Source organism: Schistocerca americana, chromosome 11, assembly GCF_021461395.2.
Source record: "Schistocerca americana isolate TAMUIC-IGC-003095 chromosome 11, iqSchAmer2.1, whole genome shotgun sequence".
In the NCBI taxonomy this organism is placed as follows: domain Eukaryota; kingdom Metazoa; phylum Arthropoda; class Insecta; order Orthoptera; family Acrididae; genus Schistocerca; species Schistocerca americana.
The window spans coordinates 78,192,458-78,336,636 of NC_060129.1; the positions used below are offsets into that span (position 1 = coordinate 78,192,458).

At 39.2% G+C, this 144,179-nt stretch overlaps 1 protein-coding gene across 2 annotated transcripts; it reads left to right on the plus strand.

Annotated features, from left to right (window-relative positions):
- Positions 1-11,917: 11,917 nt before the first annotated feature.
- Positions 11,918-82,477, plus strand: LOC124553715 (zinc finger protein 93-like). Of its 2 annotated transcripts, XM_047127614.1 has the most exons (7): positions 11,918-11,995; positions 18,223-18,312; positions 36,228-36,317; positions 55,268-55,494; positions 63,862-63,899; positions 66,518-67,525; positions 80,361-82,477. In XM_047127614.1, exons 6-7 carry the CDS (start codon positions 67,461-67,463, stop codon positions 81,580-81,582), a joined length of 1,287 nt encoding a protein of 428 aa, XP_046983570.1. In that variant the 5' UTR covers positions 11,918-11,995; positions 18,223-18,312; positions 36,228-36,317; positions 55,268-55,494; positions 63,862-63,899; positions 66,518-67,460; the 3' UTR covers positions 81,583-82,477. The 2 variants fall into 2 exon arrangements, with proteins under 2 accessions (XP_046983570.1, XP_046983571.1); XM_047127615.1 differs by lacking the exon at positions 66,518-67,525.
- The last annotated feature ends 61,702 nt before the right edge of the window (positions 82,478-144,179 follow it).

The following is a 144,179-nucleotide window of genomic DNA, read 5'->3' on the forward strand; positions in this document are numbered from 1 at the left end:
CCGTGTGCTATTAGCAAGTTTCTTTTTTGGAGTGTATTTTGCAAGATTTTAGTGAGTTTTACTTGCTTGTGAATATCTGCGACATACCGCGAGTGTAAAACAACCGCAATATGAATTCAGTGTGCAATTTAATAGGTAAAAACTTGGAACACGGCCATAGGATGAAAGTGAAAGAGCTTGATGCACCCAGAACCGATCTAACGATCAACCAAGAACAGAAACAGTGCAAATCTAGGCAAGGATACAAACGTAGTTTTAATAGAGCAATGTATGATGTACCTGAGTGGTTGTGTGGTTGTCAAGTGAAAAGTGCATTTTTCTGTTTCACCTGTCTTCCTACAAATAGTACTGATAGTGCCTGGACTGAAACTGGTATCACTGACTTAAAGAATTTTCACGCAAAGGTGAAAAAACATCATTCCAGCGAAAAACATTTAAATGGTTTCATTGAGTTTTCAATGTTAGGGAAAGTGGACATTGTGTGCCAATTAGACAGTGCTTACCGCCGTAATATAAAGATATATAATGAAAATGTATATTTTATATATTATATATAATGAAAATGTCCTCCCCCCACGAACCATGGACCTTGCCGTTGATGGGGAGGCTTGCGTGCCTCAGCGATACAGATGGCCGTACCGTAGGTGCAACCACAACGGAGGGGTACCTGTTGAGAGGCCAGACAAACATGTGGTTCCTGAAGAGGGGCAGCAGCCTTTTCAGTAGTTGCAGAGGCAACAGTCTGGATAATTGACTGATCTGGCCTTGTAACATTAACCAAAACAGCCTTGCTGTACTGGTACTGCGATCGGCTGAAAGCAAGGGGAAACAACAGCCGTAATTTTTCCCGAGGACATGCAGCTTTACTGTATGATTAAATGATGATGGCGTCTTCTTGGGTAAAATATTCCGGAGGTAAAATAGTCCCCCATTCGGATCTCCGGGCGGGGACTACTCAAGAGGACGTCGTTATCAGGAGAAAGAAAATTGGCATTCTACGGATCGGAGTGTGGAATGTCAGATCCCTTAATCGGGCAGGTAGGTTAGAAAATTTAAAAAGGGAAATGGATAGATAAAGTTAGATATAGTGGTAATTAGTGAAGTTAGGTGGCAGGAGGAACAAGACTTTTGGTCAGGTGATTACAGGGTTATAAATACAAAATCAAATGGGGGTAATGCAGGAGTAGGTTTAATAATGAATAAAAAAAATAGGAGTGCGGGTTAGCTACTACAAACAGCATAGTGAACGCATTATTGTGGCCAAGATAGACACAAAACCCATGCCTACTACAGTAGTACAAGTTTATATGCCAACTAGCTCTGCAGATGATGAAGAAATAGATGAAATGTATGACGAGATAAAAGAAATTATTCAGGTAGTGAAGGGAGACGAAAATTTAATAGTCATGGGTGACTGGAATTCGTCAGTAGGAAAAGGGAGAGAAGGAAACATAGTAGGTGAATATGGAATGGGGGGAAGAAATGAAAGAGGAAGCCGCCTTGTAGAATTTTGCACAGAGCATAACTTAATCATAGCTAACACTTGGTTCAAGAATCATGTAAGAAGGTTGTATACCTGGAAGAATCCTGGAGATACTAAAAGGTATCAGATAGATTACATAATGGTAAGACAGAGATTTAGGAACCAGGTTTTAAATTGCAAGACATTTCCAGGGGAAGATGTGGATTCTGACCACAATCTATTGGTTACGACCTGCAGATTGAAACTGAAGAAACTGCAAAAAGGCGGGAATTTAAGGAAATGGGACCTGGATAAACTGAAAGAACCAGAGGTTGAAGAGAGTTTCAGGGAGAGCATAAGGGAACAATTGACAGGAATGGGGGAAAGAAATACAGTAGAAGAAGAACGGGTAGCTTTGAGGGACGAAGTAGTGAAAGCAGCAGAGGATCAAGTAGGTAAAAAGATGAGGGCTAATAGAAATCCTTGGGTAACAGAAGAAATATTGAATTTAATTGACGAAAGGAGAAAATATAAAAATGCGGTAAATGAAGCAGGCAGAAAGGAATACAAACGTCTCAAAAATGAGATCGACAGGAAGTGCAAAATGGCTAAGCAGGGATGGCTAGAGGACAAATGTAAGGATGTAGAGGCTTATCTCACTAGGGGTAAGATAGATACTGCCTACAGGAAAATTAAAGAGACCTTTGGAGAGAAGAGAACCACTTGTATGAATATCAACAGCTCAGATGGCAAACCAGTTCTAAGCAAAGAAGGGAAGGCAGAAAGGTGGACGGAGTATATAGAGGGTTTATACAAGGGCGATGTACTTGGGGACAATATTATGGAAATGGAAGAGGATGTAGATGAAGAAGAAATCGGAGATAAGATACTGCATGAAGAGTTTGACAGAGCACTGAAAGACCTGAGTCGAAACAAGGCCCCGGGAGTAGACAACATTCCATTAGAACTACTGATGGCCTTGGAAGAGCCAGTCATGACAAAACTCTACCATCTGGTGAGCAAGATGTATGAGACAGGCGAAATACCCACAGACTTCAAGAAGAATATAATAATTCCAATCCCAAAGAAAGTAGGTGTTGACAGATGTGAAAATTACTGAACTATCAGTTTAATAAGTCACAGCTGCAAAGTACTAACGCGAATTCTTTACAGACGAATGGAAAAATTGGTAGAAGCGGACCTCGGGGAAGATCAGTTTGGATTCCGTAGAAATGTTGGAACACGTGAGGCAATACTAACCTTACGACTTATCTTAGAAGAAAGATTAAGAAAAGGCAAACCTACGTTTCTAGCATTTGTAGACTTAGAGAAAGCTTTTGACAACATTAACTGGAATACTCTCTTTCAAATTCTGAAGGTGACAGGGGTAAAATACAGGGAGCGAATGGCTATTTACAGTTTGTACAGAAACCAGATGGCAGTTATAAGACTCGAGGGGCATGAAAGGGAAGCAGTGGTTGGGAAGGGAGTGAGACAGGGTTGTAGCCTCTCCCCGATGTTATTCAATCTGTATATTGAGCAAGCAGTAAAGGAAACAAAAGAAAAATTCGGAGTAGGTATTAAAATTCATGGAGAAGAAGTAAAAACTTTGAGGTTCGCCGATGACATTGTAATTCTGTCAGAGACAGCAAAGGACTTGGAAGAGCAGTTGAACGGAATGGACAGTGTCTTGAAAGGAGGATATAAGATGAACATCAACAAAAGCAAAACGAGGATAATGGAATGTAGTCAAATTAAATCGGGTGATGCTGAGGGAATTAGATTAGGAAATGAGACACTTAAAGTAGTGAAGGAGTTTTGCTATTTAGGGAGTAAAATAACTGATGATGGTCGAAGTAGAGAGGATATAAAATGTAGACTGGCAATGGCAAGGAAATCGTTTCTGAAGAAGAGAAATTTGTTAACATCGAGTATAGATTTAAGTGTCAGGAAGTCGTTTCTGAAAGTATTTGTATGGAGTGTAGCCATGTATGGAAGTGAAACATGGACGATAACCAGTTTGGACAAGAAGAGAATGGAAGCTTTCGAAATGTGGTGCTACAGAAGAATGCTGAAGATAAGGTGGATAGATCACGTAACTAATGAGGAGGTATTGAATAGGATTGGGGAGAAGAGAAGTTTGTGGCTCAACTTGACTAGAAGAAGGGATCGGTTGGTAGGACATGTTTTGAGGCATCAAGGGATCACAAATTTAGCATTGGAGGGCAGCGTGGAGGGTAAAAATCGTAGAGGGAGACCAAGAGATGAATAGACTAAGCAGATTCAGAAGGATGTAGGTTGCAGTAGGTACTGGGAGATGAAGAAGCTTGCACAGGATAGAGTAGCATGGAGAGCTGCATCAAACCAGTCTCAGGACTGAAGACCACAACAACAACAACAATGAAAATGTATCAAAAAATCGGTATATTCTGGGTAAACTGATAGACTGTTTTAAATTTTGCGGCTAATTCGAGCTTGCCTTAAGGGGCCACGATGAAACAGAAGATTCCAACAACCCAGGAATTTTTCGAGGATTAGTCAGTCTTATGGCAGAACTGGCTGCGTCTTGAAGCAGCACATTGAGAAATCAGAAAACTGTGTTTTCTTAGGCCTGTCGAAGACAATTCAAAATGAACTCCAGGAATCAATTTATGAGGTATGCCCCAATCGCATCAGGAGTGACTCTGTCAAAGGCAAACTTTCTCGCAATAGAAGTTGATGAAACTACTGACTGTGCAAATTTGTCACAATTGGTCCTAATAATTCGCTATGAGCTACTGGGACAAATAAATGAAAGATTTATTTCTTTTGAACGCCCAAAAAGTCACTGTGCAGACGATGTAACTGCAGCTGTTCTCTGCGAGCTAGAGAAAATGAATGTGCATGAAACACCTGAAAAACTGATAGCTCAGTGTTACGACAGTGCTCCTGTTATGGGTGGCCATAAAAGTGGAGTTCAAACTAGAATTAGAGAAATGTACAGGAATGCTCACTTTATTCACTGTTACGCCCATCAATTAAATTTAATTGTTGAACGTTGTGTGATGGGCAATAACAAGTGCGGATCTTCTTTAGCAACTTGGAAGGAATTTCCACCTTTTTTTCCCGGTCATCTAGCCGTACAGCCATTCTTGACGAAGTAGTGAAGAAGCGTATTCCTACCTCTCCGCAGTCCATCAGATGAAATTTTAAATCATGGAGCGTAACCACTGTGTACAAATACCAAAAGGAAATTGTTGAGTGCCTAGAGATAATTATTGATGATGATGCCAGTGGTTACAAGACAATAAACAAGGCCACGGGACTGAAGGGTTTCCTGCAAGACTAAGATTTCCTCTTCTGATTAAATTTTTTTAATACAGTCATGCCTCATTGTGACATTCTCTTTAACCAACTGCAGCAGAGGAAACTGTTGAATATGTATCGCACTTTGCAGATTCTGTCCAGCAAATTAGGACCTCACTTGAAACTGACGATCACTGGGAACAGGTAAAACCAACTGCAAAATGGGGACGTTTCACAGGATCAAGAATAGTGTGTGCACGAAACATTTACGACCTCATCACAACTCAGATCTGAGAATGATTCAGTTTCAATGATCACTTATCGATTACACAGCTGTTTGATCCATCGTTGTTTGCAAAACAGAGAACTATTTTTCCGGAAAAAGAGCTGTTAATTTGTTCAATTTGCAATCTTCAGATCTACGTCATGAACTGAACGTGTTGTACAGCCGAAAAGATTTTGTGAGGGCGTCAGGTGCTTTGACCTTGTTGAACTTGGCTCTGAGCACTATGGGACTTAACATCTGTGGTCATCAGTCGCCTAGAACTTAGAACTACTTAATCCTAACTAACCTAAGGACATCACAAACATCCATGCCCGAGGCAGGATTCGAACCTGCGACCGAGCAGTCACGCGGTTCCAGACAGAAGCGCCTAGAACCGCACGGCCACACTGGCCGGCCTTGTTGAACTTTCTTTACGATAACAATCTGGCTAAAGCTTTTCCTGAAAGTGTAAAACTTCTGCAAATAATAGTAACCTTCCCTATGACGACCGGAGAGGCAGAACGCTGCTTTTCTGTGTTAAAGAGAGTGAAAACATTCATGCGCAACACTATGAATGAGGACAAACTTGTGCGCTTGCAATGTGTTCCCTTGAAAAAGAATTACTGAATTGGCCAAATTTCAATGACATGGTCATAGACCATTTTGCTGCGCAGAAGGGGAGACGAGCCGACTTCGTCTATAAACGAATGAATTGAGGTAAGCAAAAGTGCATTCATAATTGATGAGAGGTAATTTCTTTATATTAAGTCCCACTCAGCCTATTAAGTGAAGTGAGTAAAAGAGGGTAGTGTCATGTTTAGCCAGTGATGACATTATCCGAAACGAATCACTTTTGGTACCGGTACAGTGTGTTGCACTAGTGTCACATTTTGTGTACTTTAGCACAACAAACCGTACTAAAAATGATGTATTTTGGAGAGATCTTTACTGCGCTATTTCACATAAATGCATATTTTCATAATAAACAATAAATACGAACTGTTCGCTTCTCAAACATGTGAATTAATATGGCAGTTGCACGGATTGCTCATGTCACCCAATCACGGCACAAGACCTGTGACGTCACCAAAACATCACAGTATCGTTATGCGAACTCGTAAACTTCGAGCTTTGGAGGTAAACCACAATAAACGCCTTAAGTTTAGAACTGAAAACACCAAAAATATTAAGCAGCCGCAAAGTTAACATTCATCGCATTAAAGATCTCTCCGAAACGCGTCTTTTCATATGATTTGCTGCAAAGTGTCTGAAAATGTAATGATGACGTATTAAAACACTAACCAAAGATTTTAACTCGAAGTTAGCTTCTAATGATATTTAATACCTGATTATAGAAGATACAGTACGTAAAATTATAGGTAGAGAGTGATCTACCCTCCCCCCGAATTCTTAGTTGTTTATGTCAGACTAATTTGTAGCGTAACCCGAAGTCTATGTTGGCTCCAATCAATAAATGCCGCAGCCTTCCCCAGTATAGAAACCACGAGCGACGCCTGCATTTGACCAATATTCTAGAATCGATTGCATGAATGATTTGTTAGCAGTCTCCTCTGTAGACTGGCGGCACTTCCCTAATGTTCTACCAATAAACCTAAGTCTACCACCTGCATAACCCACGACTGAGCTTATGTAATCATTCCATTTCTTATCCCTATGAAGTGTTATATCCAGGTATTTGTATGAGTTGGTCAATTCCAACCGAGACCCACTGATATTATAGTCATAAGATACTATGTTTCTCCGTTTTGTTAAATGTACAGTTTTACATTCCTGAACAATTAAAGGAAGTTGTCAACCTTTGCACCACTCTGAAATCTTATCAAGATCCGATTGAATATCTCTGCAGCTTGTTTCAGATAGTACTTCATTATAGATAACTGCATCATCTGCAAAAAACTCTATGTTACTGTTAATATCGTCTGTAATGTCATTAATATGCAACATGAAAAGTAAGTGTTCCAACACATTTCCCTGGGGTTCACCTGAAATTACTTTTTCACATTGTACCCCATATGAAAGAACTTCTGACAATAAGCATAGATTGGTACTGAGTCAAATGATTTTGGAAATGAAGAAATACTGTATCTACCTCATTGCCTTGACCCAAAGTTTTCAGTATGTCATTTGAGAAAAGTTCAAGTTGGGTTTCACATGTTCGATGTTCTCGTAATCGACGCTGGTTGGCACTGAGTAGGTTATCCTGTTCAAGTTACTTCATTATGTTTGAGCTCAGAATATGTTCTTGTATTCCACAACAAATAGATCTTATAGCAGTGAAGAAAAGAACATTGGAAAACGCAATTGAAGAAGTCAGCAGGGCCATCATGTAAAGAAAGTTAGTGCACTAGAACTTTGGGATAATGTGAGGAATCACAATGAAACTTTCCAGTGGATCACTCTCACTACTTTCACCCAAGAACAAAAATAAAATTGGTAAATCTGTCATTGGTCCCTGTACAAAGCTGTGCATACAGAAAATGGTCTTAAAACAGCTAAAGACCATATTTACAGAAAGATATTTTCAGAGGATTACGGCCTCTGTTTTCATCATCCCAAAAAAGATCAGTGATGTCTATGTATGGCCTACAGTATCGCTAGAGTCAATAAAGATGAACTTACATCTAATTATAATGCCCATCTTTTAGAAAAAGACAGGGCTTGAGAGGAGAACAAAAAGGAACAAGAGCAAGCCCAAAACTTATATAGGACCTTTGTAAGTTGTAACCTCTTTTTCAAAAAGTTTTGTTGGCACCAACTGATCCCAACAACAATGCTTTGCTTTATAAGCATCGATTGAACTCTTTTAATTTTACAGACCATGGAATAAAGTCGAAAGAAGGAGATCGTTTCATGTGTTCAGGAACAGAAGGAAAATGAAGTACCTGTTCAATAACAAGCTGCTTGTATGGACACTGAAATCTCTACCTGCAATGGTAAAGCACATTTTAGCAGGGAGATTAGAATCTGATGAAGTTTGTTGCTGTGATGTGATTGTCAGCTGTTTATGAAACACTTAAGCTAGCATTAATCAAAGAATGGAAAAACTAGCCCAGAATACACTGATTTAAAATTCATGTTTATTTGTCATGCTGAAATGGAACGTAACTCATTGCATCAGGCAGTCACTATAGAATAAAAAAACAAAGTTGGTAAGACTGGACTGGAATTCTGGCTGGAAGACTATTGCTGAACATGCAAGAACAAGGGATGACTAACCTTATGTTGTTGACAAAATAACCCATGAAAAGATCATCAATTGGAATTATCGTTTGAATCGCCACATGCCTATTAAGAGAAAGGATGTGTGCAGCAAGGGAGTCAGGTGGCTGAGACCGAGTGAGGTGGCACAGTGGTTAGCACACTGGACTCGCATCTGAAGAATGATGGTTCAAACCTGTGTCTGGACATCCAGATTTAGGTTTTCTGTCATTTGCTTAAATTGCGCCAAGCAAATGCGGAGATGGTTTCTTTGACAGGGCAAGGCTGATTTCCTTCTTCATACTTAACAAACTCTGAGCTTGTGCACAGTCTGTAATGGCCTTGATGTCGACAGGGAATTAAATCCAATATCCCTTCCTTCTTTTGATGGTTAAGGATGTTTTGGGTAAACATCATACAACAGCATCCATTTGTTATGTGATTTGAAGAAAACTTTAGTGGAGAGTGTAGGGCTCTGACATGTATCAAGAAAACAAGAAAAGTCAACAAAATTTAAAGTCAAGCATTGAATCTTTGTACATGTCTATCCGTCCAGTAACAAAGGAAAACCACAACAATATGATGTCGCTATTCAAGTCAGTGCTTTCCACACTACAAGTGGATTGTTGGTCATCTTGCAAAAACCTACAGATCAAAGAAAACCAGAAGGATGTCCTTCATCTCATCAGATGATTCAGTGAATGTCTTCTGATATTGACGGATGTTTTTGAAATTTTGTAATGTGTTGTGAAAAAGTGATTGAATAACACTGTATTTCAGAAGATTCGACACTGTATCGTATGGCTAACCCTGCTGTTTTTTCAGGTCTATATTGTCCAAAATGGTTATAAACTTCATTTCTTATTATTTAAACATGAAAATAATTTTATGAAATTTGCTGAGTTTGTCTGAAAATGTAAGCGCAGTATATGGTTCAAATATTTTTGAAACATTTTAATTCTCTGGTCACAATCCTTAAGAATTACATACGTAGTGTTCAAGTCAATGTGACTCAACATTAATATGATTGCTCTAAAGTCAAATACTGACTGGTTGTCTCATATTTTACAGTAGTAATCACTTTCATTGGTCATAATTACTCTCAACATTCAAGAAGTCAACAAAGGCGCTGCATTTGCTAAATGGACTTGTATTACAAGTTGTCAACTGTTCGAATTATCCATTGTTTGTGCTCAGTTTGTGTTCTCTATCGATTGTTATCAGTCTGAATTGTGACATCATGTCGATTACATCACTGACTGATGCTGAATTGGAAGAATTAGTAAACAGCTCAAGAGACAAAGTATCACTTTCCATGTTCGAAGATCATGTCAGTAACGCATCTGAAAGCGAGTATTCTCATGACATTGACAATAGTCCAAAGCCTGTTCAAAGTAGTATGCAGACTTCTATTTCTAAAAATGGGGACATAGAATGCTAGTTGCAACCACCAGGGCAAATGGCAGCCTGCCTGCTTTGAACGTCATCAGGAGTACCCTGGGAGTTACCAGGTATGCAAGCAGGAGAATAAATGATGTAAAAAGCTCGTTTGAAGTATTATTTTCTACAGAAGTTTCAAATAACAGAGGTGTCAAATATTGAGGGGCAACGAGTTTATGGTAAACAATGGACAAACTTTGATGATTCTCTTTTTCGTGCATGTTTAGGACTCCTATTCCTTGTGTGTGTATAACATTCACAAGGGGAATCTACAAAAAGTTTGTGGGATAAGGATACTGGTCGGAACATATTTCGAGCAACCATGTCTCTAGAAACATCCTGTAAAATGTCACGCGTCTTGCGGTTTGATAAGAAATCCACAAGAGAGGAAATATGATGTACTAATAAACCGCTGCAATTCGTAGTATCTGGGAAAAGTGGTTAGAGGCTCTTCCTAAACTGTACAGTCTAGGAGGAAATGTGACCGTTGACGAGCACCTGATGGCATTTAGGGGCCACTATCCATTCAAGCAGTACATCCCAAGCAACCCAGCAAAATGTGGAGTCAAGATATGGACTCTGTGTCACAGTCAATCTTCATAGGCACTGAAAGCTCGAATTTATACAGGAAAGGAGAATGGAGCGGCGACAGAAAAAAATCAGGGAATGAGAGTATTGCTGATCTTACCTCTGCTTTGCTAGATCAGGATATACATGTGACAATAAGGGACAGGTGTTCCTGAAAAGGAAACTGATAATGTTAGGAACCACAGGTAAAAATAAGCCAGAGCTTCCACAAAATATGACCAATAGCGAGATTCATAGCTCTTCATTTTACTTCACAAATGACACTACAGTGATCAATTACATTCCTAAGAGGAATAAGAATGTTGTTCTAATGACCACTCTCCACCACAGTGAGAAAATAATTGAAAGAAGCCAAAAATGATTTTAGGTTATAATTCAACCAAAGGGGCTGTAGACACCCTCTATCAGCTAACAGGTACATATAGATGCAAACGAAATACCAGTAGAAGGCCCATGTTAGTTTTCTAGAGTATTCTTGATGTTGCTGCTTATAATGCATGTGTCTTGTGGACTTCGATTGACCCTAACTGGAATGCAAGAAAATTGAGTAGAAGAAGAATATTTTTGAAGGAACTTAGAAAATCACTGTTTGCAGACCACATTGCATCAAGTAAGCATTTTCCAAGAACAGAAAATTCTTTGAGAATGGTTAGGAGGATTCAAGACCCTGAAGGAGTGGCAGGTGTGGCGAAATCAGTAGCAGCAAAAACTCTACTAAATGTGCACAGTGTAAGCTCTGTCTTCATCCAATAACAGTAAAACAAACATGTTGTGCAGAAAGTGTAATAAACATGCATGCAAAACACACGTCACTTACTTGTGTCCAAACTGCAGTGAGGAAGAAGGAAAGAAAGTGATATGAGCAGATGGACAGGTGGTTCTTGAGAATGACTTTCTGGTGGAAATGTCCGTTGCTCCTAATATACCCTGCATGAATACTAAAATAATAAATTATCTTAAGCGACGTTCTGTGCTATTGATATTATTGTTATTATTATTATTACTTTTATTATTATCGCTATGATCGTTAACAATATACTGAAATATGAGAACAATGTCGATGGCATACAATTGTACGAAAAATACATGTGAGTAGATTTTTCAGCATTTCATTATTTTGTGTCGTATTGACCTGAAGAGTACATTTGTGTAGTAAAAGTGAACAGAACAGCAGGGCTAAAACAGTTCTTGCATATTTTAATATTACTATGCATTTCTTTGAAATAAGTATGTTTATGATAGTTAGCGACCTCATGTAATTTGGAAATCACATCATGTGCAGTTGGTCAGCAAATATACATATCATTTTTTTATTTAAAAGAAATCAGATTTGAAAGGAAAAACAGAACAAATCTAAAAGTACAGTATTGGCCTTTTCTAACTAAATGAGCCATGAGACCACAATTATTTCAATCACTTTGTGTACAGCTTTCAAATTCCAGTAAATTTTCAAAATCGTTTCCTTCAATAACAGTTATTGTAATTTATGTAGGTGTTGTACTAATATGGCGGAAAACATTTACCAAAGAGATAGAATAACCTATAGTGTTTTGCTTTTCGCATTTTTTATATCCGGTCTTGCAAATTAGCCGTATGGAGATTCTGCCATAATGTTTATCTTTCAGCATACAGCACTATGTTCTGTCTTGCTGCAATATCTTTGGTTTTGGTGTTGCATGTTCCTAACCTGTTGCCATCTCGTGGTTTTGAAGAAATTTGTGTGTTACATCTTCCAGGTAATAAATAAGTCTTTAGAAATTACAAAAATCAGTAAAAGAAACACTAAAATTTGTTTCGTGACCAAATTAACTCGGTATTTCTTTTCTATTATGATTACAGCTGATTTTGATGAGTGTAGTCGCGAATATCTTGTGATAACACTGTGGTAACTATTCCTGACACGATTTTTTTCTAATTTTATTAGGCATACGTGAATGAAACTTTTCAGTATTTAATGGTGAACATTACTTATGCCGTGCCTGGTGACAGTCTGGGACGCTGTGTGAATGTTGTAATTTTTTCAGGTTATGTTTATCACAACCGAACACCTGTGTTGTTTTCTGTGGTCTTATAAGTTTTCGAATTGCAAAAGGTAGGTAATAGTTCTTAAACAAGCAGTTTAGTGTGATTCGTGTCTACATGGTTCATCCATTACGAAAATTACTAGGTCGATATTGTATGGCGTACAGTCCATTGCTTACTGTGTTTGGCGTGTCAGGTAAAATCGCTGTATGTGCCTTCGTAAAAGAGACGTTGCGATTGTGACATGTTGTCAGAAGTTACTGGAGCAGTTTCTCCACGCAATGATCTCCAGCGAAAGTGAATGTCAATTTTGTGTACTCCGAGACTGACGAGAACAGGTGGACAGTGAAGTTCGCACATTCACCAATTTAGCATGGTTATGTTGACTTGCGTAATAATGTTTGCGAAGATAGTTTGCTGTGATCTGATGCAGGGATATAGCTGCTGCAGATTGTAGAGCTACCGTTAAGTAATTTTACAAATGCCCACACCTACAACATTTCATAGTTTGGATATGTTCGCGTGAAAAGTAATGCTTTAGAAGGTATTAATTGTGTTGCATTTTCTGTTTATTTTCAGTGTGCTTTGGTTATTTATCTTTCTTGTTTTCTTCTACAGCTTGGTAAATCGCGTGTAAATACCAGTTCGTTGTAGTGTGTGGGTTTTAATGTAGTTTTGTATAAGATTATCATAACATTATTTAGAAAGTGTCAGAAAATTTGGCCAGGATGAGGTATTAATTAACCGAGGTGTAATTTCTCTAACAAAAAGCATTACACATCATCAGAACTCAACAGAACATTCGTCATAATTATGGTTAGTAGGAAGTAGTTTCATTAAATCAGTTTTGTAAGGAAAAACTAACAGATAGGCAATTCCATAGTTACGGGTGTTACATGTACACACCTTAAAATCAGGAAAAATAATGTAAGGAAAAATATTTATTGAATTTAATATTGAAAACTTTTAGGGCTTCCATTATAATTCAGGTTAGAAATGTTGATACTGGAACTGTTTTATTGTTCTCCTGGTTATTAATCAAAAAAGTAGTGTTACGGGTGTTACCAAAAGTAAACCTGTTATGAGTTAGGGAATTCTCTAATTTCTCCAAACTTGATGAAGCTTTTATTCTCGTAAAACAACTGTTAAGAGGTATTGCCCCAAAATGTATTCTGAAATATAAATTTTTATTTTTTTGGACATCATAACTCAGTATATGTATATTTTTTGCTGTTACAGGTGTTACATTAAATGTTACGGGTGTTATATAGATGCATCAGATTTGATTCTTGAAGAAATAAATCTACCTCTTACAATTGCATAAAAAGAAAAGAAGTAGGCCTATTGTAGTTTATTTGGAATAAAATTATGTACTTAAGAAAACATATTTGAAGGATAAAGCTATTTATTACACAAAAAAATTTATTACAATTTTATAGTACAACTAGGCCAAGATATCGTTACTTACTTAACATTTACCTCATTTTGTAGGCCTAATAAATTTATGACAAAAGTGTTTTCTTATTATTGATAGGTTTAAAAACTTCATTTAATAATCTTTTTCAGCAACAACCAACTCAAAATTGAACTCATAGTACAAACGATTACCTTGTTGTTTTATTTCTGGTGTTGTTACCTTAGATAGTACTTGGCCGAATTTCACAAAACAAATATCAGTTTCATCTAGTTTAAAAAGTGTTTTACTTTTTCCTACTGACTTCAGAAGCATTATTTTCACATCCTCCTCTTCAGAAACCTCACTCTGGCAGATTGCCAAGTAATGGTATTGAATTTTGGGCACTTGTGCAGTTTAGCAGGTACGGAAAAAATTTTTCATTCCAAATGTATCTGGCTTGGAGAGCTTTGTGGGTGAATATGTAAAGTTTGTTGGTGATTGTACTTTGTATTTTCATAAATAAAGTGATCTGTAGCGTAGCCCACTTGAGGTTAGGTTGGGAGTTTTTTTTTTTGGAATGCGGCCGCGGCCGCCTATGATTTGAAAATACTGATTAGTTAGTGTATTACGCAATGTTGCGTCATCGGCAGCGCCACGCTTATCGGGCAGAAGATATCGCCGACGATCAAGGGAAAATGAAAATGGGTGTTATATTCGAAATCAGCGCATCAGAATTCACTATATCGACAAAATATTGAAAAATAAGAAAATTTTAAAAAAATGTAAAACAATTTTTTTGATGTAAATAATTGACTGGGGCGAAAATAAATATCGTAATCGTAATCAGCGTATCAAATTTGACTATAATCGATCAAATTTTGAAAAAAATTGATAAATTTTTTCCGTACCTGCTAAACTGCATAAGTGCCGAATTTTGGATAGGGTTGGCTACTTTTAGTCACTTGGAATGTCAACCAAGACAAATAGGGTCGACAGAAGCGTCCGATCCAACGCGTCGGCTTTGACCCGTGACGTAAGGGTGTTGTCGTGTGTGACGTCATGATGGCGCGGAGTGTGGTTTGAGTGTGGCTGTCTCCAGTTCCGTTTTATCTTATTTTATTTACTTTTCTGATCTGTTCGTTCTATCTCGTGAGATTTTTTTTAAAATTTAAAAACACTTATTACTTATTTTAATTATCTGTTTCCTCGAATTTCTGTTTTAGTTTATTATATTTATCTTTCTGATCTGTTCGTTCTATCCCGTGAGATTTTTTTTTTTTAGAAGACAAAAAACACTAATCAGCTACTGAAGCATCTTTATCTTCTATGGGTTGCAGGGGTTACAACCCCTGGGGAGGTGGGTGGGTATTCATGCATGGCTGTCTTCACTTACACGTTGTAGCTACGCAAGGCATCTAAATTTGTTTATATTTAGTTTGCCCCCCACCCAAAACACCCCATTTCCCACGCTTGTCCAGTTAGTGTCATTAGGCTTCTTGCGGAAAGTGTGTGTGTTTGTTTTTGTTTCCGCCATATTTGTGACGTCATGGGTCAATGCAGATGGATGGGATCGGACGCTTCCGTATTTCCAACAAATAACCCAAATTTTAAATCAGACTTTTCAGTTTTATTATTTAGGCTTAACTCTCAAGCACTTCCAATATTGTCTTGTGATTCAGATAGTGGAACAGTCTCCTGATCAGAATCATCAGAACTGCACACTTCATAGAAGTTTATGCATCTTTTTGCATGTAGGCCTAATGTTTTAGTTTTGGCCTCCTCAGTAATAAATACTGACACCCTTGTCATTAATGACTCCGCTGTTTTTGAAACCAGCAAATCAGTTTTGTTGTAAGGCCGAAAGTGATGGCAGCCCTGGATTTGAGGAATCGCTTGTAAATTTTTCCACCTTTCATCCAAAATAGGAATTTTACGCTCCACTGTTATCTTACCAACCCATAGTACCTTAATTTTAGAAAAATTCTTCAGAGTGTAGTCATAAAAGTCAATTGTGTTATTAATAATAACTTTCCTATATCTAACAGCTGTCCACACGCTCCTCTTCAGTGCACCTCCAATGCCATCCATGGCTCCTTTACCATGTGAACTGGCAAAAAAGTTCCACTTAACTGGCAATCCAGTCTCTCTCAAAATAGCGTAGATTGGACAAAGTATATTTATTTTTGAACTGCCCAGCACAGTTGGCAGAAAATATAAAAATTCTTTTAACTTTAGGAAAAGCTTTTCTAATCTCCGTTATAACAGTTTTAAGAAAAGTCCACACACAATATTTTGTGTGTGAAAGGTCGTTACTGGTGACTGCATAGGACCTGACTTCATGGTTTGCAAACCAAATGCAGAAAGTGCAAATAGTTACTTGTGAATGCGCCCATTGTGCACTCTGTACCTCATCTTGTGAAATTAGCGCATAATTCTCTGCAAAGTCCAGTTGAAGAACACATTCTTCAACGTCAAGGCTGTTTTTCTTTCCTTGGAAGAAATCACTCTGCTTTATCTTCACGTAGCAATGTTTTTTTAAACTGAGGCAATTTGTCAACCAGTGATGCTAAGGCATAATTGCAGTTCCCTGAATTTTCACTAAGACAAGGACGATGTTTCACATTGTTTTCCCATTGCTTCCAGACAATTTTTTTAGTTAAGTCAAAGCCTTCTGGGATAAATTTGCTCAATTTAATTTGACATTCCTGGCATGACCCTAAAACACAGTCTTCGTTCTGTGAATTACAACTTAATTCGTTCAATAATTCCTTGTGATTGCTTGGAACAGATGGAACAGCTTTGCTCAAGGGCTCAAGTATGCTTATGAAATTGTAGTGGTACTTACACACACATACATACATTATGTGGTGTATATGATGATAGGAGAACAAAAGGTGGTCGCAGTGAATAAAACGTGGACTTTCCTACAGAAATATCTGGATGGAGTTTTTTGAATTCCTCGTAAACCTCTCCTACAGTCAGAAGTAAGCGACACTTTTGGATTTTCTGTTTATATTCTCCCTTTTTGCATACAGTTACAAAATCTTTATGCCGAGGAGCTTGGCGGCTTATGTCGTCCCTAGTGAAGAACTCTTGTATTTTTACTTTCTCCTCTTCACTTAAGACTGGAGTTCTGGAATGTTTTGTATAACATATGAAAGTTTCAGAGCCAATTATATCGGAAATTATCTTTTCAATAACAGCAGATTTTTTACTGGGGCTTATTGGAAGTACCCTTTGGTTATAATTTAAATGCAGGGCCTAGGCCTACTAGAGATGAAGGTGGCATTAAACCTTCCAAATCAAGTTACAGGTGTTATGCATGTGTTAAGTAACACCCGAAACAAAAATTAGTAACACCCATAACAGCTCTAAGAGTGTTAAATAAGATTCCAAAATGCCATGTAATGGTATGATATCGTAAAACATGTGCATAACCTCACTTTTACAGAAAGGCATTGTACAGAACAAATTTACTAGATTACAAATTAAACTTTTGTATCTTTTTTGTTATGGGTGTTACAAACTGCATATATTATAAAACTAACAAAATAAAGAAATGCAATTAGCTCATCACAACAAAACGAATTATTATGAGCTACAACAATGTTGACTTCAATATTCTTTGCAACAATAGAACAATCAGCCATAGATGACACAACTAATACTCATCTGGAAATAGCATAAAACATACCTCTCTGTGGTGCCATAGAGTAGTGCACTTTAAACACTTAGTGAAGGTAGAAATGTAATTTTTTCATATTCATGATTATTTTGCAATGAATCGGCATTTTTAAAGTTGTATTTGTAATATTGTCATTTTAATTTTTCTGTCACAAAATCTCTTTAATGTGGAATGACCCAGATGTTAAAACTTGATGGTAATCAAGAATCAGAAGTTCCACAGCGCATTGTATAGATTGCAGTATAAGTGTATGTTTTTCTTCAGTGAGTAGGTATAGATTCCAGAGTATCAGTGCTTACTGTGCTTACTCTAAATTGAGGATACAGCTGTGAATGAATGCAGATGAAGAAAGGTTCAAAGTAAGACCTATGTTAAAAATGCATATTCACTGGTTGGCGAACATCATTTGCGCATCAGCCTGAAATTAAGTAACACGGCAAACAAAGTGTTGAATAAAATGTTTGGTTTTATTCAGTAATTTCACTACAGTGTATTGATTGCTTTAATTAATCATAATGTTGAAGTTAGTGTACACACAAAAATTACATGTCTTCCATAATTCTCTTAGTGGCACAGTATACCACAAGCTTGTATTACAAAGGAATGGCAGCAACAATTGATACTATTTGGTTTCCATTGAATGTGATTTTAAGATTGAATGTTGTCTCCTCATAACCTGAGAATTGTGAATGAATTGATATCACTGAACAGTCTTTTCCTCATCCACTGTTGTGTGTGTCCTGTGTAATCAACCATTTTCTGCACCCAGTAGGGGAGTGAAAATACTGCCTTTGAGTTGTACCTCATGGTAAGAATGGAAATTAAGTAAGACTGTTTTTATCTGATTGCTTGTTTTTCAGATTTGTATAAGTGCAGCTATGGACCAGAAGCCACCTGTTTCGATGAAAAAAGAGGAAACAGATGAAGTACCAGCTGAGCCAGGCTCCATGGTAAGTGGCTTACTTGTACTTCTCATGAATGTTTCATTAATCTATTTGTGCAGTATGGTGTGTGAATACATGCAATTTGTGTCATACTACTGGAACCACGAGTAATATAGTCTACTAAAAAACCAATGTTTTTCAGTGTTAAACATGACATTTTTCACGGTTGAAATGAGCTTTGTGTTGAATGTCACATGGAATTGAGGCAACGGTTACAATTTAGTGTTCAATAAACAGGGAAAATATGTTGTCCCTCATAAAATTTTTACAATTATTCGGGCTGCTGGCTAAAGTGGTGAAATACAGCATGTGTCGGCAGGACATACAGTTGGCAAAAGTTACAGCATCTCAGACCAGGGGTTGCTACATGTGGCGGTGCCATAGAGACAACGGGTCATCAGAAGCGTCCGATCCCGCGCGTCGGCTTTGACCCATGACGTAAGGGTGTTGTCGTGTGTGACGTCATGATGGTGCGGAGTTTGGTTTGTGAGTGAGGCGTGTTTGTAGATTTCGTCGTGTTGTGCTCTCTGGTGGTATGTTCAGGGTTTTCGTTTGTGTGGTGTAATGGGCTCAGTTTGCTTTTGCTCATTATCCAGAATTGTTAGTGTCGGCTGTGTTTTAGTGGAATTCATTTCAGTGAGTTAATGATTTTGTGTGAAGGTTAATTTAGTGTTGTTCACTGTACATCGTGTGGTAATTTTACTAAAATTAATCTGTTGTTGTTTATGTTCTTCAATGGATGTGACGGATAAAATTAAGAGTGCGCAGGTCATGGGAAGTGTTCGATCCCAATGTGTGGCTGTGTATGTTGATATTGGTATCGAGAGATGTTTTTGAGCTATATAGGCCAAGGGAAGTGTTTGATCCTAATTTATGAGATTGGGAGCTGCTGTTGAGCTATATAGGTCAAGGGAAGTGTCCGATTCCAGATGATACTGTGTTTAGTGGTATTTGGGGAGTTTTGTGATGTCTGTTTCTTTCGTTGTTTTGTGTGGTTTTGTATGGGGGTGGGTGTCTAAATTTGTTTATATTTAGTTTGCCCCCACCCAAAAACCCCTTATTTCCAGTGCTTGCCCCATTAGTGTCATTATGCTTTTTGTGGAAACTGTGTGTGTTTGTTTTTCGATGCATTTTGGCCCTCATAATGTGTACGTACCATACTGGAATCGTGGTTTATGGTCGTTTCCGCCATATTTGTGACGTCATGGGTCCAAGCAGACGGGCGGGATCGGACGCTTCCGTATTTCCGAGACAACCTATGGTGGTCCATAAGCCATGGTACCTGTTTCGAAGGTCTAGGTTGGACATGAGAGAGATTGTGTTGATGATGGATGTGTTATTTTTGTTATAGATCCTCCCACAGTTTTTGTGCACATGACACTGGTGTGAGAGAGAGGATGGTTTTTGACTGGTTTTTGTTTTGTAGCGAAGTTTGTTCTGAATATATTAAGTACAGGGGTAAGTTGGGTGGGCGTGAGGTGGTGGTGGTGGTGGTGGTGGTGGTGGTGGTTGACGGGTTGCAGTTTGGGAAGAGGAAGTATGGGAGGGGTAAGTATCTGGTTGGTTTATGGGTGTGGGGGACTGTTGTATCCGGGGATGGTTTTTCAGTGTGTGTTTGTAGGGGTTTGGAAGGGTGCATGAAAAGGGAATTGGTGGGATTAATTGAGAAGTGTATAGAGGAGGGTAGCACAATCGTTTCCAATGCTTTTTCATCTTATGGGGTTGAGCGAGAGGGCTATAATCATTTAGTTGTTAACCATAGTTTACAATTCAAGAATTATGAGACTGGAGCATGTAGAAATACGATAGAGGGGTTGGGGGGCGGCGATTAAGTCGGTTATTGGGAGGGGGAAGAGGTGCTCCTCTAACCTTCGGTCTCATTTAGATGAGCATTGTTGCGGAACAGCATCCCTGCGGACTATTGCATGTTTCGGTTTTTTTTTTTAAGGGCAATTAGTAAAAGAAGGGATCGGTTAGTAGGACATGTTCTGAGACATCGAGGGATCACCAATTTGGTATTGGAGGGCAGCGTGGAGGGTAAAAATCATAGAGGGAGACCAAGAGATGAATACACTATGCAGATTCAGAAGGATGTAGGTTGCAGTAGGTACTGGGAGATGATGAAGCTTGCACAGGATAGAGTAGCATGGAGAGCTGCATCAAACCAGTCTCAGGACTGAAGACCACAACAACAACAACTAGTTAAATGAATATGTACTGTAAATGTAATGTATTGGGTATATATGGTTGGTTAAGGTGGTGTTGTGAGGGTGGGCGGCTGGGGGGGGGGGGGGGGGTGTAGTTGTTCGTAATGTTTGCGGAGGTAGGTGGGTGGGGGCTGGTTGTTGTTTTGTGATTATCTTGTGAAGGATCTACTTTGTTGCAGTTTTTGAGTTATAGTGTGTGATTGAGATTTGTTTATTTTTTGGTTTTTACTTGTTGATGGATATTTGATTCTTGGGGCAGGGTGGAGGTTGGTTGTGGGTGGGGGGGGGTTGGTTGTGGGTGGGTTGGGAGTTTCTTTTGGTTGTTTTTTGTTTTGTTTGTGTGTGTGTGTGTGTGTGTGTGTGTGTGTGTGTGTGTGTGTGTGTGAGAGAGAGAGAGAGAGAGAGAGAGAGAGAGAGAGAGAGAGAGAGAGAGAGAGAGAGAGAGAGATTGTGGTGGCTGACCTAGTGTGCAGCGCCAGAACTTTTTGTGTTAAGTAGTCATTCTTTTGGGTATATTTTTCACGTGTTATGATGGTTTGTGGGATATTTCTGTGTTGTTTGCTTGGTAGTATTGGTTTTTTGGTATAGTGAGCTGCTCTTGACCCATATGGGGTACTCTACTGGGTATAAAGCAAATGGTCACTGCTTTTTACTTCGGTGGCCATTTCCTGTGCCTGTTCAGTGTAGTGGAAAATTTGTCTCAATTTTTTGGGTTAGTATTACAATAACCATTGGTTCCATTCACTCCTTTGTTCACCAGACCCATATAGGTGAAGGGAAGAGTCTGATTCCAATGTGTTGTCGTCGTTAAGGGGGTTTCGCTATCGTGAGCTGATGCTGACCTATGCAGTGTGGTCCATTGATCGTGACCGGGCCAAATATCTCAAAAAATAAGCGTCAAACGAAAAAACTACAAAGAAAAAAAATTGTCTAGCTTGAAGGGGGAAACCAGATGGCACTACGGTTATCCCACTAGATGGGCTCCCATAGGTCAAACGGATATCAACTGTGTTTATTTTAAATACGAGCCCCCATTTTTTTATTACATATTTGTGTAGTACGTAAAGAAATATGAATGTTTTAGTTGGACCACTTTTTTCACTTTGTCATAAATGGCGCTGTAATAGTCACAAACATATGGCTCACAAATTTAGACGAACAGTTGGTAACAGGTAGGTTTTTTAAATTATAATACAGAATGTAGGTATATTTGAACATTCTATTTTGATTGTTCCAATGTGATACATGTACCTTTGTGAACTTATCATTTCTGAGAATGCATGCTGTTACAGCGTGATTACCTGTAAATACCACATTAATGCAATAAATGCTCAAAATTATGTCTTGTCAACCTCAGTGCATTTGGCAAAATGTATAACGACATTCCTCTCAACAGCGAGTAGTTCGCCTTCCGTAATGTTCGCACATGCATTGACAATGCACTGACGCATGTTGTCAGGCATTGTCGTTGGATCACGATAGCAAATATCCTTCAACTCTCCCCACAGAAAGAAATCCAGGGACGTCAGATCCGGTGAACGTGCAGGCCATGGTATGGCGCTTCGATGACCAATCCACCTGTCATGAAATATGCTATTCAATACAGCTTCAACCACATGCGAGCTATGTGCCGAACATCCATCATGTTGGAAGTACATCGCCATTCTGTGTCATGGAGTGGAACGTCTTGTATTAACATCGGTAAAACATTACATAGGAAATTGGCATACATTGCACCATTTAGATTGCCATCAGTATAATGGGGGCCAATTATCCTTCCTCCCACAATGCTGCACCATACATGAACCCGCCAAGTTCTCTGATGTTCCACTTGTCGCAGCCATCGTGGCGTTTCCGTTGCCAAATAGTGCATGTTATGCCAGTTTACATTACCACTGTTGGTAAATGACACTTCATCGCTAAATAGACTGTGTGCAAGAAATCTGCTGTCGTCCCATAATTTCTCTTGTGCCCAGTGGCAGAACTGTACACACAACACAACACACTTCAATTTGGAGCCTGCTAGTGCAGAGGGTTGCATTTTGTGTCAGCAATGTGGAAGAGTTGACAGAGTAATATGCATGACAAGTAATATCACAATTGATATTGAGAACAGAATAAAAATTTTGGAGGCATTACTTCCCAGTACACACTTCTAATAAATAGATACCTTTGACCATTCCCTCCAGAGTTGTGGCATGGTTCCCTTGGCTTTGGCAGCATACATTTGGAAGCCATAATACTGAATGCATATTCACTGATCAGCCAGAACATAATGACCACTGCCTTAGAGTGTCCTCTGGTGAGGAATGATTGCTAGACACACACACACACACACACACACACACACACACACACACACACACAGTGCATGTAGTATCAGCGAGCTTGCTGTCTGTGTTTATGATGGGGAAGGTTCGCAATGAATTTGAGTTTGACCTAGGGCAGATACTGATTGCCTGGAGGCTCGGCACAAACGTTTCAGAAATTGTACAGTGTATTTAGTGTTTGAGGAGTGCTGTGCTGAGTGTCTTCAACACGTGGTGAAACTAAGGTGAAACCACATCCAGACATTGTGGGGTTGGGTAGCCGCTCCCCATGACATGGTGAAATATAACAGGTGGCAAAATGAGGCAACATAATGCACTGTGTCACAAAGTCAAGAGTGTAATATTGGTTTGAGGAACACTGGTGATTTCCAGTCGATGTACTGGTTCCCTAACTCACCAAATCTGGGCCGGATCGAACACTTTGGGGATGTCATAGTACATGGTATCAGAGCTCATTGGCCCCACCCCTTCCTCAGAATTTATGAGAATTAGGTGACCTGTCAGTACAGATGTGGTACCAACAACCCTACAGTGACCTACAAAGGCTTCATTGCTTCCACACCACAATGTGTTCCTATCATTCTGTGCAAAAGTTGGGCACTCTGGCTTTCAGGAAGGTAGTCATGATGTTCTAGCAGATCAGAGTGGCAGTTACCATTATTGAAAGACGATGCTTTTTTGGTTGTGGTGGTGGTGATAGTATCATTGTTATCATTATTTGTATTATTATATTCATATTATTATGTGCAGCTAATTAATAGAAAGATAAATTAATAACACCATTTTTGTTGTATTCTTGCTATCTCCTGCCAACTATCTATCTCCAATGCATCCTCTTTGCCTACGCCATGCCGCCTTATTATTTCATTGATTCTGTCTTTCCAAAACTTAAGTGGTCCACTGTGTTTCTGTCAGCAAGGTAGTTTCCAATAAACTATTCTTTGGCCAACAATTGTCTAACATTTTCAACAAATGTCCATACCAGTTTAATGATTTTCTTTCTATGTTGTCGCTGTTTCATTTGTCCTCATTTCAGCTCTTACTTCAGCATTACTGGTTTTTTCAGTCTTGATACGCTGGTGCTCCTTCATAAGTAATACATTTCCAGGACTTTGTCTTCTGTTGAGACCAACATGTAAAACCCATGGTTCTGGTCGATAGCATAGGACTGGTTTAATCTTTCTATTAGGAATGTTCTTGTCCCACCAAAACGAATTAATGGCAATGGAATAGTTGTAAATAGTTTGCCAAGGTAGGGTGTATGTGCATTTTTTAAATAGTTTTGCCATAAATAAGTGTTCAGGGAAATAAAAGGTTTTGATGTTGCTGTTGTCTGATTCAGATATTACAATGGTAATGAGTGACAAATGCAAGACATTTCAGTACCTGATCCCCTGCACAGATGCCTTACAAATGGCAAAAGTGACAGGATTATCATGAATGAGGAAAAAATGGAGAGGGTAAACTGAAGTTGCTTTGTTAAAATTAAGTGACAGTGAAGTTTTAAACATTATATACTGACAGTAGGTGGGCAGAGTACACATTGTTGGACCAGGAGCAGCCAGTGTAGCAAACCACATGAACAGACGGAAGCATTCAAGGAACTGTGAGGGAATAACCTGAAATATATTTAAATGTTCAATAATTACAGGAGTCACAAGAACACTGTGGAGTCATTTTCAGGATTGCAGAACACAGTACCTGCTAAACCAAAAAATTTTATCCCATACTTTGCCTTCAGTGTGAGTAACTAGTATTCTTACAATATCACAGGGAGAATTAGAAACATCATATGGTCCTTTAGGTTGTTTTCCACAATATAGTTCAATATTACAAGCGAATAATGTTCTAGCATCTGCTAAACCAAAAGTTTTTACCCGTACTGTGCTGCTTTGTTTGGGAAATGCTGAACAAAAGAACAGTGACCCCGGAAAGTTTGCAGCATTTCGTCTACTGTCACAAATTGTCCTACACTATATGCATTCTTGCATTTCACCACAAAAGCTTCCAATATTTGCATTATTGCAGCAAGTTCATCAGGTACTCTTCTTTCTTGCCTTATACTCTAGTTGACAAAATCCATCCTGGATTTTCCATTGTTTGATTACAATATTGCTTTCCACACAGAAACACACAGTAAAAGAAAATTCTTCACACAAAGATATTTATGCACCTGCTAATAATGCTGCTGCAGAAGTGCTGTACTAGTTACGCACACATTATAGCACCCAATAGCTTTCATTTACAGCAAATGCAATGAGAATTCTTCAGTTAAGTGGCCAGAAAAATAAATTTGGGTGGCACTGTTTTTGTAAGGATAAACTAGTGATACTAGACATGCTGAATTCGGGACAAGAATTTCAGAAAAATCGTGGAACATACATGGATGTAATGAGAGGCCACTGAAAGCTAAAACTGTACCAAGAGTGTGACTCCAACTTTAAACCACATGATTAGGAAGAGTGGAAAGTAAATGGCTGTGAATTTGTACTCTACTGCGTATAAAGCAAGTGGTACCACCATTAGACTGTTTTTTTTATTTGCAATGGTACATTTTCACTATCATGATTTTGGCTTTAAAGTGCCATTATCAAGTGTTTCAATGTTATACAGTGCCTAAGATGGCATACTGTCATATTTAAAATACACTATTAGACACATTGTCTAATGGTCAGTATTTGTGGTAGTAGGCAGTAGGCTTTTACCAGAAATATGTTTCTAATAGTTTATTTTAAATATGACAGTATGCCATCTTAGGCACTGTATAACATTAAAACACTTGATAATGGCACTTTAAAGCAAAAATCATGACGTGTAAATGTGATACTGCAAATAAAGTCTAATGGCGGTACTGACTTTAAAGAAATATATTATGACTGTTGCCCCACATTATGAAAAAATATTATATGATAGGACTGCTGCTGATCTCTATATGTGAAAGTGATTTGGTGGACAGGGTGGGCAGCAAACTGTGGGTACTTGCTGATGATGCAGTTGTGTATGGTAAGATGTCGAAGTTGAATGGCTATAAGATACAAGACAACTAAGACAAAATTTATAGTTGATGTGATGGATGGCAGATAGTTCTAAATATGGAAAGTTGTAAGTTAATATGGATGAGAAGGAAGAAAAAACCTGTAATGTTCGAATACAGAATAAGAATCTTTATTAGCCATTCAGTATTGGTAGTGTTCTGCTTGAGGCAGTTGTCATTTATATATCTGGGCATAAAGTTGCAAAGCAATATGAAATGGAACAAGCATGTGAGAACTGTGGTAGGGAAGATGAATCGTTGATTTTGGTCTGTTGGAAGAATTTTAGGAAAGAGTGGTTCACCTGTAAAGCAGACCACATATAGGATGCTGGTAGGACCTATTCTTGAGTGTAGCTTGTGTGTTTGGGACTCGTAATGGGTCAGATTGAGGTAATACATGGAAGCAATTCAGAGGCAGGCTGCTAGATTTGTTACCAATAGGTTCAAACAATATGTAAGCATTAAAGAGATGCTTTGGGAACTCAAATGGGAATCTCTGGAGTGAAGGTGATGTTCTTTTTGAGAAACATAATTGAGAAAGTATAATGAACGAGCATTTGAATCTGATTGCCAAACGATTCTACTGCTGCCAACATACATTGTACAGAAGGACCACGAAGATACAGTATGAGTAATTTGGGCTCATATGGAGGCTTATAGTGCAGATTATTGTTTTTCACTTATTCTGTTTGGGAGTAAAGGAAATAACTAGTAGTGGTACAGGGTACCTTCCACCACACACCATATGGTTGCTTGCAGAGTATCTATGTAGATGTAAATGCAGATGCCATACAGTGAGCCTTTCTGTGACTTTTGGAGGATTGCTAGAGGTGCAAGCAAACCCATATCATTATTTTTATTTGTACAAATTTAGGACAATTTCACAGTTAAATTCAGGTGTAAAATAAGTAATTTTATAATTGATAAAGCATCCATAATCCACTACATCAGTACCATGGCTGTAGTATTGGGGAGGAGGAGAAAGTTGTCATGATGGAGGAGGAGAAAGTTGTCATGATATTTCACATTTTATTTTTGTACAATAAATATATGCCATTGTTTTATTGTTTGGCATAATGATGAAACTTTTATTTAAGGAAAAATAGTTGAGTATTGGACATTTCCTGGGTATTTAGTTACTCCAATTCCAACCTCCTGCACCCATATTCTCTGTCCATCTGCTACTCTCTCTGTCTATCTGCCCCCAGGGGGCTCACAACTCTTTTGTTAGTACGTGACTGGCTAGCAGCCTTTGTAGCATTACTTTTCTTTTACAGCAAGTGTACACTTCCACAATCCATTTTCCCCTCTGCTTCTCCATCACATGGGTTTCTTGGTGCAGACCCTGCTTGCACCTGGTTTATGATTGGGACGTGAGTTTCCACTTCTGGTATTTTCTACAACTGTTCATTAAATAAATACATGGTGCCCATTGTTGAATTTGACCTGCTAAAATTTCTAAAATTCTCCAGAAGTGTGGATCATGAAAAGGAGATCACCCAATGCTGTTTATGCTCCAGCTTTGCACCTATGCCTTTAATAAGGTAATATAGCCAAAACCAAGCATGGTAGCCATTCTGTGGTGGTGGTAGGGGCATGAAATACCTGCACAGTGGTAGCCACCTGACCAGGCAGGTATCACACTGTTGGTGCTTGAACTGAAAACTCCCCCTGTATGCCAAGGAGTATGTGCTCATGATGTCAGGAGCACAGGGACTCCGAGCAACAGATTACTGGCCAGGTAGCCATTGCCTAGGCTGGGTGGCACCCATAGGGAGAGCCCATGTTCGGGGTGGGTGGCGCCATGCTCTTACAATCTGACGATGAGCTCCGCGTGATCCTGCAGTGATGGGGTGTACACTTTGTCCATCGTGTACATAGGGGGCCAAAGGACAATAGGGTTGCTGCCAGAGCCTTCATCTTTGCCTCTGAGGGTAATTCATTGCCTGAAAAGGTCAAAGTGATGGTATACCAATGTGGTAGGAAACCATATGTTCTCCTCACCCCCCCCCCCCCCCCCTTAATGTGCTGTTTCAAGTGGCTGAAATGTATCTACATATTTTCGCATTGCAGCATGTGCCCTGTTTGTAGAGATTGTGGACTAGTGCTCTCCTCTTCCTGCTTTCCTCACATGTACTTTGGGATTGATGGCCTCCTGTCCACTTGGTACATTGGACTCCACCTCCCAGCTGGAAACGAATCACCGCCCTCCAGCTTACATTGCTAGGAAGGGGTCTCTCAGAAATTTCCTTCCAAGATTTTTGCCAGTCTAGAACCTGACACTAGTCAGTTGCTAAAGGAGCCACAGGCTGCTGGTAACAGGGCTTCAGTCATCATTTTTATGTGAAACTGATTCAGAGAAGCCCTTATCATCAAAATCCTCTAAGGGGAGGAAAGACAAGGAAAATTTCTCCAAGGAGAAGGACCGTCCTGTGGCCCCCATGCTACAACATGTCTGTTCATTTCCTTTGGCCAAGGTGGAGTTTCCAGCAGCCTCTGATGCCATAGTTCACACCACACAATGGAACCTGGAACCTATATATGGGTGTAAATAGCCTCCTTGGTCCCTTCATGGGCTCACAGCATGTCAACAACATTATTCTCCAGGGGAATTGTTTCGGTTTTTCCACTACCTGCCAGAGCTACATCTTTTAAGCACTTCCCCTGGCTTCTGCACTGCCCTTCAGGAGATTTTGTTTCTAATAGCGTGGACCTTGGCCCTTTGTGGATACTGGGGATATTATGATTATCAAGCTACCTACAACAGGGGGTCTGGAGGAGTTAGCCCATATGTTCTAGACACTGTGTAGTGAACTAGATTTCAACCCCAATTACCCGTTGTGGGGTGGAATCATGATCACTGTTCATGGTTAAGACCTTGCAAACTTACTGGCCTTATTTGATTTTTGCCCTTTGAATGCTGGTACCCCACACACTTTAGTGTCGGGCGCGGAACTTTCTTGGCCATTGACATTTCCATTTGAAGTTCTTTCCTTCTCCCATCCATCCACAGGAAAGTCCACAATGACCTGTGTGGAGTCAGCACTTCCTGATTTTTCCTGTCGCTCCTCAGCAACACTACCCTGGATGCCTGCCCAGACGAGCACTGAGGTGCTTTTGCTTCTGGTGTCCCCCTTGACTCCGCTCCGTGTGGAGATACCATTGAGGCAGTCCAGAATACAATTACTTCCTTTGTTTTGGCAGCTGATTTTGCGATCTCCTGTTCCTCAGGCATGGCCTGACACAAGACAATACCTTGGTGGTCATCAGAAATTGCAAAAGCCATTAGAGATTGTAGGCAATCTCTACAGTGTCACAAGCAGCACCCATCGATGAAGTATATCATTGCCATTAAATGGCTGTGTACCCTTGTCAGCCACGTGATAAAATGATGGAAACAAGAATGCTGGAATATTAAGTTTCAACCACTGGACAATGTACCCCTCCCTCTCAGGTTTGGGCTAAGATCAGAGGTCTCTATTGATACCAGACACCTGTAGTTGTACTTGTTATTGCCTTGAATGGTGCTGCCTCCATTGATGAGGTGTCGCAGAACGTTTTGCTGTGCATTATGCCCATACCTTGCATCTGAGAATTAGCCTGTAATGTTCTAAAATAGTGGTTGGAGAGAAAGCAATAATTTCATACTATATGCCACCTGGAGCCGTATAACGCTCCATGCAATGAGGGGGAATTCATCAGTGCCCTAGCCCACTGTCCTGATACAGCCCAGTGGCAAACCGCATTCACAACCAAATAATAAACCACCTATCAGTGGACTGTCAATGTCTTATACGTGCCATCTTTAACTGTATCTGAAGTGAGGGTGAGCTCCCCTCACAGTGACGAGAAAGAATCACTGTTCCAGTGCTCAAACGGAGTAAGCACCATCTAGAGAGGGACAGTGATCACCAAATAAGTCACACCAATGTTATCTGTAAGTTGCTTGAATGCATGCTGAGCCGGCGGCTGTGTTGACTCCTTGAGTCTCGGGGTCTTCTGGTTTAGTCTCATGTTGGTTTTTGCCATGTCCTTTCCACCACTGATAATGTGGTTTACCTGGAGTCTGCCATCTGAACAGCTTTTGCCTTACATCAGTGCCTTGAAGTCATATTCTTTGACCTGCAAAATGCTTGGGACACCACATGGTGATATCACATATTTGATACCTTACACTAGTGGGGTCTCCAGGGTATGCTCCTGATTTTTATCAAGAATTTCCTGTTGCCCCAGATGTTCTGGGTTCGAGTTGGTGCTTCTAACTCAACCCCCCCCCCCTCCCCTCCTGCATATACAACAGAAGGGGATATCTCGGGGCGGTATATTGTGTGTCACTCTCTTTCTAGCAGCCATCAATGTCTAGCAGCAGCTGTGGGGTCCTCAGTATCACCCTCCTTGTACGCTGATGGCTTTTGCCTCTAGTGTTTATTCCTCTAGTGTGGATGTTGCTGAACATGCCAGCAAGGCACCATACAAAAGGTGCACTCATGGGTCCTCACTCATGGTGCTCAGTTCTCAGCCACCAATACTCACATCATGCACTTATCTCTATGCTGTGCCATTCATCCACAACCAGAATTTTACTTTGATGACCTACTACTCATTTTGGTGGAGACTTACAGCTTTTTAGGACTAGTTATTGGTTTGTGGTTGGCATAGTTTCCCCATCTTCGCCAGTGTAAGTGAAAGTGCTGGTTTCACCTCAATACTCTTCGCTGCTTTAGTAACACAGGCAGGGGTGCAGATTGCACAACTGTTCTGCACCCTTACAAAGCCCTGATACAATCCTGTCTTGATTATGGACGTCTGGCATACTGTTTGGCATCACCCTCAGCATTGCAGATACTGGATCATTGCAGGGTTTGACTTGCAAGAGAAGCCTTTTGAACTAGTCCTGTGACCAGCTTACTCATGGTGGATAGGGTCCCTCCATTGCAGATCAGGTGCCAACAACAGCTTGTCAACTATGCTACCCATGTTTACAACTCCCCGAAGTGTCCAAACTACTGTCCTCTCTTCCCAAAAACGGAAATCCACATCCCGCAATGGTGACCCGGATCAGGGATTATGATCACAATCCACATCCAGGCCCTCTTATGTACACCTCTGTGGTGCATCCCTTGGTCACAGCTATGTCTTGATCTATCACAAGGTCTGAAAATCCACATCCAGGCCCTCTTATGTACACCTCTGTGGTGCATCCCTTGGTCACAGCTATGTCTTGATCTATCACAAGGTCTGAAAAACTTGGTCTCTCAAGGCCTTCCACCACAAACTTTTCTCTGTCCTTTGTGCACCCTGGTGATCAGAAGTAGTCTATACTGGTTGCTCGATGACTGCTGGTCACATGGGCGTTGCTTATACTTGCATAGGACATACTGAACTCCGTTTCTTGCCTGATAGCTGTAGTGTTGTGACTGCGATGTTGGTAGCCATCACTTTTGCTCTTGAGCATATCCATACCTTAACCGATAGGTCCTTAACCCATCTGCAGTGATTGCTTCAGAAGTTTGCAAGCCTCCAACCAATATTACCCTCACCATCTCTTGGTCATTGCTATCCAACGTTCCCTGTATGCCCTCGAACAATATGGACTCACAGTGACTTTTGTTTGGACTCTGGGTCACATTGGGATCTCGGGGAATAAACTCGCTGATAGCCTGGGCAAGCTGGCTACCAATAAACTGACTTGAGATTATTGTTGTGAGAGCAGACCTCCAATCAGTATGAGACCATGAAGTTTTAGGAATTTGGAAAATGGAACGGATTATTGTGACTTATAAAACAAACTACGGTTGATGAAGGAGATAATGAATCTGTGGAGATCCTCTATGCAGGCCTCTTGCAAGGATTCTGCTGCAATTTGCCAGCTCTGCATCAGCCATACATGGCTGACTTATGGCCATCTTCTCCAATGTGAGGACCCACCCCACTGTCATGGTTTGTATTTGACAGTGGTCCACGTTTTGCTGCTGGACTGTCACAACTCTTAATCTCCCTGACTTGCTGTCCCTGTTATTAGATGATGCATCAGTGGCTGACTTAATTTTATGCTTTATTCAAGAAGGGGACTTTTATCAATCTCCTTAAAGGAGCGCCGTGTAACTTTACGACCCACTGAGGTGTTGGCAGAACACAATATTGCCTGCTACACCCAGAACGGGCTGTGGCTATCTGGTCTTGCAGGGTGTATATGTGGAAAAGGATAAAAAATTCCCGGGTTCTTCCCGATTAAGAAATACACTTTCTCCTGGGTGAAAATACACTTTTTCCATGTTAAGTGACAGTATCCTTTCCTGTGGAATCGGAAAATGTATCAATCCTTTGAATGGTGTAGGATCTCCCACCCCTTTAGGAAACAAACCCCAGAAAAAAAATGCGTTTTCGAAATATTTTTGATTTGCAGCAACATGTACGCTGCGTATTTTCGTATTACAAATGTATATACTCGAATTCCACCAGATACAGAACGTTAATTTCTGAAGCTTTGAAATAGAGATCGCGATGTGCTTTTCTAAGCCAGTCATAGCTCATGTCACATGATCTCGCCTGCTGATGGTAGCAAATATTCATCGCATTTACATGGGGCACCCAGAACCTGATTTTTTAAACTGGTCTCCCAATACTGCTTCTGGGTGATCATTTAAACACTTCAAAAACGATTCTGGATATCTTCTTCTGTTTGCCAGTTTTCCAATTTTGCAATCGATTTTCGCTCCCATGTAAATGCAGCTCCCATGTAAATGTGCGCGGGCTGCAAGTTTTCGTCTTGTTTTAAAAAATTTTGCTAATATTGATGGAATGGCTTTTTGTGCAGTGAAGGATAAGTAGAAATAGTAGACTGAGGCTGTTAATACCTCGTCTAATTGAAGAGAAATAGCAATTGCGCCGAGTAAGGCAAACTACATCTGCTGATTTCCAGGCACCGTAGTTAACTGGGCTAGCAAATATGCTTCAGACAGCGAAAAGCGGTTTCCAAAATTCGGTTTTCATCTTTCAAAAGATGTGTCGCATGTAAATGTAGTGATCGGAGCATAGGACGCGTGATGTAGTCAGCCTATAGCAACATCACTGTTAAGTAGTGGGAACACACAAATAGAAAAAGTTAATGGTAAAAATAATGTACATAGTGTAGCTACAAGAAAAGCCAAGCTTTCACACATAATATTTGTAGTTTGTACATTGTTACACTTCGATACATCACACAAATGTCCCAGTAAAATTTTAAGTAATGACGTAAATGTCTGGTCTTCTGGGCTCGAAATTCTTGGCCCTCAAAGTATTAAGCATTAAATGAGAATCAAACGCTTTGCGATTTTAAAAATTCGAAGCACCTTTGCACACATAACATAACTCATATTGTGTAAAATGAAACGTACTTTGAAAGTAACACTTTTCAAACTACCAATCGAATTATTTTCCCGTGACCTATTAGAATTCGTTTCAGCAGATGTCAGAAAACGGTGTTACTGTGCCTGTGCTGCTACTATGATGTAGGTAGTTCATATGTTCGTACTTATATAGCATTAAATGATCTTACGTTATGCCATAAACGAAACAGGACATCAGAGGATACCTCAAGAGCATCGGAATTTCATAAACGATAATAAAATACATAATTTGACTTACATATCACATTCATATCTCCAGACTAACAAAGACACACGCCCTAAGCTGATATTAAACTTTTCAGTGTGGTTTTTGGGATGCAAATTTTCTTGGAGTACCAGTACGGTATTACCTCATGTTTAGTTCTTTATTATGGCATAATGCCATATGTCCCAAAAGGTAAGAACGTGCACTTGAAATTCCACAGACAATTGGCACTAGCCAGTAGTGTTTCCAATAAATTGACTGCCTCTGAGGAAAAGATTAATCAAAGCCAATTTTTTTATCAAATGTGCAAAAATAACCTCAGTGTTCTGCAAGGCAATTAATTCCCAGCTGCCAAAAACATGGAAATAAAATAAAATCAGAAAACAAGCTAATACTATATTTTAACCTTCCATTATTATGTGAATGTATTTTAATTCACTTTATAGCTTTCGGCCACATAAATCTGTTTTGTTTTCATTTGACTTGAGAGCTGTAAACCAAGAGTATAAGAAAAACACTAAAAGTAAACATGGTTCACATGGAGACTAACCCTCGTCCCATTACAACTCGGACTGCTCTGCTCATTTGCAAATCTGGCAGCTTGGCCACGCAAAAAAAAATATTTCTGGGTAGCATCTGCCTGCTTGTTGCTACTGCTGGTACAGCTCATGTCTTGTTACCTTGGATACAGCTAATAGTCACACTTCACGTAGCCAGATGTTTGAGAAAGTACTGCTCATACATGACTCAACTACGTATGCCCATAAGCTCACTGGCAACTACTCAAATGAATCTAATGAAACTTGTGATGTCACACCCATCGGAAGCAGTTTGTTGTTATGAATTATTACATAGCATTCACCCTAAAGCATTTGACACATTTTGCTGCTTTCAAGCGCTTGTGTGTGCATTGTTTTTTGTTGTTTTTAAATGGCGCTTTTCCTTTGCAACTTAATTTTTTTTTCTTGTTTTAATTTTATTGCTGCAACATTACATTGTAGTAGTGGGCTAAAGTAAAATTCTTTGTTAGAGTATCACTTCTTACCAGTCAAAACTACAAAAATTTAATTGGAAAGGAAAACAATGAGAAATTCTCGGAATTCTAAAAAATTCCAGTGTTCTTCACAGTTTTCTTGCGGATGAAAAAATTCCTTGGTTTTTCCCAGATTTCCCTGTTGTCTCAGAGTGTATACACCCTGTCTTAGTGGTCCAGTCTGGTCCTCACCCTACCTGCTCTTTTCTTGTTTTTCCCCCTCTCACATGGTGTGTTAGACTTGTTCATAGTCTTTCCTAAGCACTTATTGTGTGGAGTACCTCTGGCCAGTGGCAGGGGCTGGGGGATGTATGCACCCCCAATGTATATGCTTTCAGGGGGCTTCCGGCTGCTCCCTTGATGGGGAACCTTGGTTGCCTTTCTTCCTTTGTCTCTCTTCCTGCTTTTTGTCCCTTAAGTCAGTTTCATCGACTTTAGTAGACCTTGGGGTTTTCTTTCTCTGGGTTTTGTGCAGTAGGCTCTCTCTTCTCTTCAGTCATTTGGACCTGTCTGTTCAAAGAAAAAAGGACTGATCATCTAGCAGTTCGGTCTGTCCAATGAACCAACCAACGACCTCTGTCCATCTGCTGTGCTCTCACTGTCCATCTGCTGTGCTCTCACTGTCCATCTGCTGTGCTCTCACTGTCCATCTGCTGTGCTCTCACTGTCCATCTGCTGTGCTCTCACTGTCCATCTGCTGTGCTCTCACTGTCCATCTGCTGTGCTCTCACTGTCCATCTGCTGTGCTCTCACTGTCCATCTGCTGTGCTCTCACTGTCCATCTGCTGTGCTCTCACTGTCCATCTGCTGTGCTCTCACTGTCCATCTGCTGTGCTCTCACTGTCCATCTGCTGTGCTCTCACTGTCCATCTGCTGTGCTCTCACTGTCCATCTGCTGTGCTCTCACTGTCCATCTGCTGTGCTCTCACTGTCCATCTGCTGTGCTCTCACTGTCCATCTGCTGTGCTCTCACTGTCCATCTGCTGTGCTCTCACTGTCCATCTGCTGTGCTCTCACTGTCCATCTGCTGTGCTCTCACTGTCCATCTGCTGTGCTCTCACTGTCCATCCGCTATGCTCTCAATGTCCATTTGCTTCTCTTTCCCCCTACCCCTGTTCATCTGCTATGCTCTCTCTGTCCATCTTTGCCAGTTCCCCCTCTCACTGTCCTTGTACCTCCCCCTCCTCTTTTTCATATTCCCACACCCACCTCCATAGGAGGTTGGTAGTACTTACCTTTTTAGTATTTTTGTCTAGATAGTAAGTTCTATGTATATCTAGGTTGGTTGAAGTCGATTCAGTGGTTTGGGAGGAAATGTGGAACCATATATCCACGCCCATAATATTTATGAATACTGTGTATATTGGTTGCTGCTTGGTGTGCGAAAAATAATTTTGGTTGTTATTTGGTGGACAATCTCTTACTGATGTGCCTGGCTTTCAGAGTAAACAAAGCTTTGGTTTCAAATATTTGAATTGTGGCATCCACATTTTCTGGCTGCCTGGTCATAACTGATGAATATGCATGATTTTGGCCTTGTCAGCTGCTACACGAGATCTGTTTGAAAGTATTCTCTCTCTCTCTCCCTCTCTCTCTCTCTCTCTCTCTCTCTCTCTCTCTCTCTCTCTCTCTCTCTCTCTCTCTCTCTCTCTCTCTCCAGGAGAGGGCCATGTAAGGAAAGGACACGAAAGCCTTAAATACAATTTTTTCCTTTTTTTCAGTTTCCTGAAGACCCAGTAATAATTGAAGAGCCTAGTGTTGGAGTAAAACAAGATTCAGAATTGAAACATGCGGATGTCTCTGATTTTCATGTAAGTTTTCACAGAAGCACTGTATTGTCCATAAGGTGTATTAAAAATGTTATGAAAGGAATATGGGACATTCAAATTAAATTATCATGGATGGTGAGCAGTTGTAACGTATGGTACCAGCTATTTTCAAGAATTTTGGAGGAATTTCAATTGACTCAAGTTAGATGTGTTACATGTATCCTGTTCCCACAGTATTCATGCTTTTACAAACTATTACTCTTTTATTAATGTTGTATTATGCCAGTATGTTATGAATGCCTTAAATACGTATTTGGTACCAATATAGCAAGGAAGACTTCCTCTTCGAAGTGATTGTTAATTTAGTTATCTGCCTCTGTGTCACAGTGCTATAACGGAAACTTGCAAGTAAGATACGTGGCGGGTGTATGTTTTAGACTTTGCAGTCACAATTCACTAAAGTATTTAAATCATCACTGAAATCCTGCATTCACTGTATGTAATTCCTTATGATTTTTCCGCAGTACATGACATAAATTTGCATTGTTTCCTAATAAACATGCACTGCAAATACGTGGTGTCAGAGGAGGAAGCTATGTAGATATCATTAAATTTGGAAAATGTTGATTGTAATCTATGGAGTGCATATTAATTTGATTAATGACCAAAAAGCATTCCTTTTATGAGTATATAGCTGGCAGATTATTTGCATCTCTTATATATGGGAGTGTGACCACCCAAGAGAGCAGGCCGTAGTGCTACTGAAATCAGAGTAGAGTATATGACAGGATAAGACAGACAAAGTATGCCAATATAACTCTTACACAATGGTGGATAGCAAAATGAGAGATATTAGAACTGATTTTGAAGCATTGTGACACTCCTTCTCCATATGAATCTCTGTAAAGCTGGATGATACTGATAAAAAAAGATTATTGATAGTTGTTTCGTACATACAGAAGTTAGCAAGCAGTTATAATTCGGAGATTGTTTTCTTCTTTTAGTTTGTTGAAGGTCCATTGGGAATCTCTTGGGTCACTGATTTTATCAAGGAGGATCCTGAACTAAATGTGGAAGTCAGTGTGAGTGAGAATATTGTAGGTATTCACATCTCTGGCACTCCATGCAGAGTCAGAAAAAAGTCTTCTGTTAATTGTGTAAAGTACAGGATGCATTGCAGTGGAATTGGCCCAGATTGCAAATTGTCTGGGCCGTATTGCTATATATAATTGTAGAGCATTCATGTACTCTTCCAATTGACTTGCATATCACCTATTATTTGCTGACTGTTGTGAACAGAAGCGGAAGAGGACTGGTGAATGGTGTAGTCCTATTTTCTGTAGCCCTTGTTGATACCAAATGTGTTTTAATGGCTATATGTGATGGATACATTAGCTTCACATTTGGACAAAGTGTAAATTCTAATAGTGTAAGTTATTTGAGAAATATTCCTCTTTCCAAGAACTTCTGTGTAAACAAATCAAAAGAATATCAGTCTTTCTTATATTATGTGCGAGTCATAACTATTTGTCAGTTAGTACGAAAAATTTTTTGCGTTTTGAAAAAAGAGCGAAAATTTGTATGTGTTAAATCGCCCTTGTTACCTTGGCCACAACCTATACATACTGTGGCTACTTCTGTGGTACCTCTTGTATTAGTAAGAATTTATTCAGTCTTTTTAATGTCAAATGCTGGGGCTTAATGATGCAGAAAATTGGGGCTGGCCATTTTGATACTGGCTGATGGCCAGCAAGATTCTGTATCATTTGTGGAATTAGTAATTTTACTAGCTAATTGCACAAGAAGCTAGATCAATAAATTTAAAGTCGTTGTTAATTGGACTCCTGGAGTGTGTGATTTACATTTTCTAAAAACCAGCAGAATTTGTTCCTACCTCAGATTTGCTCCTTCTGCATTAGACATTTGTTTGCCAGGCTTAATTTTGATGTGCATTCATGACAGTCTCATTTGCCTGTATGTTATGGTTTTCTAGATTGTAATTGCTGTTGTATGTGAAGGTGGCTTTAGTGAAGAAGATAATAACAAAAGAGACGCATCATCTAGGAAATGAAGTCAAGAGATTAGATTTTGGGATCAAGAAGTTGTATTAATTTTTGTCACTTGCATGCTGTTGAACAGTAATTCTCAGTTGTTTTAGTTTTTCTGAGGTTTTGGTGATCTTGCAGACCAATACACATGTACTACTAGCTGAAAGACGTTCTGCAATAAGATTCCAGCAGCTAGATGTGATTATAGGCTGATGTGGCATTGCTTGAAAGACTGAACATGGAGGTCAGTTTGTAATGGCATGGTTTAAGAAATGTAAGACCTCAGAAGTATTTCATATTTTGCAACGCTGGTTATAGCTGCCCAAGTCTGTGCCATCCACTAGTTGCATGGTAGGTTTAAGGCACTAGACTGCTGATGGTTGATTTTTTCCATGTTAAGAACTTTATTTGCTACAGTGACGATATGGAAAATAGAGGTTCCCAAATGGGTTTAGTGAGATGGAGAAAATCGTCTTTTGGAACCATCATGTATCATAAGGGAAAATGGGTGGCAGAAATTTGGGTTGGAAGCAGCTATTTCTGTGAAAGAAATCAGCAAGTGGATTATGATTACATTAGAGAAAAGTAGTGCAAGGACTCTGCAGTGTCTAATTGGACAACAGGTTGAGTATCAGACTGTTGTATGTTAAGATAAATGGGAGAGTTAAGACCTTGAGCCACTTCCAGGAGAACACAACTAATTTCAGAATGAAGTGTAACACAGTGGAGGGATATTGGAAAGAAATAGTGGGCTAGGGGTGAGGTAAAAGAGATCCCAATGTTCTGCAGAGTCATCAGGATGGTTTCATATTGAATAAACATGTAGTTAAGCATGGGTGTATCTTTCATTCAGTGATGTGGGCCTCTTCATGTATACCAGGTGTACCGGTATGAAATGAGCATTTTTTTGTGAAAATGAAATACTAATTTTGAATTGAAAACTAAAAACATTTCATTCAAAGTGCTGACCATTGACCATTGCTTTCTATACATTTTGACCACGTTTCTGGCAATTTGTGGACACCGTGCCAATAGAAATGTTCGTCTTTTGAAGCAAACCAATCAGTCACCCAATTTTCAACTTCTTCGTAGGAATCGAAGTGTTCCTCAGCCAATGCGTGTCCCATTGATGAAAACAAATGGTAGTCGGAAGGGGCCAAGTCAGGTGAATACGGCGGGTGGGGTAGCAGCTCCCAGTCAAGTGTTTTGTATCCTGAACCAGTTTTGCTTTGTGTGCAGGTGCATTGTCATGCAAAGAAATTGCTTTGCCATGTCTTCTGGCCCACTCTGGTCTCTTCTCGATCAATGCATAGTTCAAATTGATCATTTGTTGTCTGTAGCGATTAGTATTCACAGTTTCACTGGGTTTTAGAAGCTCATGATACACCACACCTTTCTGATCTCACCAAACACAGAGCATTATCTTCTTGCCGAATAGATCTGGTTTTGCAGTCGATGTTGATGGTTGTCCTGGATTAACCCATGATTTTTCCCATTTAGGATTCTTAAAATAAATCCATTTTTCATTGCCAGTAACAATTTGATGCAAAATTGATTTTCTTTCATGTCTTTGAAGCAAAATTTGACAAATGGTTTTTCGGTTTTCCATCTGTCTTTATTCAATTCATGTGGCACCCATTTTCCACACTTTTTTCCCATAGCTTTCAAACGGTCATAGATTGCTTGTTGTGCAAACATTTAGCATTGCTGCCATTTGATTCTGACTCAAAAGTATCAGCTTCATCCAATATTGCTTGCAATTCGGTGTCTTTGAACTTTTTTGGTGGTCTTCCACGTTCTTGATTTCTTACATCAAAATCATTATTTCTGAACTGTTGAAACCATCTTTTGCATGTTGCTTCTGATAGAGCATGATCACCATATACCTTGACAAGCATTCACTGTGACTCTGCAGCACTTTTTTTCAAATGAAAACAAAAAATTAATGCTTTCCACAAATCATCACTTTCTGGTACAAGATTCGACATTGTTAACATGATGAAAACATATGATGTTGTTTGTTCCATGACTTGATATATACTAAATATCTTTGACAGATGCCATACCAACTGTTGTGGCGTAGTAAGACAGCCACGCCACTCGGAAGTAGCCGAAAGGCACGCGTTAAACTCACGCAGGCTAGAGATAGGTCTGAAACAGGATACGTAATGAATGCTATAAAGAAAAGTACGTAGCTGCTGGAATACTTAACTTTAATCCATCCTTGTTGTACATCGCTATTGACGATACAAGTGAGACTCTATAGATACTAATGGTGCCTTGCTAGGTCGTAGCCATTGACTTAGCTGAAGGCTATTCTAACTATCTGCTCTGCAAATGAGCGAGGCTTCGTCAGTGTGCATCGCTAGCTACGTCGTCCGTACAACTGGGGCGAGTGCTAGTAAGTCTCTCGAGACCTGCCATGTGGTGGCGCTCGGTCTGCGATCACTGACAGTGGCGACACGCGGGTCCGACATGTACTAATGGACCGCGGCCGATTTAAAGCTACCACCTAGCAAGTGTGGTGTCTGGCTGTGACACCACACCAACCAAACAAAAAAAAATTAAGGCTCGTTCATAACAAATGTTCCCTATTGACACATTTGTATCTTAACGCTCATTTCATACCGGTACACCTAGTATGTGTAGAGCATTAGGGCATTGTTTTGCCGTTATTGTTGTAGAGTGGATGAATAGAAAAATTTAGTTTCCAGTAGATATAGTGTATCTAAAACCATAGTTCAGTACTAAGATAATAGCCATATTTTGACTAAGGGGTGCAAGTTCCACTTAACATTAGTGTTTATGTTGAATGAGTTTCAACTTTGGCAATAAGCAGACAGCTGATACAATTTCTGTGTAAAGGTGTATTAATCCTTTGTTGGAGAAGCAGTTAAGAGGCAGGCTCCTAGATTTGTTACTGGTAGGTTTTGAACAAAACACTTAGTGTCATATTGATGCCTTGAGAACTCAAATGGGGATCCCTGGAGGGAAGGTGATGTTCTTTTCGAGGAATGCAATTGAGAAAATTTAGATAAGTAGCATCTGAAGGTGGCTGCCAAACATTCTGTTGCTGCCAACATACATTCCTCATAAGGAGCACTAGGATAAATTGAGATTAGGGCTCATATGCAGGCACATAGTCATTTTTCCCTCATTCTGTTTGTGAGTGGAATGCGAAAGGAAATGGATATTAGTGTTATGAGGTATCCTCCACCACATGCCATAAGGGAAATTGCGAAGTATTGCTGCAGGTGCAGATAATAGGTAAAATAAGTAGCTGAGTGATGCTGCAGGAGCAACAGTGATATTTTTCACAGTAGATAATGTACATACACACACACACACACACACACACACACACTTACATAATAAATAATCTATTAGCAGCTCCCATAATGAGCATTGTGAGTAGATTAGCACTAGTCACAGTTGCTGGTTGTCAGTATACTTCACAGAAGCTGTGGCAGCTTCTCCTTTAAATTTGCATTGTGGCTCATTTTACATCCAACCACATAACCATTTAAGGAATCCAATGTGTAAATCAACAAATGGACAAATGAATAACCTTCACACACCATCTTTAGCAAGGTATAGGTTACAGTGTTGAAAGAAAATTTAATTTTATTAAAAAATGCTAAAATGTATAATAATAAATGCAACACATGAATACAAATTTAGGTTTTTGTATTTTACCAAAATAAATTATATAAGCAATTCCTCAGGATGATTAAAATCATAAAATTTCACAAGGCTATAACTGTGGCATGAATGAACATAGAGGTTGGTGCAGATTTTTACTTTTGCGCATGCCTGCAAAGCCTTTATTTACAAAAGAATGATATGATTTTCCAGTTGTATATGATTTACATGCATACAACATTAAGGTTCTTCTCATAACTATGTTTATGATCAAATTCTCCATTTACTGATCACAAATATCTTTTTTTTAAATATACTTAATCATCAAGATGATAGCCTTGTCCCAAGCTTTTGCAAGCATTTCAGGAATTCCTATAGTCACTGCTGTTACCATGTACCATCATAGTTCACCCAAAGTTGTTTGAAGGGAAGTGCATATGAGGTCTGTTAAAAAATTCGGTAACTTTGTCCACAAAATCTTTCTATGCTTACCTTTTACTTGTTGCTCGTTGTCTGCTCTGAAGTGCTCTCCTCCACAATTGGTACACCACTCCCAATGCCTTTTACACTTCCAGAAGTTGTCTTGATATGTTTCTCGCTGGATTGCTTGAAGCATCACATGTTTTTTTAATTTTTTTATTTATTTTTTTTATTTCGTTTAGTTTCATAAATCTTCGTTATTTCAGTGGGGTTTTCAACTTTTGAAATAAAAAGAAATCCACATGGGCTAGGTGTGGAGAGTACAGAGGATGAGGCAGCACAGTGATTCAGTTGTTTGTGCAGTTGTTATACACCAACAGGGATGATTGTGCTGGTGTATTATCATGATACAAGAGCAATGAATTATCTCACCACATTTCAGGCTGTTCTCACATTTTCCCGCAGGTGTCACAACATGTCTCGATAGTATCATTGATTAACAGTTTGTCCCTATGGCACAAATTCATGAAGAAGTAATCCTTTATAGTCAAAGAAAAGTGTCAGCATGGCTTTGACGTTTGATCTGACCAGATGAGCTTTTTTTGGCCTTAGAGAATCTTTCCTGATCCATTGTGAATTATGAACCGTGGTCTCAACACCACAACTGTAGACCCACGTATCATCATCAGCTATGATTCTCTTAAGAAACATCTCATCCTCATTTGCGTGATCCAAAAGCTCTTCACAAATTGCAAATTGTAGGTCTGTCTGGTCATGAGCCGTGGGATGAACTTAGCCACAACACGATGTATTCCAAGATGCTGTCAGAATTTCATGACATGATCCAACTGAAACGGTACATTCTTCTGCAGCCTGTCAGACACTCAACCTTTGATTTGCGTGCACAGTTTCTTTGACATTTCTGACATGAGCGCCATGGGTAGATGTTGAAGGCACCCTGAATAAGGGTCATCTTTACATCTGTCCAGCCATTTTTAAACTGCATAAACCATTTCTAACACTGAGTACAGCTTAAGCACTCACCACTATAGTGTTCCTGCATCATTTAGTGTGTCTCTGTAAAGGTTTTCTTCAGTTTTACGCGAAATTTAGTGCAAGCTCATTGCTCCTGTAACTCTGAAATCTCGAAATTCACAAAATGTGTGACACAATGTTCTACTCAATACAACACTGAACAATAACTAAAGACATACAATAATGGAGCTTACAGCAGTTACACATTAAACTTAGGTGTCTGCATGGGTGCCAACTGCTTTCGTGTCAAACACACCATTGACTGAAAATTACGAATGTTCCAGAATTTTTTGAACAGTTCTCTGGTAGATGGAGCCTTTCATGAACTCCCACAAATAAAAAAAAGATACTATACTGTGAGAGCAAGCAAATGTCAAGCTCAGATTTGCAGCCCCTTACAGCCAATTGATCTTCCTGGCACTTCATAATTAAGAAGTGCTCTTTTATGCAGGTTCAGAAGCAGTGGTACTACATCCAGTTGAAAAATTATATTTCTGATCATTTTCTATTCCATCCATTTCCAGTCCGTTTATGTGTTTTCCAATTTTATCCATATTCTTTAATTTCTTTAATTTGTTGCATAATTCTTCAGATTCAATTAACTCACTAAACTGTTCCTTCATAAAATTACGAAGTTGAATAAAAAAATCACGATATTCACCAACAAATTTCCTGTTGCCTACTGCACAGCACGTTAGCCTTACTGTTGTTACTCGTTTTGAGAACAGTAGTTGAAAATTAACAAAAAGAACGTTTATTTGTACCTTAAACCCAGCTACTCTCATAGTTCCATGCTGTTAATGCCTGGTGGTTTGTTTGCATCAGACAGGTTTCTCATTGGTTGATCACCTCCTGCCATACTGACTGAATTTCTTGATTCTGCTTCATCCTAATGGTTCTCTGCAAGCCGGCAGTTGAAGACTCATTTTACTGCCATTGCAGTAGTCCTCTTCCTGGCTTCTTCTCCAATTATGTTCTTCGTGTAGTTGCTGTTCATATAATTTGTCACTGGGATATTTGAGAAATATTACTAATTTCCCATAAAGTTCTTTTACATATTATAATTTTTTTTATAACAGTAATGCATATCAATCAAATGCCCATCCTCAACCTAAAAAGACACAGCTCAGATGACAGCTGATCATGTGTGCAACTGTTTTACAGGTACCAGTTTATCTTAATCCCACAAGGATTCATTTTATATGATTTCAAGCAATGAAATATGACCTGCTACTGGTCACACACTAAATGAAATGTATTGCTTACAAATTCTTCGTGTGTGCTTGGATTTCAAATTTAAATGGTCAACAAATCGATAAACTTACCAAGTTGATCCACTCAGTGCCACTCACCTACAGACAATAATGACGACTTCTTTTGGATTTTTCATTTGTTCCTGGAATTACCTTGTGGGGCAGCCCACTACAAATAAAATATCTATATGGTTTTTTAACATAAAAACCAATGGGAGTTACGTACTGGCATGTATTTGCAAGATTCTGTAGGTCTTCGGAGAGGTTTATGCAATGTTCAGTTGTCAACATCACATTGCGTTTTTACTGCATGCTGCTTTATGATACATATTTATTCCATGCCATGCACTATAAGATTATCCTCTAAGACAGTACTACGCAAAACCATGCAAAGTATACTATGAAGCATTTCAGCAGGTTGACGTACTAGAGGAGTGTTGATAATTTCAAGGCAGAGAGTGCTTTCTGTTAACTCATTCTCATGCTGGTGCCTCTTTAATCTATTATCCATCTGCATGCCCAGGAACATTACACATGAATCCTGATCCAGTCCTCCTCCTTGTATCTTTAACTCATTTTGATTTGTTTGGAATGGCATGATGTGTGGTTTTGTAAGTATAGAGGTTGAATTTTTCTGTAATTGCCTGTAAACCAATTGCAATCAGGGCCAGTATTCTCCTGGATGATCCTGGTATGAATGTGTTTCACTCGGTTAACAGTATACTGTGCCAAGAGCAAACATTACAGTTTTTGAAGGGTCCTCCAGTGGCTTTAGCATAACATTTATGTAGTTAAGATGAGTCAAATGCTGAACCCTATGGAACATCAACCAATATGTTTCCCCATTCTGAATTCAGTTTTCCTCTGAAGGTAACATTTGTTACTATGAGCCAGTTTTTGGTTGCTAAACTATGATTCAGTTCTTGTAACTGTGATTCTTTTAACACCATAACATTATGGCTTCCCAAGGAAAGGGGAAATCAGGATTGTAATTTGTCAGTAAGTTTTCCCCACTTCTGTAATAAGTGTTTCTACTGCATATTTTAAGCCTTACTTTAAAGTCAGCACAACATTTTAGTAATTAGGTTGTTACGATCATAACAAGAAGAGTTCCTGCTTCTGTCACCAGATGATTCCTGTGATCGATTTGACAGATCACCTGATGGAATTGATGTCTGCCAGTCGAGTATACACTTCTTGACTGAGTGTAATGGATGTAATTTCAACTGTCACTTTTTCTCACCAGTAATTTCAGCTGCTGTTACGAAATTGTTTTCATGCAACAAGTTTTTTCGATTTTTTTATAAATATTAGGTTGGTACATAAGTTTGTAGTACATTGGTTTTGCATGTTGGTATTCCGGTTTCTGTGAGTTTATTTATCAATTGTCTTTTTATTTGTAGTTCACTGTTGCTATTTGAGTATAAATGGTGTCATTTGGTCATTTGGCAAGAGAAAGGGAACTTTGGTCACTAGAATGTGGAGTACCAAATGGAGAAATCAGAAAATTGCTGACATATTCTTCAATTTTAGTTGTGTACAGGGGTAACAGTACTGGAGGCAGCGAGAAACATTTATGCCATGTACATACACAATGCCATTGGACAGAGCTCAGCAAGAAAATGATTTTGTCATTTTAAGAATTGTTTTGACATTAGTGACCCTCCATGTTCAGGAAGACCTTGTGGGTTAGAAGAAGATCACCTAAACATATTAATCCACAATGATTCACATCAGTGTGCTCAAGAGCTGGCAAATGTGATGAACTGCGACCATTCCAGCACTGTGTGACATTGTCATGTAGTGGAGGGGGTTCATAAATCAGGAATATGGATACCACATGCTCTAAACCAAAACCACAAAAACCAGTGGTTGGCCATATGCACATCTCAGATTGCTTGTCATCAGTTTGCTTGTGAACAACACCAAACATTCCAGTCCTGTGCCATTATGGTGACAAGAAGTGGTGTCTTTATGCTGAAATAAGGAAAAGAAAGGAATAGTTGGGCCCAAAGAAAGCAGTAACAAGAAGTATGCACAAAAGATAATGTTATACGTCTGGTGGAATAGCAATAGTGTGGTTTACTGTGAATTGCTTCCCTGAAGGGTAACCACTTGTTGTTGCTGACATTTACTGTCAACAACAGACACATCTTGCAGACACATCCAAGAAAGATGACAAAGAAGATTGTCTTAAGTGATGCCACTTCATGATAACCCCCACCCACATTGTGCTTGACTGACAAAAAACTATACACAGGACTTGGGTTTTGAAGCAAACCCACACCCACCTTATTCATCTGATCTTGCACCCTCAGATTTTCGCCTTTTCTGCTCGGTATCAAATAACTTTCAAGGGACTTCCTTTCTAGATGAAAATGCACTCTGAACATGGGTTGACGAGTGTTTCACCTCAAAACCATGTGACGTCTACAGCCACAGAATCAAAAAGTGACCCTGCATGGGAAGACAGCTGTAAATAGTACAGGAGAATGTATCATTGATGACTAAAGTCACTGTTATGGGTATCTATTGTGTGTATTAAACTTCTGAAAAAATGCCAAGAACTTACACACCAACTGAAGAATACTTGCTGCAAATCGACACCTCTACATAACCTTTTTTCTTTGTACTAGTAAACTGTTTCCTTTCATCTCTTTGTAACAGGTATGTCTAACGTTTAAAATAACACTTGGTCTGTTAAGCCCAATGTCTGGTATAGGTATTGTGAACACAGATATTGTGCATACCTTTCCCAATTAATTTAACTCGGTGTATCTGTGCTAAGTGTTTGATGATCAGTCTTTAGTTGTCAAGTTCACAAAGAATTTAATATTTCCTTAAAATAATTTTGATCCCTAAGTTAGTCATTGAGAGGTTAATGGATTCGGGCATCATTGATTCTTACAAAATTTGAGGAGTGTGTAAGTGAGTTGTGTGTTTTACTGTTGCACAACATAAAGGGTAATACTCCTATTCTGAAATGGAAAGCCCAGAGGATGCAGTAAAATATTTTGTAGGTTATCAAAAATGAGCAAAGTTTCTAAAAAAGTAGTTTTGTAAGAATTGACAGAACCTCTAAATTGGTTAATAAATGTGTTTGCCTCATTGTAGAAATGACTGAAGCACTCAATATTCACCAATTAATGATAGAAATAATTTGGATTTGTGGCATGATCAATTCACCTGGTAGTTTAGTGGACAGATATAAAAGGAGTTCATAATGAAATAAAACTGTAGGCTTACTCGTTAAAGGTCAGTTGCATCAAAAGTAAAATTCGACTGAGTAAAGACCAATTCAATGTTTCCTATTGGGCAACCAGGCTTTTGGAAAATAAGGTTCATTATTTGTTATAGTAATAGTTCCTTTTCTAAATAATTGATAACACATTCAGACAATTGATTGTGTGAAATTAAAGATAACTTACGAAAGAATCCTTAAAAATTATGTTTTAAGCAGAAAATGAAATGTTTCATACAGGACATGAAAAGTACCTAGCGCCACACAAGAATATAGAGATTCTAGAAATTATTTGAATTACGATCTTCCATGCAATAATTGTGCCTAAACCTCAAAATCTTGAAAATAAATATTACAAACTGGTCTCATTTGGAACACCCTTGGTTCCATACAGGACTCACAATTCTTGTTGTAACTTTTGGTACTCCACAAAACTGAAGGTATACATAAATTATACAATTTAAATACAGATTTATCTTTCTATATGGTCATAGGTCCCAACTCCAAAGATGTAGGTAATGACATAAATTGCTCTTTTGAATAATAATTGTATAATTTATTATTGCTAAAATGTATTCAGGTCTAACAAAAGGGGTGTTACCACTTTTGAGTTACGTGAATAAGTTCTAGTCTTTCGAAATGGATTTCTAAAACATTACCTTAACTTCTCCATTTTCAGAGATGCCATAGAAATCATTTTATACCTTTCTCATTTAAAATGTCTGCAGTGACAAGCACTCCAGGATTATTAGATGAACATACACATCTATGCCAACACCTGTGCCAGTGTGTCTTCATCTGCAGCATCTGATTCTTCACAAGAAAAGAAAAAAAAATCGTTTTACACTTCTGAATAGCCCGCACATCTTTGATGGGATGGATCCTCAGTTACAACAAGATGCTTGGTAATTTCAAACTTCAGGGTGGTTGTGACAGATTATTATGATTACTTAAGGTAGAAAATAAAGATAGTTTGAAATAACAGTAATAAGCTTGACCTGAATGTAAGTTCTTATGGTGTCAATGTCTTCCAGCACTACTTCAGACATTAGTGGAGTACATGCCATGTCATATTGCAGCACTTCTGCATACATGATATTAGGCAGGTGTTCCAGTTTCTTTGGCTCTTTAATGTAGGTCTGTAAAGGAAAAAAATGAAAGGTACTCATATGATGCAGGCTATAAATTGAAAGTAATAGCACATGCAGAACATGGAAACGGAGCAGGTATGTAGCATTTTGGGCCTCCACCAACAAAGGAAAGCCATTTGCAATTGGTGGGCTAGTAAAAAAGAATTGGAAAAAAATTGAGAAGGCTAAATATGCTAACAGAGGACCGAATTTAAAATGACAAAAACGAGATGCTGTCCTATTGAAATGGATTCAAGGACACCGTTAAAATGCCATTGGTGTTAATATAGAAATAATTCAAATACATGCTTGTAAGCTAGTACTAAAGTGGAACTTGACATATTTTAATGGTGAAGTTGGTTGGGGATACAGGTTTATGAAGCATCATGGACATAGCATGTGAACCAAAACCAAAAAAACCTTGGAAAAAGTCACAAGAAAGTGAAGAGAAAATATGGACAAAGCTCCTCTGACATTTGATGTGCTGAGTAACAGAACTGTTGCCATTATAGGTGCTAAAAGTGTAACTATAAAACAAGTGGACATGAAAAAATACAGTACACTGTTGAGCTTTCATGTTGTGCGGATTGAACAAAGCTCAATCAAGTGGTCATTTTCAAGCACAAAGTGCGAAAACCATCTGAAATACCACCAGCTGTTGTTCACGTATATGACAAGGATTGGATGGACAAGGCCGTTATGAAATTCTGGTACCGCGCGCCGCGGATTTTGAATCCCCGCCAGACGTCATGGACATCGAAGACCCCTAGAGATCTCTGCGCTGTGGCGGCGTGCGCCTCCTGGACTGCATTTAGTGTGGGGCGCCACAGTGGAACACATGGTTCCAGTGGCCAATATCGACGCCCCCCATAGAGTATTTAAGCACCTGCCTCTTACTCAGCCAGTGAGTCTAATCTTTTGTACGTCTCTGGACACATCGCCTTGCGTTAGATAGCTTACTTACTTTCTTGTTCTGTGCACGAGTGGATGTGTTTGTTAGGTTTCCTTGTGACTCCGTTGTTTCGATCTTGTTGTTGTTCATTCTGTCCTTCGTTGGTCATATCCGTCCTCTCCCGGTGTGTTGTTGTTCGTGGCCCGCTCTGCGGATCCTGCCGCACTTTCTGTCACTTCAACCCCGCAACCGTTCCGGTTGCAGTTACAACAGGAATTATGGAGTAATAGTGTGTGAGAGAGAAGGAAAGGTGCTTTATTGAAGAAGAATTCTCTTTTTGTGCTAGATCAGTCTTGTAGTCATTTGAAAAATTCTGTGAAAGAGAAATTGCAACAGGGAATTTCAGAGGTTGCAGTTATTCTGGGAGGACTCACTTCACAGTTGCAACCTGTTGGTTTAAGAAATAAATGATTTAAAGTGTATGTGAGAGGGGAATGGAACAAATGGATGATGGATGTATTGAATGTCCCCTTGGTTGTCACCTGTGGAGATGAAATGAAACATTAGGACAACAGTAGATTTGTTCAATTAATTTCTTTATTCTGGCCCACATCTGTAGTACATCAGGGACAACTTGGTGGAGGTGTCCAGTTGCCTCTCGTGTGAAACAATAGATATCCAGCATTGCTGACAGCACAAAGAGAATGGCATCACACAAATGCTGCTGTCAGTGACGTCTCCAGCTGGAGTCATGATGACAGTGCAGTGGCATAGCTGATGATGGCCGTGAACTTGCTCCAGCAACCAGGCAGCTCCCTCATTACATATCTTATCGTCGAACAGCGGACCCTGTACTGCATTCTGGAATGTTGCTCCAGGTGTCACAGGCCAATGGCATAGGCAGTGATGCTGAGACAGTAATCATTTAGCACGTAATCTTGCACGTTTCCACAGGGTCCCTTACCGTGCTTCTTTACGCAGACACCATGGAACTTATTTCATTACTAGGCTTGTTGCACAATCACATCTCTCTATACCCATCTTATAAGTGAAAATGAACCAGTTATTCTTATTGGTACCCATTTGTTCATTTGGCTTCCTTCTGCTGCTTTTAATGCTCAGGACATCCAGTCCATTGGAACCTCAACTATGGCCGGGTCCAAGTTCAGTCCTGTGCTTCATCTTCTATGTACTAAAACAAGGACTACACTCAGCAGAACATTTGCCAATGCAGTGGCTGTCTGTATTGTCCCCCAGTAAGGGTTTTCCCTATATGAATTTAAATGCTGCAGTAAGGTTTTCTGAGAGACTCGTCCTCCCTGCTGGTTCAGAAGCATCTGTATAGGCTGCATTAATTCTGGCACTTGATTTAAGCTGGTTAGATTTGTAGCCGGTAGCACTTTCAAGGGCTCCTGTGGCCAGTACAAATGCAGCTGCAAAATATACTGGTGAGCTGTCCCTGGAATCATGGTGGGCAGACAGAAGTCAGCCCCATTCCATTTAATAACAAACCACTCCCTTTTAATTCTAGCCACCTTGCTGACATAAGCTTCCCCTGCTCAAAACCAAGTGGCCACTACCACCATATTGTCAGAGCTAGAGTACAACCAATGCACCTCGTCCAGCTGAAAGTACAACTGTGGCTCAATCACTTCTTTGTTGCATTCTCTTACATCTTTTGTTCCATTAACAATTTTACTGTGCAGAAATCCTGCCCCTCTCTTATTACCATATTTGGACAGACTGTGTCATCTACATGGTGGCAGTCTAGTAACTTTGCTTCCTTCATTTGTACGTACCTTTACCTGTCATTTGCAGTTAATGACAGTCACTGCATTTTTACTCTTACAGATTTCTTCAGCATTTGCCACCTGACGGGCTATGCATGAACTATGTAACAATCTTGATGTGCTTGTTTACCTGCTACTGGTGTAGAAATTAAACTAGAAACTTTTTCTCGATCAATTCTCACTGATACTACTCTGAAACAAAAGAGCGAGATTTGTGCTCGGGTTTTAAAGCCAACCTCATCTCCAGTGGTATTTGCTTTGGTATTGTACTTAGACCCTCTGAATACAGCTCTGGCAGCAACAATCTTACTGCTAGCTAACCTCGTACAGGCTACCACATAGCCTCCTGTAGCTCTGCTACTTTCCCTCATGCTTACCAAACACTGTCTTCCATGGACTGCAACCTTTTGTCAGTACTACTTCCCTATCAAAGACTTTTGCTTCATTTTGTAGTTCTCTGCTATTTTGATTAATATGTGATATTGCTACTTTTCTGCGTAAGCTATCTGCATTTCTGTGCTTTTTCCCAGGTTTATGTATAACTTCTAATTCAAATTCACTTCATCTTACTGCCCATTGTGCCAACCTACCGGAAGGATCCTATAACCCCAACAACCATTTTGATGCCACATTATCTCTTATTACTCTAATCTTTTTACTGTACAGTTAACATTTGATATATGTGATTCCATAAATAAGGCATGGTAACATATGGTAAATCTTTCTCTGTTGCACAATAATTTCTTTCTGCAGAATTTTCGTAAGCTACTGGATGTTCTACGCCTTGTACCTCTTGTGACAACATACAGCCAAGTGCATGTTTGATGCATCACATGATAAAACAAATTCTCTATTGAAATTCAGAATATCAGTATCAGACTAGATGTTAAAGCTTCTTTTAGCTCCGCAGAAGCATGCTGGCATTCTTCTGACCACTCAAACGCAGTACCATTTTTTAACAATTGTTTCAAACAAGTGCAGTATTCGTAAGTCGTTTTACGAACCGGCAGTAATAGTTCTCAAGTCCCAGGAATAATTGCAACTCCCTTACAGATTCTGGTACAGGAAATTCATGTACAGCTTTAACTAATCCTGCATCTGTCTTAACACCGTCTTTTACTTGTGGTATGACCTAGGTATGCAAACTCTTCCATCACAAAATTACACTTTTCCATACTCAATTTCATTGATTTTAGCCTTTGGAATACTTCCCTTAATTGCTGCGTATGCTGTTCCATGGCACTCCCATAGTTGAATACATCATCGAAATACACTAAGCATTGCAGTGATTTCAGACCTCTTAGTACTCCATTCAGCAATCTCTGAAACCATTTCAGGTGCAGTTTTTAATCTGAATCTCATCCTTATAAATTGGTATTGTCCGTAGGGTGCCAAAACTATTGTTGTGGGTTGATCCTGTGGTGCAACCTCTATCTGGTGATAACCACTCTTCAAATCCATCATTGAAAACTATTTGCATTGCTCTAAACTATCCAAGGTTTCTGTGATGTTTGGGAAGGGGTGGGTACCCATTATGGTTTTCTCACATGGGTGTCTATAATCAAAGCAAAACCATTCTTTCTGAGTGTCATCCTGTGTAAATTTTTTTTTTTTTTTTTTTTTTTTTTACGGTGACTATTCCTCCCCCCCCCCCCCCCCCCTCCCCATGGACTATTACTTTCTTCAGTTATTCCATCTTTCAGTTGTTGACCATTAAATTGCTCTAAAATTGGCAGGAAGTGCTTGGGTATTCTGTATGGTGATTCATTTCCCATTGATATGTGGTGCTATGTAATAAGTGTAGCTGGTAGTGGCCCTTTTGGAAAAATAAAAACCTTAAATTCCAAAGTAATTTTTTCATCTGTTGCTTGTAGCTTCCTTCCAGGTGCTTCAGTTTTTCTCATAATGCTATTTCAACAGTGTACGACAATTATCCACGGCTGATACCCCACATGCCCCATTTTTCCTCCGAGATGTCATCTTAACAATTAACAACCGCTTTGTTAATCCTATGTTGTCTGCACTATTGATAGAAGCAGGTACCTTTTTTCACTCTTTATATACTTCATTCTTTTCTAATGGTTCCACCACCCACAAAATTCGTACTGGCAAGCTAGACTCAACACTGACCTAAAGAAATTTCCCAGTAACCTTATGTACATTATTGTGCAAGTCAGGCCTTAGTGTGGTTGTACATGGTTTAATTGGTTCATCTTTTGCTACAGACTCCCCTCATGATATCGCTACACTGGCAATGGCTTCACTGTACTGAAACAATTTCCATCCAGTTCCACCTTATGTTGCTAAAGATTGATTATTGCACAGTGCTGATGTAAGAAGTCTAATCCCAGAATCATGCAATAGCCATCACTCATGAGAGTCACAATTTCTACTCATTGTTCAAATTGAGCCATATCGAGGCAAAAGTCTACATCCACCGATCCTAATAGTGTGACATCTTTATCCCCAACTCTACACAATTTGTACCGTGGTGGGTCCCATTGCTTATATTTCACCAGATCACTACTGGTGACTGACACAAGCACCCCTGCATCCAGTAATATCATGCAACCCTTTGTTCCTACTATTCCTTTTTTGCACAAGCCGCCTCTGCATACAGTTTCATAGCATCCAGTCTTACTGGAAACAACCGTACATGGACCTGGAGTTCGCATTGGTATTTAGCACCTTATTGCTGCCTGGTTCTGTATTTCTAGAACTAGTACTTTCTCTTACTTTATTCATATTACCCTGAGGTGGCTGACAGTGTCTCCTTATGTGCCCTGTTCGTCCACACCTGAAACTTTATATATATTCTGCAAATGCTGTCAATTTTTCCTGCATTCCAGTCAACTAATAGATATCTTCTCACTCAATAGCTAACTGCACTGCTGTTGGCAAATCTTTTGGACACCTTTCTACACAAATTTTTACATTTTCGGATGCAACCATCTTAAAAAGCCATAGAGGACCATCTGCTCAGCTTCTAGCAAAATAATGTAATTCACTGCAGCATCCTGCCCTATTTTGTAGATACATCCATTAATTTTCCTTATCCTATCCAAAATTGTTTCACACTTTCTGTATTTTATTAAGTTATTACCCCAAATTGTTCCCTTCTTAAAATGATACATGTGAGGGTGACATTAGATTTGGTCAGTTGATTCCATTTTTCCAGCCCTCAGCTATAGTACATAAGGAACAGATTGGTGGAGGCATCTGGTTGCCCCTCCTGCAAAACAATAGATGTGCAGTATTGCTGATAGTACAAGGAGGGGGCTGAGTGTGGTGTCACTTGAATATTGCTGTCAGTGACATCTCTGGCTGTGACTGTGATGGTAGCACGGCGATGCAGCTGATGGTGGCCATCAATTTTCTCCAATTTGACTCAGGGTGGGCTGTTCTGTCTTGTGGTCGAACAGGCAGTTGGCCGTGTTTTGCTTTGCAACGAATAACACCCTCCCCTGCCTGTGGCTGGCTCTGTTGCAACTCACTTCCACTCTGGCAAATTTTGTGACTGAATACAATCATTATGTTACAGATGAAACCCAACATGAATTCACACTAAAGGCAGCTGTTAAATGACCTACAATCAAAGAAGTGTGTCTGTGTATAAAACAGTTGTGGTGTAGAGTGAGAGGCGACATTGTTAAATCTTTCAAGAAGTTTGGCATAAGTAATGCTCTCAATGGTGGTGGTGAATATCTTGGGTATTAAGAGGACGATCATGAAGAACAACGGGAAGTATGATAATCGGGGGTTTTAAAGGTCAGTTTGGTTTCATAAATTAAGGACTTTTTCAGTCTGGATTTGCAATCTATTATTGAAAGTGGTGAAAATGATAATTTAAAAAAAGTTCTTAAAAATTAACGTGCATATTACAGTCCATACCGTCTTACAATCCGTAAAATATGGTACTTGCAAGTTATCGGCCCTGAAATTGATTCAGCTTGGAAATTTTGGCCATAATTCTAATATTTTGCATTTACAACCAACTGAAAGTACAGCTTTTAAACATGCACATGGACAAATTCTCTCACTCTGTCGCAGTGGATCTGCATGATGTTAGAGCATCAATTACTATACTGTTGAGGGAGTAAAAGGTTTGTGAAATACTGTTTTGTCATTGCTTTTATGTTTTATTCATTGTGTAAAAGGGTGTCTCTAACCTGTAACTGGTGACAGAGATTTCTTTGTTTGGAACATTCTTATGTTGCAATTCACAAATGCAGTGTAATTGAATGAATGAGTGTGATGTTAAAGTACTAGTATAGCACTATTTAGCTATTAACATTGCCATTGGGTGTTAATTTCCTTGGAATTTACTGCTGGCACTGTTACAGTGAAGTACATTTTGCAGGAGATGCGCTGTTCTTAACGTGATTGGCACGATTAAAATAAAGATCAAAATTAGGTAACTTCATTTCATAATAATTCTGAATTTGATTAGGTTATTCATTTAGGTTTTGTGTGTGTGTGTGTGTGTGTGTGTGTGTGTGTGTGTGTGTGTGTGTAGCTTGAGAGTATATATACAATAATGTTGTTAAAATAGTACACTATTCGTTCTGTAAACTAAACCATTCAGAAGCAATTGTGTGCAGCATGCCCCAAGATGATGACGGCAAAACTGTGAACCATAATAAGTGATGTAAATGGCAGAGAAGTGGAATACATGTAAGCCCAGTATCACCTTATTTTGTGTGACGAGACAGGTCAGTGTGATGCAATGGGTGAAACACTGTTGCAGAAACAATGAAAAAAGCATGCCAAAAGTAAACGAATGTAAAATGTACAAGACTGGCTATCTTTTACAGAAGTGTGAAATTGAGCACAGACTTCAGTGTGTGGTGCTTATAATAGTTTCCACAACAACACTTTGTTTTCAAACCTGACAGAAAATCCAGAGAGACATTGGTCATATGTAAAGTATATTAGCAACAAAACACAGTCAATGCCTTCTCTGCATGATAGTAATGGAAATACTATCAATGTTAGTGCTACTAAAGCAGAGTTGCTGAACACAGCCTTCAGAAATTCTTTCACCAAAGAGGTGAAGTAAATATTCCAGAATTTTAATCAAGAACAGCTGCCAACATGAATAACTTAGAGGTAAAAAAGTACTGGCAGAAGTAAAGCTGTGAGTACCGGGCGTGAGTCGTGCTTCGGTAGCTCAGATGTAGAGCAATTGCCCGCGAAAGGCAAAGGTCCCGAGTTCGAGTCTCGGTCGGGCACACAGTTTTAATCTGCCAGGAAGTTTCATATCAATGCACGCTCTGCTGCAGAGTGAAAATCTCATTCTGGAAACTTAGAGGTAGATATTCCCGAAGTAGTGAAGTAACTTAAATCACTTATTAAAAGCACATCTTCAGATCCTGGCTGTATACCAGTTAGGTTCCTTTCACAGCATGCTGATGCAATATCTCCATACTTAACAATCATATACACCTGCTCACTCGATGAAAGATCTGGACCCAACGACTGTAAAGTTGCACAGGTCACACCAATGTTCAAGAAAGGCAGTAAGAATGGTCCACTAAATTACAGCCCCATATGATTAAAATTAATATACAGCAGGTTTTTGGAACATATATTGTGTTATTGTTTTCAAACATAAGAGAATGGTCAATTGGCATATAGTCAACATGGATTTAGATAACATGGTTCTTGTGAAACACAACTAGCTCTTTACTCACACAGTGTTGAGCGCTATAGACAAAGTATTTAAAATTGATATTGTATTTTTAGATCCAGAAATCTTTTGACATAGTACCTAACAACCAGCTCCTAGTCAAATTGCATGCTTGTGGAATATCGTATGTTATGAAACTGGATTTATGATTTCCTGTCAGGGTGTTCACAGTTCGTAGTAATTGACAGAAAGTCATCGAGTAAAGCGGATGCAATTGCTGGCATTTCCCAGGGTAGTGTTATATGTCCTTTGCTGTTCCTTATCTATGTCAACAATTTAGGAGACAATCTGAGCAGCAGTCTTAGGTTCTTTGCAAATTATGCGGTCACTTATCATCTAGTAAAGTCATCAGAAGATGAAAAAAAATTGCAAAATAGTATGGAAAAGTTACCTCCATGGTGCAAAAATGAGCAGTTGACTCTAAATAGTGAAAAGTGTGAGCTCATCCACATGAGTGCTTAAAGGAATCCATTAAATTTTGGTTACATGGTAAATCACTCAGATCTAAAGGCTGTAAATTCAACTAAATACCTGGTTCCAGAAGAGAACAGTAGAGACAAGAGAAGAGTATCAAGAAAGAAAGAAGCAAAAAGAGTGGTGGCAGAGGAGAGAAGAAAGTGGATGGAACAGTGGACCAGAATGATGGATGAGGATAGTGAAGGTTCGAAAAAGGTGTAATATGAGACCTTACATGGGGAGAAGTGGAAGAGGCATAGGGCAAGATGGAGGGATGGAAGTCACCAAGTCTGGATAAGCTAACTGTAGAGATGGTGAGAGCAGCAGGGGAGGTGGGGATACAATGGCTATCTCGAGTAATGAAAATTGTTTGGAGACAGATGATGATCCCAGAAGACTGGAAGAAGGGAATAATTGTCCCACTCTTTAAGAAGAAAAATAGAAAATAGTGCAAGCAGTATTGGGGGATAGCATTGATGAGTCATTGTGCAAAATTTTTGAGGAAATTTTTGAAGCACGAATTCGGACAAAATTAGAAGGAAGGATGAGAGAACAACAACATGGTTTCAGAACAGGAATGTCCACTGTGGGTCTAATTTATGCTGTAAGAGAACTGCTGGAGCAGCTTTATGAATATGGAATAGATCTACTTCTGACCATCCTGAACATTGAAAAAGCGTGTGATATTATACATAGAAGCAGTGTGTGGAAAGTTCTGGAGAGCAGAGGAGTAGCAAAAGAGATTATTTGGAGGATAAGAGAAATGTACCATGGAAGTATGAGCTGTGTGAAAGCGAGAGGAGAGAGATCATCTTGGATTGAACAGAAGAATGGCTTGAGGCAGGGAGGTGCATCTTCACCATTACTCTTTATTGTAGTGATGTATGATATAATGAGCACAGTAGCACAAGTAATTGGTGAAGGAAAGATGAAAGCTGTAGTATTTACAGATGATATGATGATTTGGGATAAGGAGGAGGAAGTACAAGACCAGTTGGACATATGGGAATGAACAGTACAAAAATATGGGATGAAATTTAGTATAAGTAAGAGTGAGATAATTATCACAACAAGAACAGAGGAGAGAGGAACAACTGGAATAACAATTGATGGGGAACGATTGAAGAGAGGACCATTACGGGAGGAGGTAGAGAAATCAAGACTTATATGGTATGGGCATGTTAAGCAAATGGAGGAGAAGAGGATACCCAGGAGGTTACACGAGATGAAACTGTAAGGAAAGAGACCAAGAGGAAGACCGAGAGACAGATGGCAGAAATGAGTGGAGGAATGCATCCAAAAGATAGAAGACTGGACAGCCTTCTCATTGTTGAAGAAACTTGTGAGCACAGTCAAGGCGTTGCTCCTGTATCCATCAGTCATTATCCAGGGGACCCTGCGAGCACACCCCTTGTGATAACCCAACGTTTCTATGAAAGTTCTTTAATTTGTGCTGTGGGAAGCTTCAGGAATATGTTCAAGAAGTTCACGAACAGTGATGCTCCGATCTTTGAGCACCTCACTGTTGATCTTATGGACAATCGCGTCTGAAACCTGAGGTCTTCTACTGCGTTCTTCATCGTGAACTTCCGTGTGACCCTCAGCAGAAGCCCTGCACCATTTGTGGACATGATGAATGAACATGCACTCCTCACCATAAACCTCAGTCAGTGGCTGATGAATTTTGATGGGCGGTAACTATCTTGCATGGAGAAATTGGATTACTGCTTGAACCTTGCACTTGACAGGTGCAGCGATCACCACTTCCATCTCTGATGGCTGCCAAGCCAACACTGAGGGACATAGCGAATCGTGAACGGGGAGCTCAAGAGTGAGGGAACCACTGCACATGGCACTGTTGTTGGATTTTGCCTAGCACCTACCCTCAAGGATGTAGCTCATTGGGAACCTTACGTATAGTACTCCCTTCATAGATGACTAATGCAAAATGAACCCAAGTAGATAATGATATATTGAAATGGATTCAAGGGCACCATCAACATGACATTGGAATTAATACAAAAATAATTGAAATACATGGTCATAAGGTAGTGCTAAAGTGGTATTCAACAGACTTAAAGGGTGGAGTTTGTTGGTGTTACAGGTTTATGAAACTTCGTGGACTTTGGATGCAAACAAATACCCAAACACCTCAGAGAATGCCACAAGAGTATGAAGAGAGAATACTGTTGTTACATTGCTTTATTATTCAGCTCAAAAGATAACCTGTGCAGAACTATGTGAAATAGCAAATACGGACAAAACTTTTCTGACATTTGATGTGCTGAGTAACAGAACTGTTGCCATGAAAGGTGCTAAAAATGTAAAAATGCTAAAAATGTAACTATCCCCCTCTTTCCTGATGAGGCAACAGTTTGTTGCGAAAGCTTGAATTTTGTGTGTATGTTTGTGTTTGTTTGTGTGTCTATCGACCTGCCAGCGCTTTTGTTCGGTAAGTCACCTCATCTTTGTTTTTATATATAACTATAAAAAGAAGTTGACATGAAAAATTGCACTGCACTGTTGTCTTTTTGTGTTGTGCTAATGGTACTAAACTTAACCCATTGATCATTTTTTAGTACAAAATAACGCCAAAACCTTCTGAAATACTGCCAGCAGTTGTTCGTGTACATGAAAGGTGTTGGATAGACAAGGCTGGTATGAAATTTAGGATTAACAGTGTGGGAGAGAAGGAAAGGTGCTTTATTGAAGAAGAGTACTCTTGTGCTAGATCAGTTTAGCAGGCATTTGAAAAATTCTACATGAAAAGAGAAATTGAGACAAGTACAGAGCTTTCAGTTATTCCAGGAGGACTTACTTGACAGTTGCAACTTCTTGGTGTCTCAATAAATAAACTATTGAAAGTGTATTTGCTAACAGACTGGAACAAATAGATGAAACGCAACATGAATTTATGCTGAACAGAGCTTTAAAATGGCCTGCAATCAAGCAAGTGTCAGTGGGTAAACAATCATGGCCTAGAGTGAGGGAAGAGATAATTGTCAAATCTTTCAAGAAATGCAACATAAGTAATGCTCTCGATTTCAGTGAAGATCATCTAAATAAGAAGAGAAAAACAATAATGTAGAGGAAGATAAAATAGAGAAAATTGAGATGACAATTTTCAGGAATTATAAAGAACTATTCAGTTTCATAAACTAAGAATTTTTTTTTAGTAATGCTTTGCAGTCTAACAATAGAAATGGTAAAAAAAAATTTTAATGTTGCTTGAAAATTGTGTGTCTTAGTCCATAGCATTTTATAGTCCATAGGATACGGTAGTTCTCTTCTTTGAATGAGTTATGATTTGATTGGCAGAGCTCACATCACACACTGTAGTTAAGGATTCCTGCTGCTGTCCATAGGGGCATCAGATAGCCTATAGCAATCTGCATAACAAAACAGTGGTTGTATGCTGATACTGTTGTTCATTATCTGCTTCGTTCATCTCGCTGTGGGAGATACAGTCCCACTACAGTAGCACTCAAAAGTATTTTGTAAAAAGCATTAGTTATGATAAGTGTGTAATATAGAAATAACTGGCAGTGGATTATTAAAAATTATGTAATTGTAATCCATTTACTACAAATCTACGTACAGTTTAAACGAAGTTACATTACATCAAAACAGAAATAACAATTCTGATGACCCAAGAGTAATTTGTGGGTCTTATACACACATAAAACTATTTTGGAACCTCAAGAGCAATTCAGCAAATCAGTGTTTTGTTACATAGCCATAGGCTTCGATCACAGTTAGCAGTGCCTCGAGAATTTCAGTGTATGATTTAGAGACACTCGGCTTCCCACCATCTCAAACACCCGATATTTTAAGTACGAGAATGAGAGTGTGGAGATGTGTCCACCTCGCCACCGGTTTCTGTGCGTACAGAATGGACATGTATCGGAAGAATACTGCAATAGTGACGGTCGATCAACTCGGACAAGTGTTTGCATTGTGTGCCGTGTAAGCTGTATGTCCAGTATAAGGAGCAAGCATGCTCTATTCCTTGATGGTGTAACGACTGTATTGTTGTGAACAAATGAATTGTGTGTTGAACTAAAGAGAAGCAAGAACTGGTTCTATAGTGGTTATTAAACCAAACATATTGTACTTTTATCTGTTAATATCTTATGGTCCAAGACAGGTTTGACTTGCGAGAGTTGAATGCTTGTGTGAAACTTGTGTTGTTTTACTGTGGAGACGAAAATATAACAGAGTTGAACAAAAAGTAACCTGAAAGTGCAGAATTATTTCAAGAGTAGAAAAGGAGTCGATTTTGAAATTCCTTTAACCAGATATAGTCTTCGGAGAAGAAGGGTTTGTGAATATAGATGCAGCCGTCTGACCCGAGAAGACTGGCTGCATGTAATATGCGAGTCAACTGTGAGAAATGTGAGAGTCTTGAACCCCAGTACCACATTGTCTCCTGTCGTCCGAAAACTGTTAGAAGTTGTACAGCTAATAGGCATTGAACGCAAAAACTTTGTGTGTGTGTGTGTGTGTGTGTGTGTGTGTGTGTGTGTGTGTTAGCTGCCAACAACTTTTCTAAATTTTCTAAAGTCTTTTTCCTACCAGTTTTCCATTTTTCTTACATCCATAGTTAGGCAGAAATTTATAAATGAATACATTTTCTTCCTGGACTGTTAGTCAATATATTTATTCAAAATTGTTATTTTGGAGTTGTACCATTCTCAAGTGACAGCTCATTGTGTTGTCGGAGTGCATCATAATTCCTTTTCAGACACCACTTTCCTTGTGTTAACCATGTTTGCAAATTCCATATTCATAAAAAGACGGGAGTGTTTGCCGTCTATATGCCTACAAAATGACGTAGCATTTCATGTAATAATGTCTGTCAAAGTTATGTCCTACTGCCCTTTTTAATTTGTACTCCCCATGCACCAGGTGTGACATTTAGTAACTTGACTTACTTCTTAGTGGGGTGTCACTTGAGAATGGCATAATAGTCAAAATCCCATTAGTGAACAAATACATTTAATGGCAATGAAGACAGAAAATGTTTTAATCTCCATTGTCAACCAGTTCGAGGATTAAAATGTAATGAAATTTTTATACTCTTTCTGTGGTACTTCATCAGATTCTTCTCAACATTGTTCTCAAAAATGTTTTACTTTCTCCATTGTTCTTGTTATCCTGATTTATTGGTGTGTGTGTGTCCATTAATTATTGTCTGTCATTTACATATTGAAATGTTACAGGGAAAGTGTTTCTGAAGACACTGAAAAATTTGTAACTGATTGTAATACAGATTTTCCATTTATGAATTCAGAGCATAGTGTTGGCATAGCTCTATGAATTTCGTCTCTGTTTTCCCTGTGAAAAATCTACAGTTACCAGAAAGTGGGATTTCTTCTGTGTATCTGATATTTTTTAATGCTAATATTTTAATTTGTAGTAAATTTACAATATCCAACAGTATTTTCAGTTTGCCAACATTTATTAGTATTTGTATATTTAATGTTCCAAGCCCGTACTTTATTTTGGGTTTCAGTTTTATAGCTGGGTTTAGAAGACACTCCTCACCTTTGCAAGTTGTTTGTCAGCTGCCAAGAACACGAAGGTCCAAATGGATCACTTGTTATGATGGATTCACCTCTCTGTCAATAACAATTTTCGTAATGAAATGAGGAAATGAAAATTTTCTGTAAGGTGTAAGTGCATGACAGATGAAAAATGTCTTCGGCCACTTTTCTTTTGAATCATCTAGTGGGAGGTATGGTAAAACTGAACCACTGGCTTGCATAATTATTTACAGGACCAAAAACATAGGGTGGAAATGAAGTGGGAATTCTTACTGACACACTGTTTCAATAACTGCAACAGTTTATCATGTTATCTTTAATGCAATTTTTAAACATCACATACAGCAACTGATTGACCAATCAGATGTTGGTAGGTGTTAATAGAATTTTATTTATTTACTCTCATCAGTTGTGAATCACTGGACATTTTTTGAAATATTTCAGGTGGCAACCTCAACAAAGTATGCATCAAATAGTGAGAGGTAAGTTTTCATTATATGCAGTGGAACTTTTTGAGTAACATAAATTTTTACTTACTGTATGTGGAAGTAATTCAGATATGAAATGCACTTCTGTAATTATTTAGTGTTACAGACAAGCTACAATGTAACAAGGCAGTATGGTCAGTAATGCTATTCTCTACAAGAGCAATTGTGTGTTCATTTCTAAATAAATAGAACCAACTTACAATAACCAGCTGCGGTGGCCGTGCAGTTCTAGGCGCTTCAGTCCGGAACCGCGTGACTGCTAAGGTCGCAGGTTCGAATCCTGCCTCAGGCATGGATGTGTGTGATGTCCTTAGGTTAGTTAGGTTTAAGTAGTTCTAAGTTCTAGGGGACTGATGACCTCAGATGTTGAGTCCCATAGTGCTCAGAGCCATTTGAACAAACTTACAATATGCATACCGGAAAATGAAAGTTCATGTGGAAGTCAGCAGCTGTAGTGTGCTTAATGCAGAACATCACATGAAAATTACTGAAATTCAATAGATTTATCTTCATGGACACAAGCTAATGTTGTACTACTGTAGAACAAGACTGTAGTTAATTCACTACCATGGTATATTAAAGAATATAGTGTTGAACAGCTCTTTCAATGTGCTGCAGTCATGCTCAGGAAACACACAAGCTTGTAGTATTTACGGTTTACAGCTCATCATCAAGAAGTACCTTAAATATGTGAGGAGAGTTTCAGTAAGGTTGTGAAGATGTAAGTGATGAATCCTCATTGATTCTAGAGACAGTAATATTGTATATCTGTCGCATAGTCTTGAGGGCACCTGTATGATGTCACTTTCGAAAATCTGCCAGAGAGAAATTCCCTAAAAAGCCTAAAAGACCTATTTCAAGAGCCATTGCCTATTTGTTTTGAAGCCCAATGACCATTAGTGTTTCAGAAACAAAACGAAAGGCCAGTGTTTCACCCGACCATGGTGATCAAATTTATACTGGTCGTTACGTGTAGGTCATAGGAGGAAAGTATGTTTTCATAGAATTGAAATAAAAATCCCCCCCTCCCTCTCCCTGGGGGCTCACCACACTTTGAGTGTGCTTGGGTGCCACAGGATTCATAGTCTTTGCAGCACCTCTTCCTTTTCTGTGCTGAATATCTGTCCTGCTGTTCTTTTCCCCTGTCCTTGGGGTACATGTTTTGGTTAGTTTCAGGAATGTGTTTCAATAGCCTGACATCGGAACAGTCCATGATTCGTTTTTCCTTTCTCTCTTCGTTCTCCCTCTCCCCTCTCCCTTCCTTCCTCCAGTTTGGTGTTTGGGTTTCTTTGTTTCTTCTTCCTCCCTGTGCATTCCTAAAGGCCAGCCCAGCCATTTGATACATAATAGGCAACAGGGTAGTGCGTAATTGCCAGCCCCAGGTCAAGAGGTAGGTTGGTTGATCTGGGAGAAGGGGACAAAACAGCGAGGTCATCGGTCCCATCGGGTTAAGACAAGATGGGGATGGAACTCAGCTGTCCCCTTTCAAAGGAACCATTCCGGCATTTGCCTGAAGCAATGCAGAGAAGATCACAGAAAACCTAAATCAGGATGGCCAAATATGGGTTTAAACCATCAATGCGAGTCTAGTGTGCCAACCACTGCACCACAGCTCTGTGAAACCTCATTCTCGATTACGTATTGCGACTTTTCTTCTGGATACCAGTTGTGAGTTTAAGCCCAAACTCTGCTAACAGCTTCGCTCCTTCATGGATATCCTGTTGGTGTTGAGCACCATTGTATGCAGAATTCATCATGTGCTGTTACTTGCACTCAGCTCTTTGAGGGTCTGATCGAGGGAAAAATCCGCATTTATCTGATCAGTTTATTACTGCAGTCCATTGGGTAATGAAATAGGTTGATGCAAACCTAGTGCACACATGCACTTTTTTCTGTCATTTGATTGAGTAATACTTCCCTCAAAGATTAAGGCAGGGTATGAAGATGGGATCAGTTGCTAGGACATGTTCTGAGGCATCAAGGGATCATCAGTTTTGTTACGGAGGGAAGCATGTAGGGTAAAAATCGTAGAGGGAGATCAAGGCATGAATATACTAAACGGATTCAGAAGGATGTAGGTTGCAGTAGTTACTCGGAGATGAAGAAGCTTGCACAAGATAGTGTAGCATGGAGAGCTGCATCAAACCAGTCTCTGAACCGAACAAACAACAACATCATGCGGTCATCACAGTCTGATCATGCGTCAAAAATAGATGTGTCGCTGCCAGTGTCAACATTATAACCACACTCGCATGCCCTGTCGAAACATGGCCAAATGTGCTACTTGTGGTAGAGGTGTTCACGAGGGTGGTTTCTCACCTCCTTCTCTCCACTGTATCAATTCTAATGGCGACCATGCCACCTCATCCCATGAATGGCTCGTGTACCTCGATGAGTGGGCCATCTGGAAGATAAAGATCAAGGAAAAACTACCATATCCTGTCTCTTGCACATTGTTAGCTAGTCAAGAGCCCTTTATTTTAGTATCGTTCTTGCTGTGCATTGTTATTTCACAAAGAATGTAGCCATGCAGACTTCTGACCTCCAGTTCAGAACTGCAGTTGTGAAATTACCGAGTATCGCATTAGTATCATGATCTTCTTCTCCTGCAGGTGTGCAGCAAGCTGCCAGATTTTCACCCCGACTACAAAATCACCTGCTACACCACTGGCAGGCCAGAGAGGAGAAGAGGAATACTCCTGCGAAGACATTCTACATTCCTCCAGCCAACACACATCAGTCATCGACTGCCAACAAGGCTCTAAGAAATCAAAGAAAGGCAAATTGTTTTGTCCTTCCCAGACTTAGAGATCCTTTTCAACGGCCCACCGCATGATACCCTCATACAGTTGGCCTCCCTTTGGGTGGTGCACACCACCCACAATTTTTCTCCCTTGGAATCGGCAGGCTGACCCACGGAGAATGCTGATGCCTCCAGCCTCTGCACAATGTAGCAGTGTGTCTTTGAAGGCTGGCGCTCAGCAGCCATGGAGGTGACTACCATTCGTCCCCTCCTCCCCAATCCCTGTTATGACTCTTCCCAAATGGAACATAGCAAGCATTAGATCGAATAATGAGGAACGCAAAGTCCACTTCTTTTCTGCTTCCAAGAAACAAAATTGTGTCCTGGCGGCCTCCCACATTTCCTTTCAGTCCACTTTGATATTCCCCATCCCAAGGACAGCAGTCAATCTCATGGCGGAGACATACTGGTCTTGCAGGATGATGATTGTAACCAAAGCATCTCATGGAATATCTAGCTGAAAGCTGTTGCAGTCTGCATTTTCCTTCATCGTTTCACATTTCTCTTTTTAATGTCTACTGCCCTCCATCATTCACTGTCACCAGGGGAGACTTAATTCAGCACATTGATCAGCTGCTCCCTCACCCCATTTTGCTGCTTAGTGACTGTAATGCCTACTGTCACCCTCCAGGCCTTTTGAGAACGTCTCCAAGAGGTTCCCTCTTGTCAGACCTTCTCAGTTAAAATGGAGCACACACATTTCAGACTGACTGCTACAACTGATTATAGACACAGTTGGTAGCTTTCTAAGGATGAGTGGAGGCATTACCTCTTTCTGGCAACCTTCGACCAACATTTCCCCAGCTGTGATGAGCAGGTAAAGTATCTTACAAATGTTATCCTTATTATTGCCACAGAATGTTCCATACCTTCCACTTCATGTTACCTCAATGTGTCCCACTCCTTAGGTGGACTGATATGTACGATGATGTGATTCGCATGCAGAGACATGCTCTCCACAGTTTTAACAATCATCCTGTGATGGTGAACTCTATTCATTATAAACAGTTGCATGCACAGTGTCATCGCATTCATCATAGTACCAAAAGAGCTAGCTGGATTTCATTTACTCTTTCTTTTAACAGTTTCACTCCCTCTTTCGTGGTATGGGGCAACATCTGTTCACTCTCTGCAACCAAGCTCCATTCCTTGATTTCTGGTATGACCATGACGGATGATGTTATTGGCCCCTATTGCTATCTCCATCACCTAGGGCCACTACTTTGCGGATATTTATAGCTCTACGCACTATCACCCCACCTTCCTCCCTCAGCAATGAGTGGAGGGGGGTTAACTGATACTTTGTCCTCTCAGAATAGTGAATGCTACAATCTCACCTTTACTATGAGGCAGCAAGACCGTGCTCTTAATTCATCCCAGTCTTCTGCCCCAGTACTAGACGATGATCACATTCAGATGCTGCAACACCTTTATCTCATGGGAAAGCATTTTCTCCTTTGTATATACAGTCACATTTGGGCAAAAGGCACATTTCCCAGTTGCTGGCATGAAGCCACTCTTATACCCATACCTAAGCCCAGTAAGGACAAATACCTCCCTTCTAGCTACCATCTGTTTCTCTCACCAGCTGTGTTTGCAAGGTGGTGGAACATATGATTCATGGACGGCTGGTTTGGCAGGCCAATTCTCGCTATCTCCTGACCGCTGCACAGTGAGGATTTGGAATGCACTGTTTGGCTGTCATCCATCTCGTCAGTTTTTCAACGAATACCATGAATGGTTTCCTGCAGAAAAACGAGGCTGTGGCTATATTCTTTGATTTGGAGAAAGCCTACATCAGCTGGAGGACTGGTGGGCTTCTGAGGCCACCTGCTCCAATTCCTTAATGAATTTTTAAAGGACTGAAATTTCACAGTACATGTGGGTTCAGCCCTGTCAGACACCCGTATCCATAGGAAAGCGGTGTCCAGGAATCTGCCTGAGCTTCACCCTCTTTGCTATAGCCATAAACCCTGTTATTCACGGATAGTGGATCAGAATACCTTCCTCCATTTGTACTGATACCTCCTTAACATAGTCCACCATTGTGGAATATGCTTGGCCACTGACGCCTTTTACACTAGCCCGGTTGAGAGTCTACTCTGAAGCTACTGGGGCACCACTGTCATACCAGCTTGATATCTTTCTCAGTGGATATATGTCCTGTTCTTCTGTCATGCCTAGCCACCCATCATATGCCCACTTTTCCAAAAAATGTTCAAATGTGCGAGAAATCGTAAGGGACCAAATTGCTGAGGTCATCAGTTCCTGGACTTATACACTACTTAAACAAACGTACGCTAAGAATGACACACACACACACACACACACACACACACACACACACACACACACACACACACACACACACACACACCGATGCCCGAGGGAGGACTCGAACCTCCAGCACAACCCATGACATGGCGCCTCAAATGGCGTGGCCACTGCACACGGCCCCACTTTTTCAATGACTGCCTTGCCCACCATATGTGGCATGCCCTTCTTATGTTACCTCCCGAAGTTCACTTTCGGCTATGACTCAAGAGATAAACTTTGTGGTACCTGCCAATGTCCCAATGGGTTCGAACCCTTCATCACCTTGGCTTTGTGTGGCAGTCTGTGTTCATCTTGGACTTCATTGGCTTCAATTTTATAAGCAGGACCTACTGTAGGAAAAAATGCGTATATAATATGTACTAATATGTCGTCAAGGTACAAAAGTCGTTGCGATATTACTCTCTACATAAATTGTACTGACTGGCAGTATGTCGACTGGTTGATTTGACTCATAAATTTTATCGGTATTGTGCACCATCACGTGTCCCTTCAAGAAACCTACTAGCTGTGCTATTGAACATTTATTACTAAAGTCCACAATATTTCTGCTTTTAACTGATGAGAACATATTAACATTTGCATGTAGCTCAAATCCTTAAACAAATTGTTTTTTGTATACATATAAATCATCAAACAGTACCCAGGAGGTATTGTTGCAACTCCCCTGCTCCATATTTATTATTAATTCAGTGACATAAGCTATGCTTTTTATATTCCTAGACCAATCAGTGATATAATGCACTACCCTCTGCTGAGATCTTTTGGAGGAAAGTACTTTTCTTTTTAATTTAGACCAATGTTCTTTCAGTGTGAATGACATTAATCACAACTTTAAATGATGCAGAGATTTGTGTACTGCTTGTTTTTATGCAGTTTTTAGGATAAATATGAGGCAGAAGTATTTCTGGAGGTATGAATTAAGTTTTGGTACTGCCTTAAATTGTACACTTGGTTTCTGTCAGTGAGGTAATAACACAGTTCTTCAGACAGCCTTAAGTCACTGAGACCCTTTTCTTGAATGGTTTTAAATATAGGCCTTTGCCGATAGCTTCCATGGTCATATCATGCATTTCAGCTTCTTGTAATTGCTTTTCAGCATTTTCGGAATCTTTACTGCTTGAGATATGGCAGTGGCTCCCCCCTCCCCCTGCAAGTCGTCAACCAGTGGCTGTAAGCCCAGCAAATGGAGGGATTAGAAGCAGAACTCTTCAGCCAGATGTCTTTGGTATTGGTAGGACCCTGGGCATTTTAACAAGTCGTTTCCTTCTTCCTTTCTGGTTCAAAGCACATTTTGCCAGTCACCACTAATTAGATACAATTTCTTAAACGTCTCATAGGTCTTTTCTTCTACTTTAGTGTGTGACAAACTGCTTTCATTATTCGTTTGAAAGTTATTCCAGTACCCAACTTCAGTTTGACACACATTGCGATCTGAAGTGGAATGATCACATAAAACAAATAGTGGGAAAAGCAGGCGCCAGGTTGAGATTCATAGGAAGAATTCTAAGAAAATGTGACTCATCGACGAAAGAAGTAGCTTACAAAATGCTTGTTCGTCCGATTCTTGAGTATTGCTCATCAGTATGGGACCCTTACCAGGTTGGATTAATAGAAGAGATAGACATGATCCAGCGAAAAGCAGCGCGATTCGTCATGGGGACATTTAGTCAGCGCGAGAGCGTTACGGAGATGCTGAACAAGCTCCAGTGGCGGACACTTCAAGAAAGGCGTTACGCAATACGGAGAGGTTTATTATCGAAATTACGAGAGAGCACATTCCGGGAAGAGATGGGCAACATATTACTACCGCCCACATATATCTCGCGTAATGATCACAACGAAAAGATCCGAGAAATTAGAGCAAATACGGAGACTTACAAGCAGTCGTTCTTCCCACGCACAATTCGTGAATGGAACAGGGAAGGGGGGATCAGATAGTGGTACAATAAGTACCCTCCGCCACACACCGTAAGGTGGCTCGCGGAGTATAGATGTAGATAGATGTAGATAGAGTAGATTGCCTTATCAACCACTAATGCAGTGATACGTTGTCCTATACCAATATCCTTCCCTTGACTTATCTGTCTAGCCTCATCAGTGAATATTTGCTATGTCAAGGGGCATGCCCTTCTTATTTTACCTCCCAAAATTCACCTTCAGCTATGGCTCAATAGCTAAACTTTGCAGTAAACAAATCTCTGCATCATTTAAAGTTGTGATGTAATGTCATTCACACGGAGAGAACATTGGTCTAAATTAAAAGAAAAGTACTTCACTCCAGCAGATCTCTGTGGGGGATAGTGAAGTATATCACTTATATACACTTTTGACACGATAAATAAATAAAAGTGAATATTTGGTCTGCAATATGATAATCTTTATTTATAGTGTAAACGTTCTTTGCATGTATTGTCCAATACTTCAAATCCTTTCTCACCATAAGCTGGGAACTCTTGCAGTTTTGTTCAAGGGCCACAGAAATTGTATCCAGAGATACAAAGTTTGAATGGAAGATTCTCAAGAATAACACCTTCACCTATCTGGATATGTTTCCTTGCATTCATGTCACACTACTGCATGGTTTGAGGTTTACTTTCCTGATTGCATAGAAAAGTGTGTGTGTGTGTGTGTGTTCGCCCAATAATTGGGCTTTGTTGAGAAACTGAGCCAATTCAACAATGCCCTGTTCCCTCAATGTCTTAGGACTTGCTCTGTGAGGAACACCTTCAGTTCAGAACTTTTCTGTAATTCCTCTATATTCCTCTGTGACATCAATAGATTACTTCTCAATAATTTGTGGTAATATGTTCAGCCATTTGTACATACATTGAAAACTAAATTGCACCCACATTCAGTTTTTATCATCGTGTTCAACAGTCTTGGCCTTCAAACGGGAGATGGCTGAATAGTCATTAATCCCATATTGTTCCATTTGTGCTTTGAAATGCCTATTGTAAAATTCACCTCTATAATAGGTTTGAATAGTGTGGGGGAACTAACTTGTTCCAATCTGCAACAGACTACTTGATGATGTGTCTTTCTAAAAGCTTGGATGTGATCAATAATATTATGTTCTTTTGACCTGCATCCCTTGAAGCAGCTGAAGCTGTAAGCAGTCATAATTTAGCTATCATTGGATTCGGAACATCATAATGTATGTACTCTGGGGGTAGATTGTTCAGTCTTTAATGCTGAATCTCAACCAATTTACCTGCACTATGTGCAGCTGCTAGTGTTGATTTAATTGCATTCTGGTATTTGTCATTTTTTGAGATTTTCATTAATCCTTTTGGGGTCTTATGTGCATTGGTTATGTGTAATATTTGAATATATGTTTGTATACTTTCAGGGTATCCTTTTTGATGTTTTCAGTTTTCAACAAGGTTGACTGTAATAGAAAATGCATGCTTTCAAATTCCTTATCCCCAACTCTGCATTCTCAGTAAACATAATGAGTGCATACCAAACATTTGTGGTTTTGTCCTAGTGACCCCACATGTTTGCTGTAACTCAGGATTACTGTACCCAGTAACAGTCTTTACTGTGACTTCTTTTCCTCCTCCTCCTCCTCTTCTGCTTCTGTCAATAGTGTGTCACGGCACTTTCGACCTTTCCTATTCCATTAATGTAGTGTTGATTATCTCAATTTTTCTGTCAAATAAATGAATGTGCTTTGCGCTCTCTGAATGAATGTGCAACATGTGTGCAGCTTTACTTCTAGCCTACAGTATGTCGATAGTTACTTTCTGATGGACTGGGTTTCATGAAGAATGTCACTGAAGTTTCATCTCTGTTGACTCTTTTTCAATTGCCTAATTTTATCTATAACCAGAAAGGCATACTGTGAGTTATTCCAGCAATCCCCATATGTAATGAATTCATTGAGTGACATGTCAGTTCCTACATGTGCTTGGTAAATGTGCTTTAAATTCAGATTGCCCTGTTTGAAAGCAATAATAAGGTTTGTGTTATCCTGGGCCATCTGCTTTGAGATCCTTAAGGAAGTATGTCTCTCTGAAATAAAATAGGTAAAATTGCATGTGGCGACCAAAGCAGAAATATCTGCAGAAATACCCGATTTTACACAAAGACGTCACCAAATATAGATTTGCTTTTTGGCTTTTTTCTGGTGTTGGAATATCACTACTTCTGCTGAATGTCTGGTGTGTTACTCCCTTAAATCCATGCAAAATCTCCTGCAATAGCTGATATTTTTACTGAAACAGTTTCTCATAAGAATATATACATGTCGAAGCAGACACTCTCAGGATGTGTCAACAGCATAAGAACCAGATTATTTTCTCCCAGCATGCAGGCCCAGTTACAAAAACGTGTAATATCAGGAAGTATGATCCATTCGTATTGTTATTTTGGTTTCAACAATCATTGCAGGATCAGTCACTTACAACAAGACCCTTGTAACGAGACTTTTTTGTCCACTTGGTTATGGTGTTACCTGTTTGTTTGCATTGGAATGTAGGGGTTTTTATAAACTGTTACTTATAGCTGGGTATGCTAACAAACTTAAACAAGATTCTAGTTCAGTGCCCACATGTTTCTTAGTTTCAACTCCTATATCATGTGTTTCTGTGTATTTGCCATGCCAGGTTTATGGATAGAAACAGTAATCCTGTGTTCAGACATGAGCTGAGTTGGTGACTCTTAGCTCATAGCTCCAGGCAGTGTTGTATTCAGCCACAGGACGTCGACCACGACCCATATGGTGCCTGACCGGTCTACTACTGTGGCCACCTCAGGCACTGCCCACAATAAGGTTGACCTCTCACTTGTGGTTGTGTGGGAAGTCATTCCAGTGTGTGGCTCGCAGCAAAAGACTTTCCGAGGGGCCAATCAGAGAACTTCCCCAGTTCATCTGATGGACAGATTTCAAGTGATGTCTGTGGCTGATTAAGTCCATGAGCCAGATGAAGTCGCTTGCCCTGTTTCAGAGGAAGCCTCTCGACCTGCAAGACCTGGGTATTCAGAGGGTGGTATTACTCACATCTGGGAGCTCCAATGTTAGGTTCTTAATGGCACCTCTTAGGGATATGACTTCAAAGGAGAGGAAGGAATCCAGTGTTCATTGCTGTTAGTAGTTGTTTACCTTGGTGTGAAATTGAAGTAGATAGTTACTGTGAGTTAGTATGTGTAAAGTTTATACTTGACACCGAAATAAATTAACAATTGGTTCCTTTTACCGATATTCTGACTCGTATGATACAGTTGCTGAACAATTCAAAGAAAACCTGAGTGTCCTTTCAAATAGGTACACCATCCATACAATTATTGTTGGTGGTGACTTCAATCTACCTTTGATATGTTAGTGAAAATGCGTGAATATTGGTGGTAGGCATAAAATGACATCCCAAAACTTACTGACTGCCATCTCAAACTTATTCTGAACAGTTAGTTCAGGAGTCCACTCAGTGTGATAATGGTGGCATAAACATTGCAAGCTTTAGGTCTTCTGTGATTTCCCTAAATTGCTCCTGACAAATGCTGGGATGGTTCCTTTGAAAGGTCACAGCCGACTTTCTTCCCTAATCCAATGAGACCAATAGACCTCGCTGTTTGGTCTCCTCCTCAAACAACCCAACCCAACAGAGCCTGACCTCTTACTATTCCTGACCAAACAGGGAACATGGTGGCAGATACAGGGATTAGTGACTATAAGGTTGTTGTAGCAAGAGCAAATACTGAAACATCCAATTCATCAAAAATAAATGCAAGATGTATGTATTTAAAAAAGCAGATAAAAATTCACCTGACACCTTTGTAACAGACAGTCTCCACTCCTTCAGATCTGACTTTGTAAGCTTAGACCAGATGTGGTTTAAATTCAAAGAAATAATATCGATTGTAACTAAGAGACATGAACGAAATAAATTAATAAGATGTGGTACTGATCCCCCAAGGTACACAGACAAGGTCCCAAGACTATTGCAGAAAACACATGCCAAATTTAAAAGAATGCAAAATCCTCAAGATTGGCAATGTTTTACAAAAGCAAACTTGAGTGAAAGAGAGGGTTTTATTAGCTTCCAAAACGAAACTGTCTCGAAATCTGGCACACAACCCAAAGAAATTCTGATTGTATGTAAAGTATACTAGTGACAAGATGCAGTCAATACCTTCACTGGATGATAACAATGGTGGCTGTTATTAATGACAGTGCTGCTGAAGCAGGGTTATTAAAGATGGTTTTCCTAAATCCCTTCACAAAAGACAAAGTAAATATTCCAGAATTCTAATTGAGAACAACTGCTTATATGCGAAGCTTAGATATGGAAACCCCCAGTGTAGCGAAGCAGCTTAAGACACTTCAGAAAGGCAAGGCCTCTGGTCCAGATTGTATACCAGTCAGGTTCCTTTCAGAGTATGCTGATACAATAGTGCCATACTTATCAGTCATATACAATTGCTCAACTGTAGAAAGATCCGTTCCCAAAGACAGGAATCTTGCACAGATCACACCAGCACCCAAGAAAGGAAAAACAAGTAATCCGCTGAAATATAGCCCCTATCACTAACGTCGATTTGTAGCAGGATTTTGGAACACACACTGTGGGTGAAGACCTCTAGGAACACGATTTATTGATAAATAGCCAACATGGATTCAGAAAACACGATGCTTGTGAAACACGACTACCTCTTTATTCTCATGGAATAAGTAGTGATACGGACAGATGATACCATATTGGTTCCACATCTTTAGATTTTCAAAACACTTTTGACACTGTTCTTCACAAGTGACTTCTAATTAAATTGCGTGCACATGGAGTATCCTCCTGGTTGTGTGAATTGATTCATGATTTCATGTCAGAAATGTCACAGTTCGTAATAACTGACAGAAAGTCATCGAGCAAAACCGAATTCATACCTGGCATTCCCAAGGATGTTTTATAGGCCCTATGTTGTTCCTGATTTACGTAAACAATTTAGAAGACTGTGAGCAGTGTTTGTAGATGAAACTGTTATTTATCTTCTTGTAAATGATGATCAAAATGAATTGCAAAGTGATAGATAAGACACCTTTATGGTGCATAAAATGGTAATTGACTCTAAACAGTGAAAATTGTGATTTCATCCAGGAGTACTAAAACAAATCCATTAATCTAAAAACCGTAAACACAAATATGTAGGGATGACAGTTATGGATAACTGACATTGTAGCAGTCACATACAAAATGCTCTGGGGATATCAAAGCAAAGACAATGATTTATTGGTTGAATGCTTAGATTATATAACACGTCTCTTGAAGATACTGCTTGCACTACAATTGTCAACACTCTTCTGGAGTATTACAATGCAGTGTGGGACATGGAAAAGTTCAAAGAACGGGAGCTCCTTTTGTATCATCATGAAATAAGAGAGATTGTATCACCATTAAAATACACACACAGCAGTGGTTGTCTTAAAAAAAAAACGGTTTTTGCAGTGGCAAGCTTTTCTCGTGATATTTCAATCACAACACGTCAGAATGTGAAAATATTTTGTTGGCACCCGTGTGCCTAGGGAGAAATGATCATAATAATAAAATAAAACGTAACTTGCATGGGAAGATGTTAAGTGTTGGTTTTACTCGCACGCAGTTGGAGAGTGGAATAGTAGAGAAGCAGACTGGAGGTTTTTCGATGAGCCTGTGCCAGGCTCATAATTAAGAATTGCAGAGGAATTGTGAAGATGTAGGTGACTATTATTCATCATTGTTATCATTGTATATTTTCAAAACTCATGCAATTAGGATTTTCATGTGGTGTGGCTGATTATTGGCTCAGAGCCAGAGGTGGCATGCAATTGCTGTTTACATAATTTCTGACAACATTCTCAATAAATTTTCTAGAATACAACAGCAGGTTTCCCCAATACCTTATACTCAGCACACCCATTACATCATACTGTTGACAATACCTAAATTCTGCATAGAAAATTTAATGCTTAGCACAAAGATTTAAGAATAGCAGACAATTGTTTTTGATAATAAGTACTTGCATTCGATGCCTTCATCAGTCTGTAAGGATGCAACCACTGTGACAGAGTGCTGTGCACAGATCTATAAAAAAAGACTTACAACCTCTTGCTGATGTAATAACAACAAACCCTAATGATAGGTATAGGTAGACCAATGTTTGAACATTCCTTGCATGGGCAGCCATTTTAACAATTCTGTACATGTGCAACACTTCATAGATGTTAGTTGTAGCATTGTGAAGTCATGGGTGCAGAGGCATAAGTTGCATGGGGCAAGTGTTGTTTCATACAAATTGCTGGAGCACAGAAGCCAGGATGGGGGTGGTCATGACTGATTACAGATGCTCATGAGTGAAATATAACGTGCATCAAAATGTGGCTGAATCCAGAGGGGAAGGCTGCACAGAATGGGAGGTGCTGCATGCATAATTAGTAGTATTGCAACGAGGGGGCAGGTGGATCTACCTACTCTTCAATGCATATTACCCATTTACCCAAAATCCCCCTCTTAAAATTGTCCCCCCCTAAGCCTATTACCCCCTAAGCCTATTACCCCCTAAGCCTATTACCCCCTAAGCCTATTACCCCCTAAGCCTATTACCCCCTAAGCCTATTACCCCCTAAGCCTATTACCCCCTAAGCCTATTACCCCCCCTAAGCCTATTACCCCCCCTAAGCCTATTACCCCCCTAAGCCTATTACCCCCCCTAAGCCTACTACCCCCTCTAAGCCTACTACCCCCTCTAAGCCTACTACCCCCTCTAAGCCTATTACCCCCCCCCCCAAGCCTATTACCCCCCCCCCCCAAGCCTATTACCCCCCCCCTAAGCCTATTACCCCCCCCTAAGCCTATTACCCCCCCTAAGCCTATTACCCCCCCCTAAGCCTATTACCCCCCCCTAAGCCTATTACCCCCCCTAAGCCTATTACCCCCCCCCCCCCTAAGCCTATTACCCCCCCCTAAGCCTATTACCCCCCCCTAAGCCTATTACCCCCCCCCTAAGCCTATTACCCCCCCCCCTAAGCCTATTACCCCCCCCCCCCAAGCCTATTACACCCCCTAAGCCTATTACCCCCCCCCCCCAAGCCTATTACACCCCCTAAGCCTATTACCCCCCCCTAAGCCTCACCCCCCCCAGAGCCTATAACCCCCCCAGAGCCTATAACCCCCCCAGAGCCTATAACCCCCCCCCGAGCCCATAACCCGCCCCCCCCCCACCCCCCCCCGAGCCCGTAACCCCCCCCCCCCCTCGTGGCCGTCAGTACTGTAGGAAACGGTTTCTGTTCAAAACTGCAGTGCCTTAATTTGAGACTTGAGGGAAGGAAAGAAAGGAAAAAAGATAGGTTCGAATGAAGTAAAGGCAACTGCCAAAGTGTCAAACTTTTTCACAGATCTACTGCAAACTGTCAACAATGTTACTGTCCAGGCTGTACTACATGTGTTGATAAAATGGTTGTGCATTTCTGTGACCACTGTATGATAAGTTTATGGGTGTACTTGCCAAGAAAACTGCTGAAGTGGAGGGTAAATATTAAGTGTATGACAGACACCAGGACCCAGTACTTACATGTCTATTTGCTGACTTGTAAAAAAATTGGTAATTAACATCCAAAATTATTTATCCTTCAAGTTTTCCGGAATTTCTGTTTCTTATTCTTGGTTGTTTATGAAAGACTGGCACAGCACAAGAATGATAATTAAAAGTTTTATTTCTGGAATCTTAAGAAGCATAGGGGAGTACTTATTTGGAACGTTATTTGCATTTTTCCCCTTGTTCCTTACTAATATTCAGCTGCTTCATTTCCATCTGTATGAAAATACATGTTGTAACTAGTTGAATGAAAAAAATTCAAAAATTTAAGACAATATTTAGTGATTCATTTGTTAACGTATGAAATCTGACAAACACAATGTCAATTCAGTTACAAAATCGAATTATACCATTTAAGATTTTAAAAACACTCGAAATTTTGCTATATACCATGCCAAGGAAAGCTATATCTATATCCAAGACAATGCAACATAGTCAGAAACTACTTTCAGAATAGAAGGAAAAACACTGGAGCATGCATGCCCTCACAAGTTAGCAATCTTCAGTTCCCAACATGATGCACATAATGTGATGCTGAATGGTGTCACATTTCCATTCTGTGGGAAAAATTGTGGGCGGATTGATGGGACCTGAATACTACAGGGCCATCATTGACAGTCAGTAAAGTATGTTAGCCTGCACTGTGTCTGATGGGCGATGATGTGGCCATTGATATGCATGTCTGATTCAGTCAGGGTTGTTCTCGAGTACCACATGACCAGATGTTGGGAAGATGTACATATACGATTATTAATGAAGCAATAGAAATGAATTAAAATTCCTGCTGCAGCTGGGACTCAAACCCGGGTTTTCTTGCTTGCTAGGCAGAAATGCTAACTGTTACACCACCACAGCAGTATGGTTAACATTTCTGCCTGAACTACCAAAGTTGAGTGCACTCCCCAACACAAACTTCAAATCATATCTTTTCCTCATTTTCCCTTACATTATCACTATTGCCAGGTAGATAAAGGAGGGACTTGAATGTCTCGGGGAAAATGTAATTATAAGATGCACATATGTTTCAAAATGACTATCTGTAAGTATACTGGCTAATTTATAACTGTTTCCATCCTTCCAGACAGTATTTCCATTTGCTCAAGGCTTCACATAAGCTGCAGTGCCAAAACCACAGTCATAGACTGAAAGTATCTGTAAATGTGTGTCATTCAAATTCATTCATCTCTATGCAATTTCTGTTTTAAATTTTTTTAATGATGACATTGTTTATTGTTATGAACAGTCATTACCCACCTGTTGACAACTATACTAGATATCCAGTAAAGATATTGTTGCTTGCACTACTTCTTGACTCAACTAGGAATCAAACGGGAAAAATTCTGTCTTATTTGGAGAAATAAATTATCTGTTGGTGGTTGTACCAATTTCTTTCCAAAGGTGTTTCCAAAACAAAGGTACTTGCAGAGCGGTTATGATGAAAGAGGAACACTAAAAGAATTGTAACAATTGAAACTTAATTATTTTAAGTATGCAAAAATTCCAAATAAAATCATCAGTGATTATTATTGAATTTTCTCTGGTTATTTTCTTTTTACCCACCTTTACTTCATCAGTTCTTTCTTTCTGGTAGAATATTATAATTGTAAATCGCTAACATTTACTCAGTTTGTAATTTTGTATGCTCGTATGTCTATGACTTGTGGCCTATAGTCCTGGAGGTCTGGACACTGAAATATAGTTTCTATGCCTTGTATATATCAATATTTAACATTCTCCTCTTCATTCCTCAGATTGATTCAAATTACTGGTGGGAGCTGTGACATTTCATTTGAAGAAACTGTTCACCATGGACTGGTCAAGAATGAACTGGAGAGAGACAGGGAGAAGTCAACACACGAGTGTGGTACTCATACACAAGAATTAACCATGGATGAGGATTGCTCGCTTAGCACCAGATTTGAATGTAGTATGAGGGAACAGGAATTCAATGTCTTTATTTGTGATGTCTGCCTACTGTGCTTTACTTCAAAATATAGACTCAGAAAGCATGTGGTCATGCACATTGATGGCATGCAACCTCCTACGTATGTTTGTAAATCCTGTGGTGAGGTATTTCACAGTAATGTTAGCTTGAAAAAACATTTGAGAATGGGTGAGAATTGTCGAGTCCTAACAGCTGGCAATCATGAGAAATATGGCTGTAGTGAAGAACACGAGAACAGTAGCCTCTCAGACAGTGAGCCAGTAGGTTCTCTCACAGAACACACTGAGCAATCTTCAGATAAGGAATCTTCAAAAGCTTCAAAAAAGTCCTTTAAAGACACACGTAAACCACGTAGGACACAGAAGCTGAGTGGTCATGGAACTTTATCTACAGCTGGTGCCCATGGTGTTAGACTTACCACAAAGAGACCCCACAAATGTAATATTTGTGGCAAGTTGTTTGCTGTGCGAAGTAATCTCAAGAGACACTCATTAATTCACACTGGACTGAAACCTTACAATTGTGATATTTGTGGCAAATCGTTCACTGAGTTGGGTACTCTCAAGAGACATGAATTAATTCACACTGGACTGAAACCTTACAAATGTGATATTTGTGGCAAATCTTTTGCTAGATCATGTTCTCTTAAGCAACATTCTTTCAAACACACTGGTGATAGACCTCACGAATGTGACATTTGTGGCAAATGTTTTGCGCTGACTGGTGATCTCAAGAGACATGCGTTCTTACACACTGGGCTGAGACCTCACGAATGTGGTATTTGTGGCAAATCTTTTGCTATGTCGTGTGACCTCAAGAAACACGCCTTCTTACACACTGGGGAGAGACCTCATGAATGTGATGTTTGTGGCAAATCATTTGCTAGGTCAGTTGATCTAAAAGCACATTCATTATTACACACTGGAAAGAAATCGCATACATGTGATATTTGTGGCAAATCTTTTTCAAGGCCAGGTTATCTCCAGAGACATGTATTAACTCACACTGGAAAGAAATCTCATGGGTGAGATATTTGAGGCAAATCTTTTGCTGTGTTGTGTACTCACTGGAGTCATGCATTACTTCGCATCAGAAAGAAGTTACAAAAAGTGTTGCTTCAGGCTGATAGGTTTCTCTTGTTGGTGCCCTTAAGTCTTATAGAATGAAGGATATGACAGACATTGATTATGTAATGCCTGTGAAATAACAAAAGTTCTAGGACTGTGAAAAAATATGCAATAATGTGTACTATAGAGGGGTCACAGATAGTGTGACAATACAAAAATCCGTAACATGAAATGTCATTAATAGTACTAAACTGTACACTAAAGTGAATCAAACGTGATTTTGTCATTTACGCTGCTATTTTTCTATTGGATAAATCTTTAAACTATGTCAGTAATTGTAAGTACCTCTAAGCAGGCAAGCCCCTGACCTCCATGTTTTGTGATGTTTTGAGCCCCAGCAACTTTCTGCAGATGTTCACAGTGGTAGCATACAACTACCCAACCAGCTTCACTTTCGAGATGCTAGTTCCCAGCTTTCAGACCAGAACAATCTGTTCTTCCTCACAGTCACTAATGTCAATAAATTTACATGTTTGCAACTCACATCATTTCTGGAATAATTCCTTGTTGATCTTTGATCTGCTTATATACTTGTACTCTCCTTACTGCATCATGTGCCTGCAACATGTGACATTCAGTGTCTTTGTCGTGACAGTGTTAATAAACCTAGTGCTTGTCAATGCATAGTCACACAAATGAGTCAGTTGGTAAACTATGTAGTCTACAAGTCCATCATGGTTGGTTGCCCATTACACCAATGCACAATAGCTATATTTTTGTGAAATTCCTAAGCTCTGATCATGAATCAGATATAAGGTAGACAAGTGTTAATGCACCAAAGCTCTTAATTATTTATTTAGCACTACAGAAAATGTAATAGGTAAACAATTAATGATATAGTTTGATTCCAGGTGTTGGTATACACAAGAACAACACTTGGGAGAGCTCAGAATGTGATGATTGGTTATTGAATTTAATCCAGTTGAATAATATTTATTGTACTTAATAAATACATCAAATGAGCATTCTTATTTATTGTTTCTTGTGTTATTTTAAGATTTTTCATTTTTGATATTTTTCTTACTTTCTGTAAATAAACATGATGTTTTTTGGCGTTCTGTAAATAAGCTTTGTCTTTAAGTTCAGAATGATTTTTATTTTTGATATTCTAAGTATTTGTTATTAGTGAAAGTGGTTTAGTATGTCTCATCATACCTGTAACAACTTAAGATAATTATCGTTAAGTGATTGACATTGTGCCGGCCGTGCGGTTCTAGGCACTTTAGTCCGGAACCGCGTGACTGCTATGGTCGCAGGTTCGAATCCTGCCTCGGGCATAGATGTGTGTGATGTCCTTAGGTTAGTTAGGTTTAAGTAGTTCTAAGTCTAAGGGACTGATGACCTCAGATGTTGAGTCCCATAGTGCTCAGAGCCATTTGAACCTTTTTTTAATTGACACTGTTCAGTTTTGCTAGACTTTAACAATAACACTTTTTAGTTATGTGATTACATTTCATTCCATCTTTCTCATGATAGGACAACTTCAACTGCTGTATAAATTATTCGTAACTGGGTACATCAACATACACTTGTATTCAATTTTATTTTTCAGTAAAAGGAAAGCACAACCAGGTTTAAGGGGAGTTGGATCGTCCCATACCGACAATGTTAAATTTAGTGACTTGGCTTCCCTGTATTTCATGAACCATTGATATGAAACTCTTGAAAGACATTAAACCGTATGTTCTGAGTCTACTGAACTGCAATAATTGCACCTCAGCCACTGCTTTCGGAAAGGCAATTGTTTAATTACGTGGTTGACATTTTGTGCATTATCGGAAATAATTTTAATTGTACATAACATTATGTTCTTCTTTTAGTTTAGTTGACTCTCATTATGTATGTTAGTACTTCCTAAAAATTCCATTACTCTATTCAAAGTGGTTTCAGAGATTTAGGGAAAAATGCAACAGAAAATATAAATTTTCAGGAACAGCTTCTTAAGTTTCAAAAGACTGTAACTCACTTAATATATGCTTCATTTTTTATTTTTAGTCAAAGGCATCCTGCACCATATTGTATATCATCCTCTTGACCTTTTTCCAAGTTTTTTTTCTTTCTGGACCTCTTTTCCCATTATAACTCCCATTAAGGACAACAGTCCTCTCTGCATTTGTTACTGAAAATACACTATTAATGTGGCGACTATACATTATGAATCCGCAAGAAAAAACAATGAAAATTGTAGTAACATATTAAGAAAAGCACCATAATATGCACTGAATATCCATATGTGTCAGCTAAGGAAGGGTAATATAGTGTTCATCTGTATGTCAGGTGTAAACAGGAAATGAACATCATAATCTGTGGTTGTGTGGATAACCAGTAAAAGAAATTGATCTGCCGACTGCGGTGGTCGTGTGGTTCTAAGCACTTCAGTCCGGAACCCTGCGACTGCTACGGTCGCATTTTCGAATCCTGACTTGGGCATGGATGTGTGTGATGTCCTTAGATTAGTTAGGTTTAAGTAATTCTAAGTTGTAGTGGACTGATGACCTCAGATGTTAAGTCCCTTAGTGCTCAGAGCCATTTTGAAGAAATTGATGCATGAAAACAATACATACCCATAAATACATGAATGTAACTGCTCCTAATAAAAACATAAATTAAATAAATCACAACTGATGAACAACCCATTGTATAAGAAATGTCAATGGCAAGAGAGTTGGGGGACATGGGATCCAGAAGTGCACAAGAATCGAGCGTATTGTTGAATAGAGAATGAAGTATTGTGCTTCAAGACAACTGACTTGTCTTTACTTCCATAATCTAACGCTCTGCGGCCACTAACACGCTTAGAGACATACTTCCCAAGAGAGGGATGGAAGGCATGCTGAATCAGGTCAAAACCTGATAGCCAAGAGCAAGTCAGATTGGTCCCAGGTATACTCTATGGCCCCTTGTGACTCTTCGCAGATATCTGATTAGTTGGAGCAGCGTTTTCTAGCTTCTAACCAGCAATGTTTCTGTGAAATGTCGCATCTTAACATTCTCTTTGCGTGCATGGTATGTGTGTGAACAAGGTATGCACTGCTGACAATATACAGAAGTAAATAGTACAGAACCGGCCTCTGCCTAGCCATAGCTCTACAGCGAAACACAGTTCAGTTATATAAAGAGATACCTTTGAAAAATTAGAATTCTGGTTAAAATAAAGCTTTTCACCTTGTCAGTTGGTCCACCATGCACACCTATTTCCCCCTCCATAGCTGCAGGTTACTGATCTGAAAATTACAGACGTATTTGGTGAATGATTGAAAATATTCCTTTGGATGAGTAGCACTTGGTAAGGGATGCTTTGTTCTAATGGAAGTAACAGAAAAATTGCTGAATGTAGTAAAACAGCGGACAGTGATGTAAAGCTTGTAAGAATGTTATAAAAAATTGTACTATAATTTAGAGTTGGAATTTATCAATTTTGGTTATTGTAGAAAAAATGTGACCAACTGAAATGATGCGGTGGTGTGGTGGTGCAGTGACAAAAGATGTACCAACAGTGTACTGAGCCAGCAACGACAGCAAGATGCATCATTTGGGCAGTGGCGATGCTGATGCAATGGTGATAGCTGAGCACAGTGATGGAGTATTGTGGTCAGAAACGACAGCATTGGGGCACCAAAGATGGTTACAAATTTTGAAGATCTAACACTCCATCAGTGGGGTGCGTCAGCAAATCATGGTGGGGTATTTCGATACAAAGGAGATTTAGCGTAATAATATTGCCAACATCTTTTTTCCTATAAACTATGTACTTTATTGTTGTTGTTGTGGTGGTGGTGGTGGTGGTGGTGGTGGTGGTGGTGGTCTTCAGTCCTGAGACTGGTTTGATGCAGCTCTTCCATGCTACTCTATCCTGTGCAAGCTTCTTCATCTCCCAGTACCTACTGCAACCTACATCCTTCTGAATCTGCTTAGTGTATTCATCTCTTGGTCTCCCTCTACGATTTTCAACCTCCACGCTGCCCTCCAATACTAAATTGGTGATCCCTTGATGCCTCAGAACATGTCCTACCAACTGCTCCCTTCTTCTAGTCAAGTTGTGCCACAAACTCTCCTCTTCTCCCCAATTCTATTCAATACCTCCTCATTAGTTATGTGATCTACCCATCTAGTCTTCAGCATTCTTCTGTAGCACCACATTTCAAAAGCTTCTATTCTCTTCTTGTGTAAACTATTTATCGTCCACGTCTCACCTCCATACATGGCTACACTCCATACAAATACTTTCAGAAACGACCTCCTGACACTTAAATCAATGTTAACAGATTTCTCTTCTTCAGAAACGCTTTCCTTGCCATTGCCAGTCTACATTTTATATCCTCTCTACTTCGACCATCATCAGTTATTTCGCTCCCCAAATAGCAAACTCCTTTACTACTTTGTCTCATTTCCTAATTTAATTCCCTCAGCATCACCCGACTTAATTCGACTACATTCCATTATCCTCGTTTTTCTTTTGTTGATGTCCATGTTATATCCTTTCAAGACACTGTCCATGCCATTCAACTGCTCTTCCAAGTCCTTTGCTGTCTCCGACAGAATTACAATGTCATCGGCGAAACTTAGTTTTTATTTCTTCTCCATGAATTTTAATACCTACTCCGAATTTTTCTTTTGTTTCCTTCACTGCTTGCTCAATATACAGATTGAATAACATCGTGGAGAGACTACAACCCTGTCTCACTCCCTTCCCAACCACAGCCTCCCTTTCATGCCCCTCGACTCTTATAACTGCCATCTGGTTTCTGTACAAATTGTAAATAGCCTTTCGCTCCCTTATTTTACCCCTGCCACCTTCATAATTTGAAAGAGAGTATTCCAGTCAACATTGTCAAAAGCTTTTTCTAAGTCTACAAATGCTAGAAATGTAGGTTTGCCCTTCCTTAATCTAGCTTCTAAGATAAGTCGTAGGGTTAGTATTGCCTCACGTGTTCCAACACTTCTACGGAATCCAAACTGATCTTCCCCGAGGTCGGCTTCTACCAGTTTTTCCATTCGTCTGTAAAGAATTCGCTTTAGTATTTTGCAGCTGTGACTTATTAAACTGATTGTTCGGTAATTTTCACATCTGTCAACACCTGCTTTCTTTGGGATTTGAATTATTATATTCTTCTTGAAGTCTGTGGGTATTTCGCCTGTTTCATACCTCTTGCTCATCAGATTGTAGAGTTTCGTCAGGACTGGCTCTCCCAAGGCTGTCATTAGTTCCAATGCAATGTTGTCTACTCCGGGGCTTTGTTTCGACTCAGGTCTTTCAGTGCTCGTGTCAAACTCCTCACGCAGTATCATATCTCCCATTTCATCTTCATCTACATTCTCTTCCATTTCCATAATATTGTCCTCAAGAACATCGCCCCTGTATAGACCCTCTATATACTCCTTCCACCTTTCTGCTTTCCCTTCTTTGCTTAGAACTGGGTTTCCATTTGAGCTCTTGATGTTCATGCAAGGGGTTCTCTTATCTCTGAAGTCCTTTTTAATTTTCCTGTAGGCAGTATCTATCTTACCCCTAGTGAGATAAGCCTCTACATCCTTACATTTATCCTCTAGCCATCCCTGCTTAGCCATTTTGCACTTCTTGTCGATCTCATTTTTGAGACGTTTGTATTCCTTTTTGCCTGCTTCATTTACTGCATTTTTATATTTTCTCCTTTCATCAATGAAATTCAATATTTCTTCTGTTACCCAAGGGTTTCTACTAGCCCTCATCTTTTTACCTACGTGATACTCTGCTGCCTTCACTACTTCATCCCTCAAAGCTACCCATTCTTCTTCTACTGTATTTCTTTCCCCCATTCCTGTCAATTGTTCCCTTATGCTCTCCCTGAAACTCTGTACAACCTCAGGTTCTTTCAATTTATCCAGGTCGCATCTCCTTAAATTCCCACCTTTTTGCAGTTTCTTCTGTTTTAATCTACAGGTCATAACCAATAGATTGTGGTCAGAGTCCACATCTTCCCCTGGAAATGTCTTACAATTTAAAACCTGGTTCCTAAGTCTCTTTCTTACCATTATATAATCTATCTGAAACCTGTCAGTATCTCTAGGCTTCTTCCATGTATACAGCCTTCTTTTGTGATTCTTGAACGAAGTGTTAGCTATGATTAAGTTGTGCTCTGTGCAAAATTCTGCCAGGCGGCTTCCTCTTTCATTTCTTAGCCCCAATCCATATGCACCTAGTATGTTTCCTTCTCTCCCTTTTCCTACTACCGAATTCCAGTCACCCATGACTATTAAATTTTCGTCACCCTTCACTATCTGAATAATTTCTTTTACTTCATCATACATTTCTTCAATTTCTTCGTCATCTGCAGAGCTAGTTGGCATATAAACTTGTACTACTGTAGTAGGCATGGGCTTTGTATCTATCTTGGCCACAATAATGCGTCCACTATGCTGTTTGTAGTAGCTTACCCGCATTCCTATTTTCTTATACATTATTAAACCTACTCCTGCATTACCCCTATTTGATTTTGTGTTTATAACCCTGTAGTCACCTGACCAGAAGTCTTGTTCCTCCTGCCACCGAACTTCACTAATTCCCACTATATCTAACTTTAACCTATCCATTTCCCTTTTTAAATTTTCGAACCTACCTGCCTGATTAAGGGATCTGAAATTCCACACTCCAATCCGTAGAACACCAGTTTTCTTTCTCCTCATAACGACATCCTGTTGAGTAGTCCCCACCCGGAGATCCGAATGGGGGACTATTTTACCTCTGGAATATTTTACCCAAGAGGACGCCATCATCATCATTTAACCATACAGTAAAGCTGCATGCCCTCGGGGAAAATTATGGCCGTAGTTTCCCCTTGCTTTCAGCCGTTCGCAGTACCAGCACAGCAAGGCCATTTTGGTTAATGTTGCAAGGCCAGATCAATCAATCATCCAAACTGTTGCCCCTATTCAGGAACCATACGTTTGTCTGTAGTTTATTGAATGAAAGTTAATATGTCGAAATTATTGAAAGATAGATTACAAACTGATTATATATCCCTAATAAACTGATCTCATTAAAACAACAGTAACACTATAACTGTTTTATTAAATTTTGATTCATAATACTTCTCAATGAGACTAATATTGATAAATCGTAAGTCATTGGTTTGGTCCTTAACCAAGTAGAATATAATGCTCTTTAATATTACAAAATACATAGAAAGGGAAAATTACACAGCAAAAAGAAACATATATTAGCTTCTCATCATATAATGCTTAGTCACAAGGTAGGGCCATGACTGAATTGCACCAGGTTCCAAATTGCCTGTAAGTATGATAATCTCAACAGCTGCTGCTCAAGCTAATTGGTTTGGTGATCTGAATAGTTCAGTTTCCTCAATCAAATGATTCATATAGCAATTCTGAGGACAACTAGAGTTACTGGAAGAGATATGATGCAGGGGGTGTGCAGGTATTCCAGCTTATTCCATTCACTGATGTGTGTAGGGGAATGCTCAAGGGTCACTTGCCATGTTCCCACACTAATAACTCATCAATGGTTTGCAGAAGGTCAGCCTTTGATTTATGTGGTAGTGTAGAGAAGCTGTCAGTTGGTGCCAGCACGAAAGGTGTCTCAGGCAAATATAGCAGAAAAAGTTAGAAGCTATTGCATGTGTAAGTTGAGGAGCAGATAAAATAATAGAGGGTATGATACATTATAATAAGAAATGCTGAATAAAAGTCCTTAGTTAGAGAAACCCAATAAGTCTGAGGCATAAATGCATGGTCATAATAGAGGACAGCTACTACAGTTCGCTGTATGAGAGCAAGGGAATGCTGTAGTTTCCTGTAAAAAAAGAAATGCAGTTTCACAATTCATGACACTAGTGCAGGTAGGACAATGTAATAATTAGTGGAATGCACAATTGAAACTCGGGCTATATGACAGATTCTATTTCAGTATTGTTGCTAACAATCGGGATGTCCTTTGTTTGCCAAACACATTATAAGCAACCGCTGAGGCGACTGTCAAAGGGAAGGTGACAATACTCAACCCTGCAACTGGTGCAAGTTATGGGTGGTGGTATCTGTGCATTTAATACACCTACAGATCATGACAGCTGCACCTTAGCAGTAGTGTAATAAAACAGCGAGGTTGACTCACACCTGCTGCACTTGCGTGTTGATACATGAAATTGGTTATTAGTTAAGGTTTTAATGAAGATTTCGCTTGTGCAGTAAGTTAGGGCTCAGCTTCTATTGTAATCCTGTCTGAATGATAGCGTGCAAGGTGTTAACATGCAGCTGTGTTGCGTGTGTGCTATACAAAAACACCTTTAAAGTTTTGGTTACTTTCGAAGTAGTAGTCAGTTTTCACAATTCCCTGTGTAGTTGTTAAGTCGTACTGGATCGAGTTTTGAATTTCCTAATGTTGCAGTTCTAGCTCAGTGGCTATACTATGTATTTGTCAATTGGTAGCCAAAAGATTGTCATCAATGTGAGTCAACTACATGTGCTGGTATACTAAGATTTCGTGATTCTGTGAAACAAAGAATAGAGTCTTGGGGAGATCTTTATCGAAGCGATCTGCATCAGCCTGATCAGGATTACCAAATTTGTCTTCAACACAGCCGCTCCCATATTAAACCACAGTACAGCAGAGCATTGTTGGAACAGGATGAACCATTTCTCCAATGCAGTGAAGGAGAACTAAGTCAACATTAAAAGGTAGAGGAACTAGGAAACACGGTCTAGTTGTGGCTTTCAGGATGCAAGTGTCAGCAGTCAGGTGGAGGCAGTTGCAACATGTTAGCTAGGTTCGATTGTTTCGCAATCAAGATGATTAATCATCAGTATATATAGTGTGTTGACAGATGCTAGTTGTTTTGAACCTTTGCATAAGTTTACAAGTTCGTTATTCCTAAGAAAGTGAGTAATTCTAACAAGGGAACCTCCCCATCGCACCCCCCTCAGATTTAGTTATAAGTTGGCACAGTGGATAGGCCTTGAAAAACTGTACACAGATCAATCGAGAAAACAGGAAGTAGTTGTGTGGAACTATGAAAAAAATAAGAAAATATACAAACTGAGTAGTCCATGCGCAAGATAGGCAACTTCAAGGATAGTGTGAGCTCAGGAGCGTCGTGGTCCCATGGTTAGCGTGAACAGCTGCGGAACGAGAGGTCCTCGGTTCAAGTCTTCCCTCGAGTGAAAAGTTTACTTTCTTTATTTTCGCAAAGTTATGATCTGTCCGTTCGTTCATTGACGTCTCTGTTCACTGTAACAAGTTTAGTGTTTGTGTTTTGCGACCGCGTCGCAAAACTGTGCGATTAGTAGACGAAAGGACGTGCCTCTCCAATGGGAACCGAAAACATTTGATCGCAAGGTCACAGGGCAACCGATTCCTCCACAGGAAAACACGTGTGATATATTCTATACGACAATGGCGACGGCATGTACGTCACATGACAGGAATATGTTGTCGACCCACCTAACTTTTACACTTGGCGAATGGGTAAAAAGATTCTTCGACCCTTGCCCGATTTAGGTTTTCTTGTGGATGTGATAATCACTCCCAAAAAAGTGATGAAAACATAAGAGTTTGTCACATAAACTGCAACAAATGAATGCAACAGTTTCACAGTCGCACAGTTTTCCCTGTGCTCTGTCAAAAAGTGTTTTTAACGTTTTCAAATTTTTCCCTGTGTAGACCGTCAAATCCTGCATATATCCAAGCAAATCTAAATATGTCCTGGAATTTTGGGGAGCGAAGTTGATTATATAAAAAATTAAACTTTTCACTGAAGGGAAGACTTGAACCAAGGACCTCTCGTTCCGCAGTTGCTCACGCTAACCGCGGGACCACGGCGCTCCTGAGCTCACACTATCCTTGATGTTGCCTCTCTTGCGCATGGACTACTCAGTTTGCATATTTTGCTTTTTTTTCGTAGTTCCACACAACTTCTTCCTGTTTTCTCGATTGATCTGTGTTCAGTTTTTCAAGGCCTATCCACTGTGCCAACTTATTACTAAATCTGAGGGGGGTGCGATGGGGAGGTTCCCTTGTAAGAAGTAGGGCTGAATACTCGAGCACTAAATTCCCAGCTAATGGCGAAACTGGTGAAGATGGTAGTGATAGTCATTTGGTATACTTTTAGAAAGAATAAAACAACTAGTGGCCAGACATACGACAGAATTAACTCGACAGTCAACAAAACAAATGTTCAAATGTGTGTGAAATCTTATGAGACCTTACTGCTAAGGTTATCAGCCCCTAAGCGTACACACTACTTAAACTAGATTATCCTAAGGTCAAACACACACACCCATGCCCGAGGGAGGACTCGAACCTCCACCGGAACCAGCCGCACAGTCGAGTCAACAAATGTGAATGATATATCATGGTTGTATTAATTCTATACTTTATGGGGAAACCCAGAGTGGGTTTCTATTCCCACTTTTAGGGAAATCTAATGGAACTGAAACCACATTTTGGAAGTATATAAGATTAATATAGCATCAATATGTAGATGTTAAATTTAAGATAGCTTTGGAGCCAGTAGGCTCACCCAATAGTGATAGTCATGTCAGTGTACTATGGGAATGAATAGAGGGCTTAATTGTCATGAAAATAGGAGAACCAACTTAAATTGTCTGTAACAAAGATAAAGTTGAGGGTACTGGTTAAAAGTATACAAGGCATTAAAATATATAGGAAGGTGCAATAAGAATGGAGGTGAGCTAGGAAGGCAGTTGTAATCAACTTCCAAGCTCATAACCTCCCAAGCAAACTGGCCTGTGGTGCACCACATAGGGTAGTCTTCTTTTATGTGATGAGCTAAAAACAGGTATTCACAAAAGTCACTTTTTGAAAAAGACTGTTGTATTGTAGCTATTCAGGGACCAACATATCCATGCTAGTACTAATTAGATTAGACAAAAAGAACAGTTGCAGAACATGACAAAATCAAATGAAAAATAGAAATACAGACACAAGGAATAGGTGACATAATGCACCACAATTACTGCAGCTTACACTGAATCATAAAGGGATATAAAAGGAACGACTGGGGCTTGTTGCTAGATGAATCCAGCGTTTTTCATAATGTCATCAGCATGTCAAAGTATAATGAATTCTACAAGTGGTAGGAAAGGAAGTGTGTGTTGCTGCCATAAAATATTTGTGCCGTGAAGCCATAGATATTTATTCTGCTGTTATAAAAGTACATAACAGTTAATGCAATGTGAAACTGAGCAGAAATGCCCATGAATAAGTGGGTTAATAAAATGCCTTAAAAAAGGCGAAACATTTAAAATTATGTGTAGTGATGGTGCGCAGTACGTTAATTTTGTATGTGTACAAGACATTGGGTTGTGTTCAGCTGCATAACTGTTTACAGTGTGCTGTTTGTGGACGTAAAACTCTCTATGTATCAGTGGAAATGGAAAGGGACACAGTAGTAACCTCTATCAGTAGTGTCTGCTTAGTGACAGATGGGGAAGCACAGAGCAATGGAACAGTGTACATGAAGCATGCTAAATGTTTCCATGAACAGAATGGTCATCATCAGACGAGTATGCATTCACGTAATCAAAATAGCAGTGATTAACTGGCAGGTAAAAAAACGTTACTGGAGGGACAAGTGCACAAAATTATGGGTTGGTGAGTATATGAGCATAACTCATGACATTGGTGGCGGACAAATTGGAAAAAGACTTCATTATTCATATTTTTCTTGAAGGAGTGAGCGAGATTAAAATTGATGCAGTGCAGGTGCATCAGCTGGGATCTGTTTCATAAACGTGATTCTGTACTGCTCAGTGCCACGTTCGATTCAGTGGAAGAAGTATATAATGTCCGAGGTCCCAATTTGCACAACAAAAGCCAAGTGATTAGTAGTGGAGGACAAGTAGGCTCCCGTATTACTATAAAAACATCCTAAACAGACAGATAGATACCCACTGGTAGCCCAGTTTTCACAGTTGAAACAATGTGGAACATTATTGCCCGTGTAGACAGTGTTTAAGGCAGTGTCAGTGGTAGATGAAACATAATGAATCAAAATAACACAGTGGTGCTGGAGAGAGATTAGATTAGATTAATACTAGTTCCATGGATCATGAATACGATATTTTGTAATGATGTGGAACGAGTCGAATTTTCCAATACATGACATAATTAGGTTAATTTAACAACATACTTAATATAACAACTTTATTTTTTTGTGTTTTTCTTTATTTTTTATTTTTATTTTTTTAATATTTTTGTTTTGTTTTTTCTTTTTTTTCTTAATTTATATCTAAAAATTCCTCTATGGAGTAGGAGGAGTGGTCATTCAGAAATTCTTTTAATTTCTTCTTAAATACTTGTTGGTTATCTGTCAGACTTTTGATACTATTTGGTAAGTGACCAAAGACTTTAGTGCCAGTATAATTTACCCCTTTCTGTGCCAAAGTTAGATTTAATCTTGAATAGTTAAGATCGTACTTTCTCCTAGTATTGTAGTTATGCACACTGCTATTACTTTTGAATTGGGTTTGGTTGTTAATAACAAATTTCATAAGAGTATATATACTGAGAAGCTACTGTGAATATCCCTAGATCCTTAAATAAATGTCTGCAGGATGATCTTGGGTGGACTCCAGCTATTATTCTGATTACACGCTTTTGTGCAATAAATACTTTATTCCTCAGTGATGAATTACCCCAAAATGTGATGCCATATGAAAGCAATGAGTGAAAATAGGCGTAGTAAGCTAATTTACTAAGATGTTTATCACCAAAATTTGCAATGACCCTTATTGCATAAGTAGCTGAACTCAAACGTTTCAGCAGATCATCAATGTGTTTCTTCCAATTTCATCTCTCATCAATGGACATACCTAAAAATTTGGAATATTCTACCTTAGCTATATGCTTCTGATTGAGGTCTATATTTATTAATGGCGTCATACCATTCACTGTACGGAACTGTATGTACTGTGTCTTATCAAAATTAAGTGAGAGTCCATTTACAAGGAACCACTTAGTAATTTTCTGAAAGACAGTATTGACAATTTCATCAGTTAATTCTTGTTTGTCAGGTGTGATTACTATACTTGTATCATCAGCAAAGAGAACTAACTTTGCCTCTTCATGAATATAGAATGGCAAGTCATTAATATATAATAATAACAACAAAGGACCCAAGACTGACCCTTGTGGAACCCCATTCTTGATAGTTCCCCAGTTTGAGGAATGTGCTGATCTTTGCATGTTACGAGAACTACTTATTTCAACTTTCTGCACTCTTCCAGTTAGGTACGAATTAAACCATTTGTGCACTGTCCCACTCATGCCACAATACTTGAGCTTGTCTAGCAGAATTTCATGATTTACACAATCAAAAGCCTTTGAGAGATCACAAAAAATCCCAATGGGTGGTGTTCAGTTATTCAGATCATTCAAAATTTGACTGGTGAAAGCATATATGGCATTTTCTGTTGAAAAACCTTTCTGGAAACCAAACTGACATTTTGTTAGTACTTCATTTTTACAGATATGTGAAGCTACTCTCGAATAAATTACTTTCTCAAAAATTTTGGATAAAGCTGTTAGAAGGGAGATTAGACGGTAATTGTTGACATCAGATCTATCCCCCTTTTTATGCAAAGGTATAACAATAGCATATTTCAGCCTATCAGGGAAAATGCCCTGTTCCAGAGAGCTATTACACAGGTGGCTGAGAATCTTACTTATCTGTTGAGAACAAGCTTTTAGTATTTTGCTGGAAATGCCATCAATTCCATGTGAGTTTTTGCTTTTAAGCAAGTTTATTATTTTCTTAATTTCAGAGAGAGAAGTGGGTGAGATTTCAATTGTATCAAATTGCATAGGTATGGCCTCTTCCATTAACAGCCTAGAATCTTCTAATGAACACCTGGATCCTACTATATCCACAACATTTAGAAAATGATTATTAAAAATATTTTCAACTTCCGACTTTTTGTTCGTAAAGTTTTCATTCAATTTGATGGTAATACTGTCTTCCTCTGCTCTTGGTTGACCTGTTTCTCTTTTAATAATATTCCAAATTGTTTTAGTTTTATTATCAGAGTTGCTGATTTCAGACATGATACACATACTCCTGGATTTTTTAATAACTTTTCTTAATATAACACAGTAGTTTTTATAATTATTGATAGTTTCTGGGTCACTACTCTTTCTTGCTGTCAGATACATTTCCCTTTTCCGGTTACAAGATATTTTTATACCCTTAGTAAGCCATGGTTTGTTACAAGGTTTCTTACGAGTATATTTAACTATTTTCTTGGGGAAGCACTTTTCAAATGCATTTACAAAAATGTCATGAAATAAATTATATTTTAAATTGGCATCAGGTTCACGGTACACCTCATCCCAGTCTAACTGCTGTAGGCTTTCCCTGAAATTTGCAATTGTTAAATCGTTGACTGAACGTACTACTTTGGAGGACTGTTTAGTATTGCTGAATGGAGCTATGTCATATATTGTACTAGCTGTGCACCATGATCAGAAAGACCATTCTCAACAGGCTGAGCATTTATCTGGTTAAACTTATCTTGGTCTATAAAGAAGTTATCTATCAGTGAGCTGCTATCCTTTACCACCCGAGTAGGAAAATCAATAACGGGTGTCAAATTGAAAGAACCGAGTAATACTTCAAGGTCATTTTTCCTATTACCCTCTTTCAGAGAATCTACATTGAAGTCCCCACAAATAATAATTTGCTTCCCCCTGTCTGACAGATAGCACAACAAGGAGTCCAAATTTTTCAGAAATAGATGAAAATTTCCTGATGGGGACCTATATACAGTTACAATTATAAATGTGCCTTTATTTAATTTAAGCTCACAGGCACATGCTTCTATATGTTTCTCTACACAAAACTTTTTTGTTTCTATACTTTTTGCACAATGATAACTTTTGACATATATGGCAACTCCTCCTTTCTCCATATTTTCTCTCATTACATGTGTGGAGAGCTTATAACCACTTACATTTACCTTATCCATATCAGTAACAATGTGATGCTCAGACAGGCATAGTATATGTATTTCATTTTCAGCTTCTAAATCTTCTAAACAAACCAGAAGCTCATCTACTTTATTCTTTAAACTCCCAATATTTTGATGAAATATACTTACATTATTTTTAATTACACTTTTATGAGAACCTTTCCTTATTCTAACATTTGCAGTACTCTCCTGTCTGAGTTTCTCATTGTGCTTAGGCCTAGTTCCTATACCAGTGGTCACATGGTGTTCAGAGAGGCAGATTATGTCAACTGGGTTGGGTGACTTTAATTCATCAATGCAATTACCTAGGACTGAGATACAACTTGTTGGAGATAAAATTTCTGGTGATTGGTGAAAATTTATAATTGATAGCTGTGATTGGTGATCCAATGTGCTAGAATTGTGCTGTTTAATTTCTTTCCTAAACTGAAGATTTGTTTCAATCCTGACCTCTCGTAGAACTTGACATCTTTCTGTCTTACCTATCCTAAAAAAGGTGCTGCTCCAACACCTGTAACCACTGGTGTTTTACCATTCATGGCAGTGCCTCCCCCCCCCTTAAATTTCCTGCTATTACCCCAGCCAGTCTCCCCTTCCCTTTCCTGTTGAGATGTAGGCCGTGCCTGGTATAGTCCCACCTACTGAGATAATCAACAGGAACCACACCAATATGAGCCCCCGCACCCGACCCAAGCAGCCGTTCCAACTCCAAATTAACTCTCCCAACAGAAGAGTTCAAATGAGATCGGTCATGGCGTCTCAGGACAGATACAAATTCAACATTGGTGTGTCTCAATGCCGACGCAATCTTTACCAGGTCACACTCTATACTGTACCCAGGATCTCCGTCGATGCTGTTCCCTGGCCCTCCCACAATAACCACGGTGTCTTCCGTGGTAAATCCTTTACAGAGTGAACCTAAATGCTCTGTCACCTGATCCAGACTAGCACTTGGTTTGAAAAAATTTGTGACCTGGTATTCTGGTCCTAATTCCTCCTGCAGAAGTTGGCCTACACTTCTGGCATGAGAACTGCCTAACAACAAAACTTTCTTCCTTTTCGATGACTTTCCTACATTCTTTTTCAATTTCCTATTGAAAGTTTGTTCCGTCCTGTCTACACCTACCTCTGCTTGAGGCTCATCAGTTTCTAACTGAAGCAACAGGTCAAACTTATTTTTGACATTCACCACAAAACTGTCAGACTTAGTTCTAGGCCTGTTCCTTCTGCTACCTGTTGCCACTTCCCACCTCTCTTTGCCCTTCTCCCTCCTTAACCTGTCCAGAATAACCCACTCAGGCCACACACTGTTTAAGTGTCCAATAGCGAACATTGTGTTCCATGGTGTTTGTCTTGTGTGTGAGAAGAGGCACTACAACCGTAATTGAGGCACTGTAGTTCTCACTGCGCAGGTGAGTCATGTATGTTTTTGTATGACAGCAAGATCAAAGATGGCAGAAAGACCGTAGTACAAATACGATTCAGAAGTAAGTGCTTTGACCAGATTGGTCATGTGAACCCGAGGAACAACATTTGTTTGCACTGTTGTTGGCTCAGAAATTATGCCTGTGATTTTAGTGGAAGTCTAAATATTGTTGTCAAAGTATGTGCTTGTATCCGAGCCATCCAGAACATTCCCACCACAGTCAATGCCAACAGATCCTCAGAATATAAATCTGTATGCTAGAAAAATAGCCAACATGTCGAAAGCAGATCTGAAGCGGTTCTATTGTGATGTACTTCGGCTAGGTATGTCTACTGATGGGAAGAAAATTCATCTTTTAGTGGATTCATAGTGTTCTAACAAAGATCTTGCACTGTCTTCTTGCAAAGTACCTGATGGTGAAGTTGTACAGAAAGAACTGGTGCCTGAAAGATCTCCAGAAAATATCCAGCCTCAGCATATTCATTTTTCAGACACTAAAAATCTTATGTTTGTTACGTAACAACACGATCATTATCGAGACACAAGAACACATTTGGCATCATGATAGTTTTCTGGCGCTGCAGGCATTTTCCGTATGTCAGTTCGGCACTCCTCGTTTAAAGAACTTGATTAAGTATGCTTTTTATAAGGGTGAATACCTGGATGACAAACCTGGAATGTGGGTGACATCAATGGATTGTTACTTCTATTCATTGGCAAATGATGAGTGTGCAATGTATGAGGCTATCGCTTTTGTAAAATGTGCCCATTGTGAGCAGCCTTTCTGCCCATCTCACTGTTTATTTGATGAATTGCACATTGATTGTCTTTTGTGATAGATTTTATTTGAAGTCAATACCAGGTCACACACGTTTTACATCCCAATGTATATTGTTTCTTTTCACTGAATTGTTCCTTCCTTTATATTGAGGTATCCAAGTTCTTACCATGCACTGACTCATGTAAATACTTGAAAAGGGCATTCTAGCGATTTTGGTGTCATGTTTCCAACACTTTACTGATACTTTGTGGGTCCTATAGCTCCTAACTGCTTGTTGTTCTGCTCCTAATGTTTCACAGTTTTTGTACTTGTGACATAAGCTTTCAGAAAATACATGGGTTTCTGCCTAATTGGAGAGAAGATTTACGTGTCAGATGCCTCCTTTTTCAGGTAGAGTGAGACTGCAGTCAATTACACTGCAATCTGCAAACAACTGTAAGTGACCAAAACTTGTGGACGAAAGTCAATGTGATAGCACATCAGATATCTAATAGGCAAGTGCTTCACTTTCAGTCTGTAATATCAAGTAGACGCTCTGAGTATCAAAATACTCGTAATATCAACAGGTCACAAGAATCATTTCCTCAGTAATAGATATTGATAGGCAAATATACATTTAATTAAGAGAAACCTCAAATATATATATATATATATATATATATATATATATATATATATAAGAAAAAATCAGAAGAAAGATTGCTATGATCAGCTACACTAACATGTGTTGACTTGAGAATTGCCAAGGCATATATATACCAGTGCAGGTGATGTAGAATAATTAGCAACAATAGGTTAGAAGTACGTGTAGTTGGCGGTAGATGGCAAACGTTGAGTTATTCCAAAGCTGCCAGTAACATATCTAGTAATGTAAGATGAAAGTTACACACTTGGAACTTGAAGTAATTTCACATATTTTACGTTATTTTATAAATTCCTTCTTAGTTTTCAAATGTTCTTTTTATTTCTGCATTAGTTTTACGAATGGTTGCTGTTAACATGATTTACTACTACATGCATAATATGAAACATTGTATGTCGGTATGGTTAACGAATATGTACAACCTGTTTAAACTTTCTGGATTAACAGGTCAAAAATTCGTTGCAATAAATTTAATTTAATTGCATTGCTTCAAATATTACTGCATCTTGTAATGCATCGACAAATTCGACATACTTACGTCTGTTACCTGACAACTTTAACCTCCCTACTTAGCAGAATTCCATGTGGCCAACTGCAAGCATGCCGCATATTGCTAACATACTGTAAGAAAGTGGTAACATTTCCATTTGGCGTTCCTGGAAAAGTAGGTATAAAAGAGGCTGCAGGGAAGCTGTTCGCAGTGTTTGCTACAGATGCTGCAGAACTAGCTGTAGGGTTTCCTAAAAAACTTGCAACAGTCCTACAGGCTTTGTGCTCAGTTTCTTGCCTTCGCACCTATTATTCACACTATTCCTGTAGCTCTAATTTCAGGGTAAGTGTATTAACTTGTTCCTCTGTCATTCCCAGCAGCATCTACTTCCGTCACTCTTGCACTCGAATCGCTCCAGAAAGTGTATAAGGGTTGGTTATAAAATACGGGAGAATAGTTACTTAAAAACCACGTAACTTTAATAAAAAAGGTGACAAAATATTCTCGCAGAGAAGCGGCCATAGAGTGTAAGTATGCATGGCTAGTGGGACTTAATTTATGTTTTCGACAGGCAAATGTGCACCAGTGGCGACGATGACTACAGCAGCATCGACGTCAATAACAGCACGTCGACGGCAGGGACGACGACCAAAAAACTCTTAGAAATGGGCAATAGATCCATGGTATCCACAGAACTCTTGTTGGAAGAACGGGTAACGTTGGCAGCGGTGGGTCAGGCGGGACTGGCACCCACAGCGATGTGGTGGCACTGCGGCTTAGAGAATGTGCCCATGTGGGAAAGGTGCTGTCTGTGGCCACAACATTGGGGAGTAGCAGCCCACACAAGTTCTCACGCGGAGCAGCATATGTGGATGCATCTGAACGACAAGAAATTTTGGGAAAACGACTTACAATGTAGTCTGGCTGAGCTCACCACGTGTCTATGACAGTGTAGCGTAGTTGTGTGCTAACAACGTGCAGCATGCAGGAGGCTCCATAACATAGACATAATGAAGTGGCATCCATCTGCAAAAGATAACATTCATATGCCGAAAAGGACAGTGAGTCCGAATCCCACAGCTCACACCCATATACGGGAATTGGTGATGGCAAGGCAGTTTTAGGATGCGGGTGTCTGGGAGTGCACGAAAATTGAGGGAACTGTTCAAAAGAGACCAATGCAGTGTGGTTCAAAACAACTGTTTGGTGTTCATTTCTGAGATTTACCTCTAATGGATACAGGTGGCACTTGGGAGGCCATTAACAAACTGACAGGCATATGGCCAAAGACAAGGATGAGTGATCCAGTCAAAGGTTAGCTGCCAAGAGTGAGTCAGCTCAGCCCCCACGTGATCATTCACAGTTATCTGTTTGGTTGCTGGAGGGTTTTCTAGTAGAGTTCCCATGTCAGTAATGTTTCAACTAAGCACCACCTCGTCAGCACCCTCACTGTCAGAATGATATGCATGTGAACCAAGCATGGGCTGGGGACGACATCCAGTGGTAACTGGTACCAAAGCAGCAGCCCCTGCCTAAGCATGTCTCTGCAGTGAAACACATTTCGGCTGCATAAAGGAGGAAACTTCGAAAACTAAAAATTTTTATTAAAATAAATTCTTACCCATTCAGTTCATCTGTCCCCTGAGCATACCATAAAATCAATACAAACTTCCAGTGGTCACAGCTTAAGGTTGACGTGAACATGTGCCCACATAATGTGAAGTAACCAAACTTTGACACGCTGACATTAGAAAAAGAGATGGTACAAAGTCTCCTGCACCTACAGGCATCAGACCATCCATGATGTGTCCCCTTTATGTAAGGATTCTGACTTATGAATGGCAGATAGACACCCATCCACAAACCAGCCACACATAAATGTTAAAATGCAATATGAATGCCATGCAAGTGAGTCGACTGTTGGCACCATGACGTTGGTAAATTCAACACTATGGGAAAAGCATTCTGACTGTGTCATATACACAGTATAAAACTCCAGTGCTTTCCCATCACATGTATTATCCGACACCAATACAGAACAGAACCCCAGGGGCGCAACAGATAAATCTGAATGCAGAATAATACCACTTCTTATCCTTTATTGAAAGTGTGGGCTCATCCACTAGGATGCAATACTCTGAAAACAGAATATGCAAATATTAAACATACCTTAATTTAGTTTGTTTGTTAAGGGCTATCTTCAGTTTATTTTCAGACGGTAAGCGTTAGACCTATAGGCTGTATATGCAGGTTTTCTTTCGTAATCTCCTGTAAGCTGTGGTTATTAAATGCCAAATACAGAGAAGGGTCTGCAGTGTGCTCTATAAAGGGTGGTCCATTGGTAGTGACTAAGCCAAATATCTCACGAAATAAGCATCAAGCCAAAAAGCTACAAAGAACAAAACTCGTCTAGCTGGAAGGGGGAAACCAGATGGCGCTATGGTTGGCCCACTATATGGCGCTGCCATATGTCAAACGGATATCAACTGCGTTTTTTAAACTAGGAACCCCCATTTTTATTACATATTCGTGTAGTACGTAAAGAAATATGAATGTTTTAGTTGGACCACTTTTTTCGCTTTGTGATAGATGGCGCTGTAATAGTCAAAAACGTATAAGTACGTGGTATCACGTAACATTCCGGCAGTGCGGACGGTATGTGCTTCGTGATACATTACACGTGTTAAAATGGACCGTTTACCAATTGTGGAAAAGGTCGATATCGTGTTGATGTATGGCTATTGTGATCAAAATTCCCAATGGGCGTGTGCTATGTATGCTGCTCGGTATCCTGGATGACATGGTCCAAGTGTCCGAACCGTTCGCCGGATAGTTACGTTATTTAAGGAAACAGGAAGTGTTCAGCCACATGTGGAACGTCAACCGCGACCTGCAACAAATGATGATACCCAAGTAGGTTTTCAGCTGCTGTCGCGGCTAATCCGCACATCAGTAGCAGACAAATTGTGCGAGAATCGGGAATCTCAAAAACGTCGGTGTTGAGAATGCTACATCAACATCAATTGCACCTGTACCATATTTCTATGCACCATGTATTGCATGGCGACGACTCTGAACGTCGTGTACAGTTCTGCCACTGGGCACAAGAAAAATTACAGGACGTTGACAGATTTTTTGCACACGTTCTATTTAGCGACGAACCGTCATTCACAAACAGCGGTAACGTAAACCGGCATAATATGCACTATTGGGCAACGGTAAATCCTCGATGGCTGCGACAAGTGGAACATCAGCGACCTTGGCGGGTTAATGTATGGTGTGGCATTATGGGAGGAAGGATAACTGGTCCACATTTTATCGATGGCAATCTAAATGGTGCAATGTATGCTGATTTCCCTCGTAATGTTCTACCGATGCCACTACAAGATGTTTCACTGCATGACAGAATGGCGATGTACTTCAAGCATGCGTCAATGCATGTGCGAACATTACGGAAGGTGAACTACTCGCTCTTGGGAGGAATGTCCTTACACGTATTGCCAAATGCATTGAGGTTGACAGACATCATTTTGAGCATTTATTGCATTAATGTGGTATTTACAGGTAATCACGCTGTAACAGCATACATTCTCAGAAATGATAAGTTCACAAAGGCACATGTATCACATTGGAGCAACCAAAATAAAACGTTGAAACGTACCTACATTCTGTATTTTAATTTAAGAAACCTACTTGTTACCAACTGTTCGTCTAAAATTGTGAGCCATATGTTTGTGACTATTACAGCGCCATCTATCACAAAGCGGAAAAAGTGGTTGAACTAAAACATTCGTATTCCTTTATGAACTACACCAATATGTAATAATTAATGGGGGTTCCTATTTTTAAAAAAAGCAGTTGATATCCGTTTGACCTATGGCAGCGCCATCTAGCAGGCCAACTATAGCGCCATCTGGTTTCCCCCTTCAAGCTAGACAAGTTTCGTTCTTTGTAGTTTTTTCGTTTGACCCTTATTTCGGAAGATATTTCGCCCAGTCACGATCAATGGACCACCCTGTATATATTATATGGAAGCTTCTTCTCATTTGGCCTAATAGATTTGCAATCACACTGTAGGCACTCAATCTGACAAACACCTAAATTACCATAGGTTGAACTGGTCTCTCTTCATGTAAAAACTGTTGTCCATTGTTCTTGGGGATAAAACATGTAGGTATGACATTTAAGGCTTTCAGTCACCTATATACCTTACACAAGATTGGTCCATAATACGTTAGTCTACAATATTTTTTCTTATCATCACTCTTAACGATAACCAACAGGTAGTTAAAATTATAAATAAGAAATTAGGTGGGAATGGGGCCCCCTGCATTTGGGCAGATATGGATATAACCACTACACTATTGTGCTGTCTGAAGCTGAGTATAAACAGAAAGTCAAGGCAATTATTGTGGGTAATGGTGTATGCCTGGTTAAATGTGGTCTTATTGGCAAATGCACAGAGCAAATCAAAAAAGTACTTATACGTATCAAATTGGTATTTGATCAGCGCCACCACTGTAAGGGGTGTATTCAAGTTGCGTAAACAGTAACCCTTTCAAGACCTATTATTAACACCACTGATAGATGTTAGTTGGCTAGGGATCTGAAAGATATCCTTAAATGAGGATTTTTATTCGGAATCGAATATAGTTGCAGATCAGAAGCAAATTATTGAGCACCTACAAGTACTGAACATACCAAATAAGCAGTACTGACGTACTTTGATACGGGAAGTACGTATTTCAACATCCAAACTCATGAAGTTCTTGACATCATGGATAATAATCTCCAGACTTAGAGTAATCTCGAGTATAACTAAAAGGGTGTGCTGATATATATAGCCTCAGAATTATTTATGTGAAAATTCTCAAAGCTTTTTTAAGTAAAACAACCTTTGTTAACATTCTACATCTTTATCATTCTTGTCTGCATATTTATTTCCGGACCTAGTCACCCTGGTGATGAACACATATCTCTCAAAAGTGACCAATATGTTGATGTCATCAGGGCAGAATGTTATACTTCGTTGACAGGTACACGAATTTTTAGAGATTCTACTAATTTGTTACCTTCTTTTGGAAGTGTCTCTTTTATTTCTAGTTCAGCATCATTGTAATGAGCCCATCTGACAAGAGAAACTTCAGCAATGGAACTCCAAGTAAAAATTACAGTGAGATCACATCCCCAAAAAATTCTGTATGGTCCCTTAAGAAACCACCAAACATGTTCAGTGGATAAAGCACTTCATTATTCTTACTCTTTACTTTACCATTATTAAGTATATGTCTTTCCATACTTATTTTATCATTAAGAAATGAAGCCAATTCAATAAAACTGATGATGGAATAAAAGGATACTCTGTTTGAGACATAACATTATTTCCTTACTTCATGGCTATAAAATCGAATAGCTTTGCCACATAATTATCAATTATTTTTTATTACATTTTCCATCATAGCTTGGGTAATCTGTACCAGCAGCTTCAATAATACTGAATCTAAGTACAACTATGTATGATTAGGCTAAAACCATCCATCTCTTATGTTTATATTAATTTCTATAGCCTTGTTAGGAATATTTAGATTAAAGAGTTTACTATCCCATTTCTAAAATAGCTATCACAGAAGCACCATTGAACTCAATCAGTTTATCATTTCTATTATTTAGAATTATTTCTAATTCCTGTGTTCACTCAAAAATTGGAATATATGTATGATAATGTGTTCATGAATTGTAGCTCCACTAAATTCGGCATTAAACTCGAATGAAGCAATAACATAAGTTTCTTGGTTAAAATGAGCAGTATGTTTCACAAATAATCCATCAGCTAGATTAAAATCTATGTTGAGTAACTAAAATGGAATAAATTTAGGAACATCATTAGCAACAGCTTTTTCATTAGCTTCAATAATCAGTTGCTAAATCCTGGCACATTTCCAATACTATCTTTTATATTCATATATAATTTAACATCACGCTCAATAATAATTACCGAGCGAGGTGGCGCAGTGGTTAGCACACTGGACTTGCATTCGGGAGGACGACGGTTCAATCCCATCTCCAGCCATCCTGATTTAGGTTTTCTGTGATTTCCCTAAATCGTTTCAGGCAAATGCCAGGATGGTTCCTTTGAAAGGGCACGGCCGATTTCCTTCGCAATCCTTCCCTAACCCGAGCTTGACTCCATCTCTAATGACCCCGTTGTCGACGGGACGTTAAAAACTAACCACCACCACCACCACCAATAATAACTGTATTTAAAATTTCATCTCCTTTAATGTGAATATTTGGCCTTTGGGGTGGAATGAATAAATTTTCCAAGCTTTTCAAACTATGTTGACCAACCAGAATTTCTATTGTTTCCCCCTCACAATATAAATTATTACTTTTTGTGTAATATTTAGAGTTAAAAATGTTGTATAAAAACCTACTAGTGCAACATTGCTCTAATTTTCTTTTATAGGTAGAGTGAATTTTTTTAAGAGCAGATGATTCACCACTAAACTGAAATAGGCGACTTATTTAATAGTAATACATATTTATTTAGTTAAATGAAAACAGATTGGAAACCAAAAATAAGAATTCCAGGGAAGAAATCAAAAAATAAAATAGTAAGCTTTAACCTAATTCTATTTGATGTGCTATTATACGTTCAAGGGGTCATGGAAAAATAACATTAATGATTAAAGTTAGATTATAGTTCCAGCATGGTTAAATTGGAATAAGATAAATCACTTGTATGTTATTCAAGAAGTTGAGATGAACCAGGGTATAAAGAATCTGTAAAAATATGTAAAAAAAAGTTTAAGGTAAAAGTAATGGTTCAAATGGTTGAAAGCACTATGGGACTTAATATCTGAGGTCATCAGTCCCCCAGACTTAGAACTACCTAAACCTAACTAACCTAAGGACAGCACACACATCCATGCCAGAGGCAGGATTCGAACCTGCAACCATAGCAGCAGTGCGGTTCCAGACTTAAGCGCCTAGAACCGCTCGACCACAGTGGCCAGCTAAAAGTAATGAGAAGATTACTATGTTTATTGAAAACAATGATGAAATTGTACCTCTACATAAATGCCAAGATTATTCACATGTGGTATTGGGTTATTTCATTCTTTAAGAAAAGATGTAGTTAGAGAATATTTTGTTAGAGAAAGACATAAAGGAATAAATTGTTTCTATTTAGCTCCTACATATTCAAAAATATCACAATATTTAGTGTGGGATAATCTAAATTTTTAAAATATTTTGGATAATGTGATACACATTTAAATCATTTAAATAAATAAGTTTGTTGGTGGTGATTTAAAATTTGATAATTTAACAAAATTGTAGCAAATGTTGGAATGATAAGTTTCATCATTTTGGATTTTTTTCTAAGAGATGTGTGCTAGGGAACGTAATGAAGGGAAATACAGATACTCTATATAAGTTTTCCTAACCTAGTTTTTCATCGATATTTAATGAGTACCTTAATATAATATTGCATATCTGTTTGACGTTGGTGATGGTATTTTACTTTAACATATACATAAATTTAATGAAGCTCTTGGTTATATAAGAAAAATTAGGAAAAATTGGTGAACATTATACTAATTGTTCATAAACTAGTAAAGAAGATAAATGTGGACCAGGTACATATGGTTGCTGTAAAAGCAGACTCAATTGCCTCATCAATTTTTGTGAATCTACACATGAAAATAATTTCATTAAACTTTTTGTCATTAGTAAATATATTCTAAATATGACCCATAGCTTGTTAAAAATACAAATGAAGTAGAAAAAAATGAAGAACTGAAAGAAGGATTCAAGTTTTCGCAAAAACAACAAACAACAACAATATGAAAAAAACAGAGAAGAAGATCAACCTGATATTGATGCTATCTAAAAAGTTAAAGAATGTCTTAAAGGATTAGGTGATAATGTGATGAAAGCTATTGAAGACAATAGAGATGTTAAGAAGCAAAAGGCTCCAAATAGTCATACACTTTTAGAAGAATATGAAACTGCAAAGTAAGGTCAAACTATGAATGGTGAGATGATCAGTCTTATAAGTATTACTATATGCTAAATGAATCAGAAGTATAAGATTTATTGACAACATATGCTGAAGAGATTTAAGATGGATAAAAGATAGCTCAAACTGAAGGTGAAATTATAAAAATAAATTATAAGTGAGAGAATATTAAAGTATACTAATCATAGTGAAGATGAAGTTATTGGACTAAAACCTATTGGTATGCTTAAATATGTTGGTAATAAACCAGCAGAATTTGAGGGAGATAAGTTAATCATCAATGTAAGGAAATATCAAAATACAGCTGGATTAATGAATTTGTTAACTAAGAAACACATTATAAAAGAATTTGGTGAAAAAATTGCTGGTGATGATTTATCGAATTATACAGATATATTATACATGGTGAGTCACCTAACGTTACTGCTGGATATATTTCGTAAACCACGTCAAATACTGACGACCCGATTCCACAGACCGAACGTGAGGAGAGGCGCTAGTGTAATTGTTTAATACAAACCATACAAAAATGCACGGAAGTATGTTTTTTAATACAAACCTACTTTTTTTTAAAATGGAACCCCATTAGTTTTGTTAGCACATCTGAACATATAAACAAATACGTAATCAGTGCCGTTTGCTGCATTGTAAAATGTTTATTACATCCGGAGATATTGCAACCTGAAGTTGACACTTGAGTACCACTCCTCCGCTGTTCGATCGTGTTTACGAGGTGCATTCAAGTTCTAAGGCCTCCGACTTTTTCTAATTAACTACTCACCCGAAATCGATGAAACTGGCGTTACTTCTCGACGCAATCGCCCTGCAGACGTACACATTTTTCACAACGCTGACGCCATGATTCCATAGCAGCGGCGAAGGCTTCTTTAGGAGTCTGTTTTGACCACTGGAAAATCGCTGAGGCAATAGCAGCACAGCTGCTGAATGTGCGGCCACGGAGAGTGTCTTTCATTGTTGGAAAAAGCCAAAACTCACTGGGAGCCAGGTAAGGTTAGTAGGAGTATGAGGAATCGCTTTGAAGTTGTTATCACGAAGAAACTGTTGCGTAACGTTAGCTCGATGTGCGGGTGCGTAGTCTTGGTGAAACAGCACACGCGCAGCCCTTCCTGGACATTTTTGTTGCAGTGCAGGAAGGAATTTGTTCTTCAAAACATTTTCGTAGGATGCACCTGTTACCGTAGTGCCCTTTGGAACGCAATGGGTAAGGATTACGCCCTCGCTGTCCCAGAACATGGACACCATCATTTTTTCAGCACTGGCAGTTACCCGAAATTTTTTTGGTGGCGGTGAATCTGTGTGCTTCCATTGAGCTGACTGGCGCTTTGTTTATGGATTGAAAAATGGCATCCACATCTCATCCATTGTTACAACCGACGAAAAGAAAGTCCCATTCGTGCTGTCGTTGCGCGTCAACATTGCTTGGTAACATGCCACACGGGCAGCCGTGTGGTCGTCCATCAGCATTCGTGGCACCCACCTGGTCGTCATGCAGGATTGTGTGCACAGAACCCACAGAAATGCCAACTCTGCAGGCGATCTGTTCAACAGTCATTCGGCGATCCCCCAAAACAATTCACTCCACTTTCTCGATCATGTCGTCAGACAGGCTTGTGCGAGCCTGAGGTTGTTTCGGTTTGTTGTCACATGATGTTCTGCCTTCATTAAACTGTCGCACCCACAAACGCACTATCGACACATCCATAACTCCATCACCACATGTCTCCTTCAACTGTCAATGAATTTCAATTGGTTTCACACCACGCAAATTCAGAAAACGAATGATTGCACGCTGTTCAAGTAAGGAAAACGCCGCCATTTTAAGTATTTAAAACAGTTCTCATTCTCGCCGCTGGCGGTAAAATTCCATCTGCCATACGGTGCTGCCATCTCTGGGATGTACTGACAATGAACACGGCCTCATTTTAAAACAATGCGCATGTTTCTATCTTTTACAGTCTGGAGAAAAAAAATCGGAGGCCTTAGAACTTGAATGCACCTCGTATCGGAGAGCACTGCAAGATACATCGCGTTTCTACAGAATGATCTGCCAACGTTGCTCGAAAATGTCCCACTGGAAACGCGTCGACGTATGTGGTATCAGCATGATGGTGCACCTGCACATTCCGCAATTAACACTAGGCTGACCCTTTACAGGATGTTGGACGGGCGTTTCATAGGACGTGGAGGACGCATAAATTGGCCAGCCTGTTCTCCTGATCTTACACCTCTGGACTTCTTTCTGTGGGGTACGTTAAAGGAGAATGTGTACCGTGATGTGCCTACAACCCCAGAGGATATGAAACAACGTATTGTGGCAGCCTGCGGCGACATTACACCAGATGTATTGCAGCGTGTACGACATTCATTACGCCAGAGGTTGCAATTGTGTGCAGCAAATCATGGCCACCACATTGAACATCTATTGGCCTGACATGTCGCAACACACTCTATTCCACTCCATAATTGAAAACGGAAACCACGTGTGTACGTGTACCTCACCCCTCAGGGTAATGTACATGTGCATCAGTGAAAAAGACCAATAAAAAGGTGTTAGTATGTGGACGTAATGTGCTGTTCCAGTCTCTTCAGTACCTAAGATCCATCACCGTTCCCTTTGGATCCCTACGTAATTCGGTGCTCTCCGATATACACGATTGAACAGCGGAGGAGTGGTACTCAAGTGTCAACTTTAGGTTACAATATCTCCGGATGTAATTAACATTTTACAATGCAGCAAACGGCACTGATTACGTATTTGTTTATATGTTCAGATGTGCTAACAAAACTAACGGGGTTCCATTTAAAAAAACGTAGGTTTGTGTTAAAAACATGCTTCCGTGAATTTTTGTGTGGTTTGTATTAAACAATTACACTAGCCCCTCTCCTCACGTTCGGTCAGTGGAATCGGTTCGTCAGTATTTGATGTGGTTTACGAAATATATCCAGTGGTAACGTTAGGTGACTCACCCTGTAGAACTCAAATGCATTGTATTCTGAACAGAATCCAAATGAAGTAAAATCAAGTAGGGGTATTAAATATAACAGATCGATAAAACAAGTTGTACATGTCTCCTTCCAAACATTATGACAATTACAATCAAATGCAGATCATTCAGAAGCAGATGATTTTCCCAGAACAGAAGTAGATTTAAACTCGAATGAGGATGAGAAACAAGGTGAAGGTTTAGTAAAAAAATGCAGAGGAACCAATTGAATATATTTGGATGAATGATATTAGAGATTTATTTGACAGACTAGCAGTTATTCATGGAGAAGAATTAACTGGAAATCGAAATTATCATAATGAAAAAATGGGAATAACACAAATGTTAACAAATAAATTTAGTGATTTTATTGTCAACAGTCCAAAAGGAAATCCATATTTGATTAGATTTTTGAATAACTTGCCACATGGTTTGAAAAATGAAAAATATGGGGAAGGATTAGTTAAAACTAATTAATTCATTACCTTTTGAAATGCAGTTACCAGGCTACTGTTTTTGTGACACAGGGACCAAATTAGTTGAAAGATTAGCTATAGGAGATCAAGGAATAAATCTACTAGATGAAGTAAATCCACTAGATGAAGTAAATCCACTAGATGAAGTTTGCAAAACAGATGATACTGTATATAGAGATTATAAGGATTTAGAAAAAAGACACAAAGCAGATAAAGAACTTCAACCAGCTGCGAATTAGAGAAGCAGGCTTCTGATGCAAGAACTGGAGAAAAATTAGCTGCCGTGCCAGTTAGAAGAATAATAAATGAGAAGAGAAAATTGGGTGTGGTTTTAGATATGATGCCAGCTGAAGCAGCGTTTAGACTGTGTCTCAATGATAATGGTTGGGGACTATAAAAATTATTAATCTTCACAATAAATTGTATAAATGAAGAACTTCAGCATTCATTGTACTTTTCCACCTAAAGGCAAAACCAAATCAAACTCAATTAAAATTAAACTCAATAATGAAAAATTAATTCGTATTTATTATTTTTTAACTGATACACGAAAAGGAAAGAGAGATAAAAACTAGTGGTAATTTACTCATAACATTAGGTACAGTGAAAAAATTATTAAATACCTAAGGAAAAGGGAAGAAGGCTCAGGGGGAACAAAACATGAGGATGATTTCTTCCTTTATTTTCGCAGTGTTACCATAATTAGCAATTATTGGTTCACTAGCAGGTGAGGCAGCTGGTATTCCAAAAGCAGTAATGGATGTGGAGGAATGTGATGCAGAATTAGGAGAAGAAAAAAGACAGAATTTAGCAATGGGGAAGAACGCTGGTCCTGGAATAAAAGAGTGCAAAAAATAATCCGTATGCATCCTTATCTATTAAGTAAATCTGATACACAAAAACCTAATGAACAATTAAAAATCAAATACTTCTGTGGTATTTTATGATTGATGAGTTACCTGATCATCTTAGAAAATGTGAATCTAGAATAGTTAATTTACATATATCATATCATGCTGGCCCACAAAGGGCCTGTTAAAAAAATTTGTGTTTGATTCATTTGGATGAAATATTCCTAAAGACATGGTTAAACATGGCCTTGGCTATGGTGAGCTGTACCATAATAGACAACGAATTCACACTTTTAATGAAGAAATTTGTGGCCATATGTGCATATTTATTATAAAATTGATGTCATGTAATTATAAGTTTAATGAAATTTTGAAACTAGTAATTTGACATGTTTGGAAATAAGTTAAACATGAAGAATACTAAAAATAAACTCAAAAATTAATATAAAATCTGAGTAACTCGAATGTTTTGAATCAAATATAGAAAAATTACTTCATGAATTAGGTAATTTCGATCCAAAAATAGAGAACTTAATTAAACAATTCCCAAAGAGTTAGTGAACGCTTTTAAAGGTACTAAAAAGTTTTATTGATTTTGAAGGTAGAAGATTAGTAGATATAAAAGATCCTGCACATGGTTATAATGCAGTTACTAAACAATAGTTAAAGAAACTAGCGAATCTTGTTACCAAGGCTCAACACTCAAGTATTTTAACACAATTCAGTAATTATGTCACTACAGACTGTCTTAATGAAAAGTTATGCAGATTCATACCACTGTAACACATCTCAACAAAATGGTGAAAAGCATGCATATAGCTCTTACATTTGCTTTTGATAGGTTCAATAAAAATATATTAGTAAATATATTACAAAATATTTCAGATAATAAACAACTAATTGAATTTATTTTGATTGCTGGAGATGAACAAAAAATCTCCAATTTCGAATACGATTTCAGGCCTTAAAGTATTATTGTTGCTGGTAAGAATATAAATTAAGATCTGAAATTTGATGATTTTCATGTTACAGTTAATGTATCTGATAATCTTTATGAAGTAAATAATAGTAATCAATCAGTAATGGTACACAAATCAAATATTGTAACTGCAATGATAAAAGATACAGTTACAACTCTATCAGTAGATGTAGAGTTAATTAATTATATTTGGTGAAATAATTTAAAATCTAATAAACTTTTAATCTACGTCACTGGGTAACCAAATCTGGTGCTTGAAGTGCAGAAAATTTACTGAAACACATAATCCTCACACAATAATGACAAAAAATGCAAGACAAAGAACTGTAGGTCTTTGCACAGTATAAAACACTAAAAAGATTAAATCTGTTAAAAATTTTTGTAGGTGAAGGTATGGGTGGATCACCCAGATCTGAAGCTATTAATGAATTACATAAACTGATGAGAAATTTTTTTAAAAGAAGACATGTGGTTTCTTTTGGTCTAAATGACTTATTACAAGCTAATATAGTAGAAGTCGAGTCTGCTAAATTGAAAGGAATTTAAAAAATAAGTAAAGGATATAAATATTCTTCGAAGTTTCCAAAATAGTCTTGGGCTATTCCACTTACAGGCAAAACTAGTAAATATGTTGCTTTTCGTAAAACATTTAGAGACAGAACTCTGAGAAACTTACAAACAGACTGTAGTAAGAAATGGTATAATAAAGAATTTCTAGACCTTATGAAAAAATATTATATTAATCATTAGTCAACATTTAGTGAATTAAAAATATGTGTAGTAGAAACATTTAATAGAATGCTTAAAGGAAAGATGTGGAAAAAACTCACTTACAAGGAAAGTAATAATAAATGAACTGAAGTAGTTGAAAGTTTGGTTGTCAACTATAATAATACAAAATATTCAACATTAAAAATGGAGCCAATACAAGTTAATAACCAAAATTATAAATCAGCTGTCACTGTGTGTAATGCTAAACCCACATATAAAGTTAGCGATAAAGTTTCAATAAGTACACTTCAATAGTAAAAAAATGGAACTGAGCATATGGCATCGTTGGCCAGGAGGCCCCATCCGGGGTAGCTTGGCTGCCAAGTGCAAGTCTAATTTGAGTCGCCACATTGAGTGCCAGTGAATATCATTAAATTATGATGAGGGAAACGCAACACCCAGTCCGCGAGTGAGGAAAATCTCCAGCCTAGTTGGGAATTGAACCTGTGCCCACTTGCATCGGAGATGAGCACGTTACCACTCAGCTAAGCAGGTGTACCCACTTAAAGGAATTTTTGAAAAAATGTTATACACCTGGTTAGTGAACAGAAATTTTTTAAATTGAATATTTTATTAATTCTAATCCAGCCACATATAAATTAAATGCTTGGCTGTAGAAAAAGTCAATGGATATTTTTATGAGTATGAACTACAGAAGACAAGATAACCAGAAAGTTTTAAGATAGAAAGGAGATAAAGTACTTGTTAAATAGTTAGGATTTAATAATTCACATATTAAGTGGATAAATAAATATTCTTACATCTTGTAACTGTTGTTGTTCAGTGTATTGATTAATTAATGAAATGTAATTTCTGTAAACATTACTATTCTGATTCAATTCTTCTTTCATTTTACTGTAAAAGTTCATTGAGTCTGGATTATATTCTATTCTTGCTATTGCTTCACGATTTGGATGGGTATCTGCAATCACATAGTAATCATATGCAAATTCATTTTGAAATTATCATAGAATAAGAAACATATTTCTGAAATCAGTATTTTCAGTTTGTACAACGACATATGGTTGCAATATATTTATTTCTTCAGCAAAAACTAATTCTCATCTTCTTAAGTTTTGAATTTCTTTTCCTCTTTTCTTCTCACAGACATAGTATTTCTTTATCAATTTCTAAATCTTCAATTTATTCCTGAAAATTTTCGCCTGTTGATTATAGTTTGTATACTCCAAGTTTTCGAATTGATAGCAAAATTAGTTTAGTTACCATTTAGTAAAACTGAAACCTACAGAACTGTGCATGTTGATTATATTGAAAGGAAAAGCCATTTATTGACTTTGATTTGGTAGATGTATCAAAGAAAGAAAAATAACCTGAAAATTTTATGAAAGAAAGTAAAGATAAACAGGACTGGAATACTATATGAGTCTATCTGATGTTGTCAAGAGATTTTATTCCAGGATTTGAAAATGAAGTTTATTAGAAAGAAATTACATTGCAACAATACTTACCTGAAAATTTTGTCAGAGAATTTCAGGATAATATATATTGGTTTGGTATATCATATCACAAAACATACCTGAAAACTTCGTAAGAGAATTTAAGGATAAATTAGACTGGTTTTTTATATATATATATATATATATATATATATATATATATATATATATAGCATATCGTAAAAAATTATCTGTGGATTTTATGAGATAATTTCAAACTAAATTAGATTGCATTAATGTATAATGTAATCATAAATTATCTGTAGATTTTGTCACAGAACCTCAAGATAAAGTCGATTGGATTAGTGTATCAGGCAGACAACACTGTCTGAAAATTTTATGGGAGAATTTCAAAATAAATTGGGGGACTTATCACTGTTTCAGAATTTATCTGAAGATTTTATGACAGAATTTCAAGATAAAGTATGTTGGGACAGTATATCAAGTGATCATTGTCTGAAGATTTTATAATGGAATTTAAAGGCAAAGTTAATTGCAAAGCAATTTTAAGATGTCGAAATTTATCTAAATCTTACATACAAAAAATATTACAACCTTAAGAGATAATGGATCAGTCTGAAGGTACTGATTGTTCTATATGTTTAATTGATCAAAATCATCAATTTGTAAATACAGAATGTAAACATATCTTTCATAAAGAATGTTTTGATCAATGGTTAATTGATCATGCTCCTTGTCCATCAATGGTTAGTTGATCATTCTTCTTGTTCAGTGTGTAGAAGTGTTGTTAAATCGTTGGAGGACTGATGAATTTTGATGAATAATTATATCATTAATCAATTGCTTTTGTGTTTAGTCATTTAAAATATTGAAGTAACTGCGCTGACAAACAGTACTTAAAGTTTCATTCATTCTTTAGAATAAATTTACTGAATTAACACTATAGTTAAATCTTAACATTTCTTCACAATTTGGAAGTCTGTCTTCGATTCCATACCATTGCCTTTGGAAATATTTTTTTGTGTTCTAACGACATAAGAATCATGTTCAATATTATCATCAAATTATTTTAAAACAACTTCAGTTGATTTTAATTTCTGTTCGAATGTTTCAGGAACACTGTAAGGTGATAAAGCATCTATTTCTCTGTTTCATTCTTGTATTATTCCATATTCCATTTAAATATTTTTTTGTTCATCCTTAATCGTTTTATACTTTCCATTTGAGTTATTTGACCATACTACATCTCTTTAGTTGAATATTCTCCATGTTTACGAATTGATTGACAAACGTCTTCATGAAACCAGTTTTGACCATCTTCTTAATATCATTTTTTTCATAATTAATGAATGTGGACCAAGGTAATTAGTAAATATGTGTGTGGATGCAAGAGGAAGGAATAATTCCCCCTCAGATCCTTATACTTTTTTCTATATTTTTCTCTAATATGACCTGATATTGCCTTTCTTGTATTTCTTAATTCCAAAAATTTTGCCACGTCTTCTGCTTTAAAACATGTTTCATGAAATTGGTCATGCACTAGATTTAGAACACATGGATATTGATGAATCAATAATGTATGTACATTATAATGGTTCAGATGTAGAATTATATCAAGATGATGTCAATCGTATTCAAGGCTTGTATGGTAACATCAACTACACTGAACACAATTCCAGTTGTTTCATCTGAACCAATTGATTCTTTATGTCAAATTAAGAAGTTTGATCACTTATTAATTATTTATCAATGGAATTTTACATATTTTTAATCAGAAGTGAGTGTACATAGATAGTGATACATAATGACAGATACTAATTAATTGGTTAACATTTTTATTACTAGATTTCCAAATAAAGGATGAAATACATGAGAGACCAGGTACTGATATTCTTTTATTTGTTTACAATAATATAATTATATATTGTAAATCCGTATACATTAAATTAATACCAGGATATCCTAAGCCAATATCTAGTAGCAGATTTTATCGAGATTTTAAATTAAATATTATCATACTCTGGAAAATAAGATATAGTGTAAAAATTGTAATAGATACTGTTATAATAAAGAATGGTTAGACAATCACCAATGAGTTTGTGGTATAGTTTATGAACATGAAGTTCGTTAAATGGTTTGTTTGAAATCAAAAGTACACAATTATGGCTTCGAAAAATGTAGAAAAAAGAAATTAAAAATCCTAAATGTTACATGCAATATAAAATACAAAATAGTGGCGTGTGTAAAAAAATTAGTGAAGAATACATAGTCAAAGGTTTTGAAAAATGTAGTAAAATGGTTGTGATATTAACAGAGAATTAAAAAATTATTGCATATTCCAAATTTTGTAATAGTTTTAATGTTACCACTGTGTACAAATTTGAAACAAATGACAAAATGAGTAGGTAGATGATATCAGTAAACATAATGATTACATATTTATAGCTCATTAACCTAAAGGGTAGATTCACAATTTTTTTTGAGTATTGATCTGAAAATACTATGAAGCCATATATTATCTACACAGGAACTAAATTAATGTTGTTGGGGATAAAATAGTTAGGTTTAAAAATTATAGAGAGCAGCAGTTTTGTACAAAGATCACTTAGTAGTTTTCCAAAAACATTTGATTTGAAAGAGCTAAACAAAGGATATTTCCCACATTTGTTCAATACAAACGAGAATGAAACATGCATAGTTATAACTCTTCATGTGGAATATTATTGTGCTGGTACTATGAAACAAAACGATAGGGAAATATTTCTCAAATGGCATGGTCAAAAAGTTAGAGAAAATCATGTGTTCAATATGAAATAATAAATTAATGAATACTGTATTTCTGATATAGTTATATTAAGAAGAGGTTCCTTAGAACTAAGAAAATAAATCTTAAAAATAGCTAGTATAGATCCTGTCTGTTATTTAATAATTGCTCGATGCATTATCACTACATACAGATCTAAATATTTACCTAATAGAAGACTTTCCTTAATGTGTAAAGAGCAAAATAATGTTATAGTAAAGCATCTATAGCTTGGGTAAATAGTTTAAACAATAATAATATTCAATCTTCTCTTAACTGTGGTGAAATAAGTATAGCTGGAGCTATAAAGTTGAAGGTTTTTATAAAGAAACCAATACTGTTTATCAATACCATGGCTGTTTTTGTCATGGTTATAAAAAAGGTTATAAAACTGAAACGATTAACAACAAAAATCGAGAATCAAAGGATGATTTATATCAAAAGACATTAACAAGAAGTTCAGAAATACGAAATTGAGGATGAAATTTATTAGAGATATGGGGAACCCCCATGAACAATGGGCCTTGCCATTGGTGGGGAGGCTTGCATGCCCCAGCGATACAGAGAGCTGTACTGTAGGTGCAACCACAATGAAGGGGTATCTGTTGAGAGGCCAGATAAATGTGTGGTTCCTGAAGAGGGGCTGCAGTATTTTCAGTAGTTGCAGGGGCAACAGTCTGAATGATTGACTGATCTGGCCTTGTAATGTTAACCAAAATGGCCTTACTGTGCTGGTACTGCAAATGGCTGAAAGCAAGGGGAAACTACAGCTATAACTTTTCCCAAGGGCGTGCAGCTTTACTGTATGGTTAAATGATGATGGGGTCTTCTTGGGTAAAATATCCCAGAGGTAAAATAGTTCTCCCTTTGGATTTCTGGCTGGGGACTATTCAGGAGGATGTCGTCATCAGGAAAAAGAAAACGGGCGTTCTACAGATCGGAGTGTGGAATGTCAGATCCCTTAATTGGGCAGGTAAGTTAGATAATTTAAAAAGGGAAATGGATAGGTTAAAGATAGGTATATTGGGAAATAGTGAATTTCGGTGGCAGGAGGAACAAGACGTCTTGCCAGGTGAATACAGGGTTTAATAATGAATAAAAATAGGAGTGCAGGTAAGCTACTGCAAACAGCATAGTGAATGCATTATTGTGGTCAAGACAGACACAAACCCCACACCTACCACTGTAGTACAAGTTTATATGCCAACTAGCTCCACAGATGACGAAGAGATTGTTGAAATGTATGATGAGATAACAGAAATTATTCAGATAGAGAGGGGAGACGATAATTTAAGTCATGGGTGACTAGATTTCGATATTAGGAAAAGGAAGAGAAGGATACATATTGGGTTAATATGGAATGGGAGTAAGGAATGAAAGAAGAAGCTGCCTAGTAGAATTTTTCAGAAAGCGTAACTTAATTCATGGTTCAAAAACCATGAAATAAAGTTGTATGCATGGAAGAGGTCTGGAGATACCGGAAGGTTTCAGATAAATTATGTAATGGTAAGAAAGAGATTTAGGAACCATGTTTTAGATTGTAAGACATTTCCAGGGGCAGATGTGGACTCTGACCACAATCTATTGGTTATGAAGTATAGATTAAAACTGAAGAAACAGCAAAAAGGTGGGAATTTAAGGAGATGGGACCTGGATAAACTAACAGAACCAGAGGTTGTAGAGAGTTTCAGGGAGAGCATTAGGGAACGATTGACAAGAATTGGGGAAAGAAATACAGTAGAAGAAGAATTGGTAGCTTTGAGAGATGAAATAGTGAAGGGAGCAGAGGATCAAGTAGGTAAAAAGACAAGGAATAGTAGAAATACTTGGGTAACAGGAGAAATATTGAATTTAATTGATGAAAGGAGAAAATATAAAGATGTAATAAATTAAGCAGGCAAAAAAAGGAATACAAAGGTCTCAAAAATGAGATCAACAGGAAGTGCAAAATGGCTAAGCAGGGATGGCTAGAGGACAAATGTAAAGATGTAGAGGCATATATCACTAGAGGTAAGATAGATACTGGCTACAGGAAACTTAAAGAGACCTTTGGAGAAAAGAGAACCACTTGCATGAATATCAAGAGCTCAGATGGAAATCCAGTTCTAAGCAAAGAAGGGAAAGCAGAAAGGAGGAAGTAGTACATAGAGGATCTATACAAAGGCGATGTACTTGAGGACAATATTATGAAAATGGAAGAGAATGTAGACGAAGATGAAATGGGAGATATGATACTACGTCCAGAGTTTGACACAGCACTGAAAGCCCTAAGTCGTAACAAGGCCCTGGGATTAGACAACATTCCATTAGAACTACTGATAGCCTTGGGAGAGCCAGACCTGACAAAACTCTACCATCTGATGAGCAAGATGTATTAGACAGGCGAAATACCCTCAGACTTCAAGAAGAAAATAATAATTCCAATTCCAAAGAAAGCAGGTGTTGACAGATGTGAAAATTTCAGAACCATCAGTTTAATAAGTCACAGCTACAGAATACTGATACTAATTCTTTACAGATGAATGGAGAAAATTGGTGGAAGCCAACTCGGGGAAAATCAGTTTGGATTCCATACAAATGTTGGAACATGTGAGACAATACTGACCCTATGACTTATCTTAGAAGATAGATTAAGGAAACTCAAACCTACGTTTCCAGCATTTGTAGACTTAGAGAAAGCTTTTGGCAATGTTAACTGGAATACTCTCTTTCAAATTATGAAGTTGGCAGGGGTCAAATACAGGGAGCGAAACGCTATTTACAGTTTGTACAGTAACTGGATAGCACTTACAAGAGTCGAGGGACAAGAAAGAGAAACAGTGGTTGGGAAGGGGGTGAGACAGGGCTGTAGCCTATTATAGTGAAGGATCCGCCTCAGTAGCGAGAATTTTCTGGTCTTTACCCATGTATCGGCTAGAATAATATAGCCTTCTTCAGAAGCATAAAATTACTATAACATGCCAGAGTAAGGCACAGTCAGCATTAAAAATTAAAACCTATACTACCGTGGTACTTTAAAACTACTTAACTGAAGTCCAGCCTCGGCATCACTTCACCACGTGGTCGGATGGCAGTGGCAACTACGTTGGCACTGACTGTTGCACACAGAAGTCCACTGAGCACATAGCAACTCGTGTGCATGCACATATGGAGAGTCAAGGCTGCATATCATTGCCTGTCTGTACATAACATGTTGGGAGCTGATAACCTAATTGTAAGCAAACTAAGCATTATGTAGATGTATTCCCTATGTGTATTAACTATACGCAAATGGTATTAAATGGTAGGAAATTTACTTGGTTGCGTGTATAAAGTTTAAAGATTGTCTTTACAACTTTATGCACATATGGTCCTCGTGTAAAGTATCCCCACCAAACATGACTAATAGCGAGCACCTTACTTGTCTCACTTATTTGAAACCTTAATCATGATCTATAATTTAATTAGGGTGTAACTAGGCATACAATGTCTCTGTCATCACACTTAACTGCTATTGACTGACATAGGTCAAGCATATTAATTAAAATGTGATGGAGGGTACAATGTCTCCGTCATCAGGCTTACATGCTATTGACCGACATAGGTCAAGTGTACTAACATATCATCTACAATGTACCTTTGATGGCAATAATCTTCCACAGGTAACATTGTAAGTAACACGATATGCGTGTAGTGTTATCGTTATCGTTGAAAGGGGAAGTATTTAAAACAGCTAAGTTTTTCTTTACCGTGCTGCATAATTGTTAAATACGACTATAATGGAGTCCAATCTCTCGTGAACGAGAAGTGGGCCAAACTTAAATTTAAAGGGAAGTCCAAGGCTTGATGTCTGAATATGGTATGCGGCGATCAAGAGAGAAATATGGTGGTCGATGTAATAGGGATAAATTAAACCAAACGTAACAAAGATTGGAAACCTTCGAAAAAGTTTTTAAATCTCAGCAGCATCTGTCGTTCAAGTTTTTTTTTTATCGAATAGCAAGTGTTTAAAAATTTGCATCTCCTCTAGAATAGCTAGCCTTGTTCCTTTTACCTCACAGTGCAACAGTTGAGTATTAGTTGAAGGATTGGGTGCATGGGCCATTTGGACGAGGTGCTTGTCGAAAGTCGAACCCCGTGTGCCATCGCCACTTCTTGTTGGAATATGCTCTTTATATCTTGCTGACAACGCTCTCCCTGTTTGGCCGATGTAAAAGCTAGGGCACTCACCGCATGTGATTTTATATACCCCAGAGATAGACAGTTTGTCCTTAGCTATTTTTAAGGAGTGGATTAAATTTTTCTTAAGGCTCTTATTGGTAGAAAATGTTCTCTATAACCATGGTTCTTTATAATTCGCCCTATTCTGTATGAAGCTTTACCTATAAAAAGGAATGGAGACTACATTTGCATGGTTATCATCTGACGTGGTACCCAATATACATAAAGTCGTGCTTTCTTGTTATTGTTGCCTATCCCCAATGTTGTTCAATCTGTATATTGAGCAAGCAGTAACGGAAACAAAAGAAAAATTTGTAGTAGGAATTAAAATCCATTGAGGAGAAATAAAAACTTTGAGGTTCGTTGATGACACTGTAATTCTGCCAAAGACAGCAAAGGACTTAGAAGAGCAGTTGAATGGAATGAACAGTGTCTTGAAAGGAGGATATAAGATGAACATCAACAAAAGCAAAATGAGGATAATGGAATGTAGTCGAATTAAATCGGGTCATGCTGTGGGAATAGATTAGGAAGTGGGACACTTAAAGTAATAGATGAGTTTTTCTGTTTGGGGAGCAAAATAACAGATGATGCTCAAAGCAGAGAGGATATAAAATGTAGACTGACAATGGCAAGGAAATCAGTTCTGAAGAAGAGAAATTTGTTAACACCGAGTATAGATTTAAGTGTCAGGAAGTCTTTTCTGAAAGTATTTGTATGGAGTGTAGCCATGTAACGAAGTGAAACATGGATGATAAATAGTTTAGACAAGAAGAGAATAGAAGCTTTTGAAATGTGATGCTACATAAGAAAGCTGCAGATTAGATGGGTATATTACGTAACTAATGAGGCAGTATTGAATAGAATTGGAGAGAAGAGAAATTTGTGGCACAACTTGACTAGAAGTAGGGATCGGTTGGTAGGACATGTTCTGAGGCATCAAGGGATCACCAATTTAGTATTGGAGGGCAGTGTGGAGGGTAAAAATCGTCGAGGAAAACCAAGAGATGAATACAGTAAGCAGATTCAGAAGGATGTAAGTTGCAGTACTATTTACAAATAAAACATGGGGTTGGCCTTGGCCTCCTCTACAGCCACTGACTTACAATGCGTATTTTGAACAAAAATACTTTAATACACAGCCACAGTTTAAGACCAAGATCTTAGCCTATAAGAGTTATACTGACGATACATGTGTGATTCTCATGGTAATACATATCACATAGATGAAATGGTAAGGCACTTAATAGCTAACGTCCTTATATTAAATTTACCATTGAATTATCACAGGGAGACAATCCACCCTACTTAGGTTTAAACATCTTCCTGAATGAAGAAAACTTCGATTCAATATTTGTCATATGCACACCACAAAAGAAAATTTCATGCGATGTTCTTCTGCATATCTAAGATCTCTTAAACATCCGCCTTTTCATTAAGGCAACATATCATGTATGAACTGATGTCTCTTTTTCTATAATTTCAGTTTGTGGAAGTCTGATTTCCTCACTTTATGCTAGCACATGTTAGTGACAAGCTTACCCCATGACAATGTGGGTTTGTATTGGTTTTATGGGTTGTTTGGCTGTGATTGGTTAATGTTATGATTTCAATGACACTCTATCATATATAGATCTAGTCCTTTGAATGGTTTTCTGTGCAGCCACGAAATATATGAGATGTATTCTCGGCTTACTTGACGTGTACTAGAGAATTAATAATTGCCCTCTTTTAGATGAGTTAGCATGTATATTCCATAATGTATGAAGGCGTCCTTTTCAGTATGTTACTTCAAATTTTATTGGTTTTCTTAGAGTTTGATAGTACATCGATGGAAAGAAATCGCAATACCAAGAAGGGATTCTGAGAAATAAATGGAAGTCGGTAGACGAGGTTCTACATCTGAAAGATGGTTTCTATTCAACTTTCCGGCCAGTCATAAGGAGTGGCGATAGTAGAGCCACAATGAGGGTGCAAATCAGATTTCTTTTAAATACACGCAGTAACGGTCGTGAGTGTTAGTTACCTTTGAAATTGGCCGTGGTGAGTTGATGATAGTCAAGAATGCCTTTGAAGCGACAAAGACGCAATTATCAATACCTCACTGAGTTTGAACAAGGCCATGTGATAGGGTTACGAGAAGCTGAATGTTCCTTATGCGATATCGCTGAAAGACTTGACAGGAATGTACCCATTGCGCGTCATTGCTGGCAGATTTGGACATGGGAATGTACAGTCACAAGTAGACAGGCTTCAGACTGCCTTGTGGCACTAATGAGAGAAAAGACGATTGTGTATGGCGTATGGCTCTGGAGCATCATACTGCATCATCAGCTACAACTCGAGCACCAGTTAGCACCAGAGTGGCACAACGAACTGTTACAAATCGGTTACTTCAAGAACAGCTCTGAGTCATATTCACTGCAGTGCACATTCCACTGACCCCAAATCACCGCCAATTGCGACTTCAGTGGTGTCAAGTGAGAGCTTATTGGAGCGCAGGATGAAGGACTGTTGTGTTTTCTGATGAAGGCTGGCTCTATTTTGGCGCCAGTGATGTCTGTGTGTTGGTCAGAAGGTGGCCAATTGAGGGCCTACAAGCAACCTGTCTGCTTGTTAGACACACTGGACTTGCACCTGGAGTTATGTTCAAATGGCTCTGAGCACTATGCGACTTAACTTCTGAGGTCATCAGTCGCCTAGAACTTAGAACTAATTAAACCTAACTAACCTAAGGACATCACACACATCCATGTCCGAGGCAGGATTCGAACCTGTGGCCGTAGCGGTCACGCGGTTCCAGACTGAAGCGCCTAGAACCGCACGGCCACACCAGACGGCTGGAGTTATGTCCTAGGGTGTACATTCATATGACAGAAGGGACATTCTCTTGATTATCCCATGCAGTGTGATTGCAAATTTGTACCTCAGTCTGCTGAGTCGGCCTGTTGTACTGCCAATCATGAACAGCATTCCAAGGGGTGTTTTTCAACAGTCTAACATTGTATTATTGCGTTTTCTTACTTCCTTTTGTTCCATTAGCATTTTTATTGCGCAGGAATCCTGCCGCTCTCTTATTACCATGTTCGGACGGACTGTGATATCTCCTTGGTGTCATTTTTGTAACTTCGCCTTCTCCATTTCTACCTGCATTCCTTGTCTTTTGCCATTAGGAACAGTTGCTGTGTTTTTACTCTTACAAATTTGTTCGGTATTCCCCACTTTATGGGATATTCATGAACTATGTAGCACTGCTAATGTGCTTTTCTCCCTGCTACTGGTATAGAAAAGAAAACAATAAACTTTCACTCCATCAGTCTGACAAATACTGTGGCTACATTGAAGCAAGAAGGTAAAGATTTGTGCTCTGGTTCTAATGCCAACCTCAACTTCAGCGGTAGCTCCTTCTGTACTTTCCTTATACCCTCTAAATACTGCTCTGGCGACAAAAAGTTTACCTCTGATCTCTTACAGTCTGCTGCATAGCCTTCTATAGTTCCTTTACTTTCTCTCGTGCTTCCCAGACACTATGTTCTGCGGACTGCAAACACTGTGTGATTACTACTTGCCTATCTAAGACTTTTGCTTCTGATTAACTGCTTCTTCTGTAGCTCTGGCATATAGCATTATTTGTGCAATCAGTTATCATAGTTCTCATGAGTATTCAATACATACTTCTCTAAACCCCGCCTAGAGGGAGGAATACCTATTACTTTTCTCCCCCTTAAATTCGTTGCTGCTCCTCAGTTCTTACACTAATTACACTAACTTTACTCCTAAAGATAAAAAATGTTAAACGACTATATCCTAGGCCTCAATCAACACAGTTCCTCGTTATCATTTCATTCACAACCTATATTTACCTTCCGAAACCTTTCTCCTCACTCTCCCTTTCTGGTCTGCATCTCCTATCCTTGGAATAACTTCCCGCCCCCCCCCCCCCCTAGAAAAGGTTACAGCCGCACTACACGCACGATTATCGTTCTCGCGGGCAACTAAATCTTACATTTACTATCGACGTGGTCTCTACCACATGGTATGGCCCCTGATATGCCTTTCCCTTAGGAGTATAAAACGTTGATAGCATCACCCACTGACCAACCTTATATTGTGGCACTCTTGCCGTATGGACCATTGTATCTTTCTCTGATGACCGTGTGTTTGCACGCTGTATTCTGTTCCAAATTTACCTAATCACTCTGGCAAATTTCTTAATAGAATCTCCTGTCTTCCCTTCCTTTGTTTGCATTAAGTCGAACAATGATAGTGCTTAATGACCATATACAACTTCATATGGCGATGGTCCTGTGTTCCTATGCTGCTTTGAGTTGCAGGCAGAGACAACGTATTTGAAACAGATGTCCCAGTTGGTGTGATATGAATCATAGTATCCAAGCATCTTCTCGATCGTCCTATGCACTCTTTCACTTCTTCCACTGGCTTGTGGATGGAGAGGACTCGTCCTTAACTTCTTCACATTCAATAACTTACACAATTCCTTGAATAGATCCCTCATGAAGTTCGTTCATGGTTTGTTATTATTGTTTCAGACACTCCAAACTTCAGTATCGAAATATTCCCAAGTGCTTGTGCCACTTTTGCCACATGCTGGTTTGGCATTGCGACCATCAGTCCTCAGAAATTCGAATGGTGCAAATTCTTCAGGTAACCTCTACAATGGTACTCTTGTTCGAAAACAATCTGTTCTCTGTGCACACTGTGTGTGATTCTACACATAGTGGTTAATGTCTGTCTGCCTGTTCCTCCACGAATACTTTTCTGTTCCTCTTCTGTTGGTAGATCTGCCACCTCCATGACTCACTAATATGTGATCATGTTCTTCTTGTAGCAATCTGTTCCGTAGCTTTGCTGGTACCAATACCCATGGTCCCAGCTTGATTCCTTTGCATAGCAACCTGTTCTGCATACAGAACTGTGACTGCTTAAAATACTGCTTACATTCGTCATCTGCTCTTTGTGTAGCTTACCATTACCCGAAATATCTAACATTGCTACTTTTGCACTTCAGGCATCTGCATTTCTGTGCTTCTTCCCATGTTTATGCATAACTTCAAAACCAAATTCATTTAGTCTTACTGCCCACCGTGACAACCTACTGGAAGGGTCCTTTTAGCACAACAACAATTTTAATGTTGCATGACCTCTTATAACCCTAAAATTTTTACTGTACTGATAACACTTGAAATATGTGATAAATAAGGCATAACATCTCATTCTCCATTGTGGAATAATTTCTTTCAGAGAATTTTGTTGCCTTGATGCAGAAGCTACTGGATGTTCTATGCCTTCTATATCTTGTGACAACACACATCCAAGTGCATGGTCCGATGTATCACACTATAAATTAAGTTCTCTATTAAAATCCGCAAATATCAATACTGGACTCGATGTTAAAGCTTCTTTTAGCTCCTCAAAAGCATGCTGACACTCTCCTGGCCACACTAAAGTAGTATTCTTTTTTAATATTGTGTCAACGGGCTAGCAATATCCACAGATTATTTTATGAAGTGTCAGTAACATTTTATGAGTCCCAAAAACGATTGCAATTCCTTTACAGTTTCTGGGACAGGAGATTCACATACCAATCTCTTTAATCTTGGGTCTGTCTTAATCCTATCTTTACTTATGTTATGACCTAAGTATACTACCTTTTCCATCACAAAATTACACTTTTCTGTACTCAGTGTTACCTTCGTTGCTTTTAACCTTTGGAATACTAGCCTTAATCGATGCATATGTTGTTGCATATCACTCCCATAGACGGTTATGTCATCGAGATACACTAAGCATTGGCGTTGTTTAAAACCTCTGAGTTTCCATCCAGCAACCTCTGAAACACTGCAGTTGCGCTTTTTAATCCAAGTGTTATCTTTCTGAATTGGTGGTGCCCTCAGGGTACAGAAAATACTGTTTTGTTTCGATCCTGTGTCTGGTGAAAACCACCCTTCAACTCTATCTTGTTGAAAAATATTTGCATTGACGTATATGATCAAGGTTTCTGTGATGTTTGGCAAAGTGTAGGCATCCATTTTGGTTTTCACATTTAGGTGTCTGTAATCAGAACAAAACCTGTTTTCATGTTCCATTCATTGAACGTTTTGTGACGACGACTATCCCTGCCCCCCCCCCCCCCCCTGGACTATTACTTTCTTCACTTATTCCATCATGGGGAGCTGATGGATAAATTCCTTGAAAATTGGCTACAAGTACCTAGGTATTCTGAATGGTTTGCGGTTTACTGATGATTCATTTTCTGTCGGTATGTGGTGCTGTGTAATATACGTAGCTGGTAATGGCCCTTTTGGAAAAAATAAACCATGAATTCCAAAACTAATTTTTCTATCCATTGTCCATTGCTCCCCTCTAGGTACTTAACTTTTTTCCCATAATGCAGTTTCAACAACGTCCAGTGCTTGTCCATGGCCGACAGCCCTCATGTCCCATTCTTCTTCCTCCAAGATATCTGTATTAGCTATTAACATTGGCTTTCTTAATCCTACGTCCTCTGCAACAAGATTATCTAAAGAAGCAGATATCTTCTTTTCACGCTTCATTTTTTGTACCCATGCATTACCTCTTTTATTTAAGGAACCCATCTGATCTAGTACTTCATTCTCTTCTAACAGTTCCACCACATACAAAGTTCATACTGGCAAGTTAGACTCAACAATGACCCAAAGTCCTTTCCCAATACCCTCAGGTACACAATCGTGCGAATCAAGTCTTAGCGTGGTCGTTTGCAGTTTAATTGGTTCATGTTATGTGACAGATTCCCCTCACAACATCGCTATGTTAATAATGGCTTGACTTAACCGACACATTTTTCCGTTAATTTCCACCCTATGTTGCCAGAGATCGATTATAGCACAATGCTGATGTAAGAAATCTAACTGCAGAAATGTGTCGAAGCTATCACTCGTATGTGGCACAATCTCTATACATTGTTTAAATTGAACAATATACAGGCAGTCCACCAATACTAATAGTGTGACATCTGTATCCCCAACTCCACGCAATCTGTACTATGGTGGATTCCATTGCTTATGTTTCATCAGATCACTACTCGCGACTGCCGCATGCACCCCAGTGTCCAATAATATCATGCAATCCTTTCTTCCTACTATTCCTCTTATCGCACAATCCATCTCTGTATACGATTTCATAGCATCCAGGATTACTGGAAAGGACCATAGGTGGACCTGAGGTATCTGTTGGTGTTTAACATCTTATTCCTTCTGAGTCGTCTACTTCTAAAACTATTACTTCCTCTTACCTTATTCACATCACCCTGAGGATGGTGACAGTGACTCCTTATATGCTCCATTCGTCCACACCTGAAACATTTTATATTAGCTGTGACCACTGTCCGTTTATCCTGGATTCCAGTGGACAGATCATCTCTTCAAATTCCATAGTCAACTGCACTGCTGTGCACAAATCCGTTGGACCACCTGTCCACATACGTTTTGATATTTCCTCATGCTATCCTCATACAACTGACTGCTCAGATTCTTGCAGAATAATTTCATTAACTGCAGCATCCTGTCCTGATTCATAGGTACATCCGCTAATTTTCCTTATACTATCTGCAAATTATTCCACAGTTTCCGTATATTTCTCAGTTATCACCCCTAATTGTTCCCTATATTGTTTGGCGCTATTTCATTTCGTATATCTCTGAATTAACTTTTCTTTAAATTCTTTGAATGTTGTGGCTCTGTTAAGAGCTTCTGTATACCCTAAATAAGTTTTCGCTTTCCCTGTTAGTCTCAGTAGTGCAACTCTCTATAATTCCTTATCAGACTAACCTTCCAGCTGAGTCAGATTTCCAAGGCATCCCACAATGGTCTGCGCAACCTCAGTTGCCTTATCAGTAAACGGACCAATTAACCTTGCGACTGACAAATCTACATCCCATTGTGATTACTGCAAGTCTATCAGCCCACGAAGTTCTCTATCATCTGTTGTTGATTTTGCTACCTTTTCTAACAATATGTATACTGTTTCCAGCTCTGTCACATCTTGCGTCTCTGCTTCAGCCAAGAAATCAAAATACCTTAACTTAGTACTTACACCTAATCACGAGCCATTTTGACTCCCAGCATTGCCTAGCCATATGTGTACAACGATTACACATATAACATTCTACTGGAAGTGATTTAGTACATGGGGCTGAGTGACCCTCAATGTTACACTGTGCACATCTAACAGGCACTAACCAGTCGTGACTTCCAATGGCTCTAAAAGTAGACAAAGCCACTGCTTCTCTAGTTGCAATAAAATCTACTTTACAAAATGCACAACCATCGAACTTCTTCTGCATGACAAAAATACAAGAGCTCTTTTTTCATCACCATTGCAGAAGTTAGACAAATCGAATCTGAAAATAGGTTCACTTCTTAAAAATATCTTGAAACAGAATAAACTGACGGATTCTTTTACATGAGAAACGGAATATCAAGGCTACTAAATAAACAAAATAGTATTTGCACTATAAAGTTAAAGTCTACATGCATAAAATACTCCTGTAAAATAAGCTAAACAATAAATGGTTTGTAGGCATAGGCACAAATATTTTAGCTGTTAATTAAATAACTGGAAACTTTTATATGAAACAAAGAATGGTGAAGGAAAGGGAAGGGGTTGGTGGGAATTTGTCACTTTCATCCACATAGGGCATTATGGTAGTGCAGTAGGAAATGTTGAAAATTTGTGTTGGATTGGGACTCGAAACCAGATTTACCACTTCTTATGATTGGCTGCTTAACCTCTTCAGCCATTGGGACACGGTCCCTGACTGACTCAAGTTTTCCATTTTTTCTTGCTACAATGCTTCCATTAACCAGCTACTCGTAAATTATTGATTCCCATAGAAGTTCGGACGGTATTAGTGCATTCGCACTGATGCAGATATCAAGGAGCCACCGTGCTCTTACAGTAAAGTATACATTTGAGTGCTGTCCATTCTTCTGGGCATGTCCAATAGAACAAACAGCACTCAGGTATATACGCAACGCGAAACTGTAGCAACTGGGAAGCGTGACTGCTATGGTGGTTGTGTAGCTATTGTGACAGGTCACAATCTCTGCAATTCACCACCCTGGGCTTGGTTGCAGTGAGATGGTGGTGGGTATCACTTGGCAGTTCCTCATGGACGTAGTACTGTTTGAATAATCCGTACATTTCATAACAAGCTATTACAGTAGATACAGTGCCAAAGAAGTGGAAACTGTCCTTCACAACATAGGCTTTCTGTGGCCTACATAGGTTTTCCGGTATCACCAGTTGCCCATCACACAGAGAGTGCAGGCGATGGCAACGTCTGGAGGAATGGTGTGGTCAGCACAGTAGCAAAAGTGCTGATGCCAGTTGTTGTGTGGCAGTCAGTGATGGACAGAAATGGCAGTCGCAGCAGCTGGTCTGTTTATGCTGCTCAGTTTGAACCAAACTCGGGCAGGTGGAGTCAAACTACAGCCCCTGCATTGACAGCGGCAGTGATGTGTCCCTGCTCAGATTTGGCTGCCCAGTACTGGAGCATTGTGTAACAGTACAGCATTGTCTGGTAACCTCAACCACCACTGGCCGACAGCTGCCGTTTCCCCACATCCTGCTCACTGTTCCACCAGATCCAGAGCGCCCAAAACTGCATACAGGCTCAGTGTGACCACCAATGGAACTAGATATGATGTATTCTGTTCACAGCTAAACAGCGCATTCTGCACAGACAGAACTAAAGATGCTTTTTTCCCATACAGGTCAAAGCCTACCTGTTACATAAAGGTGTCTTCTAGTGTGAACCTGAGATTTTTGTTTCCCCCATACCTGTCTCACGTTCCAACATGAAAAAATCTAAACCACACTTAGAATGGCTACTATTTGTAGTTAACGCAAATGGCTCAAATGGCTCTGAGCACTATGGGACTTAACTGCTGAGGTCATCAGTCCCCTAGAAATTAGAACTACTTAAACCTAACTAACCTAAGGACATCACACACACCCATGCCCGAGGCAGGATTTGAACCTGCGACCGTAGCGGTCGCGCGATTCCAGACTGTAGTTAAAGCAAATAATGTATGTTCCCAGTACCTGCTGTTTATTTACATGCACACACACACACACACACACACACACACACACACACACACACACACACACACACACATATATATATATATATATATATATATATATATATATATACTCCTGGAAATTGAAATAAGAACACCGTGAATTCATTGTCCCAGGAAGGGGAAACTTTATTGACACATTCCTGGGGTCAGATACATCACATGATCGCACTGACAGAACCACAGGCACATAGACACAGGCAACAGAGCATGCACAAAGTCGGCACTAGTACAGTGTATATCCACCTTTCGCAGCAATGCAGGCTGCTATTCTCCCATGGAGACGATCGTAGAGATGCTGGATGTAGTCATGTGGAACGGCTTCCCATGCCATTTCCACCTGGCGCCTCAGTTGGACCAGCGTTCGTGCTGGACGTGCAGACCGCGTGAGACGACGCTTCATCCAGTCCCAAACATGCTCAATGGGGGACAGATCCGGAGATCTTGCTGGCCAGGGTAGTTGACTTACACCTTCTAGAGCACGTTGGGTGGCACGGGATACATGCGGACGTGCATTGTCCTGTTGGAACAGCAAGTTCCCTTGCCGGTCTAGGAATGGTAGAACGATGGGTTCGATGACGGTTTGGATGTACCGTGCACTATTCAGTGTCCCCTCGACGATCACCAGTGGTGTACGGCCAGTGTAGGAGATCGCTCCCCACACCATGATGCCGGGTGTTGGCCCTGTGTGCCTCGGTCGTATGCAGTCCTGATTGTGGCGCTCACCTGCACGGCGCCAAACACGCATATGACCATCATTGGCACCAAGGCAGAAGCGACTCTCATCGCTGAAGACGACACGTCTCCATTCGTCCCTCCATTCACGCCTGTCGCGACACCACTGGAGGCGGGCTGCACGATGTTGGGGCGTGAGCGGAAGACGGCCTAACGGTGTGCGGGACCGTAGCCCAGCTTCATGTAGACGGTTGCGAATGGTCCTCGCCGATACCCCAGGAGCAACAGTGTCCCTAATTTGCTGGGAAGTGGCGGTGCGGTCCCCTACGGCACTGCGTAGGATCCTACGGTCTTGGCGTGCATCCGTGCGTCGCTGCGGTCCGGTCCCAGGTCGACGGGCACGTGCACCTTCCGCCGACCACTGGCGACAACATCGATGTACTGTGGAGACCTCACGCCCCACGTGTAGAGCAATTCGGCGGTACGTCCACCCGGCCTCCCGCATGCCCACTATACGCCCTCGCTCAAAGTCCGTCAACTGCACATACGGTTCACGTCCATGCTGTCGCGGCATGCTACCAGTGTTAAAGACTGCGATGGAGCTCCGTATGCCACGGCAAACTGGCTGACACTGACGGCGGCGGTGCACAAATGCTGCGCAGCTAGCGCCATTCGACGGCCAACACCGCGGTTCCTGGTGTGTCCGCCGTGCCGTGCGTGTGGTCATTGCTTGTACAGCCCTCTCGCAGTGTCTGGAGCAAGTATGGTGGGTCTGACACACCGGTGTCAATGTGTTCTTTTTTCCATTTCCAGGAGTGTATATTGGACTGGGAAGGTGAAAAATATGTGTAAATAAACTATATATATATATATATATATATATATATATATATATATATATATGACTGGGAAGGTGAAAATATGTGTAAATAAACAGCAGATACTGGGAACACATATTATTTGCGTTAACTACAGATAGTAGGCATTCTAAGTGTGGTTTACGTTCTCATGTTGGAACATGAGACAGGTGTGGGGGATATATATATATAATGGTTCCAAGCAACAAACAGAAATTTTTTAAGTTGCGTTTATTTTGCCACAAAAACAGTATCAACAGGTGACAGTAAAGTAAGAAACAATGTAAAGAATACAGAACATAAACGACTTCAACATGCATAATGCTGGACAAAAATGTTGTTAGTTTTTCTCCAACTTAAAAGATTTAAATATACATTCTGACAAGGGGGTGTGACCACCTCTGACAGCAGTACAGGCCTGACAAAGATGGGGTAGGCTGTAAATTTTGTCATCAATATCATGTTGAGGCAATAACGCCCATTCTTTCTGCATACCTGCTTGCAAGTCTGGGTGAGTGGTTGTTGGATGCTGACATGATGCAACTTGTGTCCTTAGTGCTTCCCAGACTTACTCTATGGGATTCAAGCGAGCATGCCACGCCATGCATGCAAATTCTTCGGTTTCCAAGAAGATAACAACCACCCATGCTCTATGAGGTCGGGGATTATCGCTCATGAATACGAAGTCTGGGCCCACAGCACCTCGCAACAACCCCACTTGGGGCCCCAAGATCTTGTCATCATACCTGACAGCAGCTAAATCTGGCCAACTCAACCACACAAGTTAATGAGGAGATGAACATAGTCCCTGTTCACACTCTTAGGAACGCTCCTCGATATCAGTCTCTTTCCACAACATTTGTGTCCGTTTAACCTGGCCGATTCAACCGTACAAGTCCATGAAGAGGTCAAAATGATCCCTGTTCACACTGTTATGAACGCTCCTCGATATAAGTCTCTTTCCACAGTGTTTGTGTACCGAAATCGTGTACCACGTTTCCTTCCCAGATGCGAACCCGTCAAGAATCACTCTCCAAACAAAATCAGGACTCATCTGTGAAAAGAAAATCGGTCCACTGATCGACCATCTAGGTGGCTTATTGATGGTTCTACGCTAAACGTTCCCTTCTGTGAAGACGCGTCAGATGTACACACACAGCAGGTCTCTGACAATAAAGGCCACCCTAGCAGAAGCCTTCTGTATACCGCTTGCCTCGATACACCACGTCCAGTGGGTGCTGCAGGGTCAGATGCCAGTTGCACATGCAGTAAGAAGGTGCTACTGTCGGCCCCATACAACCAAATAAGGGACCTTTCATCCTGTTGTCACACGTGGTCGGCGCTGGTCAGTTTGCGACTGTCCTGTTTCCATTCTTCCTGTGGCCCTCCAGAGCCGAGAGTCTACTAGACATCATCACTCAATCTCTCCCAAGATTATCAGATGCATTTTCTCTCATGTTTCAGCAGATATTTGAAAGATCGATTTAGTATTGTATAGCTGGAGTAAATTCAAACAAATAGTGCTCATCATATTTTCCATGTGACGCCCATTGTCGATGGAAAACGTCGGTGTGCTTCCCATTACAAACAAAATAATTTTGTGTGTTCAATCAGTACAGTGGCCCCATATTACACTAGTCGATATTCGTTTCATCGATTTATATTAAGAGACCCCGCCAATGAACCATGTACCTTGCTGTTCTTGGAGAGGCTTGCATGCCTCGGCAGTACAGACAGCTGCACTGTAGGTACAACCATAATGGAGTGGTGTCTGTTGAGAGGTCAGACAAATATGTGGTTCCTGAAGAGGACAGCAGCCTTTTCAGTTGTTACAGGGGCAATAGTCTCGATGATTGACTAATCTGGCCTTGTAACATCAACAAACACGACCTTGCTTTGTTGTACTGTGGACAGCTGAAAGGAAGGATAAACTACAACCATAATTTTTCCCGAGGACACGAAGCTCTACTGTATGGTTAAACGATGAAGGCATCCTCTTGGGTAAAATGTTCCGGAGATAAAATAGTTCCCCATTCGGATCATTGGGTCAGGACTACACAGGAGGATGTCGTTATCAGGAGAAACAAAACTGGGTTTCTACAGATCATAGTGTGGAATGTCAGACCCTTTAATCAGGCAAATAGGTTAAAATATTTAAAAAGGAATATCGATAGGTTGAAGTTACATATGGTGGGAATTGGTGAAGTTTGGTGGCAGGAGAAAAAGGATTTCTGATCAGGTGAATATAGGGTTATAAACACAAAGCAATTAGGGATAATGCAGGAGAAAATAGGAATTCGGATGAGTTACTATGGACAGCATTGTGAACGCATTATCATAGTCAAGACAGACATGAAGCTCACATCCACCACAGTAGTACAAGTTTATATGCCGACTAGTTCCACAGATGATGAGGAGATTGGGGAAATGTATGATGAGATAAAAGAAAGTATCCATATAGTTAACGGAGACGAAAATTTAATAGTCATGGGTACTGGAATTCGATAGCAGGATAAGGAAGAGAAGAAAAAATAGTAGGAGAAAGTGGACTGGGGGAAAGAAATGAAAGAGGTTGCTGCCTGGTAGAAATTTGCACAGAGCATAATTTAATCATGGCTAACACTTGGTTTAAGAATGATGAAAGGGGGCTGCTTTCATGGAAGAGACCTGGAGACTCTGGAAGGTTTCATATTGATTATATAATGGTGAGACAGAGGTTCCGGAATCAGGTTTTAAATTGTAAGACATTTCCAGAGGCAGACGTAGATTCTGATCACAGTTTATTGGTTATGAACTGCAGACTAAAACTGAAGAAACTGCAAAAAACAGGAAATTAAAGAGATGATGTAGAAGCATATATCACTCGAGTTAAGATAGATGCTGCCTACAGGAAAATTAAAAAGACCTTTGGAAAAAAAGGAACAACCTCTATGAATATCAAGAGCTTAGATGGAAAACCAGTCGTAAGCAAAGAAGGGAAAGCAGAAAGGTGGAAGGAGTATACAGAGGATGTATACAACAAAGATGTGTTTGAAGGCAATATTAGGGAAATGGAAGAGGATGCAGATGATGATGGGAAGGGATATCATACAGAGACAGACTTCAAGAAGAACATATTAATTCAAATTCCAAAGAATGCACACGCTGACAGGCGTGAAAACTACCGAACTATCAGTTTAATAAGTCATGGTTACAGAATACTAAAACGAATGCTTTACAGAAGAATGGAAAAACTTGTAGCAATGAACCTCGGAGAATATCGATTTGGATTCCAGAGATATGCAGGAATATGCGAGGCAATACTGACCCTACGACTTCTCGTAGAAGATAGTTTAAAGAAGGGCAAACCTGCATTTATAGCATTTTTAGACTTAGAGAAAACTTTTGACATAGTTGACTGGAATACCCTCTTTCAAATTCTAAAGGTGGTAGGGGTAAAATACAGGGAGCCAATGTCAATTTTCAGTTTGTATCGAAAGCAGATGACTGTTATAAGAGTCGAGGAGCAAGAAAGAGAAGGACTGGTTGAGAAGAGACAGGGTTGTAGGCTATCCGCAATGCTATTCAGTCTGTACATTGAGCAAGCAGTAAAGAAAACAAAACTTGGAGTAGGAATTAAAGTCCAGGAAGAAAATAGAAACTTTGTGGTTTGTCCATGACATTGTAATTCTGTCAGAGACAGCAAAGGACTTGGAAAACAGTCGAACCGAATGGACAGTGTCTTGAAAGGAGCATATAATATGAACATCAACAAAAGCAAAACAAAGTTAATGGAAAATGGTTGAATTAAATCACGTCATTCAGAGAAAATTAGGTTAGGAAATGAGACACTTAAAGTGGTAGATGAGGTTTTCCTATTTTGGCAGCAAAATAACTGATGATGGCCGAAGTAGGGAGGATAAACTGTAGACTGGCAATGGCAAGAAAAGCATTTCTGAGGAAGAGAAATTTGTTAACATCAAGTACAGATTCAAGTATCAGGAAGTCTTTTCTGAAAGTATTTGCATGAAGTGTGGCCATGTATGGAAGTGAAACAAGGACGATAAATAGTTTAGACAAGAAGAGAATAGAAGCTTTTGAAATGTGATGCTAGAGAAGCAAGCTGCAGATTAGATGGGTAGGTCACATAACTAATGAGGTACTGAATAGAATTGGGGAGAAGAGAAATTTGTGGCACAACTTGACTAGAAGAAGGAATCGGTTGGGAGGACATGTTCTGAGGCCTCAAGGGATCACAAATTTAGTACTGGAGGGAAGCATGGGAGTAAAAGTCGTTGAGGGAGACCAAGAGATGAATACACTAAGCAGATTCAGAAGGATGTAGGCTGCAGTAGGTACTGGGAGATGAAGAGGCTTGCATAGGACAGAGTAGCATGGAGAGCTGCATCAAACCAGTCTTTGGGCTGAAGGCTACAACAACAACATTAACAGGGCCAGTAAAAATCTAAGCGCACACTTTGGTTACAGAAGTCATGGAATAGCGAGATGTACATATACAGATGACGGTAGTAGCGCATACAGAAGGCATAAAAGAATAGTGCGTTGGTGGAGCTGTCATTAGTACTCAGGTGATTCGTGTGAAAAGGTTTTCGATGTGATGGCCGCACAATGGGTTTTTCAGATTTTGAACGCGGAATGATACTGGAGCCAGACCTATGTGACATTCCATTTCGGAAATCGTTAGGGAATCTAAAATTTCGAGATCCACACTGTCAAGAGTGTACCGAGAATACCCAATTTCAGGCGTTACCTTTCAGCATGGAGAACACACTGCGCAACGGTTTTCACTTAGCGTCAGATAGCAGCAGCGTTGTCAGTGCTAATAGACAAGCAACACTGAGTGAAATAACCGCAGAAATCAATGTGGGACGCACTAATAACGTGTGCATTAGAACAGTGCAGCGAAATCTGGCGTTAATGGTCTACAGTAGCAGATGACCCACAGGAGTGCCTTTGTTAACGGCATGTCATTGCCTACAGTGCCTCTCCTGGACTTGTGAGCACATCGACTGGATTCTAGACAACTGAAAAACTGTGACCTGGGCAAACGTGTCCCGATTTCAGTGGGTGAGAGCTGATGGTAGGGTTCGAGTGCGGCAGAGACCCCAGGAAGCCATAGACCCAAGTTGTCAACAAGACCGTGTGTAAGCTAATGGTGTCAGATGTGTTTACACTGACTGGAAATGGTTAGGTTCAGCTGCTTGGAGACCATTTGCAGCTGTTTGAATGTCCCCAAACAACGATGGAATGTTTTGTAGATAACAGTGTGACATGTCTGTAGGCCACAATTGTTCGCAATTGGTTTGAAGAACATTGTGGACAACTCGAGCTAAAGATTTGGACACTCAGATCGCCCGACATCAGTCACATCGAACAGTGATGGGACATAATCGAGAGGTCAGTTTGTGCACAAAATCCTGCACACGCAACACTTTCGCAATTATGGACGGCTATAGGGACAGAATGGCACAATGTTTCTGCAGGGGACTTTCAACGACCTATTGAGTCCCTGCCATGTCGAGTCGCTGCGCTACGCCGGGTGAAAAGGAGTCCGACCCGATATTAGGAGGTATCGCGTGACTTGTGTCAGCACAGTGTAAACAGCAGCCCGGCGGCGACTCAGTAACCCTGTATGCCTCGTGGTAGCAACCAGCACGGCCAGGGCAGTGCTGTCGCTACTCGAGTAATGGCTGTTCTTCGACTTTTACTCTCCCTGTTAATACATACTGATAAAACGGATATCTCGCCAGACTAATCTAGGACCGCTCTATCCGATGGGCATTTGAGATTCCGCTTTAAATATCAGTTTTTTGTAATGAGAAAGAAACCGACGCTTTCCGTCGATGCTGGGCGTCGCACGAAAGACGTGATGAGCAGCCTCTAGCTACACTGTGCAACAACAAAATTTCAAACGTCTGCCGAAACACGAGAGAAAATGTGGCTCACGACTCTTAGGCGAGACACCTGGATGTATATATGTAATCTACTTTTGTCGAACATGAAAAACCACTTAAAATGTTTTTCGTCTCCCCGTTATTCGTTCACAAAGAACAAGGGCTGTTTATAGCAGAGCGACGAAAATTCACTCATCAGAAATTTAGATTTTCAAGTTACTCTTCATAACAGATCAAGTTTGACTACATCAGAGCAAGGCAATTCGTCAAATAATAACAATTAATGGACATTCAGATGTGGTAATCACATTGATTCAAAACTTGAACATGATTTTCTTACCTTAACAGACAGCTTGTTAGACTTTCATCCGCCAAAAAAGTGATTTAAGTTGTGTGTCAATGCAGCAAAGACTATAACATTAGATTCTCCCCCACATACAGCTGCAATACATCGACCAAACGCTTTTCCTTCACGCACTGTAAAAGTAATATAGCCTATATATCGCTGGTAACTAATGATTTCAGTTTACAACATGCGTTCAGCGAAATAACATTACCTTCATAGAACGACAGGCTCCATCAAATAGTCAAAACATGTTGGGATCTTCGATGTCTTCCTGTACATGTATGTGTGTAGTGTGCTATGGATGTACTCATATGGTTCGACTCATTTTATTTTATTGAAACCCTAAATTATTGTGGTACAGAAGTAATTTGTCTCCCTGCAGAGTTTTGTTGGCTGTGTGACAACTTAACAGTGGCTGCAGACATGTTTACATGAACTACGCAAAGAACACCTACAGTGAACCTGGGTCACCACATGATCAGTTCTGTCAGCTTCCCTTGAACGCTTAAAGTTTGTAACGAAACGGAATCGACACACATTTATGTACAGACCTTCAGAACTTTAGTGTATAGCAGTTTCTTTACGCAGCATTCATCCTACCATAGATTGACCTGACAGATTTATGTGTATAGCATCTACGACACACTGTGGACCAATTCACAGTAAATTTTATGGCAAACTCTGATGGCCATGGAAGAAGATGTAGCTCTTTATTACGATGTGAGTTTCACGTCAACGAGCGAAGCTATCAACCAGCTTAAACCCTTGACGTAGTCATAGAACTGAATTCTTAATTAAATATGTCAGTCTATCTGTAGAAATAAATGAAGCATGTGTATGGCACCTATGTTCTTTTCGGTATAGGAATCCCTGTATGCTAGTGCAGACATATAGCGTTCAGTGTGAGTGGATGGACGAAACATCCTCTTCACAAGGACTCCACTGTAACTGACTGGTTTGGTACCTCCTAAGAATAATAGAATAACAAGAATGGGGGAACTACCGCCCAGCAGTATCAGATCACTTACTGTTGGACCTTCTGACTGTGCACTGTGGACGATCTCATGTCCACTTGGTGTTCACTTCGAGAATGTATCTATATTTTCGGATACACTTTTCCAGCAAAAATACCAGCTACTGCAACTGGCAAGATATAATGTTAATCTTACTGTTGCCTTCAAACAGGATAATATGGATTTGAAACTTATTTATGAGGCAGATGTAGGAACTTAAATGACATTCAATAAAATTACAACTTTATACAGGGATATCTGGAACCAGTCACAATACAGCCTTCCAGTTATAAGTAAAATGAGGCATTTGAATGGTAGTCAGTACCTCCAGAAATTTTAAAAATTTTTGAAAGAGTATGGCATGTGTATATATAGTGAAACTACTTGGTAATTGCCGGCCGAGCGGTTCTAGGCGCTACAGTCTGGAACCGCGCGACCGATACGGTCGCAGGTTAGAATCCTGCCTCGGGCATGGATGTGTGTGATGTTCTTTGGTTTAAGTAGTTCTAAGTTCTAGGCGACTGATGACCTCAGATGTTAAGTCCCATAGTGCTCAGAGCCATTTGAACCATTTTTTGAACTAGGTAATTAAATCATTATTCTTTATGCTACGGACAGCTTTGTGTGATCATTCACTCACAATGAATCTGAGAGGGGAAGGCAGAACATTCATACGTACATTGACACATAAATCCAGATGGTCAACAACTGTATTAAACGTCATACTACTGGATTTTACGCACTCGAAAAAAGCAACAAGGAATTAAATTCATATTCTCTGACCATTCTAAGATTAATCAGTGAGTTAACTTCAAAGGTCGTTGAACCATGTAAGGTTATCTGAGAGAAACTGCGATGCTGAGGTTAGGACATCTGGAAAGAGACCAGTCAATTAAAGACAAGTTTAGGCCTGTCATAGAATCTCTTGAGCGATTGAAGGATGCTAAAGAAAGGGAACAAGAAGTTGCTATTGGTAATTTCATTAAACATCGCAGCAGCAGCTGGAGAGATGGAACATATGCGGTAATCAAATAGAAAACGTATATGATGGGTACTCAACCTATAAGGTTAATCATGCACACAACACAGAACAGTGATAGAGAATTCGAAAGAACACCTTGTTTACTGAATCTAATACTCTTAAGAGCTACAAAACTAGACAGCTATTCAAGCAAAGATATCAAAAATTATGGTCTGATATTATGTATGACGGCAATGTAGAAGAATACGAATGAACTAGGAGTATAGTGCATAGACATTTAGAAATATAAAAATATGATTAACATTCCTTAGTGAACGTACGTGACAGTGGCATTATCAACTTTCAGAATAACAAAATTAACAACAGTTCTCCCCAGTACCTCTATCACATCGACCCCAAAGAAATAATATTTCGAAATGTCTATGCACTATTCAATGATAGTGGCTGCTCACAGAATCGGCTGTAACCGGGAATACTGCACATTCGAATGAAATCGTTTCGTAATTTAATAGCTTAGAGAAAGATGTACCATCCAGTAGTTGTTCAGGAGCCCCATAAATCAGCATGCAAGACACTACAGGGTTCGCAAATTATACTTCGAGATTTGAACGATTTATGGTAAGTGGATCTTGTAGATATGAGGCAGTATTCATGGGAGGATAAATGTTTCAAATGCATTTTAATGGTTATTGATATGTACTCGAAATTTGTCTTGGACCTACCTGTGAAGACGAAGGTGGGGGAGGCCGTTATGCAGATGCTTGAACTATTGCTGCAGAAAGTAACCAACCACATCCCCCATAATCTTGAAACAGCTAACAGTAGCGTTCTGTAGTAGGTATTTCAAGACTGCAATGGAATCACATGTAATACAACACTACTGGTACTTGACGTTCTCTGAGACGAAATCATATGTTGTGGAATGTTTGAAACGGGTGATAAAAGGGCGGAAGGTGATGCATTTTAAGCACTGTGTTTCTTATAAATGGTTTGATATCCTCACACAAATCACTGACATGTATAACCAGCCTCTCTAAAAGATGATAAAAATGAGGTCAACTGATGTACATGATTATTGACTTCTAAATAACATTTACAGTAGTATTAAAATGCTAGAGCCATGCAAACAAATTTAATATAGATGATTTTGTACATGTTTCAAAACACAAACTGGTCAACTGGAGATATTTACAATTTCTGTGATGCAATGAAGAAATCATAGAACGTACTAAAGTATTGCACTGGTAGTAAAATTGCTGGTAGTTTTTCCACAAAAGCATTATGTCTTCCTCATAGAAAATGTCATAAGGCGACAGAGGAAAGTGGCTCTTGTAAAACTGCTTAGTGCCCTTTCATCGCTAAGCAGTTGGGTGGCTGCAACTGATTTGCTACATAAAAGAACCCGCAACCCCCGAGCAACTACTGTTGACTTGGAAACAAGCTTGAAAAATAATTTGTGCATGGTAACAAGAGAATAAATCACATAGATCACGTCTGCACATATCGTGACAACACGACGTTGCAAATAAGGAACTTTTAGGACGCCGCATTGCAGATGGTATGTTGGCCAATCAAGTCAAGGAAATATGTTGAAGAAGGGGTATTGGTATTGGTCAACATTTCGCTGCACTATTAATAGACGAAGCAATGCGAGCTAAACTTAAATTGGGTATGAAGTTCAATTTCAGTTGAGTTATGAATGCGTTTCATCATCTTCTGTAGAATGAGGAATTTAAGA

Excerpts from the sequence above, each read along its gene's own strand:
- LOC124553715 (XM_047127614.1), top strand. The coding sequence starts at position 67,461 with ATGAGTGGAGGCATTACCTCTTTCTGGCAACCTTCGACCAACATTTCC. Across the intron at positions 67,526-80,360 it reads TCCCCAGCTGTGATGAGCAG|ATTGATTCAAATTACTGGTG; the intron begins GTAAAGTATCTT and ends TTCATTCCTCAG.